At 48.8% G+C, this 141,769-nt stretch overlaps 1 protein-coding gene across 1 annotated transcript; it reads left to right on the top strand.

The window, feature by feature from the left end:
* The first annotated feature begins 30,564 nt into the window (after positions 1–30,564).
* On the top strand, positions 30,565–139,018 carry IQGAP1 (IQ motif containing GTPase activating protein 1). The gene is made up of 38 exons (XM_062206288.1): positions 30,565–30,698; positions 32,614–32,713; positions 67,773–67,929; positions 69,609–69,686; positions 74,163–74,239; positions 78,340–78,407; positions 79,394–79,507; positions 80,177–80,355; positions 82,042–82,126; positions 86,231–86,394; positions 87,143–87,227; positions 87,950–88,113; positions 88,296–88,456; positions 89,540–89,664; positions 93,044–93,207; positions 103,128–103,218; positions 103,417–103,584; positions 104,470–104,612; positions 107,293–107,463; positions 108,063–108,146; positions 108,238–108,309; positions 108,394–108,463; positions 108,940–109,148; positions 111,360–111,515; positions 112,572–112,735; positions 113,148–113,372; positions 118,576–118,716; positions 118,804–118,888; positions 119,916–120,148; positions 120,683–120,815; positions 121,994–122,096; positions 122,488–122,623; positions 122,998–123,085; positions 127,423–127,635; positions 128,166–128,332; positions 131,320–131,442; positions 134,952–135,060; positions 136,929–139,018. Exons 1-38 carry the CDS (start codon positions 30,644–30,646, stop codon positions 137,040–137,042), a joined length of 4,974 nt encoding a protein of 1,657 aa, XP_062062272.1. The 5' UTR covers positions 30,565–30,643; the 3' UTR covers positions 137,043–139,018.
* The last annotated feature ends 2,751 nt before the right edge of the window (positions 139,019–141,769 follow it).

Below are 141,769 nucleotides of genomic sequence, written 5' to 3'. Positions count from 1 at the left end.
CACGTGGGAGACAGGCCCTGTCACCGTCCTGAGTGTGGCAAGAGCTTCGATCAGCACTTGCATTTTCTCACCTGGACACACACAGGAGAAACACCTTCCCGCTGCAGCCGATGTGACCAGAGCTCCCATCAGAAAGCGCATCTTCCATTTGGTTTAGGGGAGTCTTTAGGGATCCTGCTCCCTTCCACATTTCCATTGCTTCTCCTGCCTGTTGTCTTCAAATTCCCAGGCAGAGAGACCCTGAGCATTGGTGACTGAAGTCAGGCCCTCATCTGTTCGCCCTCTTTCTTTTCTGTTATACTGGAAAGTGGAAGTTGACAGGGTCCCGAAAACGTTCTGAACACGGAAGGCCTTTCTTCAGGGTGCAACGGATTCTTAGACAGGGACGGGTGAGTGTCACGACTGAAGCCTGCTTGCTAAATGAGAGGTAAGAGAAATGTGGCCCAGACAGGAAACCACCTACTACGGCGCCCGGCACACAGTAGGCGCTTCATAAATAAGTGGCCACGTGATCGCTATTACTGATAGTGATACAGATTTGAGGTCTTCTATATATACCCTGGCCCTTAAAAGACACTCAGTACAACTCCTGGCTGCTTGCATCAGCCTCGCTGCTCAAGGTATAAGGAACGTTTTAGTGTAACCCTCTCCGATTGAAACTGGAAGGCGCGGGGTCTGAACACGCAGATTTAATAGAAGGGGAACTCCTGCGACCCGGCGCACTGTGCCAGCCTTAGTCACCGCATGTCTCACTACCCCGCCAAGGCAGAATTACTGCGGAGGATGCCTGCGGTCTCCTGACGCTGAAAGAATTCTCAGAAGTTCTGTGTAGGGCGGAGGCCGAGTGCTTCCCCTGCCAGTTTGTTCTCACCTGAGGCACAGGGAACGTCCTATGGTGAGCAAGCCACAGGGTCCAGGGAGAGGACTGCAAAACCGTGCAAGCGAAATTACTGAGACCGTCGGATGATACGACAGGGAGCCGCCCTGGCTGAGGGAAGCAGCTCTTGTGTTCTCATTTGCTGCGTCATTGGCGCTTTGGTCTTAGGTTAATACAACTCTGATTCCTTCAGGGCCATTCATTTCCCTCACTGATACATGCCCACATTTAATTGAAATCAGTGGAGGGAAGGCAGTAGGTTGGAAAGAACACTGAGTAGGTAAGTGCTTGAGACTTTTTTTTTTTTTTTAAGATTTATTTATTTTATTTGAAAGTCAGAGTTACACAGAGAAGTCTTCCATCTGCTGGTTCACTCCCCAATTGGCAGCAACAGCTGGAGCTGCACTGATCTGTAGCCAGGAGCCAGGAGCTTTCTCCCGGTCTCCCACCCTGGTACAGGGGCCCAAGGACTTGGGCCATCTTCTACTGCTTTCCCAGGCCACAGCAGAAAACTGATCAGAAGTTTGGCAGTCAAGACTCAAACCAGCATCCATATGGGATATTGGCACTGCAGGCAGCAGCAGCTTTACTCACTGCTCCACAATGCTGGCACCTAAAATTAATTTTCAGTTATTTATTTTTATTTATTTGAAAGGTTGAGTGACAGAGAGAGAGAGAGAGGGAGAGAGAGAAAGTGAGCACACAATATCTTCCAACCACTGGTTCACTCTCCAAATACCTACAAGAGCTGGGACTGGACCAGGCCAAAGCCTGGAGCCAGGAATTCAGTCTGGGCCTCTCATGTGAGAGCAGGAACCCAAGTACAAGAGCCATCACCTACTGCCTCCCAGGTGCATTAGTAGGGAGCTGGATCAAGAGCAGCGGTGGGATTTGAGGTGCAAGGTGGCACTCTGATGTGGGATGTGGGTGTTCCAAGCAGCACCCCCACCCCATCTTTTCAATCTATTGAAAAACTAAGACCTGGGGCTGGCACTGTGGTGCAGCAGTTTAAAGCCCTAACCTGCAGCACTGGCATCCCATATGGGCGCCGGTTCGAGTCCTGGCTGCCTCACTTCCGATCCAGCTCCCTGCTAATGCGCCTGGGAAAGCCGTAGAAGATGGCCCGAGTCATTGGGACCCTGCACCCACGTGGGAGACCCTGAATAAGCTCCTGGCTCCTGGCTTCAGCTCAGCTCAGCTCTGGCAGTAGTCTCCATCTGGGGAGGGCACCAGCAGGAAAGCCTCTCTGTCTCTACCTCTCTCTGTAACTCTTTCAAATAAATAAATCAAATCTTTTAAAAAAAAGGAAAACTAAGACCTGAAAATTCTAAAGGATGTGACTCATTATGGGTCACACAGCTAACAGAAGCATCAGAAGGGCTGCAGATCACCAGGTGTCCAGTCTGCAGCCCTCCTCTTCAAACACATGCAACAGACCAGCAGTGCAGGGCTGCAGAACCCACGTTCTGTCCGGGAAGCCAGTCTGAACCTGGAAACGATGGCAGATGAAGCCCAAGTTCTGGGAGCTTTACAGGATCCGCTGCTGGGGCCCTTGACCCTGATGCAATGAGAGTGGAGGGCTAAGGTCAAGGGCAGGGGGTGACGGAGCTGCGTGGTGATCCCTTTTTAGAGATCAAAGTGACAGACTGAACTTTCTACATCAATGTGACTACTTCATGAATTCAGCCTCAGAACACTACTTCATTCTCTCCCTTTGTACAGCACGCTCTGTGAGTGCTGCAGCTCATGGAGACTCAGCTGATAGCTTCAGCTCGTTCTTTGGAAGGACAATTTGATAACTGACCAGAAAAAAATTATCTGGTTAATCCAGTGCAGTGATCCTCCAAATGTGAACCCACTGTCTTCATGGGGGAAACCGATAGAAATGAAAATTCTCAGTTCCCACCCAGACCTACTTAATAAGAAACTGTGGTTTCATTTTTTTATTCATTTATTTTCATTTGATTTGAAAAGTAGAGAGACACAGATATTCCATCTGTTGATTCACTCCCCAAATGCCTGCAACAGCCAAGTCTGGACTGAGTTAAATTCAGGAGCCAGGAACTCCATCCAGGCTCCCATTGTGAGTAGCAGGAAGCCAAGTACTTGAATCGCCATCTGCTGCCTCCCAGGGCTCACACTGGCAGGAAGCTGGAATCAGAAATGGGGCCAGGAATCAAACTAAGCATTTTAATATGGGAGTGTGGGTGCCCCAAGCGACAGCTTAACCATTGCTCTAAACACCCACCCCAGAAACTTGTGGGGCGGGTGCTGTGGCACAATGGGTTAAAGCCCTGGCCTGAAGCGCCAGCATCCTATATGGATGCCGGTTCTAGTCCCGGCTGCTCCTCTTCCGATCCAGCTCTCTGCTGTGGCCTGGGAAAGCAGTAGAAGATGGCCCAAGTCCTTGGGCCCCTGCACCTGGAAGAAGCTCCTGGCTCCTGGCTTTGGATCAGTGCAGCTCTGGCCGTTGTGGCCACCTGGGGAGTGGACTAGCAGATGGAAGACCTCTCTCTCTGTCTCTACCTCTCTCTGTAACTCTGTCTTCCAGGTGATAGAATTTTCACTCAAGTTTGAGAACCACTGCTCTGAAAGTTTTCCACTCAACCTTGCTGGCATACTATTATTAATCCTTGAAAATTTAGCAGGGATTATGACGTATCATCAAATGGTCCAGTCAACAGTCACACTTCTCAAATTATTTTGTGTTTTTATTTTTCAGGTTGTTCGAATCAAAATCCAAATAAGGTCTCACATTCAGTTGGTTGATGTGTTCCTTGTAAGTACTGATCTGCAATCCTCCCTCCTCGCTCTCTCCCCTTTCCTGGTACTTCATTTGTTCATGAAGCCTGGCTGGCCCGCAGTCTCCCCCAGGTCTGTATTTGCTAATTCCATCCTGTGACGTCCTTTACCGTGCTCTATACCCCTGCTTTCCTAATAACAGGTGGATCTACAAGCCTGATCAGTAGCTGCTTGCTTGGAACACCTTGGACTCTGTAAGACTGTCCTACATTTTGGCCACTGTGCCCCGGCTCTCACAGCCTCTTCCAATGAGAGAGTCTGTGCTAACAGGAAATTTCTAGAAGCATTCATCTGTCTTATGAGAACTTTCCGAATGTGCCCTGTTACTCCTCTCTCTCACTTCCCTCCAGCTTCTCTAGGTTCCCCACAAAGCAGTGTGCTCAAGAGCTCCAATATTCGTGGGTTCTTTAGTGAGAATTGGAATCTGTTAAGTTGTTGATTAATATTTCCCAGGACTATCCTAGTCTGAAACAACAGACAGGAAACCAAATCCCTGTTAGCTGAGAATGATTTTATATCCCTTCCCTGGTCATATGAAAGTACACCGTCGCCGGCACCGTGGCTCAATAGGCTAAGCCTCCGCCTGCGGCGCTGGCACACCGGGTTCGAGTCCCGGTCGGGGCGCCAGATTCTGTCCCGGTCGCTCCTCTTCCTGTCCAATTCTCTGCTGTGGCCCAGGAGTGCAGTGGAGGATGGCCCAAGTGTTTGGGCCCTGCACCTGCATGGGAGACCAGGAGAAGCACCTGGCTCCTGGCTTCGGATCGGTGCGGTGCGCTGGCCATTGCGGCCATTTGGGGAGTGAACCAACGGAAAAGGAAGACCTTTCTCTATCTCTCTCTCTCTCACTGTCTACTCTGCCTGTCAAAAAAAAAAAAAAAAGTACACTTATTTGATCTACCCAAATATTGTTCTAAATCAAATATAATCAGTATGTAGGTAATGGCAGTAATCTGTAAAAAATCTACTGAGCAGGTGAGGGAAGAAGTGATCAGGCAGGGTAAGGGTGTTTGTGTGGAATTCAGGGCTTTCATGTGTCTGGGGGAGGGAAGTGGTTTTGGCCAGGAGTGGGATGCAGAATAGGAAAGTCCGGAGTTGGAGCTGACCTCCCTCCGAAGTGGCACTTGAGAACTTGCGCTGGATTCCTGGGAGATGGCCCTGGCAACCCACAAGAGGGAGCCAGTTCAAGGGCGTTGGAGGGAAACAAAAGCCGCAATATTAGCACAAGGAAGCATAATCTCAAACCCAGGTAGATGGGCTCATTGTGGATGACTCTAGATTTAGGAGGCAGCACAGGAACAGGGGTCAGAAGGCCCAGCTCCCAGCTTGGGTGGGGCGACTGACAAGCCACCCATCCTTGGCAGGTCAGCTGATCACTCCAGGCCTCGGTCTGTCTGTTAAATCAGGCTCCAGACAAGTACGAATCCTGGTCTCTCCCAGACGCCAGTGCTGTCTGCTCTAGCAAACTTTCCCACCTGCGCACCTTCACGCTCTGAGGATGCAAGCGCGTGGTGTATGGCCCGGGCCCTGCCCAGCTCCCATTCCTCGGCCCAGGTTCTTGGAGGAGAGGTGAAACCTCTGAGCTGCTGGCTGAGCAGGCACATTCCCTCCGAACCAAAGACTGCCTCGGGCTCCAGTCCCTTCTTTCTGGCTCACTTCCCAAATGGTTACAGTGGCAGGGCGTGGCCAGGCAGAAGCCAGGAGCCACGCCTTCCATGTGGGTATCAGGAGCCCAAGTACCCGGGTCATCCGCTGCTTTCCCAGGTGCACTAGCAGGGAGCTGGATCAGGAGCAGAACAGCCAGCACCGAACTGGCACTCTGGTATGGGATGCCAGTGGCACAAGCAGGGGTTTAACCTGCTGCTTAACGGTTTTTCACAGACACAGGTTACCAGCTTGTAAGACATACTGAGGCTTGCTAGCACTCTCTCATGTTGTATATCTGCAGGTGTCTCTAGTCTGTGAGATAAGATTTTTTTTTTTAAAGAAAGATTGATTAATTGGAAAAGCAGAGATAGAGAATTATCCATCCACTCGTCCACTCGCCAAGTATCAGCAACAGGTAGGGCTGGGCCAGGCTGAAGCCAGGAGCCAGGAATGCCGCTCTGATCTCTCACGTGGGTGACAGGGGCCAAGCACTTGGGCCATCATTCATTGCCTTCCCAGACTCATTAGCAGGAAGCTGGATGGAGAGCGGAGCAACTAGGACTCAAATTGATCTGGGATGCTGGTACTGCAAGCAATAGCTTAACTCTGAATCACAAAACTGAAGCCAGCAATGTGAATTTTTTTTTTTTTTTGGACAGGCAGAGTTAGTGAGAGAGAGAGAAAGAGACGGAGAGACAGAGAGACAGAGAGAAAGGTCTTCCAACCTTTGGTTCACCCCGCAAATGGCCTCCATGGCCGGCACACTGCGCTGATCCGAAGCCAGGAGCTAGGTGCCTCTCCTGGTCTCCCATGGGGTGCAGGGCCCAAGGACTTGGGCCATCCTCCACTGCCTTCCCGGGCCACAGCAGAGAGCTGGACTGGAAGAGGGGCAACTGGGACAGAATCCGGCACCCCAACTGGGACTAGAACCTGGGGTGCTGGCGCCACAGGCAGAGGATTAGCCTAGTGAGCCGCAGCACCAGCCAAACTTTTTTTTTTTTTTTAAGATTTAAAAATTGGGGCCAGCACTGTGGTGTAGAAGCTGTGGTGTAGCACCTGTAGTGCCAGCATCCCATATGGGCACCGGTTTGAGTCCTGGCTGCTCCACTTCCAATCCAGCTCCCAGCCAACGTGCCTGGGAAAGCAGTGGAAGATGGTCTAAGTACCCCTGCACCCATGTGAGAGACCCAAAAAGAGATTCTGGCTCCTGGCTCTGGATTCTGGATTCTGGCTCTGTATCTCTGCCTTTCAAATAAATAAATATTTATTTTATTTTTTAAAGATTTATTTATTTATTGAAAGGCAGAGTTACAGAGAGGAAGAGAGAGAGAGAGAGAGAGAGAGAGAGAGAGAGATCTTCTATCCACTGGTTCACTCCCCCACATGGCCGCAATGGCCAGAGCTGTGCCAATCCGAAGCCAGGAGCCAGGAGCTTCTTCTGGGTCTCCCACGCGGATGCAGGGGCCCAAGGACTTGGGCCATCTTCTGCTGCTATCCCAGGCCATAACAGAGAGCTGGATTGGAAGTAGAGCAGCCGTGGCTCGAACTGACACCATATGGGATGCTGGCACTGCAGGTGGAGGCTTTACCTGCTATACCACAGTGCCAGCCCCAATAAATAAATATTTTTAAAATTTATTTGAAAAGCAGAGTTACAGAGAAGGAGAGAGAGCAAGACAGACACACAGAGAGAAATCTTCCGTCTACTGGTTCACTCCCTAAATGGCCACCCACATGGGCCATGTTTCACTGCTTTCCCAGCTGGATTGGAAGTGGAGGGGCCGGGACATGAAACCATTGGCCATATAAGATGGCAGCGTTGCATGCAGCAGCTTGACCCACCATGCCACAATGCTGGTCCCAAGATACGAACTCTTGAAGGGCAATGTGTGACCTGCTTTGTGGCCTTGCCAACCCCCTCCCTTTTCCTTGTTTGAGAAGCAGACACACACACACACACATGCATATATATATATATATATATATAGAGAGAGAGAGAGAGAGAGAGAACTTCTACCTGCCAGTTGGCTCCCCAAATGCCCCCAATGGCCCCAGACTGGGGGCTGAAGCTGGGAGGCAGGAACCCAATCCAGGTCTCCTGTGTAGATGGCAGGAACCCACCAACTTGAACACTCACTCTGGGTCTGCACTAACAAGAGACAGAAACAGGCCCTGAGCCCAGTGACTCTGATGTGGGCTGGTAGGCTTCTTAGGTGCTCAACCAACCTGAGCAGGAGAGTGGAAGAAAATGCTTTCCCCAGCTAGACCCTTTGCTAGGGTTCCCAGCCCCAGCATGCTTCTAGAACGGGACCCTCTAAGAGCCTTTAATGTCTACATCTTGTTAGTCTTCTTCCCATTCAGTTACTCTTTACTGTTTGCTGCCATTGTATGCACTCGAGTACTTCAACAAGCTTATGGAAAACGGGACTAAAAATAAGCTTATTTTGATGTAGAAACATTGAACATTCAGGCAAAGCTTCCCCCTGTGACTGGTTTCTTCTTGCACGTGCTCTGCACATCCGCTCTCCTTTACTCCTAAATCAAGGTCTGTTTGTTTTACCTCTGACTCCTCTCTGATAAACCTCTCCAGCTCCACTGCCCTCTCTAGTTGAGAATGACCACAGTCTCTTTGCTGAATCCCTGATTGGGTCTTTGCTCGAATTTCTGCTCCCGGAAGCCAGAGGGGCGTCTAAGAATCCTAAACCTGGGTGCGTCACCTCTCTTCCTCCCATTGCTTTTAGGCTGAAGACCCAACTCCTTCCCTAGGCCTGTGAGGCCCCTGTGGGTTGGTCCCTCCCTCTCCCAGTGTCTTCTGATGTCAGGGTCCCCTCCCTCCTGCACCTCAACACAGTTATAGTCTCTGCTCCTGGCTTGCACCAGGGTTGGGCAGAACTTAGCGTCTTGGCGCTCATTGTTCCAGCTGCCCAGATCAACCAGGCCGCAGCCTAAACTCTTCTTACGAGGACTCCCTCACTTCCCATCTATCACATTTAGTCCTCTCCCCCTGCTCTCACCTTCTATCACAGTATCCCTTTATTTTCATCAAAGTCTTTATACCTGTCTAATAACTTCTTGTTTATTTTTTTGGGCAAACTTCTCAAAGCCGCCACGTATGATACTGGCATCCTAAATTGGAGCACCGATTCGAGTCCCAGCTGCACCACTCCCTGCTAATGCACCTGGGAAAGCTGCAGATGATGGTCCAGGTGCTTGGGCCCCTACCATCCTATGTGAGACCAGGATGGAATTCCTGGTTCCTGGCTTCAGCCTGGACCAGCCCCGGCTGTTGCAGCCATTTGGGGAGTGAACCAGCAGCTGGAAGATCTCTCTCTCTCTCTGTCTCTTTCTCTCTATCACTCTGCCTTTCAAATAAATAAATAAACTTTTAAAAATGATCTGAGAGGCAGAGAAAAAGAGACAGACACACAGACATACAGACAAAAGAGCAAACTCACATCTGCTGGTTCACTCCCTGCTTGCTTACATTGGCTGGGGCTGGGGCTGGGGCTGGGGCTGGGGCAGGAACTCAATCCAGGTCTCCCATGTGAGTATCAGGAATCCAATCACTTGAGCCATTGCTGCTGCCTCCCAGAGTCTGCTTTAGCAGGAAGCTGGAGCTGGATCCTGGAACGCTTAGCCTAGCAGTTGGGATTCTCATGTGTGTGAGCTAAATGTTTGCTCTCCAGCAAACGTTTGATAGGGTTTCCACCCCCGGCAGGCTTCTAGAACTGGACTCTCTAAGGTCTTTTGATATCCACATTGGAAGCCTCTTGTTAGTCTCCTTCCCATTCAGTCTTTACTGTTGCTGCCATTTACTTAGGAAGGCACTTCAAAAAGTTTATGGAAAATGGAATTAAAAGATGAGCTTACTTTGGTGTAAAAACATTTTAAAATCCATGGAAGTTTTTTTTTCTGTGAACTTTGGAAGACGCCTCAGGTATATGGATTTCAAAATTTTTTTTGCATCAAAATAAATTTGTCCTTTTTTTTTTTCTTTTAAGATTTATTTATTTGAGAGGCAGAGTTACGGGGAGTGGGAGAGAGAAAGAGATATCTTCCATCCGCTGTTTCACTCCCCAGATGGCCTCAACAGCCAGAGCTGGGCCGATCTGAAGCTAGGAGCTGGGAGCTTCTTCTGGTCTCCCACGTGGGTGCAGGGGCCCAAGGACTTGGGCCATCTTCCACTGCTTTCCCAGGCCACACCAGAGAGCTGGATCAGAAGAGGAGCTGCTGAGACACAAACTGGCCTTCATATGAGTTGCTGGCACCACACATGGAGGCTTAGCCTAGTACGGCATGGTGCCAGGTGACAGGGACCCAGGAGCTTAGGCCATCAGCCTTCACCTCGAGGCACTTTAACAGGGGAGCTGAGTAACCAGAACTCCAACTGGCCCTCCGATATGGGATGTCGCAAGCAGCAGCTTAGCCCCCTGTTGCACAACACCCATTCCATCTCTCTTTTGAAAATTTAGACTTCTGTTTATATTTATTTGAATGGCAGAGAGAGAGAGAGACAAAGAGAGTATTCCCATCTACTGGTTCACTTCCCAAATGTACACAACTACTGGAGTTGGGCCAGACCCAAATCAGGAGCTCGGAACTCATTCTGGGTCTCTCTCTGGGTGTCAGGGACCCAAGTACTTAAGGCATCAATGCTGTCTCACAGGGCACACATTAGCAGCAAGCTGGAATCAGAAGCAGAGGCAGGACTCCAACCCAGGCACTGATATGGGATACAAGTGTCCCAGCGGCATTTTTTTTCTTTTACAGATAGAGTTAGACAGTGAGAGAGAGAGAGAGAGAAAGGTCTTCCTTTTGTTGGTTCACCCCCCAAATGGCCGCTACAGCCAGAGCTGCACCGATCTGAAGCCAGGAGCCGGGTGCCTCTTCCTGGTCTCCCATGCAGGTGCAGGGGCCAAGCACTTGGGCCATCCTCTAATGCTTTCCCGGGCCACAACAGAGAGCTGGACTGGAAGAGGAGCAACTGGGACTAGAACCCGGCACCCATATGGGATGCCGGTGCCACAGGCGGAGGATTAACCAAGTGAGCCACAGTGCAGGCCCCCTAGGCAGCATCTTAACAGCTACATGAAATGCCCACCCTTCTACACCATCTCTTTAAAATAATAGTAGTAATAATAATAAAAGCATCTTGTTGTAAAAAATTAGAAAAAAAAAAAAAAAAAAGGAGTGCCCAAAGTAAGGTATGGAACTGCTTTGTCCCCTCGTCTCCTCCTCCGTCCCTCTCATCTCCCTCCCCACATTCCAGCACTGCCGTGGTCTGGCAGGCCACGTCCTGTTCCCAGCTCTTCTTTTCCATTGCCCACTGCCATCATCTGAGCTACAGGGATGATTTTCCATCTGGTCTCCTTGACTTCATTCAGTTCAGCTCAACAAACACTTACTGAGCGCCTGCCACACACCAACTCCTACGCTAAGACCCCAGAGGTTCAAAGACAAATGTTACTGTTTGGACAGGATTTGCTGCCCTAAACTCATGCAGCTGTCTAACCCCAAAGTCTTTTGTTAACAGTTAATGGTTGTTGGATTTAGGGCAGAGACATTCAATGATGGCATTTGTCTGAAGATGGGGCCTTTGGGGCCTGATTGGATTGGATTAGGTTGCTAGGGCGGGGCCTCCTCGCTGAATCAGGATGGCTTTATAAAGGCAGACCCCTGGCCGTGGGGAGGAGCGCCTGTCTCTGCACGCTGGCTGCTACCTGATTCTGGAGTTGCCATCCTCCTGTCTCAGCAGATACCGCCTGCTCTTGAACTGTGTGAACCTCCACACCTGTGAGCTGAAATAAGCCTTCTCCCTTTCTAAGTAGCATCTCTCAGATAGTTTAGTAATAGGAACAAAAAAACTGACTAATAGAACAAAGTAAATAAGAGGTCCCTGTTTAAGATGTGTTTAACTTTGGGCAAGTTATGTCCTTCTCTAATCCTTGTCTGTGAAACCAGGGTAACTCAATGCCCCCTCATGGGGTTGGGTGAGGATTAATGAGATGGTGCATACAAAGCTCTTTGTACAGCACTTCGTACATGGTGTCTGCTCTGCAAATGTCAATGACAATGAGGACCACGACAATAATCTTTGCCTTGGAGGATCTTATAGCACATGGGGAGAGGTGAAGAATAAGAATTATCCAAGCAAAGGAAAAGGGAAAAAAGAGACAAATAGCTTAACTGCAGTTAATAGGCAGAGAAAGGAAGTTCGGGGATTGAGAGGTAAGAGCTTGGACTTTGTCTTCCAAGACAAGGAATCTCAAAGCCCAGCCAAAGACCACGGGCATCTGTCTTACCCAGCGTCTGTCTTACCTGGGTGCTTACTCTAAATGTGCGTTTAGAGGCTCACCTCCAACTAAAATGGTAATTCACACAGCGGATTGTATTATGCATTAGAGAAAATGAACTCCCTGTTGTTACATACATCAGCACAGATGTTTCAAAACTCAATATTGATTGCAGAAAGCAGAAAAATACATAGAATAAGAATCTAAATACAATAAAGGTAAAAGCAGGCAAAAGTAAGCAATACAACAGTACTACTAAAAGTTTGTGGAAAATGGAATTTTAAAATGATATTGTTTTATTTTATTTTTGAAAAGAATTATTTATTTGAAAGGCCAAGAGACAGAGACAGGAAGAGACATGGAAGTCTTCCATCTGTTGGTTCATTCCCAAAATGTCCGCAACAGCCAGGACCAGGCCAGGCTAAAGCCAGGATCTGGGAGGAACCCAATCCAGGTCACTTTGGTGACAAGGACTCACCTGCTTGAGCCACCAGCAGCTGCCTCCCAGGGTGTGCATTAACAGGAAGATGGAACCGGGAGCAGAGCCAGGACTAACCCAAGCACTGCAGTATGGGATGTGGGTGTCCCAAGTGGCACATTAACCACTGTGCCAAATTCCTGCCTTGGTAACTTATTTTGGTGCAAAACAACTTTGAAATTCATGAACAGTTTTTACATAATATTTTTTCCATGAACTTTTTGAAGAACTCTTGTATTTTTAAAAAAGATTTATTTATTTGAAAGGCAGAAAGAGATTGAGAGAGAGAAAGAGCGAGATCTTTAATTCAATGGTTCACTCTCCAAATGACTGAAATGGCCAAGGAGCTGGAGCAGGCTGAAGCCAGGAGCCTGGGACTTCATCTGGGTCTCCCATGTGGGTGCAGGGACCCAAGCGCTTGGGCCATCATCCATTGCTTTCCCAGGCCATTAGCAGGGAGATGGGTCTGCTGCAGAACAGCCAGAACTTGAGCCAGCACTCTGATGTGGATGCCAGCTTCGTAGGCAGTGGCTTAACCTGATGAACCACAATGCCAGCCTCTCTACATTTTTTTGCATTGATACAAACATCTTTTAATTCTACTTCCCACAAACAGTTGGAAGTACATGCATATATTACTTGAACAATAAGACACACACCAATATAAAGAGTATCAAAAGGATTTACCAATGTAAACTTCAGGATAGTGGCTAGTTGGAATGGAGGGAGAAAATACTAAGTTTTTGTCTCTCAAGATTTATTTATCTAATTGCCTATCTGATAGGCAGAGTGAGAGGGAGAGAGAAAGAGTGTGAGTAGAAGACAAGAGGATCTTCCATCTGCTAGTTCATTCCCCAATTGCCCACAATGGCCAGGACTGGCCCAAGTCAAAGCCAGGAGGCAGGATTTCCATCTGGGTCTCCCATGTGGGTAGCAGGGGCCCCACGTACTTGGGCCATTATTTGCTTCCTCCCAGGGTGTGCCTTAGCAGCGAGCTGAATCAGAAACAGGGTAGCCAGGATTGGTTCCCAGGCACTTCCATGTAGGATGTGGGTGTCCCAAGCAGCAGTTTAACTGTGTGTGCCAGAACACCCACTCCAAGTTTCTGTTTCTTTCTTTCTTTTTTGTTAAGATTTATATCTTTGTTTGAAAGGTGGAGTTACAGAGAAAGATCTTCTCTCTGTCGGTTCACTTCCCAAAGGGCTGCAACGGCCAGGGCTGGGCCAGGCTGAAGCCAGGACCCAGGAGCTCCTTCCAGGTCTCCCACATGGGTTGCAGGGGCCCAAGCACTTGGACCATCTTCTGTTGCTTCCTCAGGTGCATTAGCGGAAGCTGGATCAGAAGTGGAGCAGCCGGGACTTGAACCAGTGCCCATATGAGATGTCAACATCCGAGGTGGCAGCTTAGCCCACTGTGATTCAATGCAGACCCCATACTTAATATGGGGGTCTTAAAAATAACACATTTTATAATATAAACAATATATAATAATATACAATAAAATATAAACAATAAATAAAAATACTAAAAATAAAATTAATCAATGACTAAATATAAAATAAACTAACAGCAATAATATATAATATACTTATTAAGAAGAAAAAAGCAAATAGGAAAATAGAACACTGTTCCAGAAACAATTTTTCTACTTAAATTTCACAGCTATACTTTAGGGAGGGGTATGGGATGGAAATCTGTGTGCTCAAGCCCTGGGCAGACACCAAACCAGCCCCTCCATTCTCTCTTTCACACACATACACACAATGCACACTTTTGAAATCATTCTTCAACTCTTCCTGCCAAATCTCCCACAAAACAAACCAAACTAAAAACCCCCTTCCTTTGTGGACACAATTAGTGCAATCAACATCTCCCCTTCTGCACGTTACCCAATGTGCACCTGCCCTCTGAATGGGACGCCTGTACGTGAACAATGCTCACATCAACGTCTTTTTTCCCCAGACAAAAGTGTGTCCACGTTTCAGTTTCCACAGAGTATGAATGTTTTTCCAGCTCCAGTTTCTTGCTGCCAATATCGTTCTCTAAGTGAATTGTACCAATTTCCAGTGTTCTCAGCAATAAATGACTACTAGTTTCACCACGCCCTTGCCAGTGAAAAATGGTTCTGTTAATGTCATAGACCTGGTCCTCCTTTTTTTTTCCAGACCTGATTCTTTTTTTTTTTTTTTTTTTTTTGACAGGCAGAGTTAGACAGTGAGAGAGAGACAGAGAGAAAGGTCTTCCTTCCTTCTGTTGGTTCACCCCCCAAATGGCCGCTACGGCTGGCGCGCTGTGCTGATCCGAAGCCAGGAGCCAGGTGCTTCCTCCTGGTCTCCCATGCGGGTGCAGGGCCTAAGCACCTGGGCCATCCTCCACTGCACTCCCTTGCCACAGCAGAGAGCTGGACTGGAAGAGGAGCAACCGGGACAGAACTCGCGTCTCGACTGGGACTAGAACCCGGAGTGCCGGTGCCACAGGCGGAGGATTAGCCAAGTGAGCCACAGTGCCGGCCCAGACCTGATTCTTACACATTGTCTTGATTTGCATTTCTTTGATTACTCAGGGAATTGAACTTTTTAAAAATAAATATATAATTTATATATATATATAAGCATACATATATATATATATATATATATATATATATAAACTTCTTTCTTGTATTTCTTCTGTCACCAGTCATTTGTATATTCAAAGCAGGGTCAGGAACTGAAAAATTTGACCACAGCATTTTGAGGACGTCTTTTTTTAAATTTTTTTATTTTTAGTTTGAAAGGCAGAGTTGGGCGGTGGGGGAGAATGCTTCTATCTGCTGGTTTACTACCAAAATGGCCCAAACAGCTGCGGCTGGGCCAGGCCAAAGCCAAGAGCCTGGAATTCCATCTAGGACTCCCATGTGAGTGGCAGGGGACCAAGCACTGGGACATCTTCCGCTGCTTTCCTGGATGCATTAGTGGGGAGCTGGAGCAGAAGAAGCAGAGCAGCTGGGACTCAAACCAATGCTCGGACACAGGGTGCTGGCATCGCCGATGGCTTAACCCACTGCGCTGCAACGTGCGCCCCTGTGCAAGTCACTTTTTTCCTATTCTTTTTGTTCTCCCTCCCTGCTGTAATTTTTTTAATCTTATGTGTTATACATGTTCCTTTATAGACATGTTGGAAAGTACAACTAAACAAAAAGCAAACAAAGAGTAAAATCACCTGTATCCCACTTTTCAGAGATACCACTATCACGTGCTGCATGTCCCTTTAAGCTTTTTCTCTGCCAAAAATATATGCAAATAGATCAGCTAACCTTTCTGTCCGCTGCCTCATCTCTGAATGGGAATGCTTGTCCCTCGTTGATCGATACAAGCTGGTGTGTGTGACAGTGTCTTCTAAAGCGCAGGACATCGCACAAATGCAAGTGGCTCTTAGGACCAAAAAATTCCCTTTCTTCTGCCAAGCAGAGTGATGACGCTGTGTTCCCTGAGCTCTCTTGGTACAATTTCTCCCCTCCAGGATGACTTCATGCCCAGTTCCTCCCGCTCAGCTTCCATCCCCCCTTGACAAACAAGGCGGTAATCAAAGCACACAAAGTGTACAAGGATCAGAGCCAAAAACAACCGTATACGCACTAAGCAGGTTAAGAAATAAAATGTTACTAAGACCCTTGAGTCCTGGGGACCCCCTCCTAGTCACAGGCCCTTTCCCAACCTGTGTGCCACTTTCCTGAGTGTGGCATTTCTCATTCATATGCCTTTATATTTACTTACGTGTTCTCTCTCTCTCTCTCTCTCTCTCTCTCTGTGTGTGTGTGTGTGTATTACATGCTGTAATGTATATATTGTAGCTATAGTTGAAGAGGTATCCCTAAGAACTGTATAACATTTGTTTGCATAAACTTGTTTAAACTGCCTATGGGGGCCAGCACTGTGGCATAGCTGGTAAAGCTGCTGCCTGCAGTGCCGGCATCCCACATGGGCGCCGGTTCCAGTCCCAGCTGCTCCACTTCTGATCCAGCTCCCTGCTAATGCACCTGGGAAAGCAGTAGAAGATGGTCCCTGCATCTTTGGGCCCCTGCATTCATTGCAGCCATCTGGGGAGTGAACCAGCGGATGGAAGACTTTCTCTCTCTCTCTCTCTCTCTCTCTCCCTCTCCCTCTCCGCCTCTGCATCTCTGTAACTCTGCCTTTCAAATAAATAAATAAATCTAAAAAAATAATAAACTGCCTATGAACCATCAAGGGAGCTGCTTTGTTTGTGAGGTTCACATATGTTGACACACGTGGTCGCACTTTGTTCCTCTGCCTGCTTTAATATTCGGTACATTGGGGCCGGCGCTATGGCTCACTTGGTTAATCCTCCACCTTGTGGCGCTGGCATCCCATGTGGGCGCCGGGTTCTAGTCCCGGCTGCTCCTCTTCCAGGCCAGCTCTCTGCTGTGGCCAGGGAAGGCAGTGGAGGATGGTCCAAGTGCTTGGGCTCATGTATCCGTGTGGGAGACCAGGGGGAGGCTCCTGGTTCCTGGCTTCAGATCGGCACAGCGCGCTGGCCGTGGCGGCCATTTGGGGGGTGAACCAACGGAAGGAAGACCTTTCTCTCTCTCTCTCTCTCTCTCTCTCTCTCTCTCTCTCTCACTGTCTAACTCTACCTGTCAAATTAAAAAAAAAATATTCGGTACATAATCACGCCACTGCTGATCTGTTTCCCCTGCTGGTGGCCACTTAGTTTATTTCCGGTCCTTGCTGTCGCGGGCATTTCTGCTATGAACATACTGGCACATCACTTTACCCGTGTAGGAGCTTCTCCAAGTGTGCTTACCTGGGAGCGGACTGCTGAGCCCATAGGCTGGGAGTACCTTTAAGCAGGTCTTGCCAAGGGATCCCAGGTGGTTGCCCCAGTTTCCGTTCCAGCGCCACAGTTCTTGTCAACCCTTGGTTATCCTGCCCTTGAGAAGATGTGCTGTCTGGTGGGTGCAAAAGGCTTTGTCATGGTGGCTTCAATCCAGGTCTCCCTGATGGTGGGGAAGTCAAACAACTTGTACAAGTGTGTGGCTTTGCACTTGGCCTGGTCAGGAAGTTCTGCGTCCATGAAGCCTCCTTCTTCAAGGCCCCAGGGAAACACCTCACCCTCCGGAAACTGTTTCCAGGTGTCCTCCATCAAGTACGCGGGATGCTTGCCCCCCCCCCCCCCCCCGCCGCTTGGGTTCCACCTGCCCTGCATCTCGCCGTGTGCTACAGGCTCTTGTGTTCCCGACTGAAGGGCAAGGCTATGCTGAACTCACCTTTGCGCCCTGAGGTTTACTGGTCCAAAGCAAACACTTCATAAATCTTCGTGGACTCAGATCATGCTCCTCTCCATTTATACAATCCTGCCTTCCTTCTGTCTACAGAAGAGAGCCCTCTTTTATTGTAGAATCGAAGCCCTGCCATGGGCTCTGTCTTCTAAATGACCCTGTCCTGGCCCAGACACTGGATCCTGTGTCTGCAAAGCGGGGCCAGGACCACACATCTGAGTTCCCTATGCAACGTTGCGGAGCCTGTGGTTTCCGCTGCATAGAAGGGGGCATGGAAGGTGGGCTTTGCCTGCCAGGGGGATGGCTGGGACTGTGCTGCAGGGCTCGGCTGCAGCTGTCAAACCGTGGGGCGTTAGATGGGTTAGCAGGCAGCTCGGTCAGGAAAAACTGGATGTTTGTTGGAAATGGCCCAGAAATGTCCCCTGGTCCCACGATAAGCGATGAGACCCATGGCTCGATGACCAGATGTAATTTCAAGTCCTGCCTCCCTGGTGGGTTGTTGACCCCTACCTTCACAGACCAATTAAAAGTGTCTGTTTCCAGGGCTGGCACTGTGGTGTAGTAAGTTAAGCATCTGCCTGCGGCACGGGCATCCCACATGGGCACCGGTTCGAGTCCTGACTGCTCCTCTTCCAACCCAGCTCCTTACTGATGGCCTGGGAAAGCAATAGAAGACGGCTCAAGTGCTTGGGCCCCTGCATCCATATAGGAGACCCAGAAAAACCTCCTGGCTCTGGATCTGCCCAGCTCCAGCACTTACACCCATTTGGGGAGTAAACCAGCGGATGGAAGATCTCTCTCTCTCTCTCTCTCTCTCTGTCTCTCCCTCTCTGTCTGTAACCATGCCTCTCAAATAAATAAATAAATTTGCCTCTCCAATTAGACATAATTGCAATCCCTTAGCCAATCAGAGAGCAGAACACCCTTTTTGGCAGCATTTTGTGTGATAAATGAGCCTGTCCTTACAAGCTAGCCTGGCAAGTCCTCCGTTGGACCCTCCCCCACCCCCGACTGCCCCAACAGGAGGCTCCCTGCTTCCAAGAAAACTTCTGCTCTGCTCACGCATTGTCTGCATGGGAATTCTTCAGCATGGTGCAAGAACAGACATCCTCCTCCTCGTGAGCTAAAACAAAACCACAGTTCAGTGAGGGCTGACACCATGGCCCGCACTCCCACGTGAGTCAGCTGGGCCTATTGAACCTCAGTGCCTTTCTCTAGCACCACCTACCCACCCGTATCAGCATGGGAGTCAAGGAAGACTTCCTGGAGGAGGTGTCACTTAGGCCGATTGGTATAGGGATAAGCAGATGCATTCAAGGCATGATGTTAAACCAAAGCTTTGTTTCACCTTCACGTGTGAATTCCACCGCCTAAGACGTGAGACATTTGGATACATGCAGGGGCTGCCAATAATTCCAATCACGTGTTCGGTGTTTATGGTCTGGAGACTTTGTCTCTACTGTGAGGCGACAGCGGGAACCCGGCCATTTTCTTCTCAGACCAGAAACGTGTCAGGTAACATTGCTGCACTGGCGAGTGTCACCCTTGGGTTTTCTATGTGGAGACTGGAGACTGACAGTGCTCCCCTGGGACCTGTTCTGGCGATATCAGCTGTGGCCAAAAAGTCCCCAGTTGTCTGGAATCGCAGGAGAAGCCCAGGCAGAGTTCTCCTAAGGGACTTCCAGAGGAACCCATGAGAAGGTGGCCTTCCACATGGGAAGCAGGCTTTCTTTTCTTGCTTTTATTTATTTATTTGAAAGGCTGAGTGATGGGGAGATCTTCCATCTTCTGGTTCACTCCCCAAATGGCTGCAACAGCCAGCCGGGGCTGGGCCAGGCTAAGTCAGGAGCCTGGAACTCCATCTGGGGTCTCTCACGTGTATGGCAGGGGCTCAGGCACTTTGGTCAGCATCCGTCGCCTCCCAGGTGCCTTAGCAGGGAGCTGGACCGGCAGCAGAGCAACTGGGACTCAAACCAGTTCTCCGGTAAGGGATGCTGGTGTTGCAAGTGGCGGCTGAACCCATTGCGCCACAGCGCAGGCCCTGAGGGAAACCCCTTGCAGGAGACAGTAAAAATCAGCTGTCCCTGTCTGAGCTCCCAGATTTCGGCCCTGATGTCTGAGAGTTCCCTGAGCGTGCTCTGTCACATGTGACTCCATTGCGTTTACCGGTGGGCGTGGCCTCATACAGCTTCCGGCTGGGCCCTCTGGGTGGCCACTGCACGCGTGGACAGAAGCGGCACATCGGTGGACAAGTGTCAGTCACTCACATAACGTGGGCTTTTGGGTTTGAATCCAGTGTATGGAATTTACTGGCTGTGTACGCCTTGGAACACGAGTGCACCTTTCTCCTTAATTGCATTCATTCACAGCATGTGATCATTGAACACAGATAATGTGCCAAGGTTAACTCAGGATGCCCGGCATTCCCATCTCCTTAAATATTAGCACACTTTTTTTTCCATTCACAGTTATTGTACACACTTTAGTTTTCTGAGTCTCAGTTCGCCTCAGCTGGAGAATTCTAGTAGTTGTTGAGGTCCGATGAGATAGGACATAGCGCGTATTTGTACAAGGTAGCACCATTTAGCAATGCACTGCCATCCCTGGGGAGGTTTAGGAGGTGTACTGAGAGTGACGTTAATAGCACGGAGAGTGAGGAGGCCGTGTCTGGTTCCTGTTCTCATAGCCACTGCTCCAGAGACACAGCGCCGGGGCAAGGGGGAGCCGGGACAGGCGCTGGGCGACTGTGCCACGCTAACTAGAAATTGTTAAGCATGGGTGAAGGCAATTCTAAGAAGCCCAGAGGCAAAATGTCATCCTACTGGCTCTCTGTGCAAACTTGCCGGGAGGGGCACTAGAAGCTCCAGAAGCTTCCGCCAGCTCTTCAGAGTTCTCTAAGGGCTCAGGCATAGTGGGTAAAGCCGCCGCCTGCCGTGCTGGGATTCCATATGGTCGCCGGTTTGAGTCCTGGCTGCTCCACTTCTAATCCAGCTCCCTGCTGTGACCTGGAAAGCAGTAGAGGATGGCCTAGGTCCTTGGGCTCCTGCACCCACAAGGGAGACCTGGAAGAAGCTCCTGGCTCCTGGCTTCAGACTGGCAAACTTCCCCACTGTGGCCATTTGCAGAGTGAACCAGTGGATGGAAGACCTCTCTCTCTCTCTCTCTGCCTCTACTTCTGTCTCTGTAACTCTGCCTTTCAAACAAATAAATAAATCTTTTTTAAAAAAATTTCAAAACAAGAAGGGCTCAGAGAGGAGTAGGAACCATGGGTGCTAAAAAGAAGGGAAAGGTTGAAGACCTGGCAAAGGAAGACAAGGCTCTTGGGAAAGAGAAATGAGGCACCAGCGCTGTGGCGCCAGTTCAAGTCCCAGCTGCCCCACTTCTGATCCAGCTCCCTACTAATGCACCTGGGAAAGCAGCAAGGACACCCAAGTGCTTGGACCCCTGCCACCCATGTGGGAGACCCTGATGGAGTTCCAGGCTCCTGGATTTGGCCTGGCCCAGTTCCAGCTGTTGTGGCCATTTGGGAAATGAACCAGCAGATGAGAGATCTCTCCCTCCCTCTCTCTGTAATTCTGCCTTTCAAGTAAATAAATAAATCTTTTAAAAAATATATGGACAAAGAAAAGGGTGCCATGATGTCTGGGAACCCGGCCCTTGCAGACTTGTCTCGGGGTTGGATGCTGTAATGGAACCTCGTGTGTCTTGTCCTATCTACCTTCCTTTCCTCCCGTGCCTTGTTGTAACTGCCCTGAGCTCCGACTCCTACCCCAGTCTCTTGAGGGGCATTCGATTGTCCTTTGTCTTCAGCCTTGAGAGGGCACGAGCCTTGTGGCCTGTTCTAACCGCAACCCGGAAACCAGTGTCCCCATGCCTTTCGGGGCTGACTTCCTCACACAACTTCCGCATCTCTGTTGCTCTACGAGGTCCCAAGACTGAAACCTGGGCGTTCATAAGTGTTTGTTGAGGGGTTTCCAGAGGCGTCAAGGTCAGGAAGCGAGGGAGCACCTGCTCACCGATACACTGTTCCTAAACTGGGAGTGGACGGTGGCTTGTCAGAGCTTCCTAGAGAGAGCTATGTTTGATTTTCAGCTGTCAACTGTTTGAGTGAAATATCTAACCTCTATGCCTGTTTCCTCATTTTACAAATTTTATAAACAGGGGTCGCTGTTGCGGTGCAGCAGGTTAAGCTGTTGCTTTGCAACACTGGCATCCCATATCAGAGTACCAGTTTGAGTCCTGGCTACTACGCATCCGATCCAGCTCTCTGCTAATGGCCTGGGAGAGCAGTGGAAGATGGCCCAAGCGCTTGGGCCCCTGCACCCATGTGGGAGACCCAGAGAGAGTTCCTAGCTCCTGGCTTCTACCTGGCCCAGCTCCAGCTATTGCAGCCATCTGGGGAGTGATCCAACAGATAGAAGATCTCTCTCTCTCTCTCTCTCTCTCTCTGTCATTCTGTCTTTCAAATAAGGAAATATTTTTTAATAAAAGACTTATGAAATTAATAAAATAAAATGAGGACTGTTATGCCTTACTGAAAGGGTTATTGCGAGAATTAAGTGAGCATGTTCCAGAACATGGTAAGCAATGGATATGCCTGTGATTACAAACAGGTAGTTAAAGACTTGTGCTGCTTTCTGAAAAACTAAGAATTGAAGACGTATCCAAGGTCAGAATGCCCGGGGTGGCTCGTGTGGGTCAATGGGTTAAGCTGCCACTTTGGAATGCCTGCTTCTAGGATCAAAACGCCTAGGACTGACCCTGCCTCTGCTTCCAACCCAGCTTTCAGCTAATGCACCTGGGAGGTAGCAATGACAGCTCCAAGTGCTGAGTTCCTGATGCCCACGCGGGAGACCTGGGTGGAGTTTCTGGCTCCTGGTTCTGGCCTGGTCCACTCCCAGCTGCGGTGGGCATTTGGGGCGTGCACAAGCATGTGGATGACCTCTCTCTTCCTGTTTCTGTCGATCTGCCATTCAAATAAATAAAAATGAATCAATGAATAAACATTGTAAAAACACTTAAAAAAAAAAAAAAAGATGCCACTTAGGACATTTACATTTCTTATGCGCGTGCCTGGGTTCAAGACCTGTTTCTGCTTCTGATTCCAGCTCCCTGTTAATGCACCTGGGAAAGCAGCGGAAGATGGCCCAAGTGCTTGGGCCCCTGCCATCCACATGGGAGACCCAGGTGGAGTGCCAGGCTCCTGGCTTCAGTCTGGTCCATCTCTGGATGTTATGGGCATTGCGGGGAATGAACCAGTAGATGAGTGATTTCTCTTCCCCCTCCCACATTTCAAAATGAATAAATAAGGAAATTATAATGCAACCTTTCACTCTCCAAATTATAATCCAAATATTATCCAATTTCAAAAATGATACCAATACAACTTGAAAACATGGCCACTATAATGATAAACTTTCTTTGTCGTGTAACAGTTTAAGATACAATCACATAAAAACTAGATGAAAATCAATTCTTTTTTTTAATTTTTTTTTATTTTTTGACAGAGTGGATAGTGAGAGAGAGAAAGGTCTTCCTTTTTGCCATTGGTTCACCCTCCAATGGCCGCTGCGGCCGGCGCATCTCGCTGATCCGAAGCCAGGAGCCATGTGCTCCTCCTGGTCTCCCATGCAGGTGCAGGGCCCAAGCACTTGGGCCATCCTCCACTGCCTTCCCGGGCCATAGCAGAGAGCTGGCCTGGAAGAGGGGCAACCGGGACAGAATCCGGCGCCCTGACCGGGACTAGAACCCGGTGTGCCGGCACCACAGGGCGGAGGATTAGCCTGTTAAGCCACGGCGCCGGCCTGAAAATCTTAAAGTCTCAACAATGAGAATGCTGCTTTTGTTAAACCATTGACATTGAGTTTTATTTACCCAAATTTTTGTCTTTGTTAATGATCTGTCTAGGAATATGGACAAGTAAATAATCCATTTTAATTCAATGAGCTGATGCTATAATGGAGCCATCAAAAGTTACAAGCTGGGGCCAGCGCTATGGCATAGCGGGTAAAGCCACAGCCTGCTGTGCTGGCATCCCATATATGGCATCCCATATAGTTGCTGTTCAAGTCCCGGCTGCTCCACTTCCAGTCCAGCTCTCTGCTATAGCCTGGGAAAGCAGTGGAAGATGGCCCAAGTGCTAGGGCCCCTGCACCCACATGGGAAGCCTCATAGGAAGCTCTTGGCTCCTGACTTCGGATCCGCGCAGCTCTGGTCATTTGTGGCCAACTGAGGAGTGAGCTAGTTGATGGAAAACCTCTCTCTCTCTCTCTCTCTCTCTCTCTCTGCCTCTCCTTCTCTCTCTGTAACTCTGACTTTCAAATAAATAAATAAAACTTCTTTAAAGAAAGTTACAAGCTTTCTGGAATCCAAGATGTCTGTAGGATTCCCACAGCTTCTAGGACTCTGAACACATGTGCTCTGGAATTGATATGGGCAGTAGATAGCTGGAGGGAGGAGCTGCAGTTTGATGCCTTTGGGAGAACTGCTGCGTTTGCATAGCCATGGGCGCACCGGGTGATAGTGCAGGCTGTGACTGACAGAGCCAGCTGACCCTTGAAGCAGGGGTGGGGGTGTGGCTTTGGACAGCTCCAGCAGTCCGGCCCGCCTGACAACCCCCCTTCTGCACACCATCCAGGCCCATCTCTGTGCACCTCCAAGTCCCCACTCCCACTCTGTCTTTTCCATGTTTGGGAAACCTTTGTTGTAAAGGAAGAGCAGGGTCAACTGGAAATATCCAATATGGCTGCAGGATGTGTCCCCACGATGACCTTTAGGTCATTATAATAAACTTATTGCAGACGGCAGGCACTCCTACTCCTATCATGCGCCAGAGCCATTGATGCTTCCAATATCACCAAAAAAGGGCACAGAAACGGGCGGTTCTCCAGCCCTGCCCCAAACTCCGCCTCTGAATATTCAATTAAGCCCCACCCCAGACACCCACCCTTATGCCTCCCAATGATGTAAAGGGACTGCCTGAAGCCCGTGGGAGGGGTTTGTTTTGGGTTTTTTATGTTTTGGATCTTCGGTTTCATTCTCTCTCTCTTAAACTTTTCTGCACTTTTCCCTTTGCTCCGCATAAATCCTATTTCCCTGCACAGCCCTGTGCCTCCACTTTGCGTGGAGCTGGGACAGCACCACCCACTGCACAGTGTGTGTGTGTGAGTGTGTGTGTGTGTGTGTGTGGAGCAATGGCTCGCATTGTCCCCGGGAATGACTTACCAGTCTTTTCTCCACATTGCAGTCTGAACCACGGCTCTCTCTCCTTGGAGCCAGCTGGTCAGTCCTAAGGTGTGACTCTGTCTTCAAATCTAGCTCTGAAATGTCTCTGGCCTTTTGTGAGAAATTAGTTAAATCCACACATCTGCAGGCGCTGATAATTCTATTATGCCTCCATCTACGTTTGTCCTTGGTAACCAGCTAGTTTCTTTGAATGCTGATGGAAAGAAATATCCTGATTTCAGGAGCACTTTCAGCGTGAAAAATCTTGGGACTTTTTTTTGTGTGTGAAGATACAAAACGTGCCCCAGGGAAATAAACGCGGAAGTGATTCATTTTTTCCTGGGGGAGGAGTGCGGTTTGTGTTGGGTCTGGGAAGCTGAGAGGGAGTTTCTAGGGCAGATAAGAGGCTGGAGGGTATCCCAAGGAAAATCTCCCTTCAGGTGCTTATCTCCAGCCATCCTGTGATTACTGCTCCACTCCTGCAGCCTGCAGATTCCTTGAGGTTATGAGCCAATTTTATTTCTCAAAAATGACCATCAGCTCATTATTTTGCCCATTAATAATTGCATATTCATTGTATGTTAATAGGCTCATTTATTTATTTACTTTCATTTTATTTGAAAGGCAGAGAGACAGAGAGTGAGGCATAAACATCACCCATAGGCTGTTTCACTCCTCAAATGCCTGCAACAGCCAGGGTTGGACCAGGTCTAAGCCAGGAATTTGAAGTCCATCCCGGTTTCCCATGTAGATGGCAGGGACCAGAGTCCTTGGGCCATCACGGCTGCCTCCTAGGGTGCATCAGCAAGAAGCCGGGTCAGAAGTGGAGTCCACAGAACTCCACTATGCAGGTGCCCCAAGCAGCAGGTTAAGTGCTGCACCACACACGTGCCCCTGTAGTTACTAATTCTACTCTGATTTATATTTACTAATAAAATCGTATTTTTAGTAGGTCATTGTAGAAAACGGTAAATATGGAGAAATACACAGGTCCAGCATAATTTTACCCTGGGAGAAATCACTGAGAGTATATGCTTCTTTTCTCTATCCTCAGGCCCATTTCTTTTTTTTTTTTTTAAGATTTATTTTATTTATTTGAGAGGCAGAGTTACAGAGAGACAGAGAGAGACACACAGAAAGAGAGATATTCCAGCCACTGGTTCACTCCTGAAATGGCCAAAACAGCTGGAGCTGGGCCAGGCCAAAGCCAGGAGCCAAGGAGCTTCATCCAGGTCTCCCACTCCCAGGTGGGTGCCTGGGTCCAAGCACTTGGGTCATCTGCTGCTGCTTTTCCATACACATTAGCAGGGGACTTGGATCAGAAGTGGAACAGTTGAGACCCAAACCAGCGCCTATATGGGAACTGGATAGGAAGTGGAACAGTTGGGACTCAAACCAGCGCCTATATGGGATGCTGGTGTTGCCAGCGGCAGCTTTACCCCCTACACCACAATGCTGTCCCCATTCCTATCTATCTTTAGAGAAAACTTGGTGGCTGGCATTGTGTGGCCCAGCAGGTTAAGCTGCTGCTTGCAATGCCATCATCCCATATCAGACTGCTGGCTTGAGTCCTGGCTCCTCTGCTTCTGATCCAGCTCCCCTCCAACGTGCCTGGGGAGGCAGCAGATGATGGTTCACGTACTTGGGTCTCTCACATTTGTGTGGGAGACTGGGAGGGAGGTCCTGGCTCCTGACCTTGGCCTGGCCCAGATCTGGCTGTTTCAGCCATTTGGGGAAAGAAACAGTGGACGGAAAGTCTCTCTGTTTCTCCCTTTCTCTGTGCCATTCTGCCTTTCAAAAATAAAATAAAATAAAAATAAAAAAATAAATAAAATAAAATACAACTACATTAATACATTTTCTTAAAAAAAGAAAAGCTTGCATCAGAACGTATTTATTAGGATTTTTTAAATGTTGTATTTATTTGAGAGGCAGAGACACAGAAACACACACACACACACACACAGAGAAGTAGAAAAGAGCTCTCATTTGTTGTTTCACTCCCCAAAAGCCTGCAACAGCCGGAGCCAAAGCTGGGAGCCAGGAGCTTTCTCCTGGTTTCCCACGTGGGTTGTAGGGGCCTAAGTACTTGAGCCAACACCTGTTGCCTCCCAGGGTCTGAATTAATAGGAAACTGGAATTGGGAGCAGAGCTAAGACTCAAACCCAGGCACGGTTGTCCCAGGCGGTGTCTCCATCTGTCCCACACGCCCACCTGTCTTGTATTTATCCACCAGGAATGCAGACCTTGTCATTAGGTCGACATGGATTTGAGTCCCAGCTCTGCCTCTTGCTGTGTGGCTTCGGGTTAGGACCGCAGTTTGCTTCAGTGCAAAACAGAGATAAGAGGAGTCTTCACATTGCTGAATTATTACCAGGATTAAGATGAGGAAGTAAATTCCAAACAGTGCACTGAGGTCTTGGGGAGTTTCAGTTATTATAGTTACAAAGACGGACTTAATAATCGTGACTATACATCAGCTAGACACCTAACACTCAACGTGATGTTGCTGTAAAATCTGTGACGGCTGGCATTGTGGTACAGCAGGTACAGCCGCCGCCTGCAATGCTAGCATCCCATATGGGTGCTGTTTCAACTCGCGGCTGCTGCACTTTCAATCCAGCTCCCTGTGCTAATGGCCTAGGAAAAGCAGTGGACTATAGCCCTAGTGCTTGGGCCCCTTGCACCCACAGGGGAGTCCCAGGTGAAGCTCCTGGCTCCTGGCTTCAACCTGGTCCAGCCCTGGCTGTTGTGGCCATTTGGGGAGTGAATCAGCAGATGGAAGGTATCTTTCTCTCTTTCCTCCTTCTCTCTGTAACTCTTTTTTTTTTTTTTAAATTATTTTACTTATTTGAGAGACAATTAGAGAGAGAGGTAGAGATAGAGAGAGAGGTCTTTCATCCACTAGCTCACTTCCAAATGGCCACAATGGTTGGAGCTGAGCCAATCTGAAGCCAGGAGCCTGGAGCTTCTTCTGGGTCTCCTACACGTGTGCAGGGGCCAAGGAGTTGGGCCATCTTCTACTGCTTTCCCAGGCCACAGCAGAGTGCTGGATTGGAAGTGGAGCAGCCGGGACTTGAACCAGCACCCTAGGAGATTCTGGCGCTGCAGACTGGGGCTTTAACCCGATGCATCCCAGTGCTGGCCCAGAGGCAAAGAGCTTTGAAGTCATGATATGTACCCGGGATAGACGCAGCTCTGGCTCCAGGGTTCTCCTAATGCAGACCCTGGGAAGCAGTGGTGATGGCTCAAGTAATTGGGTTCCTGACACCCACATGGGAGACCTGGATTTTGTTCCTACTTTCGGCCCCACCCCAGCCCTGACCACTGCAGGTGTTTAAAAAAATGAATCAGTGGATAGGAGCTTTTTCTGTCTCTCTGAATTTTAAATAAATACATAAATAAAACATTTTTTAAATATCAAAGAAGTGACTGGCACAGTGGAAAAAAATGGCTCTGAAAATCCACTTGGTAGAGGCCCTTGATCAGAAAACATTTATCATGTTTTTTTTTTTTTAAATTTTTCATTATTTTGAGAGAGAGAGCGATCACGCTCATTAGGTGGTTCATTCCCCAGTTGCCCCAATGGCAGGGCGAGGAAGGGGGTCTGAAGCTGGGAGCTGGGAGCTCTAACCAGGGCTCCCACACAGGTGGCAGGGATTCTACACTTGAGCACCTGCTGTCTCCCAGGGTGTGCATTAGCAGAAGCTGGAGTCAGGAGCTGGAGGCGGGAGTCCAATCCAGGAACTCCCACGTGGGACTTAGGCATCCTAACTGGTGTCTTAACCACGAGGCCAAATGTTCCAGACCTGTTCCCCATTGTTTACTAATTATTGTTATAATTTTAAATTTTTCCCCACTTATATGAAAGAGCAAAAGAGAGAAATCCATTTTCCATCTGGTGGTTCACTCTTCCAAAGGCTAAGCCAGGTCAAAGCCAGCAGCCAGGAGCTCCATCTAGGTCTCCTGTGTAGGTGGCCGGGCCCAAGCACTTGTGCTATCATCCCCTGCCTCCCAGGATGCATCAGCAGGAAATTGGTTTGGAAGTGGAGTAACTGGGACTGGAATCAGTTCTGTGATATGGGATGCAGGGGTCCCAATGGACAACCTGTCAAAACGCCTGCACCATAACTCTTATTTTATATGTAAAATTGAACGAATTTTACAGTCGGGGTTTTGGGTTGAAACCTTACTTAGTTTACAGATAGAATTAGGCCACCAAAGAAAACTTATGTTTAATTATATTTGTAAATATATTTGATTTATAAGGAATACCAAACTTTTAAAATATTCTATGCTAGACAACTGAAGGAATTAAAATTTGAAAAGATTTACTTATTTATTTGAAAGTCAGAGTTATGGAAAGAGGAGACAGATCTTCCATCGGCTGTTTTGCTCCCAGATGGCCTCAATGGTCGGGGCTGGGCCAGGCCAAAGCCAGGAGCCAGGAGCTTCCCATATGGATGGCCCAGTCCCAAGTACTTGGGCCATCTTCCACTGGTTTCCCAGGCTCATACTAGTAGGGAGCTGGCTCCAAAAGTGGAACAGCTGGGACTTGAACCGGCACCCATATGGGATGCTGGGGTTGTAGCGGCTTTACCTGCTACACCACAATACATTTTAATGTATTGTTATAGACATAAATTTAGGTGTCTGAAGACGTTGCATTAATGAAGTCGGTTGTTTGGTTTCTGAAACGGGATTGGTAATAGAATAATAAAAATTGTAAGGTGAACTCAAAAGCTGAAAAAGGAAATGACTTCTGTAACAATAACAGACCACACCCTTTTTTTCTGCGGGGTTGTTTGTTCTCATAAGTTTTTTTAACTATCGACTTTAATAGTTCGAAGGAAGAGTGAATAAACTGAAAATGGCGGGATGGAAAAGGCTGCAGCCAGCCTGCGAAGAAGCTTGTTGGCCTACATAGGAACCTGGACCGCGTTCTGGAAGCAATCACGGGGTAAAGCAGAAGAAAGGGAAGCACACGGCCTTTGTGGTTCAGGAAGTAGCCCTGGTCGCCGTGAGGCGCCGGTTGGCAGAGGCGACCACGGGGTCATCACAGCGGGGACAGGCAAAGGCGACACGCTGCAGAGCTAGCCTGCCCCGCACGTGGCTGGGAAGCGAGTACTTCTCCATGGCGATCGCGGCGGGCACAGGTGCAATCCGAGGTGTCTGCGGTTCCCACAGGTGACAGGTCCCGAGCGGCTTCCTGGCCGTCTGTTTAGAAGTCACCGCGGGTTACAGGCAGCGCGACCCCACTCGGGGCGGCCAGAGGGGCAGCGCGAGTGGCCGAGCGCGGCTTTCCTAGGAATTCCGGAATGTAAGCGCAGGCTGCCAGGCGCGGAGAAAGGGGCGTCCCTGACGGGGGCCCAGAGTCTCGCAGACAGCAGGGGCAGGGGCACTAAAGGAAGGGCGTGCGGACAAACGCGGCGCTCCCGTGTTGGCTCCCGCACCGCAAATACTCGAGAGCCTGCGCAGTTCCGAACCGGCGAGCGCCGGCGCCCCTGGGCGGAACCGGGGCCAGATGCGCGGGCTGGGACCGGGCGTCCCTGACTGAGCGCGCCGGGTTCTGCTTGGGTCCAACAGCAACACCGCGAGCCTCGGGGCGGAGGAGGCTGGCTGGGCCAGCAGGGGAAGCCAGCCGGCCCACGGCGTCCACTCCTCAGCCGCCGACCCTATCAGTCCGAGTTGCGGGTGGGGCGGCGGCCCGGCAGGGCGGGGCTGCAGCCCGGGAACTCCTTCCCGGCCAGCGCCGAATCCTGCACGAGCCCGATTGGCCGGCGGACTCCGCCTCCTTCCTTCCGCCTGCGGTAGACGTAGCGGCTCGCCGGGCGGGGGCGGAGCCAGGGGCGGTGCCGGGGCGGGCCCCGGCGGGCACGGCCACGCCCGTTTCCGCCGGCTCGGGGCGGGGCCTGCGGGTGGGGCCGGCGGCACGGGGCGTGGCTCGGACACGGGGCAGCCCGCGCACTCGGCAGTCGCTGCAGCTGTCGCCGCCCGCGCCTTCGAGGTCTCACCGCTTCCTCAGCAGAGACCTGGGCTCGGCCGCCATGTCCGCCGCGGACGAGGTTGACGGGCTGGGCGTGGCCCGGCCGCACTATGGCTGTGAGTGAGGGGCTCCGAGGTGCAGGGGCTTCGGGGTCGGGCTCGCCGCCTCCGAGGGGACTCGGCCCCGGTGGGTGCGGCAGGGCGGGTGCGGGCCGCGCGCACCCGGAAGCGCTGGTCCGGCCGGTGGACGGCGAGGCCCCCGGCCCGCGCCTGCTCGGGCTCTGAGGCGGCGGGGAGGACCTCGGCGGCCTCCGTGCCGCGGCCGGGGGACCCCTCCCGGCGCCTCCCGCCGCCCGGCTCGGCCGAGATGGGGAGCCGGCCTGGGTGAGGTGGCAGCACGGTGCAGGGCGTGCCCCGGGGGCCGGGGGCCGGTGTCAGCCCGGCTCCGCGGGAACGTGCTGCCCGAGGGCTGCCTGCTCGCCCGCCCGCGGCTGGCCGGGAGCTGCGGTCCCGAGCAAGTCGCTTCAGCTTGCTGGGGCTTTAGTTCCCTCGGAAGGATTTCAAAAGAAAGAAGGAAAAAACCACCCCAAATCCTCTGACTTCCTCATTTTCTGTAGCCCATCCCTGGGACATTAAATTGTAGGCGGGATACTGACTGCTGCTTTGGGGGGGTCGCTGGGTTCTCGATTTTATCCTCTGGAGGCTGTGTTATTGTTTTAAAGGATGATTTCCCCCACTGACAGTTGTACGTGGGGTACTGTGCCACGTTCGTGAAATTAAAGATGAGTAAGACCCGGCCCTGCCTTCGAAGATTTTCTTTTTCTTAATCAGAGAGACAGGTGTACACGCTGATAATGCGCCATAAAGATAAAAGGGGCTTAAGTAGGCGTTCAGGGTGATCAGAGTGAGGAGAAGGGGCCTGGGGAAGGCGGCCCAGCGCAGGTGGGGACGCTGGAAGGGAGTCTTGAAGGTCAGGGTGGGGCAGGAGGCTGACTTGCAGAGGGAGGAGGGTGACGGGCGCTGTGCGCGCTGCCTCTCCGTGGTGTGCAGTGCACCGTGGTGGGAGGCAGGACGGGGAGAGGGCGAAGGGCTTCCGAAAAACTGGGACAGGCCTTGAAGGCCTTGCCAGGCAGTTGTAGTTTGTTCCCCAGCCTGGCTTGTGTGCAGGAAGCAGATTGCTTCAACCTCAGGCTCTCAGGCTGCAGAACCCAGGCCACTGCCACTTGGGGTGTGCGTGTGTGCGTGCTGAACTCACCGAGCCTCAGTTTCCCCAGCTGAAAAAGAGTGCTCATCGCTGGGCCTTCAGTGAGCCAAGGCTGTAAGCTGCTCAGAACGGTCACGGCCGCTGGGTCCAGAGCTTCAGGCTCTGGTGTCCGTGGAAGAGGGGAATGATGTGGCTGGACCTGGCGGATAGACAAGGCAAAATTGGGCCTAAATAGCAAGTCAGCATTTTAAAGATTTGTTTTATTTTGAAAGACAAAATGACATAGAGAAAGGGAGAGACAGAGAGCTTCCAGCCACCTGTTCACTTGCCAAGTGGCTGCAGCTGCCGGGGCTGGGCCTGGCCTAAGCCAGGAGCATGGACTCCATCCCAGTCTCCCACGTGGGCCCAAGGACTTGGGCCATCCTCCGCTGCTTTCCCTGGCGCATTAGCAGGGAGCTGGATGGGAAGCAGAGCAGCTGGGCCTCTAACCTGTGCTCTGGTATGGGATGCCTGCATGGCAGGCGGTGGCTTAACCCGCTGCATCACAACGCTGGCCTTTCAAGTCAGTGTTTTGCAAGGCTACACTGAAATGTAGTTCATGTTCGTACTTGTATTATGCATTTGGAAAAAAGGACAAGATGAGTATAATTGAAACTCCATGGTTCTTTTTTTAGGAAAGCCGTTGTAGGGTATCTAGCTGTCTGCACAGCCTCCTGCTGCCCTGACCTTGGGGGTGACTCGCAGCGATTTGAAGGCTGCCACCTTCTCTGACCTCTCAGGACAGTGACCGGTCTTGGGGTTCACGAGGTTCTTTCTTTCGCGTTTTAGCTGTCCTGGATAATGAGAGACTCACCGCAGAGGAGATGGATGAAAGGAGACGGCAGAATGTGGCTTATGAGTACCTTTGTCATTTGGAAGAAGCCAAGAGGTAAAGGAGACTGGGAGAGGGAAGCGGTCTGCTGGAAATACGGTTCCGTATTCCTGTGTGCGTGCCGCAGGTGCGGCGGTGGGACGTGGGGGCCGAGGGAATAAGTATAGGTCAGCTGTTTATTCATGGGAGCAAGTAGCCTTGATGGTCATGTATCATGAAACACTTAGAAATTTCCACGTTGGTGCTGTGAAGTTTTATCCTGAAGGTGCCTGTCTTAGGCACTACCATCTGTGAGGGAGAAACAGTCTTTTTAGGATTTGAAGTTCTTGGTCTTGAAGTCCTATGAAATCTTCACTGGTTTTGGTTTCTCTATGACTTGAGTCCCCTCCCTTATGACTTGTGTACTTGGCCTGGCAGGCTTAGGAGGTAGTGTTGTTGGGGCTGGCATTGAGGCACAGCGGGTCAAGGCACCACCTGCAATGCTAGCATCCCATATGGGCACTGGTTCCTGTCCCAGGGGCTCCACTTCTGATCGATGGCCCGAGTGTTTGGGGCCCTGCCACCCCCCTGGGAGACCCGGATGAGGCTTCTGAAGCTTTTGGCTTCAGCTTGGCCCAGGCCTGGCCATCTGGGGAGTGAACTGGTAAATGGAAGATCTAACTCTCTAACTTTTACTTTCAAATACATGAATCTTTAAGAGAAGAAGAAGAAGGGTCGTGTTGTGGATGTGGTCCATCCGCTTGGCAGCATTGAGACTGTTCACAGAGGCAGCGCCGGCGCAGGTGCAGTTGCTGTTTGCCTTCTGCCGATGCCCCCGGTGCTTCATTTCTTTTGTCCTGGTGCTTGTGTTCCCTTGCGAGGTCCCGGGACAGACAGATGTAATTAGGGGTGACGTTTTCTGTAAGTTAACTCTGGTGGAAAAAGCTAGCAAGGGATAATGAAAGGCACTTGTCATTCTACGTGGGTTTGATTACAGAACTAATAAAGTATTCTCTAAATAATGAAAAAAAAAAAAAGAAAATTAAGGACATTTCAAATAGTGCTAATAAACTAGTATTTTTTTTTTAACAATTCTGAAAGTGTTAAAACAGACAGGAAAATCTGTGGAACAATACAACCAGCATTCTTGACTCCCAGAACTAAGCCTTCAGCTGTTTCCCTTTCCTTTAAAACAAAACAAACACAACAGCCAGTTGCCGTTGCAGTCCCTCAGGTGCCCCTCTGGCGTAACGTGCGTGTTGGGTGCCCTCTGGAATCCAGCCTGCTATTTTGAGCCAAAAGCCTTTTCAGGGAACAGGGGCAGGGATATTCGTGATGGGAATGCTTGTCTTTCTAGATGGAAGTTTACTTAGCAAGAGATGAATGTGCTGTTAGAAGAGGGGACGCTTTCTCCTATGAAGTTTGTAAGGGAACAGAAATAATATTAGGTCTTCTGTCACTTAAATTGTGGCCTTCTAGTTTATTTACTTATTTAAGATTTATTTGAAAGGCCAAGTGATGGGAGCCTTCGTCTACTGGATCCCTCCCCAAATGGCTGTAGTGGCTGGGGCTGGTCCAGGCCAAAGCCAGGAGCCCAGAACCCCGTTGAGCTCTGCCCCGTGGGTGCAGGAGCCCAAGCACTTGGCACATCTTCTGCTGCTTTCCCAAGGATGTTAGGAGGTAGCAGCCAGAACTCAAACTGGTACTCTGATGTACAAGTGGCGGCTTAGCCTGCTGTACAACGCCGGCCTGGCTACTAGTTTGGAAATTCAAAGAATTTGAAAGCTGTACTGCTCTAGGAGACCCTTCTGTGCTCTGTGGCATCATGGTGATTCTGTTGAGGTTCCCTGGGGGTGAGGAGGAAATGTCCCAACATACCTTCCTTCCTTCTCATTTTTTTCTTTTCTTTTCTTTGTTTTTTTTTTTTTAAGAGGTTTGTAAAATGTGTTTATTTGAAAGAGTGGCAGAGTGAGTGAGAGCACTCCCATCTGCTGGCACACTCAGATGCCTTCAGCTGGGCCAGAAGCATGGCGCTCAATCCAGGCCTCCTACATGTGCAGCAGTACCCAGTAGTTGAGCTGTCACCTGCTGTTTCCAGGGTATGCATTAGCGAGAAGCTGGAATTGGGAGCAGAGTGGAGACTTGAGCCCAGGCACTCCATATGGGTTCTCAAATGGTGTTTTTTTTTTTTTTTTTTTTAAGATTTATTTTATTTATTTTAAAGACAGAGTTACAGAGAGAGAGAGAGAGTGAGGTCTTCCATCTGCTGGTTCACTCCCTAGATGGCTGCAACGGCCGGAGCTGCACCGATCCAAAGGCAGGAGCCAGGAGCTTTTTCTTCCAGGTCTCCCACATGGGTATAAGGGCCCAAGATCGTGGGCCATCTTCTGCTTTTCCAGACCATAGCAGAGAGCTGGATCAGAAGAGGAGCAGCCGGGAATAGAACCGGCGCCCATATGAGGTGCTTCAGGCCAGGGCTTTAACTCACGACGCCACAGTGCTGGCCCCTCAAGTGATGTCTGTAACCACTGTACCACTTCATACCCTCCCAAATGCCTCCGGCAGTGTTTGTGTGACTTTTTTTTTTTTTTCCCAAGATTTATTTATATGGAAGGTAGAGCAACAGACAGAGAGAGAGTATGCGCTTTTATCCACTGGTTCACTCCCAAATGAACACAATAGCCAAGTCTGGCCCAGGCTGAAGTCAGGAACCAGGAACTCTATCCTGGTTTCCCATATAGGTGACAGGAGCTGGATTGGAAGCAGAGTAGTGGGCATTCGAACCATCACTCCAATATGGGATGCCGGCATTGCAAGTGGCTTAACTCACCACGCCACAACATGGACCTCTGTACAGTGTTTCCTCAGTATGTGTGTGCATTAGAACCACCTGGGGGAACTAAAAAAAAAAAAAAAAAGGCGGGTAGGAGTGCTGGGGCCAGCCCTGTGACATAGCGGATTAAGCTGTCGCCTGCAGCACTGGCATCCCAAATGGGTGCCTGTTCTGGTTCCAGCTGCTGCATTTCTGATCCAGCTCCCTGCTAATGCACCTGGGAAGGCAGCAGAGGATGGTCCAAGTGCTTGGGCCCCTGCACCAATGTGGGAGACCTAGAAGAAGCTCTTGGCTTTGGCTTGGCTGTTGTGGCCACTGGGGGAGTGAACCAGTAAATGGAAGATTTCTCTCTCTGTCTCTCCCCCTCTCTATAATTCTGCCTTCCAAATAAACAAAACTAATCTTAAAAAAAAAAAAAAAAAAAAAGGAGAGAGAGAAACTATGGGTACCCATGTTCTTACCACAGAGGTTCTGGTTCAGTAGGTTTGGGCTGGAGGGTCAGACACCTGTGTATTTCAAGTGCCTCTAGTGGTTCTCGTGGTCTCGCCTGCCCCATAGTTGAGAAGAAGGATTTAAGAGGTTTGTCGAACTCTGTCTTCCACTGGGAAGGGTCAGCTTGGCTAGAAAGATTCCCTTTGTCCTCAAGGCAGGTCATTTGCATGTATTCTTACATTCTTTTTCAGGTATTTTCCAATATAAAAACATAGCCCATTTCTTTCCAGACCTGTTCAGGGGCTGTGATTCCTAGAGATTAAAAAAAAAAAAAAAATCATTTAAAAGGCAGAGATGGAGAGAAAGAGATCTCCCATACACTGGTTTGCTTCTCAGATGCCTGCAACATCTGTGTCTGGACTAGGCTGTAGCCAGGAGCTAGGAACTCAGTCCAGGTCTCCCACGTGGGCGGCAGGGACTCAGCTGCTTGTGCCGTCACCTGCAGTCTCGGTGCACATCAGCTGGAAACTAGAATTGGGAGCGGAACTGGGCACTCCAATACGTCTTAATTGCTAAGCCAATCGCCTGCCTCTGGGAGGTTCCTTAGCTGGGTACTTTTACATACTTAGGAAGTGACTAAGGCAGTGGCGACATTCATGATAGTCCTTTTTTTTCTTTTGTGCTCCAGTTACAAGGGAGGTTATAATAGTGGCACATTGCCCTGGCATATACCACTCGTTGGCCTGGCATTGTGAAATGTGCCTGGATCATTTTATGGAGGGAATGTATAAAATTTAGAGGTGGTAATTTTTTTGTTTAGAGCTTTATTTAGGAAATCAATTAGAGAGAACTAAGAAAAGCAGCCTGGGAATGTTATGGTAAGAAAAGAGAGCTGCTGTGGTTGCTGCCACCTCTAATACGTGTTCTGGGTGCACCACAGACTGACTACGTGGTCTTCATTATTAGTTGAGCTGAGTGTTGTCTCCCATGCACCTCAGCCCCTCTTTCCACTTTAGCACAGGGACCCGTTTGCCTTTTTGGGTTAGCCCTGTCCTGTTTCCTTCATCTCCTCCACCCCTCCCAAGTTGGAGGAGCCCCAAGGTCTGGGATTTGCAGCAGCTGCAAGGCCAGGAATAAAGATCAGAGAGATCGGAGGGAGAAAAGGTTTCCCTCTTCAGTTCTATTTATAATATCTCTACTCCTCCTACTGCAGGCTCCACCTTTTAGTACAGTGGCCGCATTGTGAGTCCTGGGGTACTCCATTTTCCTCTGTACTGTAGCGGAGCTCTTTCTTGGGAAAAGACGAGAGTGTGTAGAGAGTGCTTGTGAATGCAAGGGGACGGCGAGTATGGGAGTGTGTGTGTGTGTGTGTGTGTGAAGACAAGTGTGGGATGGATGTGGGTGTATGTTTTCCCAAAAGGCTGAGTGGGAAGTTGTGAATTTATAAATAAGGGGCAGTTCTTAGAAGTGTATGCTGGGAGTAGTTGGGAAATGGAAAATGGAGAGAGTTTTGCTTTCCTTGTTGGGAGAGTAACTTCCATATGGAAGTTACGCTGTTGTAATGAAATGTCGTCTCAGGATTCAAGGCTCTTTGCTGAGGGCTGTGCAGAGGATCAAGGACTTAAATTACGTTTATCCTTAACTGTGGGTTTGTTTTATCTTTTTGTTCTGATTGGGTTTTGCACATGTTTAGGCTAAAGAGCAGTTATGTAAGAGAAATAAATATTTCACTGAACTGAGTGAGTGACATTTAAATATATGTGGTATAGTGGGTGCTCCGGTCTTGGACAGGAGGAAGTAACAGAGAAAGCTCAGAAGAAGGTTCAGGGAACAGAGGCGAGGAAGTGAGTAGTGCTGGAAGTGGAAGAAAATTCTGCCAGGGCACACTCCCACTGCAGACGGGAAGGAACAGCTGGGTCTGCCTGGAGACTGTCGGGAACTGCACAGTGTGAACAAGAGCTTAGCACTAAACAGAAGCACTTCACCTTCTGTAATTCAGGGAAACCGAAAAAGCATCTTGGAAAGAATCAGTTCTTGAGAACAGTTCTCTTTTGTGCATTTCTCTTTATTTTTGGCAGAGAAAACATTTTCTGGGATGGGCCCCTTCAGGTCTACATCTCCCTCTAAACCATATCAGAATTCCAGGGACTTCTGGATCCTTCCAGGCTGGCATTCTGTGGTCATTATAGTCTGCCTAGGGGCAAGAAGACACAGTGGATAGGCAAGGGGGCTGAAAGAAGAGCTTGCCCACCAGCTTCTAGAATCTTCTGACAGAGAAACAACACTGGAATAAGGTTGAGGGGATCGCTTTTCTGAGGTTGACGCAAGATGTAATCTCAAGAAAACCAATGTGACTCAGGGCTTCTAGCATGTGGTTGTTTAACCCATGATGTCCTGTTGTATATGTAGGGAACCTGTAAAGACTTAAACTGAGCAATAAACACACCACTCACGGTAACTTGGAAATAGAGGTCAATGAAATAGTTGCAGAATTGAACACTTGGGACTTAATGGGTAATGGTGCATTGCAACTGGGAGCTGGATGTAAGTTCTCAGAGCTATCAAGGGGAAGTGTGGGTGAGATTCATTCTGAACTGTTAAAATGGGGACGAGAGCCTAGGTCCTTGGCTATGAAAGTGTAGCACAGCTGCCTTGGACAGACTCCATCTTCAGAAGTGGGTGTATTTAAGAGTGTATTTGTTAAAGTGGTTGAAACTAAGTGCTTTTTCACATAGTAACAATGTTATAAGTGGGAGTGTTAGTTCCTAGTGTGGCCACCAAAGCCCAGTAGCTGAGACACTTAAGCAAAATTTGCAGTTAAGAAATGTGGAGAGTAGTCTGCGGAGTATTAGGCAATCAGTTAGTAGCTGTCATTATTCTAAAATGTCATATGACTGTGTACTCATAATACTTCTAGTGCTTAATAAGATTGAATTTCAGAAAGTGTCAATAACGTGCCTTCGAGAGTTTTGATTGTTGAGATATCTGGGTGAAACGAGGAGTGAGGCTTTCAGTTCTGGCAGGTGTGAGCTCTGCTATTTTTGCACTCACGGGTGAGCCCACACTTGTGTTTCGCAGAGTGGGAGCAGTGTGGGTTGGACAGCGTTGCTATGATGGAGGCACTCCGTGTATTCTTTATCCTGGCCCTGAAGGTAACACAGAATTAAGATGGTAAAGCCCCAGTACACATTTCTGGGGAGTTTTCTGGGTACTTTGAAAGTTCTACAAGGTTGGGAGTCCTAGGTTTTTCATCATGGACTTAAGTTTTTACCTGAAAGGGAATACCAGAAACAACGCTCCCAGGCAGTGGAATGGGGCGAAGGGTGTGAGGATTTTTCTTTTTTTCATTTAATGCCATATTGTATATTTAAAATGCTAATGAGTTTTATAATAGAGAAAAAGGGGAGGGATCAAGAACAAGAGAAAACTGTATAAACAGTCTTTTTTTTTTTTTTAAGATTTTTATTTATTTATTTGACAGGTAGAGTTATAGACAGTGAGAGAGAGAGACAGAGAGAAAGGTCTTCGTTCCGTTGATTCACTCCCCAAATGGCCTCCGCAGTCGGAGCTGCGCTGATCCGAAGCCAGGAGCCGGGAGCCAGGTGCTTCTTCCTGGTCTCCCACGTGGGTGCAGGGGCCCAAGCACTTGGGCCATCCTCTACTGTCTTCCCGGGCCACAGCAGTGAGCTGGACTGGAAGAGGAGCAGCCGGGACTAGAACCTGGCGCCCATATGGAATGCCGGCACCGCAGGCAGAGGATTAACCAAGTGCGCCACCACGCCGGCCCCTAAATAGATTCTTAATAACATCCAGGTTTTAAAATTGCTATATTGTCTTGATTACTATTTTCAGTGGCTGCATGATGTCCATAATTTACTTAGGTTTATTCTAGTTGAAAGTCACATTGCTTTGATTGCTAGAGAGATTAAGCATTTTCCTATGTATTTACTTATCAATTTTTCTTATGAATTTTTTCTATTTATCATTTGGCTGTCTTCTGGTGTCATGATGTTAATTTTTCCGAGTTCTCTTGTAATATGCATGTTGACCTGTCATATTTGCTGGAAACACTTTTCCTTGAATTTCCATTTTATTTTTTCCACTGTACAGTTTTCAGGTTTTTTTTTTTTTTTTTTTTAAGATTTATTTATTTAATTAGAATGGCAGAGTTACAGAGAGGCTGAGGCAGAGAAACAGAGAGAGAGAGAGATCTTCCAGCCACTGGCCCACTCCCCAGATGGCCACAACCACCAGAGCTGCACTGATCCGAAGCCAGGAACCAGGAACTTCCTCTGGGCCTCCCACATGGGTACAGGGACCCAAGGACTTGGGCCATCCTCCACTGCTTTTCCAGGCCACAGCAGAGAACTGGCTCAGAAGTGGAGCAGCCAGGACTTGAACCAGTGCCCACATGGGATGCCAGCACTGCAGGTGGCAGCTCTGCCCGCTACACCACAGCGCCAGCCCCCGGTTTTCAGTTTTATGGTGTATTTAGGATGGGCGATGTGGTGCAGTGGGTTAAGCTGCAGCTTGTGACAGCTGCATGCATCCCTTATCAGAGTGTGTGTTCAAGTCCCAGCTGCTCCGCTTCCAGTCCAGCTCTCTGCTAATGTGTCTGGGAGGCAGCAGATGATGGCTCAACTACTGGAGCCCCTGCTACCCGTGTGGGAGACCTGGGTGGAGTTCCGAGCTTCTGGCTTCCTCCTGGCCCAGCCTTGGCTGTAACTGCCATTTGGGCAGTGAGCTAGCAGGTGGAACATCTCTCTCTTCTCTGTCTCTCCCTCTCTCTCTGTAACTGTGCCTTTCAAATAAACAAATAAATCTTTAAAAACAATTTAAAAGATTCTTGGGTTAATGCAGTGTGAAGGCATACAAATTATTTTTTAAAGATTTATTTATTTGAAAGAGTTACAGAGAGAAGTGGCGATGGGAGGGGGAGGGGAATCTTCCATATGCTGGTTCACTCCCCACATGGCCACAACAGCCAGAACTGAGCTGATCTGAAGCCAGGAGACAGGAGATTCTTCTGGGTCTCCCATGTGGGTGCAGGGGCCCAAGGACTGGGGCCATTCTTCTGCTGTTCTCCCAGGCACACTAGCAGGGAGCTGGATTGGAAATGGAGCAGCCAGGACTCAAACTGGCACCCATATGGGATGCCGGTGCTGCAGGCTGTTTAACCTGCTGCACCACAGTGGTAGCCCCATAAAAATTGTTTTAAAATATTACGGGACATAAATGTTAATCTTTCTGTTTATTATTTGTTTTATCAATTCAAAGCCTAGATTAATGTCCCTAAAACCTTGCTAAAATTTTGTTTTATATTGACAGTTTTCTTTGGGAGGGGGATCGAAATACAAATCCAAAGTTTATTCAAAAAGAGCAAATTATTTTGCTTCCCAAATTTTGCCACCCTTGTAAACATTTCCCCCCAGTTCCAGTTCATCCTTCTGGTCAACCAGAACTCTCATTTTCACATAGAAATGCTCTTTGAGCACCCCTCCTGGCATCTGCCCATCACTTCCTGGTTCCTCTTCCAAGTCCTCTCCATTATGTCCCCAGATGTCGTCTTTCTCTTCCTCCTCCTTTTCCTTTTTCTTCTTGGCCTCTTCTTCTTGTTTTCTTTTTTCCATTTCTTCATACAATTTTCTCCATTGCTTCTCTATGTCTTTTCCTAGCCCCCAGGTATTATTTCCAACCTCCTCCTCAAACTCTTCACATTGGTTAGAAGGAAATTGTCAAAGGCGCTGCCTGATTTTACCTGTCAGTTACACCCGAAACATCCACAACAGCCGGAGTTGAGCCTAAGCCAGGAGCCAGACACTAAATCTGGATCTCCCACATGCGTGGCAAGGACCCAGCAAGTTGAGCCATCACCTGCTACCACCCAGGGTGTGCACTAACAGGAAGCTGGAACTGGTAGTAGAGCCAGGACTCGAACCCAGGCCCTCTGATGTAGGATGTGGGCGTCCCAAGCAGCAACTTAACCACTGTGCTAAACATCCACCCCTTCAGTCTTCATTGCTTTTTTTTTTTTTTTTTTTTTTTTTTAAGATTTATTTCATTCATTTAAAGGCAGAGTTACAGAACAAGAAGAAACAGAGAGGTCCCCAAATGGCCACAACTGCCAGGGTTGGGCCAGGACAAAGCCAGGAGTGAGGAGCTTCTTCTAGGTCTCCCACATGGGTGCGGGGTGATTGTTTATTCATGGTTTAATTTTTTAAGAATCTGAGTCTTCAGATAACATTCTGATACAATGTACAAACCATATTTTTTCTATGTGGTAGCAGTTGGTGGCTGTTTTGTCAAATATTAAATCACTTATTGTTATACTCCTGAACCTTTTATTCCATTATGGTGAACTGTATTTTTTCTTGTTGAGAAAATATCTATGACTTCATTTTCTTGGACTTCCTATTACTGAGAAACAACGTCTGAAGCTAGGTTAAGTTTAGTTCCATGGAACTTGATTTTTTTTGTGTTTCCTTTGCGATTTGAAACTTGTAGAATTCCTTAAAGTATAAATCTTTCCCCAAGTTACATATTAGAGTTGATATTGGCTTAGTAATTTAGCCAGTAATGTGGAGACTCTTCTTGATTGATAGTATCTTTTTTGTTTACTTTAGCTTTAGGAAATTGTCCCTTATACCTTTAATAATTAGTTCTGATTCATTAGTACTGTCTTGGGGGTTAGACCTTCATGGTCTCTCTTATGACTGTTCTTCATTTCGCTTGTTTAGGTTAAACCATAACAATGATGATTCAACAAAACTCATGTAAAGTGTTTATTCTAGGTGTGTGTTTCACATACATTTACCTTTTGTTTCGTTGACTCGATTTTCTACAGTTCCGATTCTTTTCCTGGGTTTTGTGAATGGCAGTTGCTGTTCGATTGTCGTTTTCATTTTGAACTATTAGGTCCTCTCCTCTCTGTTGTTAATAATTTGACTGAATGGTCTCTGTGCAGTTCATGAAGAGTAGTGTGGCACATATTCTTTCCCTGTGGGGAAAAGGAGGGAGTAGCCAAGAGAGTTGGGTGGAATCCTTCAGCCATTCTCATTCAGAAGGTGGTGGGGCAGATGTGGCCACGGGAGAGCAGTGCTAAGTGGCCAGCTAAGGGTACAGATTGTGCAGCAGTCAGGGGTGGGAGAGGCTGACTACTGAGTGGCCAGTTAGTTTGACCTGATTTGGCATATGCTTTCTTTTGGTCTCATGGTCAGAGTGATACTTGTGCTTGTATATTTTAAAGCCCCTAATACCAAAATAATAAAAATACATCTGAGGACCCAAGTTGGCATGTACTAGGAGTGTCATGTTTTGGCTCTGCATGGTGACTCTGATTTCTGGATCATTCCTTCTGCTTCACGACATAGCGATCTGTTGGCAGAAGAACCTGCTTTGGACATTTTTGAGCCATATGGTGTTGGATAGACTTGGCTGTTTCCAGTTGGGACTGCTAAGTAAACCCCTTAACAAGAAGTATTTGTGAAAGAAAGTGCTGGTAGGCACAGTGAGACCATCCGGAAGTGATTCATATCACTGGGGCTGTTTGTTTGATTGGGAACTTGGTTGCCTAGAGACCAATGTTCTTGAGCAAGTTGAGTGAAGTGGGGGTGGAAGTGTAGTGTAGTGCTTGTGGCCTACCTGATCAGATCAGGACTCTGATGATCTTTCTTCTAGAAGGTTCCTCTGTGTGGTTTGACTGTGGTGAGTCAAATCTAAAACATATAAATAAAAAATTTGGTTAATGGCTTATTTTGAAGAGTTTACTTTTTTTTTTCTTTATAGTTGTATGTTGGAAAGATTTGGTATTTCAGTAAGGCATTGTGTCATAGAAACCTCAATGCTTTAACCTTTAAGCAGCTAAGAGGAAGCTCCCGCTCACCCCAAGACAACAAGCAGAATCCTGCGATTTGTGCGCCCATCGTGATCTGCGTGTTTCCTGTGTGTCTCAGAGTCAGTGTCCTGCCCTGACGTCCTCCTCCTTCCTCAGTGGCATCTTCAGGCTGAGCATCACTGCGTGATAAGCACTTATGTGCTTTATCTGATCAGCTTCTCCTGAAGCCCCGAGGAGTGCTTATTATTTGCATTTAACAGATCAGAATGTCAATTAACTCATCTAAGAAGTGGTTGCTCCAGAGTCCTAGCTCTCAACCACCGAGTAACCTGCTGCTTCTACAGATAGTGGCAACAAGAGGAACCACCACTAATTTGTGGTGAAAGATGATGAAGTTCACTGTGAGATAGGTGCTATTTTTATTTTAAAGAGAGGACAAGTAAGTATCATTTGTCTCAACTATCTGGAATTCAGGCCCAAGTCTGTGTGACACCATCACTAGTGCTGTTAAGCTCCGCAGGCACTGAAGGGACTCCGAGTCCAATCCCGAGTCCGCCGGGGCCAAGGACATTCAGTGGTCTGCCTCTCTCTTAGGGCTGAGCAAACTGGAGCTCTGTCACGTTTCTCATTGCAGCCACTCAGTGTGAAGACCAGTCTCCAGCTCTGTCTCACACACTGTTGAGTTTAGCTGGATTGTTGGACTCGTCCTGATTTTTTTCTTCTTCATTACCTGGTGCCTGCTTTGGATTCTGTGTATAAAGGTGTTCCTTCCTACAGATTTCTTGTTTGTGAAGTAGTGACCTTCTACAGACAGGAGTGGCAATTGGACTGGAAGTTGCCTTGGATCATTTGGCAAGAACGGTATTTTGGGGGTTGTGGGCGGAGGAGAGCCTGTCTAAAGGCTTCTTTTACTTCTTGACTCAGAATACCTTCCTGCTGACTCACTGGAAATCGTAATGAAAAGCAGAAGGAACATTGGAGCGGCAGCTGCCAGCCCAGGGCTGGGCTCCTGTTGGGGCAGATGTCTGGGGACTGAGAGCGTGCTGGGCTCTCAGAAGAGCTGTGAGATTTTTATAGTAGAAGGGAATACTGTTATTGAGGTAGGTGTTTATCCGTCACGTTACAAAGTATCAGACCGTTGCTTGGATTAATTGGTGATCCTACACGCTGATGTGGAATGAATGAGGAAATGGGGCAAACTGAGAAAAAGAAACATTGAAAAGATGAAAATAACCTCCGATCATTAAAGACAATGATAAAAAGTTAAATAGAAAGTTTCATAGGCAATTGGCATTTTATTGGAAATAATGTATATGTCTCCGATGACCTTTGAAATAGCTAAAAGTAAGCAAAAATTACCTTCTACTCACATGACTATTATAACAACATTTTTTGCCCTGAAGACTTTGCTCTGTTGATCCTTGATAGTGTGAAAAGATAGGGCTTGACAATGGTTTAACTTTGGGGATTTTTTTCCTTTAAAAATTTGAAAATTCCCATAAAAATATTTTTAAACAGATTTGGTCTTAATCAAAAAAATTTGAATTTAAAACATTTTTCAGTGCATGGACATGAAGCATAATCAGAGGCCGTGCAAGGGCGCGAGGGGGAAGGAGGCTGTTTCTCCCTCCGCCCACTGATAAGTGATTGCGAATCCTCCCGGAGATATTTGGGATTACCTTGATTTCTTCATTTAGGAGAAGTAGCACACTCTACATCTTGCCATGGCTACAGTAGAGTGTCTCATTTTTACTTTTCAGAGTTGCTAGTTTTCAGTTATGAATTTAACCATCAGTGGGCATTCCCCAGCTCCTGCTGCTGTAAACAGTGTGTTGGTTAGCAACTTTGTGTGTACACCTGCGTGTGTGTGTGTGTGTGTGAGAGTATTTCTGCAGGCTCAATTTCTGAGAGTGAATTTCTGTGTTAAAGGGAAGATGCCCATTTGGTTTGGTAAAGATCGCCAATCTGCTGTCCTTGGAGGCGGCGCTGGTTCATGTGTCTGTCAGTAGTTTCAGCAGCCCGGAGTATTACAAGTTTCTAAACATCTTTGCCAATTTCATGGATGACAATGGTATTTCCTTGTAGTTTCATTTTTGATTATTTAGTCATGAATGAAGTGACTGTCTTTCCATGTGTTTAAAAGCCATTGTATTTCCTTTTCTGAGCTGTTTTGGCAGACTGCTTTGCTCATTTTCTGTGAGAGTAATAATCTTTTTTTATTGGTTTCTAACAGCTCTTTTCATATTGGGGAAGTCAGCCCTTTGCATCCATATGTGTTGTAAATATTCTGATTCTTTAATTTCTGACTCATGTGCAGTGTTTGAATTTATTAATCTTCTATTTTCGGCTTTCGGGTTTTAAAAGAATCATTTATAGAAAGTCTTTGTCTGTACTGAGACTATAGGAAGACATTCCCCCATGTTTCCTCCGGGTATTTTTAGGATGCAGAGAGTCCTGCTCTGCTTGGAGTCTGCTGAGCAGTGAGGCAGTTTTCCCTCCGGTGACGTCTGGACTCTGTCTTGGCTGAGCGACAGCGGCTGCTCTCTGGGGAACGTGCTCTGGAGTGTGCCGATCTCCAGTACACAAACTGAGATCTGGATTTTTTTTTTCCCCAGAACCAGACAGCTCCCATTTTTTAGATTTGTGACACATGGCTTAAATATCCTCTTAGGAAAATTGGGTAGAGTTTTCCAGAGTGAGTTCAAGCAGGTTGCATTGTCATGTTCAACAGATTGATAATGCGTAAGGAAGTCGGCTTTGAGAAAGCTGCTTTGACATGAAGACTGCAGAGGTGAGCAGACTTGCCAGGCCAACATCATTTAGCCTTTGTGCTGAGGAGAGTACAGGTTAGGATTTCAAAAACTGTGGCTGACTTTGTATATCATTTTTTGTTTGTTGTTTGTTTGACAGGCAGAGTGGACAGTGAGAGAGAGAGAGAGAGAGACAGAGAGAAAGGTCTTCCTTTGCCATTGGTTCACCCTCCAATGGCCGCCGCGCCCGGTGCACCGCACTGATCCGAAGCCAGGAGCCTATCCTGGTCTCCCATGGGGTGCAGGGCCCAAGCAGTAGGGCCATCCTCCACTGCCTTCCCGGGCCATAGCAGAGAGCCGGCCTGGAAGAGGGGCAACTGGGACAGAATCTGGCGCCCTGACCGGGACTAGAACTTGTTGTGCCGGCGCCACAAGGCGGAGGATTAGCCTGTTAAGCCATGGCGCCGGCCATGTATATCATTAAAAAAAAAAAAAAAATTGAGGCATATTCTATCAATGAACACTGTACTGTTAAGGAAGAAAGGATTTAGAGGGAAAACAAGTTTCAGTAATCTGGATTAAATCAAATTAGATCTTTTAACTGGTGAGTACATAGAATCCTTATCTGGAGTTGTACGTTCTGAGTCTCCAGGGGAGAGAATACCTGGCTTATTATGTGACTGCTTCCTCACACGACCATTTTAGGACTGGTGTCCCAGGTTTTTCTGGTTTGAGAAAAACAGTGTTCTCTATCAGAGTTAGATTTGAGGGACTATATCAGGTAAGAACTTAGGACATATCCGTGGTCAGCTCTCAATTGTTTTGTGTCTTAGCGTAATTTCTTTTCATTCTTCGTTTGAGTTTGCATGTTCTTGGTTTATTGAGCTCAGATTAAGGCTGCCGTTGTGCTAATTGGGTAGGTGTAATTGCTGGGCTGCGGTCAGCGATCTGTAAGGCACTGTGAAGCCCACAGTGTAGTCTTTGAAAATGAGGGAGTATTGCCTAACCAAAAAAAGAATGGGGAAGTGCAAATGTACTAATTGTTACAAGGGAAAAGAAGGGAACAGCATTTAGCCTAGTGATTCCCAGCTCCAGCTCCTGTGTCCAGCTTCTTGCTAATGCAGACCCTGGGAGAAAGCAGTGATGGTTCAGGTGGTTGGATTCCTGCCACCCATGGGATACCTGGAAAACACGTCAGCTCCTGGCATCATTACTGCCTGGGCCCCTGCCATCTGAGAAGTAAGCCAGTGGATGAGGACTCTCTCTTTTCTGTCTCTCAAATAAATAATAATTTTTAAAAATTAAAAAGGAAAAGAGGATAGATGTCAATCATTCGGATATGTAGTGAACTAGTTTCTGGCAAAGTGTAAGTCTTGCAGATTTCCAGAGTACACTGGCAAACAGCTAGGTAACTTAGAACACTGAACGAGAAAGGAGTGATGCTTCTGAGCCAGTGTGTGTGTGCTGAGTGAAGCCACGTGGCTGCACCATCACTTCCTCGTGGACGTGGTCATCAGATTGGGGAGCCAGAGAAAAGATTTCAGCAAAGCATTTCAAACGGTGCTTTGTGATACTTTTTAAAAAAAATTAATTTATTAGGCCAGCGCCGTGGCTCAATAGGCTAATCCTCCGCCTTGCGGCGCCGGCACACCGGGTTCTAGTCCCGGTTGGGGCACCGATCCTGTCCCGCTTGCCCCTCTTCCAGGCCAGCTCTCTGCTGTGGCAAGGGAGTGCAGTGGAGGATGGCCCAAGTGCTTGGGCCCTGCACCCCATGGGAGACCAGGAGAAGCACCTGGCTCCTGCCATCGGATCAGCGCGGTGTGCCGGCCGCAGCACGCCTTCCGCGGCGGCCATTGGAGGGTGAACCAACGGCAAAAAGGAAGACCTTTCTCTCTGTCTCTCTCTCACTGTCCACTCTGCCTGTCAAAAAAAAAAAAAAATTAATTAATTTATTTGAAAGGCTGAGTTAAAGAGAAAGAACTAGCTTCCATCCTCTGGTTCATTCCCCAAATGACCACAGCTGCTCAGGCTGGACCAGGCCAGAGCTAAGGGCTTCTTCCAAATTTCCCATGTGGGTACAGGGGCCAATTACTACGCCAGCGTTGTTCACGGCTTAACCCATTGTGCCACATTGCCAGCCCCAATCGTGATACTTTTGCAGACAGATTAGATAAATTTGATCTAGATGGTGATGTCATTAAGAAGATTTATAGCTAGTTGAATAAACCAGATTCAAGAAGAGCTGCTAGACGGGAGTGACTGCTGAATGGGTGAGGTTTGTTTTTGCGTGGTGAAAGTGTTCTGGGATTAGATAGTGTGATGGTTGCGCAATACTGTGAATATACTAGCAGCCACAGTATTGCCTGCTTTAAAAAGGATTAAAAATTATATACTCATATTATGAATTTTATCTCAGTAATAAAAAGAGCTACTAGGCTTTTAATGCATACAAGCTGTCCAGGAACTCCATCAAGGTCTCCCACACGTGTGGCAGGATCACAGGCACTTGGAGCCATGGTCCGATGCTTTCCCAGGTGGATTAGCAGGCAGCTGGATTGGAAGCAGAGTAGCAGGGACTGAAGCCAGCACCCTAATATGGGATGCCAGTGTTGCAAACTGTGTTGTTAACCTGCAGCATAACACCGGGCACTGTGGAACATTTTTTGGGGGGCAGTTATGACGGCATCAATGATGTATCAATCAAATTTGGTTTGTTGGGAGGGGGGGATGGTTGATAGACTGCATGGCAGATTCTGTTTTCCAAATATCCTGAATCTAATGATGAACCAGTGTTGTGGCATAGCCGGCATCCCATATGGGTGCAGGTTCGAGTCCTGGCTGCTCCACTTCCTATCCAGCTCTCTGCTATGGCCTGGGAAAGAGTGGAAGATGGTCCAAGTGCTTGGGCCCCTGCACCCACATGGGAGACCTGGAAGGTCCTGGCTTCCTTATGTCCCAGCCCCGGCCATTGCAGCTGTTTGGGGAGTGAACCAGCAGATGGAAGATCCCTGTGTCTTCCTCCCTCTCTCTTTCTCCTGTAACTCTACATTTCAAATAAATAAATAAATCTTTTTTTTTTTTTGAAAGGCAGAGTGGACAGTGAGAGAGAGAGAGAGAGACAGAGAGAAAGGTCTTCCTTTTTGCCGTTGGTTCACCCTCCAATGGCCGCCGCAGCCGGCGCACCGCGCTGATCTGAAGCCAGGAGCCAGGTGCTTCTCCTGGTCCCCCATGCGGGTGCAGGGCCCAAGGACTTGGGCCATCCTCCACTGCACTCCCGGGCCACAGCAGAGAGCTGGCCTGGAAGGGGGGCAACCGGGACAGAATCCGGCGCCTGGACCGGGACTAGAACCTGGTGTGCCGGCGCCACAGGCGAAGGGTTAGCCTATTGAGCCGTGGCACCGGCCCTAAATAAATCTTTTTTTAAAAAAGCCTTAAGTACAGGATAGGGAGGAAAACAGCATTAATGGGAATCGCATTAATAGGAAAAGAAGACAAAATGAAAGAAACCTGAGGTGTTCATCGACTCACTAATAGGAATGTACCTGCAGCAGAGGAGAAGACGGGCCTGCAGCTGGTGTTCTGCTCAGGAGGCCGAGCTTTGAGAGGGACCGACAGCCCTGAGCAGGGTGGAGGCTGGTGGTGGGTCTTTCATACCCACAGCAAGCCCTGCTGGTAGGTGAGTTAGGATTCTTCTCCACCCGCAGTGTGAGAAGCCTGGGTGACTACTCCAGGACCGGAGCGTGCTGGACGAGTGTGACGAGAATATTAAGAGGTCTGGAAGGAGTAACGGAGAGGACTGAGCTGCAGAATGGGGAACAAGACTTGGGGGGAGCGGAGCCAGGATGTAGTACAGGAATCCATTGAACTCTGTTAACATTTTGCTGCGAAAAAGCTCCCGAGAAGTGGAAGGAGCGGGCAGTTATCATGTGTGGTACCAGGGAGCTTCTAACAGTAAGACATTTCCAAATAAACAATCTTTTAAAAAAAAGAAAAGAAATTTCCAGAACAGATTTGAGCTGTTTTGGGAAAATCTGTTACAGAATATTTTCAAGTGTAGACTTAACAGTTTAATGTAAGGTTGTTATTATGTTCTAACCTAAGTGTTTTCTCAAGTTATTTAAAAGTAATTTTTATTTTCATTTCCTGCGTTATTAAAAGCTATTTTTATTTTCAATGACTTGATAATATTCCATTGTTCATTTTTTTCTGCTATGGCTAAAAAAATTGGGAAATATTCACCCAATAACACAAAACAGTATGTTAAAGCAAGTTAAAAAATGAAAAACAAGATTCCTGAGCTCCCGCATTGTTTAGGACATCGGTAGAACTGGAAAGGACATAAAGCAGGAAGTTTGCAGGTTAATTGATAGGGCGCAAACGTTTGAGAAGTTGCTCAACCTCAAAGAATGAGAGGTCTGAGTGTCACAGGCCTTATGTGATTGCCAGTCAGTGTGTGAGAGTTTAGATGAGGGAGCAGTTGTTTTATGGCTGGTTTTCCAAGATAAGCTGAAATAATATGAGAGAAGGGAAAGCATGTGGGACATGTGTGTCTCATTCTTTTGTGCGCCTTCAGAGTTGTTCCTGTCTCTTTCTACCTCTTGGTACCAAATAACACCTCCTAACCTCCTACTGTACTGCAAAGTAGTCTGCTAAGAACATAGTCCGGAAAGAACTGAGAGCCCGAAAGATTTATTTACTTGAGAGAGTGGCAGAGATAGAGGGAGGGTGGGGGGAGGGAGATGTCTGAGTTCCTCTTCGCTGCTCACTTCCCCGAAGTAGCCAGGAGCCAGGAACCTGCCTGCATTCGAGTCTCCCAAGTGGGTGTCAGGAGCTCAGGCATTTGGGCCATCGTCTGCTGCCTCCCGTGTGCACTTCAGCTGGAAGCTGGATTGGAAGTACAGAGTCTGGGGCTTGAACCAGGCACTCTGACATGGGGTGCAGGTGTCCCAAGCAGCACCTAACCCATTGCACCACAGTGCTCACCCCAGTATTTTTTTTTTTTTTTTTTTACTTTGTTAGAATTGAGACCAGGAGTAGTATGATTCTGAAGTAAGAGACAAAGAACAATTTGTGTCTTTCAGTGGTTAGAATATTATGTTTCACAGATTACAAAAGAATTCCAGCTTTATATAGGTGAATAGAAATACAAAGGGCCATAGGAAACTCCAGAGCAAGTTTGGGGGAAGAAGAGATTGTTTCTGGATGAGTTCACGGAGGGGGTGCTGTTTGAAGGTAATCTGAATGGGCAGAGGTGGGTGGGACAGAGCAGAAGCCCACCAAACCTTTCCTCTCAGGTGCTGTCTCCCTTCCCATCCATGACCTCTGTTTTCTCGACAAACTTGCTCAGGTTCTGGCCCTTATAAGTTTATCCCATCTCCTTTCATGTGCTGTTTCGCCTTCCTCCACTGTAGCGGTGGGAGAGAGATCTTTCCTCCTGAAATGGAGCCTCTGCCAGGATCCTGGCTTCTCCCCTTCTGGTCATCTCAGGCCCTGGCCCAGTGTGACTTCCTAGCGAGAACTTGCACGTTTTCCTGCTGGAGCTCAGACATCTACCACTTCCAGCTACACTCCCTGAGTCCTAAAATCTCCTCCGATTATTCCCCCCACCCCCTCCCCCCCTTTTTAAGACTGGAGATGTCATTTATTTTTAAAAGATATTTTATTTATTTATTTGAGAGGTATAGAGTTACAGAGAGAGGGAGAGACAGAGAAAAAGGTCTTCTATTTATTGGTTCACTCCCCAAATGACTGCAACAACTGGAGCTGGGCCTATCTGAAGCCAGGAGCTTCTGGGTCTACCACATGGCTGCAGGGGCCCAAGCACTTGGACCATCTTCTGCTGTTTTCCTAGGCCATAGCAGAAAGCTGGATGCAAAGAGGAGCAGCTGGGACTCGAACCAATGCCCATATAGGGTGCGGTGCCATGCCATAGGTGGAGGCTTAGCCTGCTGTACCACAATGCTGGCCCCCCTCCCCTCTTTTTTTTTTTTTTTTTTTTTTTACTTACAGGAAAACTTCCTAAATCCATCACTGCTTAACTCATGTGGATGTAATTCCTGCACCTTCCTTATCTCACTCAGAACACAGTGCACCAAATGCCTTGTCCCGTGGGAGCTGTTTAGTCTTACCTTACTTTCTGTGTATTGCCACTCTTTTCCCTTTTAACTGAGCATCGTTTTATGTGTCCTGAATTTTGAACTGTGTGTCAAAGTATTGACCTGTGTGAAGAACATACTGCCTATCTTAAGAGAATTCGTTCAAGTAGCATTCCTTCAGGAAGTCTACCTGGACGTCCACCTCTGCCCCGGGTTTGTCAGGTGCTAGCTGTTCCCGTGTTTCTACTGCCCCACTCTGTGTGTTACACTTTGCATGGCGGAAGTCCCTTATGCTTTTCCTTAAAATATTGTGAGCCTAAGAAGGCAAGGGCTATGTCCTTCCCGAGTGTTATAGTTAAATGTTCCTTTTTTTAAAGATTTATTTATGTATTTGAAAGCGTTACAGAGAGAGCGATCTTGCATCCTCTGGTTCACTCCCCAAGTGGCCGCAGTGGCACAGGACTGAGTCAGGCTGAAGCCAGGAGCTGCATCCTGGTCTTCCACGTGGGTGGCAGGGGCTCAAGCACTTGGGCCATCTTTTGCTGCTTTTCCCAGGCCATCAGCAGAAAGACTAAAACTGCTGCCTATATGGGATGGCAGCGTCACAGGCGACAGCTTTACTCACTGCACCACAGCACTGGCCGCAGTTAACGGTTCCTTGTTTTTACCAAGTAATCAATCTGAAAATGAAGTTTTCGACATATTTGCAACACCATGCTGCTTGTGCCTGAGGTTCTAGCAGAGGTTTGTTTTTGCAAAGAAATGTGACCCCATCTTCTGCTTTGTGGAGGAGTCTTTTCCTGTCTGTATTTTTTTTTTTAAAGATTTGTTTATTTGTTTGAAAGTCAGAGTTACACAGAGAGGAGAGGCAGAGAAAGAGAGAGAGGCTTCCATCCTCTGGTTCACTCCCCGTTGGCTACAACTGCCGGAGCTGTGCTGATCCAAAGCCAGGAGCCAAGAGCTTCCTCTGGGTCTTCCCATGCTGGTGCAGGGGCCCAAGGACTTGGGCCATCTTATACTGCTATCCCAGGCCATAGTAGAGAGCTAGATAGGAAGTGGAGCAGCCGGGACTAGAACCAGCACCCATATGAGATGCTGGCAGTGCAAGCGGTGGTTTTACCTGCTGTGCCACGGCGCCGGCCACCTTTTTCTTTCTTTCTTTTTTTTTTTTTTTAAGATTTATTTACCTGTCTGTTTTCTCAAGACGAGCTATCAGTTAGAAATGGTTGGATTGTGGCTGCTGAGTAAGAGGTCTTTGGTACTTCACAAAACGTGAGTGAGGGATGGATGGTGCACGGATTGAGCCTGGTAATTGTCACCACCCTCTTGATCTGAAGACGGCCTGGGAGTAAGTGGGCAGTCCTGTTTTTCCAGAGCCATAAAAAGCAAAATCAACACTTTACTGATGCATAATTTACGTGCCATGAGATTCACCCACATATAATGTGCAGTTCAGTGATATTTCTTAGATGAGGTGAGTTGTATAAAGCACCACCATAGTTTAGTTTCCGTCGCTCCAGTAAGACTGGGGAACCCTGAGATAGGGTAACTGACATTTAATTTTAGCAAGTGGACTTGACCGGCCCTATCCAGTTCAGCTAATAATAAAATGATTTACTCAGGCATGGGTCTGTATAAGATAGAAATAAACACAGAAGTTAACTGTGTTGCTTAAGAGAAGGCAAACATTTTCCTGAGTTTTTCACTTACTCTGACAGTTTTTCAGATTTGTTTAATTTCTACTCAGAAGTTTGTTACTGAGGCTTCGCATTCTGCTTGTATGGCTTGGAAGTCGAGCCTTTCTGGTTCTTGCCTGGATTAGAGCAGTGCTTCCTTTGTGCCTCCCCTCTTTCGCCTCCTCCTCTGTCCTACTCAGGACCATCCCTTGGATGCGATCTGACCCTCCTGCTTCAGCTCCTCGCAGGGCCCGGACACTCCTGTGGGCCTGGCGTGTTCTCTGCCGTCAGCATACACCTCCACGTCCTCCCAGACCTCAGTGCCGTTTTCTTTGGGAAATCCAGCATTCCTTTCTCTCAAGACTGCACTTACCATGTTATATTAAAGTCACGGGGCTGTTTCCCATGCCTGAGTAGTTCTCACATGATAGTGGATCCCAACGGCGGAGCAAGACCACCAAATTTGGGAGGCTTTGGCATAGAATAACCCTGGCGCTGGCGGCGTTTGCTCTGCCAGATGGGTGTGGCTCCCGAGGAGCTGTTCTTGGAGGAACTGAATCTCCGCGGCTTGGAGTAGTCAGTTCCGGCATCGCTCTGTTCCCCTTCTGAATTGCACGGAGCTGGGAAACCGCTGAAGTGGTGTGCTCTGCAGAACTTGTTCAACTGGTTTCCTCTTCACAGACCCCTAATTCAGATTCCCACCCTGTTTCTTTTCTGCATATGCTCTTGGTCTGGGCTTGTTTGAAGGCTTACCACAGAAGACTTCTCAGTAGTCACTTCTTTGTCTCACTGTGGCAGGGTGGGTTGGGCGAAGTATTTGAGAAATGTTATCAGCAGGACAAGGTAGACAGGTATGACTTCAGTTACCGAGTGTTGGAATAGAAATAGGTTTATTTCTGGGAGTCTCACTCTGTCTCAGTAGACTCATGCAAACATACACAGATGTACGGCTACCATTATTTAGAGCCTCCTCGTGCTGATTTAACCCACACAGCAACCTTGTGCGGGTCACGGTGTTCCCGGTCCCGTTACGGACAGTGAGTGAACCACCACGCCGTTCCTGCTGGCTTGCGTCTCCATCTCTCCCTCCTCAGGGGAGAAGTGGCTTTGTTTCCTTCTGCATGTGGCTGCCACTCTGCCCATCAGCACCTTCTTGCTTTTGTGCTTTGTTCCTGTGCCTTTGTCCCTTCTCCACTGGTTCTCAGAGGCTGCAGACATGTATCCCATCATTTAAAGGAAGGCGCCTTCCCTGGGCATGGCACCGTCTCAGACCAGCCTGCCTCTGCTCCCCAGTTTCTCTCTCCCCCCTTTCCCTTGCCTCCCGTCCCCTGTCTGGTCTCCTCTCTAGTTGTAAGCTGGCCCCACGGGGCTCTCCTGGCCTTCCTGGTTTGCCATGTCCTCCCCCTTGCTGTCCATCCCTCTGCAGCATTGGCGGTTGCTGGCCTCGTCCAGCTCCCTGGGTGGCCATCTTGTCGCTCTCTCCTGGCTCTCACTCCACTACCGTGACCGCCCTTTCTTTCTCTTTCACCTTGTGGCATTCTCTGAGGTACAGCCCTTCGCCCCTTTTATTCTCCCCTCAACCTACGCCCCTGGCAAGCTCATCCATCCGCAGGTGTGAAGACGGTGCCAGCCTGGATTGTTCTCCCTGAGTTTCAGACTTGAATCTCCCACTTTCTGCAGAATGTCACTACTGGGTGTCCGCTGACATTTCAAACTGAAAATGTTTCAGGCGCAAAGCTATTGTCCTCTTCTGTTTCTGTGGGTGTCCCCAGTCTTGTGTAATGGCGTCATCTTTTATTTAGTCATCCATGCCACCAGTCCTCAAGTCATCTTTTAAAAATAAGTTTCTTTTGCCTTTTATAGAAGTTTCTGTAAGTTTGCTATAGATGGCGCATGGAGCCAGGGTTTTTTCTGGAACTGTGTGTGGGAATGTGGGATTTCCCCACACACTGGACAATAACAAGTTGTCATTCTTTTTTATCTTTGCTGGTCTGATAGCTGAAGATGATGACATTGTTACTTTAATTTGCATTTCTTTGATTAGTAGTGAGGCTGAGAAATTTCCCTATAATTACCAGCTGCTTATGTTTATTATTTTATGAATGCTTATTTGTGCCTGTATTCTCTTTTACTAAGGAAACATTTTTCTATTTATTTCAAGTGACTAAAAATGTATTTATCTGTGTGTGTGTGTGTAAAGATTATAGGAGAGGGCTGGGCATTGCCGGGAAATGAGTTAAGCTGCCGATTGGGATGTCTACATCTCATATCAGAGGGCCTGGGTGCGAGTCCTGCCTGCCTTCTATTGCAGCTTTCTGCTAATGTGCACCTTGGAAGGCAGTGGATGATGGTGCAGGTAGATGGGGCCCTGCCACCCACACGGGAGACTGGGATAGAGTTCCTGACTCCCGGCTTTGGCTTTGCCCAGCCCTGGCTGTTAATGAGCATAGGGAGGCTTGAACCAGCTTATGGAAGATCTCTCTGTCTTTGTCGCTCTGTCTTTCAAATAATTCAATCAACATGAAAAAGAAGACGACTATAAGAGAATGCTAGCTCTGTAATTTTTCTTCCCAGTTTATCTATCTTAATTTTTTAAAAATTGCCTTATAGAAATTTTAATGTTTTGCTTTTAAAATTTTTAATTGAGAAGCAGAGAGGGAGAGAGAACTCCCATCTGCTGGTTCACTCCCCAGATGCCTGCAATACCTGGGCCAAAGCCAAGAGCTAAGAATGTAGCCCGTATTACCTGAGCCCACTCCTAGATAGTTTCGGTATAGCTGGTTTATTTATCTTTTCCTTTCTGATTTTTGCCTCTGCAGGCTTGTTTGCAAATTCCTTTCCCATTTCAAGATTACACAACTGCTCATCTATATTTTTCCCTTTTTAAACATCTTTAACCTGGGGCTGGCGTCGTGGTGCAGTGGGTTAAGCCCCCACCTGCAGTGCCACATTCCATGTTCCTGTCACAGCTGCTTCACTTCCAATCCAGCTCTATGCTAATGCCTGGGAAAACAGCAGAAGATGGTCCACGTACTTGGACCCGTGCCACCCACGTGGGAGACCTGGATGGAGCTCCTGGCTCCTGGCTTTGGCCTGGCATGGCCCTGACCATTGTGGCCATTTGGAGAGTGAACCTGTGGATGAAAGGTCTCTTGTGTGTGTGTGTGTCTCTCTCTTTCCCCTCTCTCTGTAACTCTTTCAAATAAATAAATCTTTTAAAAAATGTCAGTAATCCATTTCGTGTTTCATGTTTGCTGCAAGATGTTAAGGCGAGGAGCTAGTCTTGTTTTTTGCTTCTCAAGTCATCTGTGAAACTAGCTTCCCCATTAACTCTGTCACCCAGCTAACGGATTGTGAAACGGGGTGAATTTCTGCCTTGTAATTGCTCATCGTTGTACTACTTAGACCTGATTACCTCTGTCTGGGCTCCTGAAATGGTTGCCTAATATTTCTGCCTTGGCTGTGTCTCCACGTTCCTGTCCCAGTCACTGTCTGTGTCTCCCACCTGACTAGGGCACTCTGCTACTTGAAAACCTCCATGGTTGCCACGCCTGCAGGTCACCGTCCCTCCCCACCCCCACCCCCTGCATTTGTCACTCATGGAACAGGCCTTTCGTTTTCACACTTTTTTGACTCTCTGTTTATGCTGTGTCATTATCTCAAATGTCTTTTCTCATTTTTTTGCCTCTTTAAATATACGTTATCTTATAAAGCATAATTCACATATCATCTCCTGTGGTAGCTTGTTGTTAAGTGATTTCCTTAAAGGCAGGGGCTGGTCTTTAGCATGTATTCTGCCACTGATAAGCATTGCAGGAGTCAGAAATGCTTCCTGAGGGATGGTGTGGCTGCCAAGATAATTTTTCTGGAGAACTGATTTAAAATTTGTATAAAACAAAACTTTATAAAAAGATAATAAGAAAGGTATATAAGATTACTGATAAGTGTTATATAATTATATTAAAGACAGGCTTTTGTATAAGCATTCATTTTTTGCAACTAACTGTGTAATTTTGCCAGTGTTTAATAATTAATAGGACTCTGTCTTGGTGCTTGGTGGAATAAGGATTGCTAATGAGGCCGCAGACTGTGGGTGTGGGGGTGTGGGTGCTTCAGGAAGCCCAGCTTCAGAACCTGAACTTTTTATTTTTAAGATTTATTTATTTATTTGAAAGTCATATTGACAAGGACAGAGAGATTTTCTATCTGCTGGTTTACTCCTTAGATGGCCACAATGGCCAGAGCTCGGCCAGGCCAGAGCCAGGAGCCTCATCTGGGTCTCCCACCAGGGTTGTATGGCCCATGCACTTGAGCCGTCTTCTGCTGCTTTTCCCAGGTCATCAGCAGGGAGCTAAATTGGAAGTAGAGCAGCTGGGACTCAAGCTGGCGCCCACGTGGGATGCTGGTGTCACAGGTGGCAGCTTTATTTGCTACACCACGCCAGCCCTGAACCTGGACTTTTGATAGGAGTGTTCAGTAGGTGTAGCTCTTAGTATCTTTGACAGGCTTTGTGTGGTAGCGATTAATTAAGAGTATGGACTTTAGAGTCAAGCCAGTTTTGCTCAAGTGTGAGCTGACATGCTGGGTCATCTTGGACAGGTCATTCTACTTGGAACCTATGACTTCCTTATCTGTGAAATAACAATAACACTGCTTGCCTTACGTTGCAAAGATCAAGTGAGATAATGTATGGAAAGTCTTTAGGTTTGTATCTGCCACATGGTGTTACAGTTTTGTTGTTTTATTTATTTGAAAGACAGTGACTCAGAAAGGAGAGAGAGAGAGCGCGCAAGAGCGAGCTATCTTTCATTCACTGGTTCACTCCCCAAATGGCCATGAAAGCCATTGCTGAGCCAGCGACTCACCTGCTTGAGCCATCAGCTGCTGCTCCCCAGGCACATGGGCAGGACTGGATGTGGGTGTGTGGGAATGGGAAGAGGAATAGCTGCTTCTCGAGCTGGCATTCTGATACGAGATGCAGCTATCCCAGGTGGCAGCTTAGCCCGCTGTGCCACAATGCCTGCTCCTGCAGGTTATTTTTTAGCTTTTAGTGTTGTTTATGTTGAGAGTGAACCATTCACATGTTCCTGTTTCCCTGTTTACTAGTAGTTTCAGATCTGGTATCTTTTTTTTTTTCTTAATAATTTGTATTTGAGTTATATTTGCAGTTCTGGCACTCTCCTGGTGGAGGAGAAAATGTTGACTGACTGTATCCTCTTTGTGAGAGGAAGGGCTAAGTGCTGGACTCTCCACTTTTCTTCAATTCCTGGGAGAAATTTGTAAGTTTGGTTATTAGGGGACTGGTGTTGTGGCACAGCGGGTTACCATATGCGTGATGTTTTGAACACTGATCCAGCTCCCGCTTCTGATACAGCTCCCAGAAAATGTGCCTAGGAAAGCAGTGAAGATGGCCCAAGTGCTTGGGCCCCTGTACCCACATGGGAGACCTGGACCTCCAGAGTTCTGGGCTCCTGACTTTGGCCTGGCCCAGTCCTGGCTGTTGTACCCATTAGGAGTGTGAACTGGCAGATGGAAGATTTCTTGATATTTGTCTCTCTGTCTGTCTCTCTCTTACTCTGCCTTTCAAATAAATATTTTTTTTTTTTCTTAAGTCACAGAGTTAAAAAGAGAGGGAGAGGTAGGGAGAGACAGAGAGAAAGGTCTTCCATCCACTGGTTCACTCCCCACTTGGCTGCAACGGCTGGAGCTGTGCTGATCCAAAGCCAGGAGCTTCTTCCAGGTCTCCCACGTGGGTGCAGAGGCCCAAGGACTTGGGCCATCTTCCACTGCTTTCCCAGGCCATAACAAAGAGCTGGATTGGAAGTGGAGCAGCTGGGACTTGAATCAGCACCCCTATGGGATGCCGGCACTGCAGGCGGTGGCTTTACCCACTATGCCACAGTGCTGGCCCCATCAAATAAATAAATATTAAGAAAAAAAAAAGTTTGGTTGTCAAGCCCTGTTTTTGGCCGTGGCTGAATCCTGATCACATGTAGGATGTGCGGATGTCATCACTTGGCATACTATTCTCTGGATGCTTTTCCCCTTCAGGTTACTTATTAGCTATTTAATTCACTTGTTTGGTATTGAGGAGAATCTGAAAGACCCCCCACGTTGTTGCCAGAGTGATTTTCTGATTAGAGCATCCTTCCTTGCTCCCTGGGATAGGATGAACTGAAGGTTTCTTTGTGGGACAAGGCCTTACACAGTGCAGCTTGCTCACCTGCCCGCCCTCGCCTCCCAGCGCTCCCTGGCACTGCCTTCCTGCAGTGGTGGTGCGGGGCTGAGCCACCACACACTGTTTCACAGGCCACCTGTGCCTTGTCCATTTGGTGAACTCCTCTTCATTCTGTAAAGTCCCATTGATGTTTATGGATGTTGTAAAGCTGGAAGAGAAATCACTATTTTAGGTAATGTTAGGACCCTGAAACATCTAGACCTTGGGGGTGGTCAGTGGAGTCTAATGTGAATGAGTATAGCGGACATGGGTGCAAAGAGTGCTTTTAGTGTGGAATTGTAGAGCGATGACTTAGCAGCTCTGCGTTTAGGAGGAAATAAGAGCTTTTGTTGATTGGAAAAGTGTAATTGAGAATTTAATCTGAAGCTTGCTTTGTGGTTACCGAGTGGTCAGGATGAAGAAGGTGATTGTCCCTTTCCCTTCCTGGCTGGTCAGACCATACCTGGAATGTTCAGAGACCAACGAGAAAGGTGTGAGGGGCGGGGAGTCGTGTCTGAGGCTGAGGACGCTGGGGGATGTCCCGAGCCCTCCCTAGGCACTGCTCCTGGCACTTCCTGTGTCACACCTCTCAGTCCTCACAGCATTCTGTGGGCAGGTGCTATTCTTATGCTTGTTTTTCTTTCTTTTTTTTTTTTTTAAGATTTGCTTATTTATTTGAGAGTAAGAGTTACAGAGAGAGGAGAGACAGAGACACAGAAAGAGAGAAAGGGAAGGAGCTAGCTTCCATCTGTCTAATGGTTCACTCCTCAAATGGCTGCAGTGACCAGAGTTGGGCTGGGCTGAAGCCAGGAGCTTCTTCCAGGTCTCCCATGTGCTGGCAGGGGCCCAAGCACTTGGGACATCTGCTTTTCCCAGGCTGTTAGCAAGGAGCTGGATCAGAAGTGGAGCAGCCGGGACACAAACCAGCGCTTATATGGGATGCCCCGTCACAGGCGGCGACTTTACTGGGTACACGACTTCTGCGGGTCCCTGTTACTCTTTTTATGGGGAATGCTTGAAGGAACTGAGATCAGTTTACTTAGGGAAGTGTCAGTGTGTGTGACTCATCCTGAGGGGACAGAGGAAGGATGCTTGTCACTGCCCGGCTGGCACTGGCTTTGCACTGCACTTGCTGTCTTCAATCCTCAGCAACAGAGAAGAGACTGCTGTCTGGAGCAGTGCCAGACCCAGGCCTAGCCGCGGCCAGTGCTGATCACGTATACCTTTACTGCAGCGTCCCCTTGCTCCAGAGGCAGCCTCAGAGCTCGTGTGCCCGAGGAGGATGGGCGCTGGCATCCAGGAGTGAGATGGGGACCGTGAGGTTTCGGCTTCCCGCGGCGTCCGTGTCCGGTCTCGGCCTGCGCGTGCTTTGGCATGGGTGTTTCGGGAGTCTCTGGCATTGAGGTGGGGAGCAGATGCAGGACTTGAGGTGGACGAGAAGCTCTCTCTGGGCCTTCCGCCTCGAGGCTCTGTGACCGTGACCAGGGCAGTGTTCCCCTGAGGGCTTGTAGCAAGCTGTGTGCGCCAGTGCTGTTTCTCTTGTGCATAAGTGTGTTTTTCAGTATATCATAAGGGAGTGTGGTGTCTGAGTTGAGAATCACTGGTGGGTTAACAGTTAAGCCGAAATGCCAGAAACTCACCAGTGAGTGGACAGAGCATGGGGAAAGGTAAACCTTTTCTCCCGTGGAACATCTGAGCCTGCCCTGCTGCAGCAGCGCTGGAGTAAGGAGTCTCCAGTCAGCCTAGTTCTTCTGCCTTTGCCACAGCGGCTGGTGACCTTGGGTAAGCCTCCGTCTTCTGTGTAAAAGGTAATTGTGCGTTGTCATGTAACTGTAAGCTCTGAGTAGGCTTTTGGGAAATCCAATGTTTATGATTTTGGAGTTATACTAAAAGACTTCTAAGGGGTGAATTTTAAATTCAGAAGAATAGTCTGCACAGAGACATTCCTTACAGTGGTATTTAATGGTTGGAAACATAGAGAAATGACATAAATGTCCAAATGGGTGAATGGTTAAGCACTTGGTAGAATTTTTATGTAAAGTCTTCAGAGTGATATAAAAACATGGAAAATATTCATAAAATTTTGAAATGTTTAGTAATTTTCTTCAACAGGCATATGTCATATTAAAACAAAAATAAAAAACATATTTGCCTTCGAAGTGCATTAGGTTCCTGACCCTTTGATTGACTGAGGGGGAGTCTCATGTGGGCTGTGGAAGACTGAAAGGAGGGTTTGTTATCTTCTTGGAATTGGAGTGGAATCCAAACTTCTGCCAGCAGTGGAAATTACAGACATGTGGCACCTGACTTTGCCACAGCAGTTCAATCCTGATCTAACTCTTAACAACCAGGTGATTGTCCCCTGTGAAACAGCCTGGGCTGGAAGAGGAGCTGCACGTGTGGTCACTGGTCGCTTGGAGGGCAGTTGGTTTTTTTGTCTTTTGTTTTTTTCTTTGATATTTGTTTATTTGAGGGGCTGGCACTGTTGCGCAGTGGGTTAATAATGCCCTGGCTTGAAGTGCCAGCATCCCATATGAGCGCCAGTTTGAGACCCGGCTGCTCCACTTCTGATCCAGTTTTCTGCTATGGCCTGGGAAAGCAGTAGAAGATGGCCCAAGTCCTTGGGCCCCTGCACCCAAGTGGGAGACCCGGAAGAAGCTCCTGGCTTCAGATTGGCACAGCTCCAGCCATTGTGGCCAATTTGGGAGCGAACCATCAGATGGAAACCTCTCACTCTCTCTCTGCTTCTCCTCTCTCTGTGTAACTCTGACTTTCAAATAAATCTTTAAAAAAAAAGAAAAAAAGATTTGTTTATTTGAAAGGCAGAGTTACAGAGAGAGAGAGCAGAGAGACAGAGAAAGATCTTCCATGTACTAGTTCACTCACCAAATGCCACAATGGCCAGAGCTGAACTGGTTCAAAGCTAGGAGTCTGGAGCTTCTTCCAGGTCTCCTATATGGGTGCAGGGGCCCATGCACTTGGGCTATCTTCCACTGTTTTCCCAGACCATTAGCAGGAAGCTGGATCAGAAGCAGAGCAGCAGGGACTCGAACCGGGGGAAGTTAGGTTTTTGAGCAGTTCTTTAAAAAATTATTTTTATTTATTTGAAAGGCAGGAGTGGGGATGCCAAGGTGACAGAGTGCTTCCAACTGCTGGTTCACTCCCCAAATGCCCACGACAGCCAGGCCAGGGCCAGGCCAGGAGCCAGGAACCCAGAACTCAACCCTGATCTCCCACATGAGACCCAACTACTTGAGCCATTGTCTGTTGCCTGCCGGAGTACACATTAGCTGGAAGCTGGGATTAGAAGCAGAGTTGGGACTTGACCAGATGCTCTGATATGGGATGCAGGCGTCCCATGTAGCACCAGAAGCCCGCCCCTGGGCAGTTGTTCAGAAACACTTTGGTGGCTTCAGTCTGTTTATGCTAGCTCTCCCTCTGCTTATCCCCTTCACCAAATCACAGTTGGTTTTCCTTTCTGTGGCCTGACCCTTATGCGATAGGCCAAGAATTGCATCCTGCTCTCGCCTTTAATGGGGACTGTCTTATAGCATTGGCGCTAGGCAAGGCAAAGATTCTGATCTAGTAAACTTGAGCAGAGGAGGCCGGCCCAACATACTCTGATGCAAGGCGAAAGTATCTCCTGCCCTTTTATGCATAGTCTTCCTGTGTGCGCACCTCATTTTGAGAAGAAAATAATTTTTCTTTGAACCATTAGTTGCTATTGGGCTACTTTTGGCTGAGGCTGTAGTTGTTGGGTTTGTCCCTGCTAATGGGAAACCACGTTAGATTGTGACCCGAAGGCTGGGGTTGCCAGGAGCTGTGTGCCAGAATGATGTTACCCCTCCCCTTCCGGCAGTCAAGAGGTGGGAAAAGTTACCTGACGTGTCTTCGGAAGGCAGCTGTTTTCCCTACCAGCCACTGCAGTTCTTCCTGGTCTTGAGGCTCTGCCAGGGGTGTAGTTCTGATGTTGTAGCTGTCGTGAATGGGGATCTATTTTAGTTACTGTGGCAGCTCTTCTGGAAAACCCATTCGTTTCTCACCGTTTGAGAGAGGAAAACCAATGGAGAACCTTATTGTCACTGGGTGTGGAAAACAGAAAATTCTCTGGTCTGTTCATAGATCCATCCTGCCTTTTTTTTTTTTTTTTTGACAGGCAGAGTTAGACAGTGAGAGACAGAGAGAAAGGTCTTCCTTCTGCTGGTTCACCCCCTAAATGGCTGCTACGGCCAGCGCGCTGCGCCGATCCAAAGCCAGGAGCCAGGTGCTTCCTCCTGGTCTCCCACGCGGGTGCAGGGGCCCAAGGACTTGGGCCATCCTCCACTGCTTTCCCGGCCAGAGCAGAGAGCTGGACTGGAAGAGGAGCAACCCAGACATCCATATGGGATTCTGGCGCTGCGGAGGATTAACCGAGTGAGCCACGGCGCTGGCCCCATCCTACCTTTTTTGAAGTAGTACCTACTATGTGTCCACATACAGCTTACTTCAGAGATAGAATAGATTTGAAAATGATGATGGACTGTTCTATAGAACTTGAAAGAAGTAGGGAAATTGTTGTTTTTCCTTATTTAAGAAAAATAAATTTTAACTTGAGAGGGAGGGAGGGAGAGATCTCCCATCCACTGGTTGATTCCCTAAACTCCCCAGATACTCACAACAGCCAGGGCGGGGCCAGGCTGAAGCCAGGAAGCAGGAGCTCTGCCTGGGTCTCCCGTGTGGGTGGCAGGGACCCAGCTCCTTGAGCCATCACCTGCTGCTCCCCTTGTTTTTTGTTTTAGATTTAGGCTATTTATTTGAAAGGCAGAATGACAGAGGGCACAGAGAGGAAGAGATTTTTTCCATCGGCTAATTTACTTCCCAAATGACCACAAGTGCCAGGGCATGCCAGGCTGAAGTCACGAGCCAGGAGTTCCCTTGGGGTCTGTCATGTGGGAGGCAGGAGCCTAAGTACTTGAGCCATCTGCTGCTGCTTTCTTAGGTGTGTTAGCAGGGAGCTGGATCAGAAGTGGAGCAGCCTGGATTCTAATGCTGCAATGGCTGGAGCTAAGCAGGTGATAGAGCCAGGGACCAGGAACACAATCCTGGTCTCCCATGGGGTGATAGGTACCCAATTATTTAGCCATCACAGCTGCTTCCCAGTGTCCTCACAGACAGTAAGCTGCAGTCAGGAGCCAGAGCTGGGAATCAAACCCAGACACTATGACGTGAGATGGGTGTCTTAACTAGCAAGTTGAATACCTGCTCTCAAAGAAAGACATTTTATTATGAATTATAAAATGATGATATATTTATACTAATTTATTTTCTAGCAATTTTATTACTATAAGCAGTAAATAAAAACAAAAATGAGATCATAAATACATTTATCTGATATTTGCCTTACTTTTCTTCTGGTATGTTCATATTTTTTTTTAGAAATTTTCATAGAGATTGTGTATATGCATATTCAGATGTTTCCTCCAGTTTTATGTGCCTTTAACTTCCATGCATCAGTAAACATGAATGTTTCACTTCCATGTGACAGTCAAAGTCTAGTTTTTACCGCAGTCTGCCATATCTTGAGCTTTTCCATTTGACATTTCAAAGATTTATCACTTTGGTAAAACAAACCATACGACATGTAATGTTTTGGGAATTTTGTTCCCCGGTGTGGTTTGGAATGTGAGGACAGTATCAATTTTGTAAAATATGAGTGGAATAATTTTAAATCAGGAGTTCTTGGGGAGGGCATTTGGCACAGCCATTAAGATGCCACTTGGGATCCCTCAGTCTGTATCAGAGTATCTGGGTTTGACTTCTGGCTCTGATCCCAATTCTAGCTTCCTGCTGATGTGTACTCTGGGAGATAGCAGGTGATGGCCTGAGTAATGGTCCCTGCCACCCCTGTGGGAGACCTGGGAGGAGTTCTAGGCTCCCAGCTTGAGTCTGGCCCAGCCTCGGTTGTTGTGGGCATTTGCGGAGTAAACCAGTAGATGAGAGCTGTCTCTGTCTCTCTGTTTTTCCAAGTAAGTAAAAAGAGGGGAAAATGTAGAGGTTCTTAATCTGGGGTTTATAAAATAAATGAAGTCCCTGAAATTAAGGCAAAATGTAAATCTAAGGATGTGAACATTTTTCTGGGAAGGGCCTGTGGTTTCCCTGAGTTGTTCAGGGAGTCCCTGTCTTAGAAGTGGCCGGTGCTGGTGCTGTGGTGTAGCGGGTAAAGCCACTGCCTGCGGTGCCAGCATCCCATACGGGTGCCGGTTCAAGTCCCGGCTGCTCCATTTCCGATCCAGCTCTCTGCTATGGCCTGGGAAAGCAGTAGAAGATGGCCCAAGTCCTTGGGCCCCTGCACCTGCGTGGGAGACCTGGAAGAAGCTCCTGGCTCCTGGCTTCGGATTGGCCCAGTTCCAACTGGCCAGTTGGGGAGTGAACCAGCAGATGGAAGACCTCTCTCTCTCTCCCTCTCTCCCTCTCTCCCTCTCTCCCTCTCTCCCTCTCTCCCTCTCTCCCTCTCTCCCTCTCTCCCTCTCTCCCTCTCCCTCTCCTTCTCTCTCTCTCTGCCTCTCCTTCTCTCTCTGTGTAATTCTTTCAAATAAATAAATAAATCTTAAAAAAATAAAAAAAACAAACAGTGGCTAAAAACCATTGCCATGAGTGATTGTTAGTTACCTCCATCTCCATGGATAGAAACTGAAGCTTCCTTTGTTTTATTGTGGGCTTCCCTGAAATCTGGTGAGGGGTGTGATCGTGCGGGGAGCCGGGTGGAGTACGGCTTTCTTTTCCTTTCCTTGTTACGACCTCTTCCATGCCTCAGAACAAACACTGAAGAATTCATTACTTACTCTTTTCCTGGGAGTGTCTTTTGGTACTTCAGAGAATTGACTGCTTTGGCAGCTTGAAGCAAGCTGAGAACCTGAACCTAGACATTCCCTGTGGATCTTGAGTTCTGAAACTGAAAAAAAGAGGGTCAGCAACAAATTCAAGCTTTTGAGCAGTTGAGGTGGTGGCTCCAGTTACAAATGGTTTTTCCTCTTGAGCAGGAACTGAAGGTCTGAGGCTCCCAGGGCAGTCCGGGCCAGGGGAGCCAGCCGGCCCTGTTGTGCAGCCAAGGAGGGTAGGGGCGAGAAGGTGATGTTTGTGCTCAGGAATTTTCCTAAGTTCCCTGCCTCTGAGATGGGCCCGGGCCAGGGCACAGTTCTGTGTGGAGCTGCCTGTTGCTGTGCTCAGCGTCAGCTCCAGGGAGACTGGAAGTGAAGCTCCGGGCCTCCAGGGAGCCGTGCTGACCTCCTCCCTCTTTTCCGTGCCATCTCCTTGCGTGCAGGTGGATGGAAGCGTGCCTGGGGGAAGACCTGCCACCCACCACAGAGCTGGAGGAGGGGCTGCGGAATGGCGTGTACCTTGCCAAGCTGGGGAATTTCTTCTCTCCCAAAGTGGTGTCCCTGAAAAAAATCTACGATCGAGAGCAGACCAGATACAAGGTGCGTCCTTCCCTGCTTGGTGCTCAGGTTTCTGTAAACTGGGGAGAAAAGCTCCATGTATTGTATTCCTTATGAGAGTTCTCGAGAGACAGATGGAGGTGTGTTTTGTTCCAGCAAAATGGTATAGCCTTTAAAAATGCCTGATAGAATGAAGAAAATACTTGCGCTGCAAAGGCGAAATACAGCAGTGGAAGAATTTTAACTGTGTTTCCGGTCGAACTCTTACAGTTGTGTATATCTAGTTTTCATAGTTCTGTATGAACTTTTTCATTCTTAGAAAGTAGAGGGATTGATTAGAGGAATTATTACTGTAAATCTGATTTTTTAAAAAATATTTATTTATTTATTTGATAAGGCAGAGTTAGAGAGAGGTAGAGGCAGAGAGAGATCTTCTATTTGCTGGTTTACTCCCCAAATGCCTGCAATGGCCAGAGCTAGGCCTATCCAAAGCCAGGAGCCAAGAGCTTCTTCCGGGTCTCCCACACTGGTGCAGGGGCCCAAGGACTTGGGCCATCTTCTACTGCTTTCCCAGGCCATAGCAGAGAGCCTGATCGGAAGTGGAGCTGGGTCTCAAACTGGGGCCCATATGGATAGATGCCGGCATTGCAGGTGGTAGCTTTTACCACTGTGCCACAGTGCCGGCCCCCTGTAAATCTGATTTTACCTAAGCATTGAGATTTGTTAGCAAATTGAAAGCAATAGCAGCTTGAGGCAAAAAAAAAAAAAAAAAAAAAAAAACAAAAAACAACACCACCCCATGATGTTGAAGTTTAAGGTAAAATGGAAAAGTGATCCAGTTTGAGAGTCAGGTGAAGGAGTTTGATTCCTGTGGCCCAGTGCCCCGAGAAAGCAGACTGCCGAGGTGAGTCAGGATGTGGACCAGGGTGAGGACTGTGTCCTGTTGTCTGCACGTCTCCTGGAGGGCGCTCGCAGTTGGCACAGGCTGAGAACAGAAGATTGTGCGGGGCTGCATAACCCAGAGCAGACGTGAGAGAGGGCATGAGTGTGCGATGGGGCCAGAACTCAGGGTGAGCTAAGGTTGCAGTGTCAGAGATTTTTATGCTTTATGTTTAAATTCAAGGGAAAACAGGGAAGATGTAAGTCCTCGGCCAAAATTAACATCCTAAACAGAAGTTTTCTCAATCAAAAAGCAAAGACTTGTATGTTGAGTTTTAAATAAGCAGTTGTTCTGATGGCAGCTCTTGTGTTGCAGGTAGCGTAGTGAGAAGGGAAAGGAGAGGCCAGGCGGCAGCAACACGGGGAAGGACGTTCTGCCTCGCTGCCCTTCCTAAGAGCAAGCAGCAGACGCAGAGGTTTAGAGGGGATATTCTCTGTGTAGTGTGAAAGCCTGTACAGACACCCCACTGGGCTTTTTGTGTATTATCTCATTTAATCTTTCCCAGTCATGGAAAGCAGGTGCTGCAGCCTGGAGTGTCACCTGGAGACGGCCAGCCTGGGGCTCAAATCCGCATAGTCCTGAAGACCACGCCCAGGCTGGCTCACTGCACGCAGCAGTATTCTCTAGGTGGAAAACGAGTGAGAGGAGCTGTGGGTCTGTCTTGTTGGTGTTGGGATGGGTAGAGCGACCTGGAGGTCTCACATGGGAACTTTTGCAAGGAGAATCTTTGGTATTTGCTTCAGCATAGCCAACAGTGCCTCATGGTCTTTTCTTTCCCTAGGCCACTGGTCTGCACTTCAGACACACTGATAATGTGATCCAGTGGCTGAACGCCATGGATGAGATTGGGTTGCCTAAGGTAACTTCCCTGATACCCATGGTGCTGGCTGCGTTCTGTCCTGGCCAAACCGTTCTCGTTCTGTAAAATAATTCTGTCTTTGGTGACTTTCTTTCTCTCTTTCTTTCTTCCTCTCTTTCTTTCTTTTTCTTTCTTTCTTTCTTTCTTATACTTACGGTCTGTTTCTTCTGTTTGATTTAGGAAATAGTTTTTCTTTTGTGTTTCTTTCACCTCATCCTAGAGAAATTTCCTATGATGATATTTACTTTCTCTACTTCAAAAAATAGACTTACATTACAGAATTTTTTAAGGAAATAATTCATATACACTGAGATTCACAACTTTTAAAGTCTACAATTCAGTGATTTTAATTTAGTCACTGTGTTGTTACTTTAAAATTTGACTTTAGGAAATATTTTAGAAATGTCGTCCTCAGCTTCAGAGTAATGACGCCCGCAGGGAGTGTGAGAGGTCGTTCTGTATTTCAGGTGGTAGAGTGATAGGATGCTGTCTCCCTCCCCTCCTGTGTTTGGTGATGGCAGAGCCTTCGGTACAGGCGTGTGCATCCTCAGGAGCTTACTGAGGACTGCTCGCAGCCACACCCATCGCCCAGTCCTGCCTGGAATCCATAAAGACCTTGCTGCTTGGTCACTCTTAGATGAGTGGGTGTTGTCTTGTCTTCACTCGCCCTTTCCCTTTCTCTCTCTCTCTGACTAAGAATTCCACTTATCTCTTTGACTAAGAATTCCACTTATAGGACTTTAAAAAAAAATGATTTATTTATTTATTTGAAAGTTGAAGTTTCAAATGAGAAGTTTCTAAAGAGAGGGAGAGACACAGAGGGAGAGATCTTCCATCCCCTGGTTCATTCCCCAGAAGGCTGCAATGGCTGGAGCTGGGCCAGGCCAAAGCCAGGAGTCAAGAACTCCATCTGGGTCTTCCATGTGGGTGCAGGGGCCCAAGCACTCGGGCCATCTTCCGCTGTGTTCCCAGACCATGGCAGAGAACTGGATTGGAAGTAGAGCACCAGGACTGAAACTGGTGCTCATATGGGATGCTGGTGTCACAGGGGTGGCTTTACCTGCTATGCCACAACGCTGTCCCTGTGTCTAGGAATCCCCTCAAAATGGGCAGACAAGCCCAAAAAGATGTTTATATAAGGATTTTTCAGAATTGCTTAGGATAGAACAACTTGATAGTAGACTACAAGGAGTATTGCTTGTGTTCAAGTCAGCTAAATACTAGTGCCATTAGAGAGGATATCAACCCAGGTAGACAGAGGACGCTGTCTTTGGCATATTCATTGGCAGAGAATCCACTTAAGGTTATAAGAGTTTGTGTTCTGGCTGAAATCACTGCTTTTGTGTAAAAATAAAGTGGATATTCTTAGGAAGACTTTGTAAGGAGATAGGGCTTTCATTTCTGTGTGATGAGATTAAAGAGTGATTTTTTTTTTCTTTATACTTTCCTGTAGAGTCCAAATTCTTGTAACTAAAGGAAGTTTTAGAAAAAATGAGGTGCAGAATATCAGATCGTGGCTTAAGTCACTGGGAAATGAAAATTTGGTATTTAGCGCAGTTCTGAGCTCACTGTTACAGACGTGTCCGTGGAGTTAGATCCGGAGCTGAGTCTTCGTGGGAAATAAGCTTTTGTCCTCTTTTTTTCAGAGCAGAGTGCTGAAGTTCTCTTCCTTGCCTCTGGTATGTTTGAGAATTAGGTCCCACTAATGTCAGGAAATGCAGACCGTTCAGTTCTTACAGCTTCTTGGCTTGTCTGTGTACCTGTAACTTCTTGTTCCTGTTTTTATATAGGTTATCGCCAGTGTGCCATGATGATTTAACCCCTTCCGAGTGGTACTAAGAGCTTTGTTAATATTTGCTATTGCTAGAAGAACTGTTACTACAAAATGCCTTTTTAATGACATTATTTTATTACCTTTTTTTTTTTTTTTTTAAACTAACAGTAGTATGTAATCCTGGACCACATCTCAACAGATGCAGAATCCCCAGAGGTTTGCAGGGACAATGTGATAGTCATATCCATCAGCCTTGAAATGTCCACCTTACATGATTCTTGAAATGTCCACCTTACATGATTTAGGTTCAGAAGACCCCTGAGTAACATGAACTAAAGATAAAGATACTCAGCCTATTTTATATCCATCTCTCCCTTTAAATATAGATATTGATGTGGGCTCAATTGGACGTCTTCCCTAATCTCTATGTGGTGCATACAGGCTAGTTGTAGGAAAAGTAATGCAATAAGTTTTTGATTCTTATTCTCTGTGATACCTTGCTATAAGTGGTACTGCCAGCCACCCTCTCCTTGAAATATTTTATTTCGATTTAAAAATTTTTTTTGGTGATCTGCCTAACTAGCAGTTTTCTGTACTTTTTAGTTTACCTTCCTTGCAATCCTTGTTTTAGCTACTTTGTCCCATTCTCGTGGTCTCAGTTATTCTGCAAGTCTTTGCTATAAGACAAACACAGGAGCTTCAGTAGGCTATTGGGCATTTCCCCTTGGATAGCTTCCTATCACCTAGAATTTTTTCATGTCTCAAACCAAACCAGTCTTTTCCCCAAGTGAACTTCCTGTCCTCTGTAATAGAGTACTATATTGTCATTTTCACAGTCTTCCGGTCTCAAAACCTTGTAGGTACTTTGGACTCCTAAATCCTGTTGTTCCTGAAGGCTTCTCATTTGTTAGCCACCCACTGTTAAAACAGCCTCCCAGCCTGCCTCTCCAGTTTGTCTCTTCATTAGCTAATATATTCTGTGTTGTGTCTCCAGACACAAGCTCTGTTTTTATCCTTAGCTGCAAAACTAAGATACTGCTTTTTTAAAAAAAAGATTTATTTACTTATTTGAAAGGCAGAGCAACGGAGAGAATGAGAGATACCTTCTTTCCTCTGCTTCACTCCCCAAATGACCGTTAGTGTGGGCTGGGCCAGGCTAAAGCCAGAAGCCAAGAACTTCATCCAGGTCTCCCACATGGGTGGCTGGGGCCCAGGTATTTGGGCCATCATCTGCTGCTTTCCCAGGGACATTAACAAGAAATTGGATCAGAAATGAAGCTGCTGGGACTCAAAACTGGTGCTCCAGCATGGGACACCAGTGTCAGAACTGGTGGCTTAGCTGTAATGATGGTCCTACTCCTTTAAAAAAAAAAAAAAAGATTTTATGTATTGATTGATTTGAAAGGGGGCGGGGGAGAGAGAGAGATATCTTTTATTCACTGGTTCACTCCCCAAAATGCCTGCAACAACCAGTGCTGGGCCAAGCTGAAGCCAGGAGCCAGGAACTCCATCATGGTCTCCCACATAGGTGGTAGGAACCCAAGTACTTGGGCCATCATCTGCTGCCTTCCCAGGTGCATTAGTAGGAAACTGGATTGGAAGCAGAGCAGTGAGGACTTGAACTGGCACTCTGATTTGGGATCCAGGCATCCCAGGTGGCAGCTGAACCTGCTACACCCCAACACCCACCCCATCCTGTTTTGTTCTCGGTATTTCTTTTGTCTGTTGCTATCCCGATTCACTTGTTCTGTAGTGTAGGATTTTGGCCTATTCTTAGTCTGGCCTTTATTGCTCACATACATTCTTTTGATCACCTCCTTATTCAGTCTTTGGTTTCTCCGAGCCACTGTTACCCCTTATTTCCCTAAGTTAGAGACTGAGTTGAATGATGTCACATTACTGTGAGAATAGGTCTTGAAATTCAAGGCTGTTCTGAGTCTACACCTACTCTATTTATGTCCTACCTCATTCATCAAATATGAAGCTGCTTTCATGGACCTAGCTTGACCCTGAAGATAATACAGTGAGCAACATACAGACCTATTCCTTGCCTTCAGGTGGCGTATGGTTTGTTGGAGTAACCTTAGTTAAACGCATGTAACTGTCAGTACCACCTGGGAAGAGTACCCATCTTCCACATTCCCTGTACATCCTCTATTCTAACGACTTCTTCCCACTTCCTCTAAGCTCTAGAGCACATTTGAATATTTTATAGTTTTTCCATTGTAACAGTTTGCACAAACTAAGGCACTTAGAGTTTATTGTATCTTAGAGTTTATTGTATCGCTTCTCAGCCTTTGGCCAATATCAAGTGTAGAGTTTATTGTTATTCTCAGTTTAGGCATAGCGTGTAGGAAGGTTATGGTTCTTTAAAGCCTTATGTACTTGCCAGTGATTTGAATTGGACTGGCACTTGGATTTCATTTGCCTGCGTCTGGGTGTGTCATAAGTCATATCACTTTCACCTACCTAATGGAGATTCAGTGGGTTGACCAAGTAGGATATTTCCAAGTAGTGTTCTTCATTCTGTGTTGTAGCATCTTATTCCTTGCAGTACTTAAGATGAAATACCTGTCCACCCTAAGGAGGTCACTTGCTGAACGCTGACGTGTTTTCTAACCCTCCCTTGATTTATTTGTATTATTGGTGAATGATTAGATGAATCCAGTAGATGGATACCTTACTGCTTCTTTTCTCCCTAGATCTTTTACCCGGAAACTACAGATATCTATGATCGAAAGAACATGCCGAGATGTATCTACTGTATCCACGCACTCAGGTAATGAGATTTTCATGGTAAAATAGGCAGTTTAGAAATAGCATTGCGGCCAGCGCTGCGGCTCACTAGGCTAATCCTCCGCCTTGCAGCGCCGGCACACCGGGTTCTAGTCCCGGTCGGGGCACTGGTCCTGTCCCGGTTGCCCCTCTTCCAGGCCAGCTCTCTGCTGTGGCCAGGGAGTGCAGTGGAGGATGGCCCAAGTCCTTGGGCCCTGCACCCCATGGGAGACCAGGAGAAGCACCTGGCTCCTGCCATCGGATCAGCGCGGTGCGCCGGCCGCAGCGCGCCAACCGCGGCGGCCATTGGAGGGTGAACCAACGGCAAAGGAAGACCTTTCTCTCTGTCTCTCTCTCACTGTCCACTCTGCCTGTCAAAAAAAAAAAAAAAAAAAAAAAAAAAGAAATAGCATTGCAATGATGTAGCTTTTTGCTCATGGTATAAGAATGAAAATGGTTTTCCATTAACTTGGATTTTCAAAAGGGTAGAATGCTATTATCCTAACAAAACATTGAGAAACAGCTGTGTTTTTCTAGGGAAGAGGGAAACAAGGATATATTTATTCCCACAATAGTGGATAATTTTGTTCTAAAAACATGGTGTAATGTTTCATTATTGATCGAGTGTTTGTGAATGATGCGTTTCCCGTGGGGGCAGTCTCGCTTATTTAATCTTCACCATTATTAAGCTGCTTATTCACTCATTAAACAATTTTTATACCAACACAAATATGGTAGTCAGAACTAAAGAACATTTTTTTTTTCTTAATTTCATAGAAAATTTGGAAAGTGACTTAATTTTGGATCCCCAGCTCTTAGAATCAACAAGTTACTAACTTGGGAAGAAAAGGTGATCTGTCTGAAGAGGTGACATGGGGTAGCTAGGAGGAGAAGCTTGTAGTACACCATCATAGTGTAGCATAGGAGTAGAGGACAGGAGTGTACTATGGGAATATACTGTAGGAGTATAGTACACTGCAGGAAGTAGCATAGGATTATACTGTAGTAGTGTACTGGAGGAATAGAATAGTGCATCGTATTTCAACAGATTTACCTGATGGTCATAGAGGAGATGGTAGAAGTAAGTAGGACATGAATATGAGATTTCTTTGGGCTGTTCTTTTCATATAGCATCCTGTACATATGCTTAATAAATGATAATTGCACACATATGTATTTATAAGAAGCCTGTTATCTCCAATTTTTTGATTAAACATGTGCTAGATCCTTGGTTTTACTAGAATCAGTGTGAAATACACAAAGAATGCATGTAGCAACTTCAGATGCATGTGTCTGAGCCCAAAGCGGGTTAATTCCGAGTGTTGTGATTGGCTTGGTGTTATGTGAGGTTTGTGTGTTGATAACCGTGCGAAGCCTTCACTCACAGCTGGTATCTGAACTCTCCGGGTGCCAAGGGCATTTTTCTCTCTGCTAATGCTGTAGCTGCTACTCTGCAGTGTAACCTGTGCCCCAGCTCCTCAAGTTGTCTTTAAAATAGAGATGAAGAATTAACTGTGCCTTTCTAATGACAGCTCAGAACCACAAGGGAGGAAGTCCCCTGTTGTTTTCCATCCCTCCTGAATATGCAGTTTGTGTATGCACAGAGCTGTGTGTTCTAGTTGGAGATTCATGGTTCTTTCACGGTGTCTCCCCTGAAGGGCGAGTTGGCACCGTTTGGTGTTATGTGGGAAATGTTTATAGCAGCTCAGAGCCTGTTCTCAGCCGTAGACAAAGCTGTGTTCAAGACCGGTTCCTCGCTGGCATCAGCAGTGAGGGAAGCTTCAGCTCCCTGCGCTTTCCCTCGCTGCTTTTCCCTCTCTTTCCTACTGTCCTAACTGGCGTTGTTCCAGCTGCAGTGGCTGTACTTCAGTCAGACCAAGTTGCTTATGTAGATAACATTCTGCTCTCAGATAAGATCCTGGCTCTCCATTATTCTGAAAGAATTTGTGTACTTCCTATGTTTTGTTACTCTAAGAACTGATTTCTATAACCTCTTATCCTAAATTCAAGAAAAGCCTAAAAATCTCTGAAATTGAGTTTAAGTTGCATGTAAATCCATTTGTTGACAGAACTGGTCAGAATTAATTGAGTTTATTTAGATTCTTTATTTACTTATATGATTATTTGTGTGTTTCTGCAGAAAAGTATTGAGTACGGATGCTGCCACAGAGCTTACCAGTGTGTTTTGTGAATGCTCTGTTGACCTGGCCCAAAGAATTCGGATAAGGGACTGTGGCCCTGTGCTAGAGTCTGTTTCCTCAATCAACTGCCAGGCTTCAGAGTCTTCATTAATCACTTTGAGATTTGCATAGGGACTTACTTCCAGGTTACACTCACACAGCAAGACAATTGTAATCCAAATAGATTAACACAGCTTCCTTCTCCCCGTTGTTACAATATACAGTTTAAATAGGAAAAAAGAGAATAAAAATATGTTAGATTTCAGGCTGACTCGTTGTAGGCACTAACAGTCTACTTACAAGAGCAGGCATGGGAGACAGGAGCGAAGACTGGAAAGTGGTATTTATGGTTAGGACTTGTTAAATTCCAGACTTGAGGGTAAGTACTTTTGATTCTGTGTAAGAGGATCTAAGTGGCCATTATGATTCTATTCATAGCTCCAGTATTGCCTTGAAATATTCCTAATAACTGCCTAATAATTAAAAAGAGATGAAGGGAGGATCATGCCCACATCTTACCCTCTCTACTTTTTATAGAAGCCAGCGATATCATTGTAGCACCTTTAATTACCACTGAGAGACATTAAACATTAACTCACTCTTCTTGGGGCTGTGAAATCTTGTTCCTGAACTTTCTTCAAGTTTGACAACCACTTTCCTATTTTAAAATGGAAATTAAACAGGAAAATTCCTGAAGAAAAGCATTCTTAGTAAATTAGAATGCAGGTGGATGGAGCATAGTAGTAGGAAAAATATATAAGGAGACATGTTGTATGTATAGAAAGTTATTACTTTGTGTTGGAAAACTTTTGAATAAATTAAAATTTTCTGAGGGGGAACCGTTAACAGTTCCATACTGAGGGTTGTACACTAAAAAAAGCACTGATTTGCACACATGCAATGCATACTTGTGCTTCTCTGAGAAAACCATTAGCTGTGCGGATGTACAAATTCTCATGTGTTTTAAGCACCCTTGATGTGCTTTTTTTGTTTTGTTTTAGATTGTACATTTGAGTTTATTATATACAGTTTATATATACAGTTTAAATTCTGACCAGTTCTATGAATGTAATGTACATGATACGTGTTTGTATTTAGATGATACTGAGGTGTATAGATTATTTGCAAAACCTGTAGACCACTCTATTAAGCTTCTATGATTTGTTTCTTTATTTATTAAGATTCATTTATTTATTTGAAAGGCAGAGTTAGAGAGGCAGAGCCAGAGAGAGAGAGAGAGAGGTCTTCCATCCACTGATTTATTCCCCAAATGGCTGCAATGGCTGGAGCTGGGCCAGGCCAAAGCCAGGAGCCAGGAGTTTCTTCCGGGTCTCCCACTTGGGTGCAGGGGCCCAAGGACTTGGGCCATCTTCCACTGCTTTCCCAGGCCACAGCAGAGAGCTGGATTGGAAGTGGAGCAGCTAGGATTTGAACTGGCACCCATATGGATAGATGCCGGCACTGCAGGTGGTGGCTTTACACACACCACAGTGCCAGCCCCAATTTGTTTCTTTTTAAAAATTTTTTCCCTCATTACTAAGCTGTCAGTGTCTTGCTCGTGCTATGTCAAGTGCCCTGCTGAAGTTCTCTTCTCATCTATCAACTCTGATCTGCCAAGGCCTTAGAAGCCACTCAGCCTGCTTGCGGCTCAGACACTTTCTTATTCATCTCCATGAAAACAGTTTCGTATGTACTAGGCTTTGGGGAGACATTGGTGGGCGAGACCTTTCTTGTCCCTGCCTTCGTGGAGTTTTGAATCTATTAGGTTTTTGTTTGCTTGCTTGCTTGTTTCATTTGTAAAACCTTAAGTTATTTGGGTTAAAGTTGTCCATCAGTGATTCAGTTCTGTAAGGCTTGCTGTCTGACCATAAAGGCAGCACCTGGGTGGAGCGGGGCAGCTCACCTCCCTGTCTGTGTCTTCCAGCTTATACCTGTTCAAGCTCGGCCTGGCCCCTCAGATTCAAGACCTATATGGAAAGGTTGACTTCACAGGTAAGGGGTTACTCAAGTGGCAGGAGAAATGTTTGATTTACGTGGAAATAGCCTGGAGGGTCAATTGTACCAGTTGAAATACTAGGGCTTAAGAAAATACTCTAGCAACAAAGATGAAAGAGATAACTTGTTTCTGGTGTAGTGGAAAAGACATTGAACTTGGAATTTCGGGTTCTGTTCTCTGACAATGCGGGCGCGATTAGTGAATCTGTTTTCTTTTAGGTAAATTGGAAATAATATCTTTCTCTTTTCCCTGTGGCAGGCACCTGTTGTGGGCAAAGCAAGGGGGAGAGTGGGGAGTAAGGTGATGTGAGGATGATAATCCAGCAATTTAGTATTTAAACTTCTTTGGGTGGGTGTTTCTGTGTGCATTTGCATAGTCAGGTGGTATAGTGTTGGTTAGGGGTGAGATAGACGAGATTTTTCAAACTGGTGATTACTTTGTAGGTCTGAAGGTAAAAAATTGGTAGCAAAGCTTTTATCTGTGGCGTCTTTCCTTCCAGGGAAGTTGTTCACCAGGCCTGGGGCAAGGGCCAAAGCTTACATGCCATTTTCTTTATCATTTGGCGTTCTGCCTCAGAATCCAAATTGTTGAGTAGCAGCGAGCGATCTGGATTGTACAGACTGAGATAACCGACCAGTTTGTGATTCACTTGTTGTTGAGCTCCCTCTAAAGCTGCTGTGTTGCATAAGTTCATGGCAGGAAATGCCATAAGGAGCAGTTTTGGAAAACTGTTTCCTGTAGGGCCTTCTCACTTTAGAGTTGTTTTCGATGCCCTTGGTAGTAACAGCAGCAATAATAGTTAATGTCTGTTGAGTGCACTTGATATATCAGGTTCATCCCACTTAGTCTCTCGTAAGTCCTTGTGGCAACCCTAGGCGTCGATGCCATTTCATCCTGTTGTGTAGTTGAGGAATCTTTTTCCTTTTCTGAGTTACGGAATGGTGTTTAACTTGCTTGGCTGGGTCTTAATTCTCTTCTGTAGAAGAAGAAATCAACAACATGAAGATTGAGCTGGAGAAGTACGGGATCCAGATGCCTGCCTTCAGCAAGATTGGGGGCATCCTGGCCAATGAGCTCTCAGTGGATGAAGCGGCATGTAAGACGACATCTGTGGGTTCAGCTGGGGTTGTTGCTACCATTCCCAAAAATAAATGCCTTAGTGGTGATCTTGAACATTTATGAGCTTTGCTGGCAAGTTTAAGCACATAGGTACCGTTTTAAATGCTATTATCTTCTATGTTATTATTATTTGGAAACAAGTGATTTTTATTAACCCCTTAAGTTCCAAGTTTTCAATTCTGCAAGAATTTCAAGAGCATGCTATTTATTTCAAAGCTGCTGTAAGTGGTATATTTATTGCCTAATTTAAGTCTTCATAGGTGTCTTATATATAGGATGGTGGGACATAATGGGTTAAAATGAAAGCATTTGGAAAGTAAGACCTACATTTCAGTGCCGTTTTGAGTGTTTTTGTGGTATTTGGTAACTGCAGGAGAACATCTCCATAGGGAGTGCTCCTTGCAGAGCTCTCTGGTAGACCTTTCCCTGTGAGGTCCCAAACGCCGTGTCCCCAGCATGGGTCGCAGGCAAAGCTGCAGCCTTGAGCATCACAAGGAGAGACTCGGCTCATTAGGACCCCCGGAGCCATTCCTCCAACCCCAGTCTCTGGAATGAGGGTTGCAGTGCAGCGTCACATTTGCGTGTAGTGTGTCCTTTACATGGTCTGTGTGCTATGCTCTGATACGTTTTCTTTTTTTTTTTTTAGTACATGCTGCTGTTATTGCCATTAATGAAGCTATTGACCGTAGAGTTCCAGCTGACACGTTTGCAGCTTTGAAAAACCCCAATGCCATGCTTGTAAACCTTGAAGAGCCCTTGGCTTCCACTTACCAGGATATACTCTACCAGGCCAAGCAGGACAAAATGACAAATGCTAAAAACAGGGTAAAAGCGGAAAATCTGTTCTTTCTATCTGATTCAGATGCTTTCATTATTTAATGTGATTCCCATGTAAAAAGCCAGTTTTATTGAGGGAGAATTTATGGCAAAAGTACCCACTTTACTATTTGGTGAGTTTTGACAAATATGCATGGTCATTTAACCACCATTCCAAAATGTCACCTATATACACTCCACCCCTGACCCCAGGCAACTACTGACCAGGTAGGTTGCTGTTGTAGTTTGCCTTTTTAGGAATACCCCACATACATAGAATTACATGGAATTACATGGCGTATAGTTGTTAGACTCCATTTTGACCTCTACATCTTGGATTTTGTGCAAATAAACTTCTGGAACGTGACCATTAACAATTGCGGACCAGGGCTGGTGTTGTGTTGCAGAAAGTTAAGCTGCACTTGCCTCGATGCCGGTCCATCTCAGAGGGCTGGTTCGAGTCCAGGCTGCTCTGCTTCTGATCCAGCTCCCTGCTAATGTTCCTGGGAAGGCGACAGAAGATGGCTCAAGTACTTGGGCCCTTTCCACCCGTTTGGGAGACCCTCCTGCTGCCTTCTCAGATGCATTGGCAGGAAGCTGGATCTGACTGAGCAGCAGGGACTGAAACTGTTCTGATTTGGGATACTAGTGTTGCAAGTGGTGGCTTCACCTGCTGTGCCACAATGCTGGCCCTCAGAATATTCTTTGTATCTCTTATCCTGGAGCAGAGTTTTCAGCCCCCAAAGCAGGTGCTGAATTGGACTGCAGGCAAGCAGATGTGGCCTGCATTGCTAGTAGGAGGCTCCAAGTTGAGTAGGGTGTGTGCCACTCCTGCCTGGTCTTCTGCAAGGGTGAGGGCCCTGAGCCCTACTGCCCTGTAAGTGAGCAGGGCAGGGTTCATCCAGGGCTTGCTTTAAGTTCTCTTGTGGTTGGGGAAAAGCATAAATGGGTTTCTGTGGTCTTCTCAGAGGTGTGAGCTAATTTAGTTACACTTTAAAAAAAATTTTTTTAATATATATATATTTTTTATTTTTTATTTATTTATTTTTTTGACAGGCAGAGTGGACAGTGAGAGAGAGACAGAGAGAAAGGTCTTCCTTTTGCCGTTGGTTCACCCTCCAATGGCCGCCGCGGTAGCACACTGCAGCCGGCGCACCGCGCTGATCCAAACGCAGGAGCCAGGTGCTTCTCCTGGTCTCCTTTGTGGGTGCAGGGCCCAAGCACTTGGGCCATCCTCCACTGCACTCCCTGGCCACAGCAGAGAGCTGGCCTGGAAGAGTGGCAACCAGGACAGGATCGGTGCCCCGACCAGGACTAGAACCCGGTGTGCCGGCGCCGCAAGGCGGAGGATTAGCCTAGTGAGCCATGGCGCCGGCCTTTAAAAAAATTTTTTTAAAGGATTTATTTTTTAGTTGAAAGGCAGAGTTGCAGAGAAAGAGACAGAGGTCTTCCACCTGCTGGTTCATTCCCCACATAGCCACGAGAGCTGGAGCTGGGAATTTCTTCCTGGTCTCCACGTGGGTGCAGGGGCCCAAGCACTTGGGCCATCTGCTGGTGCTTTCCCAGGCGCATTGGCAGGGAGCTGGCTCAGAGGAGGAGCAGCTGGGACTTGCACCAGCGCCCGCAGGGACGCTGACATCATAGGTGGCAGCTTAACCTGCTCAGCCTCTAACTATAATGTTCACTCATCCTCAGACAGAAAACTCTGAGCGAGAAAGAGACGTCTATGAGGAGCTGCTCACCCAAGCTGAGATTCAAGGCAATATAAACAAAGTCAACAGTAAGTGTGTTCCTGAGGTGGGCGCTGGGGCACCACGAAGAGCGTGTTGACCTGGTCTGGGCTTGCGATGCTGTTTGTTTACTTCAGACATTGGTGGGCTTGCTTGGGAACCGTTGCCTATTGCTGTCTTGTGAGTTCTGTGCCTCTGGTTCTGTCCTCAGTGTCCTGGGGCTGCCCCCTAGCCTGCGTCTGCAGTGGCTTCTCCCCAGGTCTGTTTGGCTACAGCTTTTTCCCCTGTGTGTTATACTTTTTTTTTTTTTAATAAAAAGCTTATTTTCCTGTTTTTTTTTTTTTATTTTATTTATTTTTTTTGACAGGCAGAGTGGACAGTGAGAGAGAGAGAGGTCTTCCTTTTCCATTGGTTCACCCTCTAATGGCCGCCGTGGTAGGCGCGCTGCGGCCAGCGCACCGCGCTGATCCAATGGCAGGAGCCAGGTACTTATCCTGGTCTCCCATGGGGTGCAGGGCCCAAGCACTTGGGCCATCCTCCACTGCACTCCCTGGCCACAGCAGAGAGCTGGCCTGGAAGAGGGGCAACCGGGACAGAATCCGGTGCCCCGACCGGGACTAGGAACCCGGTGTGCCGGCGCCGCAAGGCGGAGGATTAGCCTAGTGAGCCGCGGCGCCGGCCACATTTTCCTGTTTTTAAAGTAGCATTATATTTTTTATTTTCTTTTGAAAGAAAAATATAGGCTCTCCAGAAATTCACAAAAAAAATGAATCACTTATCACTCAGAAGCAACTTCTATTGTCATTTGTAAGCAGGAGCCTGGAACTGTGTATTTAAACAGACTGAGGGTTTTAATGTTAATTCTGACATGAGCGTGCTTACCACACTTCTGAGAAGTGAATCTTCCAGATGTGTCATTTTCTTTCTGTCACTCTGCCAACAAATCCACGTGGGCTCCTTTACTGCTTGCCACGTCCTTGGCCCAGTGGGGTTCTTTGTGCAGTATGTCATGCACACAGCTCTCCAGGAATTCCTTTCCCAGCGGTCCCCCATGCCTTCCTGTGCATTTCATGACTCAGGAAGAGTCTGGCTCTGAAGTAGCGTAGACCTGGGCTTGCAGCTCCTGTCCTGTCAACAGCTGTGTGACACTGAGCCCCTGCGTCAGGGCTGGGGGTGGACGGTAGGTGATGATGTATGTGAGTCGCCTGTGTTTGGTAAGTATCAGCCAGTACTCAGTAGGGTCGCTCTGTTAATCATGCTGTGTCCCCCCTGAAAGGCCTGCCTGCCTCGTCTCTTACCTGTTCCAAACCACCCCTCATTCAAGGTCAGCCCAGTTCTCACCGTGGTGCCTACCTCAGTCCACAACGCTGGCCTTGTCTTTACGCTGTACTACAGTGTTTACAGGCAAAATCATTCAGTTCTGGACTTAATTGTGTATTGCTTTTCTAATGTCTTTATAAACTCCTAAAGAAGTGGTTTATTTCTTTTGAAATCCTCACAATTCCTGGCATAGGGTTAGACTCACCCAAAGAACCAAAAGGTTTAATTTGAACCACTGAGGCCAGGCTTCATCGTTTTGCTCAAGATAATGGTAACGGAAATCAGTGTTCTTGTTATTCACTTGGAGGTCCTGATCTCTCAGTGGCTGACGACTGGAGAGAGTTATAAGATTTCACCAGCTCCATGTGGCGCAGAATTCCACATCCTGACCCGGAGTCTGTGTGTTGTTACCTCCGGCCCACTTAGGACGGCGACTGTTTGAACAGTGCAGTGCTTCCGTTCAAGCTGGGTGACCCCTTGTGCCGGGCCGGCGTGCGGCCTTGAGCCTGCAGGCGTCCACCGACGTCCCCGTGCTTTGTTGTCCAGCGTGGGCCCTGTGCAGAGCACATCCAACGCTGTTCTAATAAGGGACTTTTTTTTTTCTGTTGTATTATTTGGGATTTCATAACCTTTATAGCTTTACCTTGCCGTGAGAGTCAGTTATAAACGTACAAGGAAATAGCCGTATGCGTGTGTTCTTAACGTGCTCTCTTGTGGTTCTCATGTCGTCAGAGAAGCAATGCCCACTCCCTCAAACACCTTCAGTGTCGTGGGGAAGGTAGCTAAGCAAGTGAATCATTTCAGAGCATCCTGGCTAGAACGAGGTACCACGTGTGTGAGGGGCAGTCATGGATGGAAGGAATAGAGGGTGGTTCCTGCTGGGGGTGTCGGGAGGTTTTCCGCGTATACGAGTCTTCACTGGGATTCTTGGGATGGAGAAGAGGGTGAGGATAAGGCGGAACTCCCCGCAAAGGGGCGGTCTTTTCCTAATGGTGAGAAAGTGTGAGGCAAGGGAAAGTTGTGTGCTAGAAAGATACAGGGGCTTTCTTATTTTAAATGTAATTCTTGATAAAATTCTTTGCTGAGGGCATGAGAACCAGCAACAGGCAATAACACTGCCCCCGAAGAAAGCTACTCTCCAAAGAGTTAAAAATGGAAAAAGGTTTTATTTATTTTTTGTTAAGTAGAGTTCGATAACGTTTTAGTGGGAGAAAGCATTTGAATAATGTTCTATCCATGTTTACAATGTAAGTCTTAGTAAATGTTCGTTTTCCTGTTTGCACATTATTTAATTAGCACGTTTTTGCTTCCAGGAAACCCACACTTGACTGGTTCTTTTAGAGACACAGCCTGAGACTGTGCAGGGCCTACCCGGGGGCAGTCTGGTTGTTGCCCACACTGATTTTGTTTTCTGTCCCCACCACCTGGAAGGCTCCCTGAGGAAGGGGACAGCAGCGTTTTGTTCACTGCCCTAGTTGCTGGGCGGAGCAGGTCCTCAGTGCATGTGGCCGAAGGGGGGGGGGGTGACTGCATCTGTGCTGTAGGAGGCCGCCCTGCACCCCACCCCCGGCACAGGGAGCGGGCAGGTCCCAGGCATTTGGGAGAGGCGATGTCTGAGGAGCCCGCAGAGAGATGACAAGTCCAAAGCAGTTCCTAAGCCTCTGCCTCTGTCTCCTCGGTTTTATTTACTAGTTCTACAAGTGCTCGTCCCCCCCACCCCGCACCTACCTCCTATTTTGCATTAATTTGCGCCTTTATTGTCCTTGAGCTGCATTGTTTTTCTTCCTCACAGCTTATATTAATTTTCCTTTTTACTAATGGAAATGTTTAAAACTAGAAAATGCTGCCCTAGATATTTTGATTTTTTTTTAAGTTTTATTTATTTTTTCTTCTTTGGTAATAAAATCATCCTGGATTGGATTTTCTTTTTATAAAATAAGGAACCTGAAAATAATAAAGTAATTATGATTTCTGCAGTAGCTATCATTTCTGAACTCAGAATTTACTTTATTCTGACTTTCAACCTAACAACGTTTATTATTTTACAATCAACAAATCAGGTATATGATTTCAACTTTATAATCACACTATGGGGAAGATATCTATCATTTTCAGATGAAGGGACATCTGGGTTTTCAGTGTCAGGTGTTATATTGAAGAGGTTCCATGACTAGAAGGAGAGAATATTTGAGAGAGACAGACTGTGCCTTCCAGCCTGCACAGGTGGGGCCACTCTGGACAGAGTGTGTCCGCGAGAGTCAGGGGACTGACTGGGTTCCAGGTGGTGCTGTGTAGGAGACGGTTGAAGAACGATGGCTGGTACTGAGCAGCGTGCTGGCCCTGGAGGGGCTTAGATCCATGCGGTGTGAACTCTGGGGTGGGAGAGTTAGAAAGCTTTTTTTTTTTTTTTTTTTTTTTAAACAGAGCTGTCCAAGGATGTAGTAAGTTGGCATCTTCTCTTGTCTAGCAGTAAACATAATCTGGACAGCCTCTCAAAGGCATTTTGGAGGAAACTTTAGGCATCATCTTGGTCTGGATGGTGGCCTTTGACTCACTGCCCGTGCTGACGCCCGCTCCCCACATCCGGAAGCTGTTCAGCTGGGCTGCGGGGGGGTGGGGGGGGGCAGGAGTCTGTATGAAGTCTGATGCCCACCCTGGCGGGGTCCCTGGACTCCGTGCTTGGAAGTGTCCTCCATCCCCATAGCCTTGCTCCTGAGACTCAGAAGGAAGGCTGGGTTACGTGTCCCGAATCTGGAGCTGGACTGGGGAGACAAAGGCCCGCGGGGCTGTCGTCTTAGAGGTTTTGCTAAGCTGCTACCCTTTGTCCTCCTCAGCATTTTCTGCGCTAGCAAATGTCGACCTGGCTCTGGAGGAGGAGAACGCGCTGGCCCTGCTCAGGGCTCTGCAGTCGCCAGCCCTGGGTCTGCGGGGCCTGCAGCAGCAGAACAGCGACTGGTACTTCAAGCAGCTCCTGGGCGATAGGCAGCAGAAGAGACAGGTGAGCACGCGCGGGGCCACCTGCGAGACTCGCTGCCTCCACCTGGGTCCCCTACTGTCGTCCTTTTGTTTGCCCTTTTCTCCTGAACATTGTAGTTGTTTTTTTTTCCTCCTTCCTCAGTGACCTCAGGTAAAATACATATCGTCTTTTGTGCCTTTGCTTTTAGAGGCGAGGGTCTTCTTTTAAGATAAACAGAACCCACCTCCCCAATCTAACCACCCCTTCCCACCCGCTCCCCAACTAAACGCCACTGGGGACAGAAAACCCGAGGCTTTTTTACATTCTTGCTTCAGGAATTTCCACTTTAAAAAAACCCCACACCTCGTTAGTTTCCTCTGCCGGCACTGGGAAAGTACTTGCTGTGCACAAGGGTAGATTGTGTGCGATTATACTTTGTGGTTGTGCGGGGAACAAACATAAAGGACTGGCGTTTTGTCTAAATGAGGGCAAGTGTACATTTTACAGATTCCTAGCGTCTGTTGGAGTAAGGAGCATTAATATACAAAGGATTTTGTAATCATTTTTCTCTCCAAACATCTTGATGCTTTTCACAAAGTGTTTTGAAGACGCAATGGTGTCTGGGAAGCCATCAACCCTTGATTTCTCAAGGGCTGCCACCTTGGCTGCCTGACGCTATGGCCCCTGTCCCCAGCGCTGTCCCCAGCAGTTGCTGTTGAGATATGAGAACTCTGTGGTCTGGCGGCACGGGCATGAGAGGTCCTTGCATAAATGTTCTTGCTTTTCTCAGAGTGGTCAGGCTGATCCCCTGCAGAAGGAGGAGCTGCAGTCCGGAGTGGATGCCGCAAACAGCGCTGCGCAGCAGTACCAGAGACGTAAGAGGCCTTTGCGCTGGACGCCCCTGCAAGTACTCAGGAGGGGGGCATTGTGTGTTATGTCAGGGAAGCGTCCGAGGCTAGCTTCCGTCACCTCCCAGCCCGCCCACTAGCCATAGTCCACTTCTGGGCCCTGTTGGTGGCAGTAGGATTCCTCCAGTTGGCGAAGCAGGACTGGAGTCAGCGCAGCTTCACTTTGGCCAGCAGGACTGCCTGGAGGCAGGGGCCCTTGGTGACAGCAGGGAGAAGAATGCGGTGCTGCAGGGAGAAGGAAGCTGGAGCGGAGGCCCAGGTGGTAGAAGATGCGTTTAAGGAACAGACTGGAGTACAATTTCTGTAGACGTTTTGGGGCGAGTTGTGAAAAATAAAGAATTTGGAAAGATTGTGGGAAGCTTTGAGTGGCAGCTTAAGAAGCAGGTGTTTTCTTTGCCAGGCTGCAGGGGAAGTTAGAGAACTGTGGGGGCAAATGCCATGAATGGAGTGGAGAGAAAAGTGTGAGTGAGGGCAGCAGCCAGGAGGCTGCCTTTTAAAAACAGGTTTACTGAGGTTGATCCACCCTTCACGCACAAGCTGCTGCTCTGGGAAAGAAGGTCCCGCTGCAGACTCCTTGGCCGGTGGTTTACCCACAGAACCCGCCCTTCTTCCGTGAATGCTGGCCTCTCCTCCCTGCCAGGGCTCTCAGCCGCCTGCATGTCCGTGTCTGACCTCCTGTTTCCCCCCAGGACTGGCTGCAGTGGCCGCCATCAATGCTGCAATCCAGAAGGGGGTTGCTGAGAAGACTGTCCTGGAGCTGATGAACCCCGAAGCCCAGCTGCCCCAGGTGTACCCCTTTGCTGCCGACCTTTATCAGAAGGAACTGGTCACCCTGCAGCAGCAGAGTCCAGAGGTAAGCGAACCGAGCCCACCTGTTTGTGAGAGAATGAGCTGCAGGTGAACGCAGTCCGCACTTCGTGGTGTTGTTGGGTAGCCTGTGTTCCAGACACAGTCGTCTTTGGTTCTTTATTAAACGTCCACTCCCTTGGTGTGTGAGAATGCCTTTGCTCACTGCCCGTCTCCCTTCCTGTGCAGCATAGCCTCACTCACCCTGAGCTCGCTGTGGCTGTGGAGATGCTGTCCTCCGTGGCCCTCATCAACAGGGCGCTGGAGTCGGGGGACATGAACACCGTGTGGAAGCAGCTGAGCAGTTCTGTTACCGGTCTCACCAACATCGAGGAAGAGAACTGCCAGAGGTGAGGGCCCAGAGTGAACGAGTCCATTGTGTAGCCCTGGCCCTGTCTTTCGTGTGTCAACACTGTTTTCTTTACGGCTTTAGAGCGGGCATCCTGTATTCATTCTACTTTGATTCGTTTTATGCTAAAGGAGGTGGCAGCACATGAGAGATGTCATGGCATTCAGCTCTTACATATACAAGAATCTTACTTAACTTTGTTCTGGAGCCAAAATAGCACTGCCTCACAGATGAATACTGCTTCCCCATCATCGGTAGTTCTAGTCCATTTTCAGTCTTCAGTTGTTCCAAAACTATCCTTTAGGGCCGCTTTGTTCAAATCAGGACCGAGCACAGGACCATGTGTTGCACCTGTCTGTTGTGTCCCTTAAGTATCTTCTAATGTAGAATTGTCCCTTCATGGCACTGACTTGTTAAAAGAGATGGGCCAGTTGTCAAACAAAATGACCCATCTGTGGGTAGTTCTGGTCACTTTCTGGTTTATTCCTGGAAATCAGAGATTAGATTTGAAGGCTTTTCATGATTCAGCTCAACATTTGTGGTGATGTGCATTTCACATCGCCTCGTATCAAAAAGCACATAACGTCTGCTTTTCAGACCATCACAGTGGGTTCCGAAGGTGATCCCTGGATTAGGGAGATAGCTTATAGCTCCATGATTTCCCTCATCACCAGAACATCGTCTCTCTGTGCATCAAAACGTCTAGTTTCCTATTATCCATTCACCTAATATTTTAACCCCAATTGGTACTCTTTGCCTCAGTCAGTATTTTCCAGAAGACTTGCTTCTACGCTTGTTAGTTCATGTATGGCCTTACTTTCTTGAGTTTAGAGGAATTAGTTGAGCTGTTGCCCTGCCCCTGAGTTGGTCTTACTTGGAATAGGAAGTATGTAGCAGGCTGTTGAATTAGTGGTTTCCTTGCATTTTCACACTTTAAGGTACCTCCCCAGTTCAGAGCTAGCCACTGGAACACATCAAGGGGTTGGGGCGCCCTGGCAGTCTCTGTGCATCCATATTCGTCTCTGCCAGAAGATCTTATTTTTCATGGTGTCCTTCATTGTCTTTTTGTTGGGGCCTGGGGTAGGTACCTCGATGAGCTGATGAAGCTGAAAGCTCAGGCACATGCAGAGAACAATGAATTTATCACGTGGAATGACATCCAGGCGTGTGTGGACCATGTGAACCTGGTGGTACAGGAGGAACATGAGAGTGAGTAATGCTCCTGCCTTCCCTCCCCAGTAATGTCACCATTCAAGATGGTGTGGTTCTGTGCATTGACTGTAAATACTGGTCCTAGAGAGGCGTTTGGGTGAGAGATTAAAAAATGTCTGTACAACTCAGAAAGCTAAGATTTGGTATTGTTTTCAAAATATCAGGCAATTGGAGTGGGCGTTTGACTTAGTGGTTAAGAAGTTGGTTAGGACACCTGCATCCCACACTGGGTTGCCTGGGTTTGATTCCTGGCTCCTGACTCCAGCATCCTGTTAATGCAGACCCTGGGAGGCAGCAGTGATGGCTCAAGTAATTGGCTTGGTATCACCCAGTGGGAGACTTGGTTTGTGTTCCCAGCTCCTGGTTTTGGCCCAGCCTATCCCTAGGCATTGGGGGCGTTTGGGGAGTGAACCAGTGAATGGGAGTGCTCGCTCGCTCTCAATTACATTACAAAAAAATCAGACACCACCAGATAATAAATAATTAGGTATGGATTTAATAAGAATTGTTTTTTAGCGGTGAGTTGAATATGTTTTTTTTTTAAAGTACGGTTATGGCCGGCGCCGTGGCTTAACAGGCTAATCCTCCACCTTGCGGCGCCGGCACACCGGGTTCTAGTCCTGGTTGGGGCGCCAGATTCTATCCCGGTTGCCCCTCTTCCAGGCCAGCTCTCTGCTGTGGCCCGGGAAGGCAGTGGAGGATGGCCCAAGTGCTTGGGCCCTGCACCCGCATAGGAGACCAGGAGAAGCACCTGGCTCCTGGCTTCGGATCAGCGCGATGCGCCAGCCGCAGCGGCCATTGGAGGGTGAACCAACGGCAAAAAGGAAGACCTTTCTCTCTCTCTCTCTCACTATCCACTCTGCCTATCAAAAAAATAAAAAAATAAAAAATTCTAAAAAAAAAAAAAAAGTACGGTTATTATTTTTAGATTTCTTTCTGTCTGTCTTCAAAAGGCAGAGCAACAGAAAGAGAAGGAGGAAAAGATACTGGGTGTCCTCTGGTTCACTCCCCAGATGGCCACTGCAGCCAGAGGGGTCCTGTTCTCCCACACGGGCACGGGCTGTCCTCCGCTGCTTTCCCAGGCGCATTAGCGGGAAGCTGACTCAGAAGCTCTCTGATATGGGTGCCAGCATCACAAGCAGTGGCTTAACCCACTGCACCACAACACTGGTCCCAGGTACTTCTTGGAATTGGGCCAAATTACACAGGTTGAGGGCTTCTCTTATTTCAGACCCTAGCTGCAGGCTCTGGGGTTCCCAGGTCACTGTACTTCAGAATAGCTGGCTACAGATGTGGGGGGTTCCCTCTCCTCCCCTGGTTCAATGCTAGTATGGCTCATGGAACTCAGAAAGTGCGAAGCTTATGATTGCAGTTTTGTTAGAAAGGGCCCAGCAAGACAAGACGCCTGTAGGACAGTGTCTGGAAAGGTCCCTAGCAGGCAGCTCCTGTGCCCTCAGAGGTCAGCTTCCTTTCACGCTGGTGTGTCACCAACCAGGGAAGCGCACCTGAGCTTTGGGTACTCAGGAGTTTCCATTTGGCTTCATTACATTGGCATGATTGAATTATTGGCGTGTGGTTGCCAGTCTGCTCCCCACCCGGAGATGGGGAGGCCACGCTGGGATCATGTGACTGTAGGCCCCGGTCTTTACAACCACCGAGCTGATCTTTCCTGCTTGGCCACATCCTGAAACTTTCTAGAGGCCAGCCAGGAGTCACTGGGTAGCATGTACAGTGGCGGCAGAGGGGCTGTGAAGAGTAGACACACCCATCACCTGGGGATAATCCAAAGGTTTCAGAGGCTCCTCCCAGGCTCCCGGGACAAAGAGCAGCCACATTTTTTACTAAACAATGGATTCCTTACACAGTAGCACAGCTGCCTGAGATACCTGAGATGGGGAAGCTTCTAATTTTAAGTTGTCGTTCCTGTGAGACACATTCACAAAACTTAGAGGGAAGAGCCTGGACGTGGCCAGGAGCCCTGGGCCTCTGCCTTCCTTCTGCCACTTGTTTGTTGTGTGATCTTGGAGAAGAGGACCCTAAGCCCCATCTTTCCTTCCATTAAAATGTTGAACTAGGTGACTTTTTTTTTTTTTTAAGAGATTTATTTATTTGAAAGAGTTACAGAGAGAGAAAGAGAAGTCTTCCATCTGCTGGTTAACTCCCCAAATGGCTGTAGGAGCCAGAGCTGGACCGATCTGGATCCAGGAGCTTCTTTCGAGTCTCCCACATGAGTGCAAGGGCCCAAGGACTTGGATCATGTTTTGCTGCTCTTCCCCGGTGCATTAGTAGGGTGCTGGATTGGAAGTGGAGCAACTGGGACTCGAACTGGTGCCCATATGGGATGCTGGCCCTGCAGGCTGGGACTTTAATCCACTGCACCACAGCACTGGCCCCAAACTAGGTGACTTTTTAAGATCCCTTGAACTCTTGACTTTTTGCAGATCAAAAATTATTTGCTTACACATTTGAGATCTATACTATAAAGTTCATTTTTATTAATTCTTTAAGGTTTTATTTTTTTGAAAGGTAGAGTTACATAGAGAGTGGGAGAGACATGGAGAGAAAGATCTTCCATCTGCTGGTTCACTCCTCAAATGACAACGGTTGGGGCTGGGCCAGGCTGAGGCCTGGTACTCCATCCAGGTCTCATGTGGGTGGCAGGGGCCCAAGCCCTTGGGGCATCTTCCTGTGTTTCCCCAAGTGCATTAACAGGGAGCTGGATTGGAAACAGAGCAGCCAGGACTTGAACCAATGCTCAAACAGATGCCAGCATCATAGGCGGGCAGCTTAACCTGTGCTACAGCACAGGCTCCTAATGCTTGTTTCATCAAAATCCTCTCCATTTTTAAGTTTGAGCAATTAGAAATGAAACAAAAGGACTTGAGCTTTCAATGAAAATAGGAATGCAAGGGAGTTTGGGTGAAATAAACAGCAAAAAACAATGCTGTTTAATAGATGACAAATTGTAGTTTGAGTAATGTTTACATTCAGGGGGATTCAGTAACATGTTTCAAGATCAATATTTATGTAATTCTTAATTAAAAATATAACTTTTCAGGCAGGCATTTGACAGAGCAGTTAAGATGCCTGTATTCCATATTGGAGTTACTAGGTTTGAGCCCTGGCTCTGGCTCCTGATCCCAGTTTCTTGCTAATGTGCACCCTAGGGGACCACAGGTGATGGTTTATGTGGTTGGGTCCCTACCACCCATGAAGGAGACCAGAGTTGGGTTCCCTGCTCTGGCTTGGCCCAGCCTTGGTTGTTGTAGGCATTTGAGGAGTGAACCAGCCAATGGGAGCTCTCTGTCTCTGTCTCGGTCTCTCTGTCTCTCAAATTGAAGGACAAAGCAGGAAAACGGTATGTCTTTCTACTTAGGGATTTTAGCCATTGGTTTGATTAATGAAGCTCTGGACGAAGGAGATGCCCAGAAGACTCTGCAGGCCCTGCAGATTCCTGCTGCAAAACTGGAGGGGGTGCTCGCAGAGGTGGCCCAGCACTACCAGGACATGCTGATCAGAGCAAAGAGGGAGAAAGCCCAGGTGAGTGGCATTGCCATGCTTCTCTGTTCAGAGCACTTCTCCCCCTCCTCCAACAGAGCTGGGGGGGTGGGGATATGTCTTTGGGTGCACCTAATCAGTGCTGCCTGGGCACCCTGAGATTCCGGGCACAGAGAGACACAGACACGGGAGACAGGGACTCTGCCTCCCAGGAGCACCTGCTGTTTTACACATTTGGATTTTTTTTTCTTTCTTCCTCCCTCCCTCCCTTCCTCCCTGTTGTACAGCTGGCCCTTTAAGTAAATTCCTTATTGAATTACAGGGTCCAGAAAAATGCAGTTATATATAAGTATGCAGTTGCATGATTTTTCAAAAGTGAATATCCCTGTGCAATTGTATGTGGATTATATGAAGTGTTACACCTCAGACGCCTCCCTCGTGCCTCTTGCATCCGTATGCCCCTGCTATTTGGTAGTAACCACTGCTGTGATTGCTAACCTCACAGTTCATTTTTGCCCATCTTTGAACTGTACTTAAGTGGGATCCTGCGCCATGTGCGCATCTGTCCGTGTGTGTTGTGTGTGTCCATTACGTCAGTGATTTCGTCTGTGTGGTTGTGTGTAGCAGGAGTTGTTCATTCTCATTGTTGTGTACTATTCCATTGTGTGGTCATGTAGTCCATCATTGCTGAAGTTTGGTTATTTCTTACTTTCTGGAGATATGAATATTGTAGCATGTCTTTTGTTAGATTTAAGAGTGAAGATAGATCATAGGAAATACATACTTGTTAAACTTCAGTAGATAGTGTCATAAATGTTTTACAAATTTATTTATTTTAAAGGCAGAGAGAGAAAGAGATGAATGCCCACAGCAGCCGGGGCTGGGTTAGGCTGAAGTCTGGTGCCTGGCATTCAGTCCTACAAGGGTGTCAGAGACCGAATACTTGAGCTACTGCCTCCCAGGGTGCGTATTTGCAGGAAGCTAGAATTGGAACGCAGCTGGGACTCAAACCCAGGCACTGTGCTATGGATGCCCACATCCCTAGAGGCATCTTAACCATTGTGTGAAATGCCTACCCCAGATAATATCATAAAGATTTTGGGGGCTGGCCTTGTGGCATAGTGAGTGAGGCTGCCGCCTGCAGTGCTGGTATCCCATATGGGTGCCGGTTCGAGTCCCAGCTACTCCATTTCCAGTCCAGCTCTCTGCTATGGCCTAGGAAAGCAGTAGAAGATGGCCCAAGTCAGAGTGAGACCCAGAAGAAGCTTGTGGCTCCTGGCTTCAGATTGGCCCAGCTCTGGCTGTTTTAGCCATTGGGGAAGGAACCAGCAGATGGAAGATCTCTCTCTCTGCCTCTACCTCCCTGTAACTCTGCCTTTCAGATAATAATAAATAAAGATTTAATAATAATAATAAATATTTAGTAATAATAAATAAAGATTTATTATTTGAAAGGCAGAGTTACACAGAGAGAGGAGAGGCAGAGAGAGAGATTTTGTTTTGTTGAGATATAATTCACATACCATGTACTTCACCATTTTAAAGTGTATCATCAGTCAATGATTTTTAGTATGATTCATAAAATTTTGCAACCATCAACATGATCAATTTTAGAACACTTTCATCGCCCCAAAAAAGAAACCCTGTCCTTTGTTTTTCCTCCCTCTTCCTTCAGAATCCCACAGTCCTAGGCAGCTGTCAGCCAGCTGCTGTCCAAGTATTTATTCTGAATATTTCATATAAACGAAGTCCTGCACTACATGGTCCTTTGTGACTGGCTTCGTTCATCCAGCGTGGTTTGTCCAAGCCGTAGCAGTCGCCCGTAGTTTCTTTCTTTCTGTTGCTGAATGAAACTCATTAAATGGCCATACTACAGTCTCCATCCACGGTTGATAGTTGTAGGGGTGACTTCCATTTTATGACTATTAGGAATAATGCTACTGTAAAAGTTTTTCAGAGTAATTGTAACACAAACCTGTATTTTAAAAGTTCATTTGTCTCGCTGCCTAGCTAATTTGTTGAGGAAACTGATGAGATTTATAACTCTTTTAATGCTGTTGCTGTCTAGGAAGTTATCTTATATGTTGCAGACCCTCATATATTAATTGTGATTAAAACAGAATTATAACTGTTTTACTAAATTATGATTGATCTCCTTTTGAAGTTTTTCCTAACTAATAACAATAGATAGGGAGACCCATAACTGTCTTGTCTTAGAAAATTCCTAAAGTGAAGTTCTTGGAGCAAGTAGAAGAGCTAAAAGTAAAACTTAATTTAGAGAGTCAGTTCATTTCTGGAAAGCCAGCTGGATGAAAAGAGACCCAGGTTTAGTATATTGGAGGTTTATGTGCACTGACACAACATGCAGGCTCTATGAATTTAGCTTGGGGGCGGGGGAATTGTGGATAATGCTGTAATGTTGACGGATCTCCTTTGATTCCATTGCCATGAGAGGAGTTGACATTACTGTGTCCTAGTCATATGGACGCAGTGTCTCATAGCACCGGCTTTCATTTAAGAGGCGTATTATCATACAGAATGTCACTTGATCCTGTGCAGAAGGTTGACTCACAGCAGCTTCACAGCCAGGGATTCGCGACAAAGAGATCAGCTGATTTCACTTACTTAGGTTGGAAGCTGGAAATGGGGGTCTCAGTCTCTGATTCATTTTCTTGGCTGGTGATGAGAAGACATTATTTTAAAAAATACAGATTCCTAAGCTTTAATTCCGATTCTGCTCATTCGGAGCCTCTAGGGTGGCGCCTGGCTGTAATGGCTCTCTGTGGGCCAGAGGACCTGCCAGCATGGTCCCAGCGGAGCCTCACGTCTGGCTGTCAGTGGGGTGGGCTGGGGAGAATTAGCTGCACTGGGGTCTGTGTCTAAAAGGAAAGTAACTTTGAGGATGTAGTTCATGTAGCTGTCACTCATGCTGCCAGGCGGTCTGCTCCCTTTGTGGGGGTCATGGGAGTTAAACTTTTAGAGGATGTGACTAGAGTTTGAAGCATTTCCTTTTGGTGTGGAATAACTTTTCAGTGTTCATCAAAAGCAGAGGATGGGGAAGTTAAAGGAAAGTTTGCTTAACACTGCCAGGTCCATCTGAGTGTTGATGGAATTGCCTCTTTTTTTTTTTTTTTTTTAAAGGACTCTGCTTAACTTCTCAGTTCCAATGACCATCTTGGGAGTGGCTTTAAAAATAATTGTCACTGAGTTTCAAATTTAGCAAGCAAAAGATCCTAATTTAAATTTGATCTGTAGTTTTCTTTTATTTATTTATTTATTTATTCGAAAGTCAGAGTTACACAGAGAGAGGAGAGGCAGAGAGAGAGAGAGAGAGGTATTCCATCCAGTGGTTCACTCCCCAGATGGCCACAACGGCCAGATCTGCGCCGATCCGAAGCCAGGAGCCGGGAGCTTCCTTCAGGTCTTCCACACCAGCCCAGGGTCCCAAGGACTTGGGCCATCTTGTACTGTTATCCCAGGCCACAGCAGAGAGCTGGATTGGAAGAGGAGCAGCCAGGACTCGAACCGGTGCTCATATGAGATGCTGGTGCTTCAGGCCAGGGCGTTAATCTGCTGAGCCACAGCACCGACCCCAGAAATAACATTTCTTTACTGATACTCTCTACTTGGTCTGATGTTCTCATATTTTGCTTTAGTTCTGTAGACATGGTTTCCTTTAGTTCTTTGAACAGAATTAAAGAGCTAATTTACATCCTTGTCAGTCCAAGCTTGGGGTTCCTCAGTGTTGATTTCTGTTGTCTGTTCTTTTTTATGTGTGTGTGTGGGAGGCGCTTTCTGGTTTGTTTTTGCATGTCTTGAAAAAAATTTTTAGGTATAATTTCCACTTTATTATTATTATTATTATTATTATTATTTTTTGACAGGCAGAGTGGACAGTGAGAGAGAGAGAGACAGAGAGAAAGGTCTTCCTTTTGCCGTTGGTTCACCCTCCAATGGCTGCTGCAGCCGGCGCATCGAGCTGATCCGAAGCCAGGAGCCAGGCACTTCTCCTGGTCTCCTATGCGGGTGCAGGGCCCAAGCACTTGGGCCATCCTCCACTGCACTCCCAGGCCACAGCAGAGAGCTGGCCTAGAAGAGGGGCAACCGGGACAGAATCCGGCGCCCCGACCGAGACTAGAACCCTGTGTGTCGGCGCCGCAGGCAGAGGATTAGCCTATTGAGCCGCGGCGCCGGCCTCCACTTTATTTTGCTAGAGGATAGTTTTGTGTGGTCCTTAAGGATTCAGCTTCTGACATGGGCTTTGGCGGAGGTTGGTGGGGGTATACAGCAGCAGGTCTAAATCAGAGTGGGGGTGTTCCATCATTCTGGGCTTCACAAGGTCAACTCCTGACTCTCTTGCTGTGATTTACCCAACTGATGTCATAATGTAGCTTCACATACAGCTTCGGAACCACGTAGGCGTAGAAGACACTCGCCTCGAAATGTCCCCAATGACTGTAGCCTCCACCATGTTTCAGGTGGCCCGCTTCCTTGTGACCCGTCCCCAGGCAAGCATCAAACAGCCTGTGCAGTGAGTCGGCCGCCTGTGGCCGTGGTCCCTTTGGCTCCTGTTGTTCCTTCTTTGTCATTTTGCAAGTGAGGACCTGAGAGCGAGATTTTTAGAAAAGCAGGCATTTAGGAATAAGTGGGAACCCCGGAAATCAGAGTGCACCCCCTGAGGGTTTGTTGTCAACTCTTTGTTATTACTGTTTAGTGCCTTTTCTGAAATCTATAAACTCTGTCTGAAATCTGCCTGGTTACTTAGTGGCCAGCTAATGATTGACAGAAATCTCCTTAAATGCGTTGAAGCAGGTGATGTGCCCAGCCTTTGCTGAGGGCTCTGTGTGTCGCCTTCAGCACTCAGCCAGGCCTTCCCTTTGTGCTTGCCTGCAATCTCCATGGCTGCTGGGGGTGAGAGCGGAGAGCTGTCCCAGGTCTTTTCTGAGCGTGTGCACAGTCCACGCATGCAGTGTGGCCCTCTGGATCTCCATTCCAGGAAAATGCCGGATTTTCAAAGCTCTCTGTGAAAGCCTCCTTCTCCAGCTTTCTCTTTCTTTTTGGTCAGTCTGTTTGCCTAGCGTGTTATCCTTGCCTCTTACTGTTTTTGACAAATACTCCTGTATAAAAGGCTGTTTGTGCTGGGTGAGCTGTTGGTTGTATCAAATAAAGACAGCTGGCAAGTGTGATCTTACAGGGCATCACCCGACAGGTCACCTAATGCTAGTTCTCTGGGGATGGGGATTTCAAAGGAAGAGGAAGGTGGTAGGGACAGGACAGTTTAAAGCACTGCAGAGCTCACCGTTCCTACTGAGATTCAACTGTTTTTCTTGAATAAGCTCTCTCCTATTTCTTTTTCTTTTTTTAAAGATTGATTTATTTATTTGTCTATTTGAAGGGCAGCTAGAGGGAGAGACAAAGAGAGGTCTTCTGTCTGTTGGTTCACTCCCCAAATGGCTGCAATGGCCAGATCTGGGCGAGTCCAAAACCAGGAGCTTTATTTGGGTCTCCCACATGGGACCAGGGGCCCAAGCACTTGTGCTATCCTCCACTGCTTTCCCAGGTGCACATTAGCAGGGAGCTGGATTGGAAGTGGAGCAGCTGGGATTTGAACCTGCATTCATACGGGATGTCGGCACAGCAGTCTGGGATTTTAGCTGGCTGTGCCACAATGCCGGCCCCTCTTTCATTTTTGTAAGTCCTTGATTAATCTCTGTGGATTTGAAAAAGTTGATTCTGGTGATTTTTTTTTTTTTTTTTTTTTGATAATGTTCTTATTGCTTTTATGGTGGAGAAGATTTTTAGAGGCCCTTACTCTACCTTTTCCCATTTCCATTGATGTCATTTCTGTCTTTTTTTTTTTTTTTTTTTTGACAGATAGAGATAGACAAAGATAGACAGAAAGGTCTTCCTTACGTTGGTTTACCACCTAAATGGCCGCTACGGCTGGCGCTGTGCTGATCCAAAGCCAGGAGCCAGGTGCTTCCTCCTGGTCTCCCATGTGGGTACAGGGGCCCAAGCACTTGGGCCATCCTCCACTGCCTTCCCAGGCCACAGCAGAGAGCTGGACTAGAAGAAGAGTAACCGGAACTAGAACCCGGCACCCATATGGGATGCCAGCGCCGCAGGCGGAGGATTAACCAAGTGACCACGGCACCGGCCCCTCGTTTCTGTCTTATTTGGTACATTACTGCAGTCCAAACCTTCCCAAATCTCTGCTACTACTCCTCAATACTAGCTCTTTCCCGAAACTTCACTGTGCAGCAACTAAAGAGTTAATACCTGACCATTCTGACTGGTCCGTGCTTGTGTTGTGTGGTGGATAAATATGCCATATGGGTTTGTGTATGCTGTGTGTATATGTACAGAGACATGTGCATATACATGTACATGTATGTATGATATTTCATCTAGCATTACACACGCAAAACACTCCACACAATAAAAGAGAGACTTTAAAGGGAGTTTTAAACAGCTTTGGAGGTGTGTGTTTGTGCTGTCCATATATACATGTACACAAAGAGCCTTTGTTTAAACCCCTTCTCCCTTTTTGTCCCCCTACCCCCATGACTTGTGACTCCATCAACTCTTACCTCCAGTCATTGTTCGTCCCTTTTTATCATTATTTCTGTTCCCCCTCTCAGTAGGCTCCTCTGAAATGCACTCACGTTCTTCTGCGTTCACTCAGAGCTGCTCGCCGTCTGTGCTTTCATACGTCTTGTGTGGCATTTTCACCTTACATCGGCTTTGTCTCAGGATTCTCCACAATAACCGTCCAGGGTTTAGTGCTCCGCTCGGTGAGCTGAGTTAATCTTGGGTGATCTCCCTGGAACGGACTTTGCGGGGAGGATTTTGGGGTTTTGCTGTAGCTGGAGCAGAGCGGAAGCCCGTCTGTGCGCACACTGAGTTGAGGTGGTCTGCGCCTCTCTCCTTTAGTCTGGGAGGGCGTTGCTGAACCGCGTTTCCTGAGACACTGACCCTTTGTCTTTTTCTTGCTTTTCGTACGGTAGCTCTGTTGCCTGCCAGAGGAACGTGTATGAAGATTTCACTGAATCCTCTCTTAGTCTGCGTGGGGAAGGGGAGAGAGCGCCTCCCTCAGGGTCGGAACTCGTCCTCAGTTCTGTCTTTCTCCGTCAGAGGAGGCTGTGCTGAGCCTCCCAGCTTTGCTTACGATGGCTTCTGCCCAAGGATGCCTGATGTGTGATCAGCCTCAGAGCTTGGAAAGGCTTCTGATTTCATGGTGCAGAGACCGCTGTGTCACTTCTCTTGGAGCCTGGCCCTTCCACCCTCCCATTTTTGACTTCTCCATTTAAGTTGTCTCAAGCCCGGAGCTACCTCGTATTATTTCACGTTGGAACCATGGCTTAGCACTTCCGACGGTTACTCTTGGGACTGTAGGGGTTGTTTGTGGTCATTTTCTGTTTTCAGGAACAGAAGGTGACTGGTGGTGGTGGAAGGAGGTTGTGCAGCTGTCAGCTGACTTGCTCCCCCATGCTAGTTACTCCTCTTCCTTTCCCGAGGTAGCAGGCAGATGGGGTTGTCACCACCACAGGTTGGCTAAGTCACCTTTTCCTCCGAAGCTCTGCATCAGAGAGGAGCAGGTGCCTTCCCTGGGCCTTCTCCTTCTGTCTGCACCCTGTGGGCCAGGGGTGTCGCGGCTGCTCTACTCAGTGACGTGTCGTGTCTCTCGCCACTATGAGCCAGCAGGAAAGCCATGCCTCACCAAAGGTTCCATGGCTTCAACTCTTGGGCAGTGAGGCTACCACTTTGCCCCAAAGCCCAGACCTTCCCTCTCTGGCCACACAGCTGTGATTCCTGAGGTCTTCACTCTCCTTCGTTGTTGCCTTGACTGGCTATATTCACACTGAACTATCTAAGTGGAATTTGAGGTAATTTTTTTTAATGTTTATGTGAAAGGGAGAGACAGAGAGAGAGAGAAAGCTTCCATCTTCTGGTTCACTCCCCAAATGCCTACAACAGCCAGGGCTAGGCCAGGCTAAAGCCAGGAACCAGGAACTCTGTCCGGGTTTCCATGTGGGTAACAGCAACTCAAGTGCTTGAACCATCATTTGCTTTCCCAGTGCCTTAACAGGAAGCTGGGTCAGAGGCGGAGTGGCTGGGGCTTGAACCAGCACTCTGATGCTGGATGAGGGCATCACAAGCTCTGTCCCTAAGCTACGTTTGCCCCAGTCGCTGTCAGTTCCAGCCTCAGGAGCAGGTTCGTTTTGCTGTCTGCCAGGATCATCATAAACATAGCTCTCGCAGCTGGGCCACCTTAAACCCCTGGCTCCGCGGCTGGCATCATGACGCAGCAGGTGAAGCTGTGGCCTGCGAAGCCGGCAGCCATATGGGCACCAGTTTGAGCCCTTGCTGCACTGCTTCCCATCCGGCTCCCTGCTAATTCACCTTGGAAAGCAGCAGGGTATGGCCCAAGCCCTTGGGCCCCTGCACCCTGTGGGAGACCTGGATGAGGCTCCTGGCTTCAGACCAGCCATGGGGGTCCTTTGGGGAGTGAACTAGCAGATGGAAGCTCTTTCTTTTTCTTTCCCTCTCTAACTCTGCCTTTCAAATAAATAAATAAATCTTAAAAAAATAAACCTTGGTTCCTTGCCTTTTCTGAGAAGGCCGCCACGTTAATGTTGGGCAAGGCTGTTCATGAAGGCCTTTGAGGCATCTTAGCAAGCAAGGGCAAACTTCCATAACATCAGTATGATCTCTGAAATGTGGCTGCATATTAGCACTGGTTTCCGGTTCTGGCTGTGGTGCTGGGAGTCGGTGGCCAGCACGATGCCTGTGGTGTGAGCAGTGTGAACGGTGTGAACAGTGGTTGCTACCAGGAGCTCGTCTACAAGCTACCGCCTCAACTCAGGGTGATGGCCAGGTTCCTGGAAATGGGAAGATAACTTGAGAAAGACGTTTCTGCTGATCCAGGTCGGTTTCAGAAGCCCTTCAGAGCAAAGGAGCGCCAATAAGCTGCTTGTAAACAGTGCCCAGAGCCGTATTTGGGAAGAGGGAAATCAATGTCTTCTAGGTCACTCTGTCCCCACTGGTGCCCCCAGACTGTGCCAAGGCCAGTGAGGCCTTGTTGGTCGTACTGGGGAAGCGAATCCCCAGTCACTGTAGTGTTTCTGTAGTGTGGAAATGTGTCTAAGTTTCCTGCAACTGATTGAACATTGAAGTTTCAGAAATTTAGATTGCTGTGTGACTCTTGGCTCTAAAGGTTCTAATTAAAGTGCGACTTGGCAGTCTTTTAAAAGGAGCCGCTGACTCAGGGACTGCCATTGGCAAAGGAGGTGTTTTAGAGTAAGCACTGCGCATTCGCAGTCCTCCCTGTCCCTCGTCACACTGAGAGTCCCTGGGCTCCCTCCCCACCTATCTGCTCCTTTTGCACCAGCTAGCTGTCCGTGGCCTCCTGAAGCACTTGAATTCATCTTGGTTTACTGTTCACACATTCATCAGTTTCCATGGTTATAACAAAATACCCAAAGCCGAGTATGTATGAAAAAAAGAGGCTTATTTTAGCTCATAGGAGCATCCAAGATCAGGCGGTCCCACTGGTTCGGTGTCTGATAAAAGACTGAGGGCAGATCATGTCCTGGAGGGAGTGTGCGCGAGGGAGGAGAGGGGAGATCACGAGGTGGGAGGGGCTGCTGGAGCCAGGGGAGGACCAGCCTTACCCTTTCAACGACGACTTGCTGTGCAGCTAACTTGGGGGTCCCTCAGTGGCAGTGCCCCCAGTGACCTTCCACAGCTCCCACACTGGGGAACTCGGAAACCGTATCCAGATCACAGCCCTTCGCTTGCATCTGAGCCATTCCCTTAGAGCCTTCTTCCCTTTGACTGATCCATGTGTCTCTTTAGTTTTTCCAGCTCTAATTGAGTCCCAGAAGCCCCCTCATCACGTGTATAACTAGTATACCCTGATTTCATCACCCTAATACTGTTTTGTTTTTAATGATCTGTAGGAAACCCAGGATGAGTCAGCTGTGTTATGGTTGGATGAAATTCAAGGTGGAATCTGGCAGTCCAACAAAGACACCCAGGAAGCACAGAGGTGTACGTACCAGTTGTATTCCTGTTTTGGTGGCAGTGGGTATGGCAAGGTGCTCTGTATTTCGAGTTATAGAGCTTGGCCAGGGCAGTGAGTGTTGGGGTGGCTGGAGGGAACCGTTGTGAGTAGGTGTAGTTGAGGGAATTGGTGTGTGGATTCAATGCTTTCTAAACTGTTCTATTAACAATTCTCTTCTGGGATAGTTGCCTTGGGAATCTTTGCCATTAATGAGGCAGTTGAAAATGGTGATGTTGGCAAAACACTAAGTGCCCTTCGTTCCCCTGATGTGGGCTTGTACGGAGTCATCCCTGAGTGTGGCGAGACTTACCAGAGTGACCTTGCTGAAGCCAAGAAGAAAAAACTAGCCGCAGGTGAGTGATGGTAGAATGAAACAAAACCAAGCACTTCAGGATGGAAGGGGACGGATGTGGAGGAAATGGACAGCTGTAGGGAAGGAGGCGTCAGTGAGGAAGGACAGACTGAGGCCCACGTTAGAGTGTGTGTGTCTCCCTGCCACATCCCAGCTGCTGTGTTCACCAGGGTGCGGAAGGAGCAAACTCCCTGACTGTTCATCTTTTACAAGGTGTCAGCAGCTCTGATCATCTAGCCGACAGGCAGTTAGCAGTAACTTATCTGCTAAAAAAAGACCCTTCCAGGACCCTTTCTTCTTCTTTATTTTTAAAAGATTTATTGAAAGATCTTCCATCTGCTGGTTCACTCCCCAAATGGCCCCAATGACCAAGGCTGGGCCAGGCCAAAGCCAGGAGCTTTATCTGGGTCTCCCACATGGATGCAGGGCCCCAAGGACTTGGGCCATCTTCTGCTGCTTTCCCAGGAATATTAGCAGGGAGCTGGATTGAAAGAGGAGCAGCTGGGACTTGAACCGGCGCCCATAGGAGATGCCGGCACTGCAGCGGCGGCTTTACCCACTACACCACTACCCACTACTACCCACTACCCCGGCCCTTTGTTCTTACTTGGAGAGGCCAAGTGCTTGCAGATCTTGGGTCAGAACAGTTTCTGACATGCAGGACTTAGACGCAGGCTTTGGTCGGCAAGGACCAAGTTAGTCCTGGGTAATTCCGTAAGGGACTTCACAGGTATCTTTTCTTCCTGCCATCACACTCGGCCATCAAGGCTCCTGCTTTTGGGAGGGTCTGCGTTGTAAACTTGGCCAGGAGAGCCTGCAGGTTCAGGTGCAGATGCGTGGGGAGTGCGGTTCTGGATTCTTCTATCTTCCCTTTGTTTTCTGCCAGGAGATAACAGCAGCAAGTGGGTGAAGCACTGGGTGAAAGGCGGCTATTACTATTACCACAACCTGGAGACCCAGCAAGGAGGATGGGACGAGCCCCCGGATTTCGTGCAGAATTCTAGGCAGCTCTCTCGGGAGGAGATCCAGGTGGGTCACTCTTCTTACACAAGAAGCAGCTGAGAGAAAGTGGTTGGTTGGTTGGTTGGTTTTTAAATGTTTATTCATTTTGACTTTTTATTTGAAAGTCAGAGAGGTCTTCCACCTGCTGGTTCATACCTTACATGCTCACAACAGCTGGAACTGGGCCAGGCCAAAGCCAAGACCCTGGAACCCCATCTGGGTGTCCAACATGGGAGGCAGGGCCAACATCTGCTGCCTCCCAAGATGTGTGTTAGCAGGAAGCTGGTTCGGAAGCGGAGATGGGACTTGATCCCCAGCACTCTGATATAGGATGTGGGCATCCAAAGCCAAGGTTAACCCTCTGTACCACAACGCCTGCTCCAAAAAAGTGTTTGAGAGCTAATATTAGTAAAGAGCGCTAGGGCCTGTGAGTGAAGAGCCCTAGACTAAAATTTAGGGTATGTGATGAACTATCTAGCAGTAATCCTCTTCAATGTTTGGGGGGAGTGACTGAGGCCTAAATTAGTAAAGCGTCTGAATGGTAGCATTGTGTGGTTGGTAAAGAAAACCTGCATGATCCGGATCTCTCCCTTCCGGTCGTTCTGTCTGTGAGGACGGCAGGTGCAGAACTGAGTAGTGAGAATAAGGCAGAGACGTAGATGCTCTACTAACACAGTGAAGGAAATGTCAAGGGGAAATCTGATTTTGTTTTAGAGGAAGATGGCGTAGACAGTGTGTTAAGACTCTTGGGAACAGGATGGGCAGTGCTGAGGAGAGGCACCAAGGCCTGGAGATCACCGGCTAATCAAAGGGAAGTGAAGGGCGCTGTTGGCCAGCTCGGGGCAGGTGCAGGGGAAGTGAAGGGTGCTGTTGGCCAGCTCGGGGCAGGTGCAGGGGACAGGAGGCAGAGGGGCCTTGGGTGCTGTGCTCAGGAAGCTGGGCTCCATCCCCTGGCAGAGCGATTTTTAACTTTTGTTGGCTAGGTACCCCTCTGAGAATCTTGCTGACCTCCAGAGAGACACCCGTGCTTAGGCAGTGTTTTGCACGTAGACCTAAGAATTGAGAGAGGAGTGACGTCGCCTCAGTTTGAGCATGTGATCTGACCTCCTGCCTTCGCCCCAGAATTAGTGGCTTTCAAGTGTGGCTCCTGCCACTCTCCACTCTCTGAGAATTTCCACTGACGACTCCATCAGTTCCTCCCTGCACAAAAGTCTCTGCTTTCCTAAGCTCCCTGGTGGGCCACCTGATCCCATCCTTGGCAGTGTTTTGCAGATCTTATGCTTTCCCTCGTCTCTAGTTTTCAGTTCCTCCTCTGCCACCCGCATCAGTGTTGTTAGAACACGTGTACACAAACCTCCTGGAGACCCTGTTAGAATGGAGACGGGGGTCTGTGGTCTAGGGTGGCACCTGAGAACCTGCATTTCTGTCAAGCCCCCAGGTGATGCTCCTGCTGCCGGCTCCCTGGTCTTTTAAATAAGACAGAAAACAGAAAGCCCTTGCTCTGTCCTTGCGCAGTTCCTTGGAAGTTAGTTTGCCCGTCGCTGGTTCGTTCTCCGTTGCCCTCTGCTTCCCAGCCCCCAGTGAGATGTTTCCTATCCCGCTGTGACTTCAGTGAAGCTCTTGCTTTGGATTCACCAGCGGCCTTTTACCTGCTGACTTGGTCAGGTGGCCATCTATCTGACCCCGAGGTGGCCATCGTATCTGACCCCTCTGCGTGCCTTCCCCGCACCCTCACTTCCTGGGCTTCTCCAGTGCAGCTCTGGCTCTCCCTTTTCTGAAGGCTCCCCGCTCCCCCTCCTGTGTCTTCGTTTCTCCACCTCTGCTTGAGCGATGCCAGGATTCTCACCTGTGGCAGCCCCGGATGGCAGCCCTGTTCCTCACCACCAGGTCTGCCTCTGCATTGGCCATCTAGAGGTCAGCAGAGCCCTCAAACACAGAGTGTGTTGGGGGGAGGCTGACCTAGTGTAAACGGCTAATGCTAGAGTTGACACTGCAGGGCTGCTGTCTGTGTTGCTTTCCCTAAGGTCTCACCCAGCTGCTTCTGCTCGCAGCCCCGAGCCACCCCCCCAGCTCAGGTCGTCTTCTAGGTGCACACGTCGCTGTCCAGAAACAAAGCTGAGCCTCCGACACAGAAGCTCATCACCGCGGCTGGCGGGAGGGCAGTAGATGCTCTCAGCACCCCCTCTCTCTGCGCCCCCTCTGAGCCCAAATGACTCTCACTGTGACCCCAGCGTTCTCGTTCACCCCCCTGCTGCCACTCTGCTAACATCGCTGGTTTTCGGAGGGGAAAAAAATCCTGGTCATTTTATTCCTTTGCTTGGGAATTTGCTGATTTTCCAGTACCTGGAGTCAGTCCAAACCCTGAAGACCATTTGTAGGCTCCCTGGGGCGAGGCTGTCAGCCGTCCCCTCTGTGGCATTCGCAGGAGCTTGGTCTCCGCTCTGTCACTCTGTATGCTTGTCGGCAGAGACCCACATCAGCCAGCACAGCGCCAAGCAGACTCAGTGTCTGATAGATGGGTGCAGAAATGAGATAAAGGAGGATCAAGTTTTTGTTGATGATTTTTTTTTTCTTTTTGATGTGAGAACAGCTGAAAAGCAGGCCCAACGTCTCCGTCCCCTTTGCTTAAAGATCTAGCAGCCGCTGTTGGTGGAACACTGTGGCTGTGTCTCTTCTCACCTGCGGACGCCTGCAATGCTTTTTGCAGAGTTCCATCTCCGGGGTGACTGCTGCGTATAACCGAGAACAGCTGTGGCTGGCCAACGAGGGCCTGATCACCAAGCTGCAGGCCTGCTGCCGCGGGTACCTGGTTCGACAAGAATTCCAGTCCAGGATGAACTTCCTGAAGAAGCAAATCCCTGCCATCACCTGCATTCAGGTATTTCAGAGCCCGTCACACAGGCAGCAAGGGGGCTTCTAGAGCAGGCCGAATAAACTGGCGTCTCTCACCTCGCAGTGTCCGAGTGTGGTTTTTTCTTCTTTTTGACTTCTGACCTCATTGTCTTGTCTCTTGACGAGTACCTGCTGCTTTACTAACGCTGCCATCAGGCTGTGCTCTCTGGAGCTTGGTCCTTGGGCTCCTCTTCCCGTCTTCTGTGACTGTGCCCTTGTGTAAGATTTGAACCCTGAGAGACAACGAGAGGTTCGCTAGTGCACTGTCCCGGAACGAATGCTGAGTTGGGGATTAGGGCTGCGGTGCCCCCAGAGTGGGGACTCTAACTGTTTCCTCCTCTGTGCACTGGGGATCTGCTCTTAGCTTGCCTGGAGTGGTGCATGGCGGTGCTGAGGACAGGGGAGTGAGAGTCAGCCCTTGTGTTCCGGTGGAGGGACAATCCCTGCCCTCATTCCCCCGGCCCTGCTGGGCACGGTCCTGGGTAAAGCCCCATCGTGAAATTTGCACTGGGCTAACACAGAAGAGCCTGGATGAGGTTTTGTTTCGACTTTGGCTGATCCTTGGGAAATGTCTGACGGTTGCAGTCGCAGTGGAGGGGGTACAAGCAGAAGAAGGCGTACCAGGACCGGCTGGCCTACCTACGCTCCCACGGAGATGAAGTTGTGAAGGTACGGCCACCGAGCAGGCTTCCCGGCGTGGGGACCAAGGCTGACGTGCGGCGTGCAGGGCCCTGCTGACTCCTAGGTTCTCTTTCTGCAGATCCAGTCCCTGGCACGGATGCACCAAGCCAGAAAGCGCTATAGAGATCGCCTCCAGTATTTCCGAGACCATGTAAGTACCCACCCGGGGCTGTCAGTTTGGCTGTATTTCTGGTGGGCAGATGAGCAAAGGAATTTCTCTGTTTTGGTCCTGTAGATCGATGACATCATCAAAATCCAGGCTTTCATCCGGGCAAACAAAGCTCGTGACGACTACAAGACTCTCAGTGAGTAACTAGCTCAGCAGCGAGGAGCTGAGGCGTGGTTGACCACCACCAGCTTGTGGGTATTCTCGGTGGATCTCTTGTTGTCCCGAAGGCAAGGCCTAGGCGGGCAGGTGCTGCTTGTGAGTGAAGCCCCTTTGCTGACGCCTGGCTTGTGTCTCATTGCTAGCTGTGTTGACAGCATGACCAAGCAGGCCGTCCTTGATGGCTGTCTTAACACATCTTAGAAGTGAACAGAACATTGGGTGTGAAGAGAGCTACTTTTTTCAAGACAGTGCTGATACGAGGATCTTGAGAAAGTTCATGGAAATGTGTAGTACGAAAAAAACTCATAGATTTCAAAACTTTTTTCACCAAAATAAATTCATCTCTGCATCTCATTTTCCATGAACTTTTTAAAGTGCCCTTGTCTTTCCTGAGACTCAGAAGTTTTTCTGGCAACTCTGTTCTTTGTCTGATGCGTGTTTTCTTTCTGTCAGTCAACGCCGAGGACCCTCCCATGATCGTGGTCCGAAAATTTGTGCACTTGCTGGACCAGAGTGACCAGGATTTCCAGGAGGAGCTCGACCTCATGAAGCTGCGAGAAGAGGTGATCACCCTCATTCGCTCCAACCAGCAGCTGGAGAATGACCTCAACCTCATGGACATCAAAATCGGGCTGCTGGTGAAGAACAAAATCACGCTGCAGGTACGGCCCGGCGCCGGGGGCCCGGAGCTGCCCCCGCTCTGTCACCCCTGCCACAGGGAGGCTGTGGTTCACTTGCTTCTCAGCTCATGCCATAAATTATTATTTTTTAGTTATAGAAGAAATAAAACAATTTTACAAAATTTTAGGCAGAGAAAAGAAGATGAGAATTCTCCCCTAATTCCAGCATCTAACAAGCATCTTGTGTGTGTATGCTTTTTTTAAGATTTATTTATTTATTTGAAAGGCAGAATGTGTTTTTTTTGGTGTGGTGTTTTGTTGTTGTTGTTGTTTTTTTTTTTTTTTTTTTTAATTTTTTTTGACAGGTGGAGTGGACAGTGAGAGAGAGAGAGACAGAGAGAAAGGTCTAACTTTGCCGTTGGTTCACCCTCCAATGGCTGCTGCGGCCGGCGCACCGCGCTGACCCGAAGGCAGGAGCCAGGTGCTTCTCCTGGTCTCCCTTGGGGTGCAGGGCCCAAGGACTTGGGCCATCCTCCACTGCACTCCCGGGCCCCAGCAGAGAGCTGGCCTGGAAGAGGGGCAGCCGGGACAGAATCCGGCGCCCTGACCGGGACTAGAACCTGGTGTGCCGGCGCCGCAAGGCGGAGGATTATCCTATTGAGCCGTGGCGCCGGCTTTTTTTTTTTTTTTTTTTTAGATTTATTTATTTATTTGAAAGTCAGAGTTACACAGAGAGAGGAGAGGCAGAGAGAGAGAGAGAGGTCTTCCATCCGATGGTTCACTCCCCAATTGGCCTCGACGACCAGAGCTGCACCGATCCGAAGTCAGGAGCCAGGAGCCTCCTCCGGGTCTCCCACAGGAGTGCAGGGGTCCAAGGACTTGGGTCATCTTCCACTGCTTTCCCAGGCCATAGCAGGGAGCTGGATCAGAAGTGGAGCAGCCAGGACTCGAACCACCACCCATACATCCGTTGGCGCTTCAGTCCAGGGTGTTAACCTGCTGTGCCACAGCCTCGGCCCCTGAAAGGCAGTTATAAGGCAGAGGCCGAGGCAGAGAGAGAGAACTCTTCCATCCACTGGTTCACTCCCTACACGGCTACCACGGCCAGAGCTGGGTCGATCCGAACCCAGGAGCCAAGAACCTCGTCCGGGTCTCCCACAGGAGTGCAGGGGCCCAAGGACTTGGGCCATCGTCCACTGCTTTCCCAGGCCATAGCACAGAGCTGGATTGGAAGTGGAGCAGCCAGGACTCAAACCACCGCCCATACAGGATGCCAGCCCTGCAGGCAGCGGCTTTACCTCTTACACTACAGCGCCAGCCCCAGTAAACTGTTTTTACTTCATATTATAGGATGCAACTCTTATATATAGTCACAAATCTAATAATTTTTTATTTGATAGAGAGACAGAGCCAGGGAGAGCACTCTCATTTGCTGATTCACTCCCCCAAAAGCCCACAACAGCCAGGCCCGAAACCAGGAGCCAAGAACTCAATCTGGGTGTCCCATATGGTGGTAGAAACCCAGTTACCTGAGTCACCACCACTGCCTCCCAGGGTTTGTGTTGGTGGGAAGCTGAAGTCAGGAGTCAGAGCCAAACATCAGACCCAGGCAACCCAGTGTGAAATGCAGGTGTCTTAACCACGCCCCATAAATGTTATTTTAAATTTTTAAATTTATTTTAGAGTTTTTACCTGGGGCTGAAGTCCATCCAGGGCTCCCATGTGACAGGATAAACCCAGTGACTTGAGCCATCACCACTGCCTCCCAAGATGTCCATTACCAGGGCACAGAATCCATGCACTCTGATGTGGGGTGCGTGGGGCCCACTGAGTGTCTCAACCACTAGGCTGAATGCTTGCCCCCCAAATACTGTTTTTAATGGCAGCATAATAATCTGTTAGATTGCTACTTTTCCTTCCTGCAATTTGACTTTTAGATTGTTTTCTGAGTTTTCATTGGAAATAAAATCGCAGTTGATAGCTCCACGTATTTATTGTAGTTAAGACAGAGACCCAGAAGTTGGTGTCCTGAGTCAGTGGACGTGTTTGTGGCTCAAGGTCTTCATGGGAAGATTGAGGCGGGGATGAGCTGGATTGTTGTGACGGAAGCAGGCCAGAACGCAGCAGCCGGGAGCTGTTTAGCGAGACCCTGCCAGTGCAGTGGGCCTCCGCAGACGCCGGCAGGCCTCTCCACGGTGCTCAGGGCTCCATCTCTGACAGTGTTCTGATCTTTGTGTTGGGTTTCACTTCCAGGATGTGGTTTCCCACAGTAAAAAACTTACCAAAAAAAATAAGGAGCAGTTGTCTGACATGATGATGATAAATAAGCAGAAGGGAGGCCTCAAGGCTTTGAGCAAGGAGAAGAGAGAGAAGCTGGAAGCTTATCAACACCTGTTTTATTTATTGCAGGTAAGTGGCTCCTGGACTTGGTATTGTTAAACTTAATTTACTTTTCCCCAAGGAAACCTAACTGATCTCTCTAGCAATATTTCTGATACCCACTGAGGGGTATGTGAAGGGCTGCCTTATTTTCTTCATGGGTGTTCTGACCGTTCAAGTTAAAAAATGTATATATTTTTACCAGTTTCATGGTACAGTTATGCCTTGCTTAGTGAGAAGAGCATGATCTGAGAAGTGTGTTGCTAGGCAGTTTCATCATTATGCAAACACAGAGTGTGCTCACACAAAGCTAGATACAAGGCAGTCACTCAGAGAGGCCTTTTTTTTTAAAGTGTTATTTATTTATTTGAAAGGCAAAGTGACAAAAAATCTTCCTTCTACCGGTATCCTCCCCAAATGGCCACAGTAGCCAGGACTGGGCAGGGCTGGGCTGAACGCAGGAGCCAGGAACTCCACCTGGGTCTCCCACATGGGTGCAGGGGCCCAAGGACTGGGGCCATCACCCACTGCCTTCCCAGGTGCATTAGGAGAATCTGGATTGGAAGCAGAACAGCTGGAGCTAGAACCAGCACTCTGATACCAGATGCTAGTGCTGCAAGTAGCAGCTTAACGCACTATGCCACAACGCTAGCCCCTCAGTGTGGCCTCTTGATGTGAATTCGAGAACGCGTGAAGCTACTGCCCCTTTCATGGCATCCTGTCGCACCATAAGCTTACGATCAGCCACCAGGAAGGAGTACACTACTGCAACGGGAAGAGGTCTGCCGTGAATACAGACAGTAACACAGTTGTTCATGGTCACCATTGAGTGTCCCATCCTGCACATGATCGTATGTGCTGTACTTTCATGGGACTGCATTGAAGTGGGTGGTCTTATGCCGACAGCACCGGTAACATGTGAGTCGTCTATTGTGCTGTGACCTTTCCACGGCTGTGCCGCCACCAGGCAGTGGGACGTCCTCAGCTCTGTCTTAATCTCACCGGCACACCACTGTGTAGATAGACTGAAATGTGATTATGCGGCACACGCGTACGGCAGTCACTCACCCCTGGGTTTTATTGCAGACCAACCCCACCTACCTGGCCAAGCTGATCTTTCAGATGCCCCAGAATAAGTCCACCAAGTTCATGGACTCTGTGATCTTCACACTCTACAACTACGCGTCCAACCAGCGGGAGGAGTACCTGCTCCTGCGGCTCTTTAAGACGGCTCTCCAGGAGGAAATCAAGTAGGAGCAGATTTCCGCAGGGGGCGGGGCGGGGTGTGGCGCAGGCCCTCCTGTGCCTCTCCTTGATGTCAGTAAATCCGTGAGGGAGACTCTGAAGAAGCATCCACTCTTAAAATTACCGATTCAAAGTGTTGCTGCTTCTGAAGTAGAGGTAGAATCAAAGATTTGCCGGATTGACCTTGGGAAGGTTGCCTGTTAAGGTATTGTGGCAGACTCAGCTGATTGAGACGTGCGGGTTCTGCGTGTGTGTTTAATAGAGGGCCTGAGCGTGACTCCGTGGAGAGAGTGTGGCTGCAGGAAGGCCCTCCGAGTGCCGGGAAGTGTTTCTGGAGAGGCTCTGTCAGGAGCCAGGCTCTCTGAGCTCATGGATCCCCTATTAACTTACACAAAATTTATATTTGCTGTTTTATAGGTCGAAGGTGGATCAGATTCAAGAGATTGTGACCGGAAACCCTACGGTTATTAAGATGGTTGTAAGCTTCAACCGTGGTGCCCGGGGCCAGAATGCCCTGAGACAGATCTTGGCCCCTGTTGTAAAGGAAATTATGGATGACAAATCCCTCAACATCAAAACAGACCCGGTGGATATTTACAAATCTTGGGTTAACCAGATGGAGTCTCAGACAGGGGAGGCAAGGTATGGTAACCATAACGCTTTTCCTTTCACGGTTTTCTTATTTTTATTCTTTTTTGTTTTTTTAAGTGAAAATCACCACCAACTAATAATCGCTCCAGTAGTTTCCGTAGAAAACTGTTCTTTAAAATTGTTGGCCCGGGCTGGTGCCGCAGCTCACTTGGCTAATCCTCCACCTGCAGTGCCGGCACCCCGGGTTCTAGTCCCGCTTGGGGCACTGGTTGTGTGTCGTTGCTCCTCTTCCAGTCCAGCTCTCTGCTGTGGCCTGGGAAGGCAGTGGAGGATAGCACTTGGGCCCTGCACCCACATGGGAGACCAGGAGGAAGCACCTGGCTCCTGGCTTCGGGTCAGCGGAGCGCTGGCCGTAGCGGCCATTTGGGGAGTGAACCAACGGCAAAGGAAGACCTTTCTCTCTCTGTCTCTCTCTCTCACTGTCTAACTCTGCCTGTCAAAAAAAAAAAAAAAAAAGTTGTTGGCCAGTAATGAATGCATTTCCTTAGCCAACACTTGCTGTTACTGTGTGCCGGGCCCTGTGTTAGTGACACGTGCAGTGTTGCAGTCAGTGGGGGCGCATCCAGGGATGAACGGCAGGCATGCTGCCTGCCCTCTTAATAGGTTAGCAGGTGGGAAACAGCAAACAGGCGCATAAAAATAAACCATAATTACGGACTGAGGGGAGCTTTATGTAGGGTATTGCAGAGTGCAGGAGGGAGCTGATGTGGGTAGGGTGCTTAGGGGAGAGCCTGTGTGAAGCCTGAATGGTGAGGTGGGGCTGGCCCTGCTCGCTGATCACTGGGTGCTGAGTGCTCTAAGGTGGAGAATTGAGGACGTGCAAAGACCCTGCCATGACCAGAGATGGTCATACAGCTCGAGTGATATCACCGTGTTCCTTCAGTCTGGGGTGAACGGCCTGCTGCCCTGCAATCCTGACAGTTGGACCAACAAAGTTAGTAAGTTACAGGAGCTCGCTGTGCTAGGCCATGGTTCAACCACCAAGATTAACATCAGAAGCAAAGGTGTGGCTGTTTGTGAGGCTGGGATAATTGTGTTCAGAGAGCCTCAGCGTTTCTGGTTTTCTTCTGTGTGGGCGAGGAACAGAGAGGTGAGCTTGGTGAGCAGTGTTTTTTCCCTGGGAAGTTGGGTTAGCTCATGCTTGCAGCCCTCTGGAGTTTAGGAGTGGCTGTCCACGCCATCGCCATCCAAAGCTTAGTTTGCAGAGCTGTGCAGAGCGCCGTCTGTGTTGCTGGCGCGCAGTTTGGTTCAGTGATGTTTTCTCTGTGGCAAGGCTTTCTCAGAGGAGGCGACACGTTGACTTACGTTCTGACCCAGTCTCCTTATCGTGTCTTTGACTGGTCTTTATTATTTTTTTAAAGATTTATTTATTTGAAAGTCAGAGTTACACAGAGAGAGGAGAAGCAGAGAGAGAGAGGTCTTCCATCCGACGTTTCACTCCCCAATTGGCCTCCAATGGCCGGAACTGCGCCGATCCAAAGCCAGGAGCCAGGAGTTTCTTCTGGGTCTCCCATGTGGGTGCAGGGGCCCAAGGACTTGGGCCATCTTCCACTGCTTTCCCAGGCCATAGCAGAGAGCTGGATTGGAAGAGTTGCAGCCGAGACTAGAACCGGCACCCATATGGGATGCCAGCACTTCAGGCCAGGGCATTAACCCACTGAGCCACAGCGCCAGCCCCTGACTGGTCTTTAGACTGACAGTGGCCCACACGTTGAATAGTGCTGCTCTGCTGTACCCTGGGGAGAGAGCAGAACATTCTGCTCACTTCTAGAAAGGACTTATCCCCCGTAAGGAATCATTTGGCATCCAATTTGGTTCCCAGAACTCTGTAAGCTTGTCACCAGGAGTCACGTCATCGGTGGACGTGATAAAACAGTTTTTGGTCTGCACACGTCTGACCTACCTCCTGAATGTGGTCAGCCCACGGTGATACTCATCTGGCAGCTTTTACCTGCAGCCCAGGGCATCCCTAGACAATAGCAGTGTGGGTGCTGGCTCACGGCCACTACATTATTTCTTTTGAAGGCCCAGGAGTCTGTTTTTAGACCAGAATTCCATGGGACATTTCAGGGTGTTTTTTCTTGGGAATGCCTATAAGAAACTGGTGTCTTCTTTTCCTTTTTGTAAAATGGAGATGAATTTTAATAACTAGACAAATTATGTTTATTTATTTATTTGAGAGGCAGAGAGAGAGAACGAGAGCAAGCCAGCTCCCATCTGCTGGTTCACTCTGCGTGTGCCCGCAGCAGTCTGAGGCCAGGCCTTGCCGCCAGGATCTGAGAACTCCATCCAAGTCGCCCACGTGGGTGGCAGGGACATACCCGCTTGAGCCATCACCACCAACTCAGGGCGTGCAGTAGCAGGAAGTGGAGTGAGGAGCTGAAGTTGAGGATTGAACCTAGGTACCTGCTGAGGCACACAGGCTTCTCAGCTGCCAGACCTAGCATCCTCTGCGCACTTCAGTCCCTCTGGGTGTCGCTGACGGGGGCGTGGCAGTGTGCTGGGAGCCTGTAAGCACATGGTGTCAGGTGCTGGACCAGCCGCCTTTACCTCGCACATCACACACATGGAATCTCAAAAAATTTAATATTCTAGTCTCTGACTACAGCCGTTCCTGTCATTCCTTTTGCTTGTTAGGACTTTTTTAAATGTTATACACATAATGTCAATGTAAATTTTAGTGATACAATAGGTGTGTAGCACACAACTTATAAATAATAAAATACACGATACTCGACTACAGGTTTCATAGCGCCAGTTGTTTGTCATGGAGTGTTTTCATTGATGTTTGCTGGATTCATGGATTCGTAGTCTACCTGAGGTTATGATTCTGCCGCACCGTGACAAATGGAGCTGTCTCCCTGTCTGCTTGTTCCCGTCTCCGAGGGGCAGCTCCACAAGCCTCTCCAGCGCGGGTGACTTTCAAACCACAGAACTTTGTTCTCACAGTTCTGCAGGTGGACACCCGCAGTCATCCTGGGCTGAAACGAGGGTCCAGCCGGGCCCTCCCCGCTCCCAGATCTCCTGCCTCTGCTCTCTGGTGAGGCTGCCGAGGTTGGGTTCAGGCCCACCTGGCTCATCCGAGATGATTCCCCACTGGAGTCTCAGACGCTCCGTCTCCACGCCTCAGTTCACTTCGTCTCCCTCTCTGTGTTCTCCTGACGCAGCCCAGGCCCTGTGTCCTGTCTGTCCTCGCGCCGGTTCCTTCTGACCAGCTCTGTCCCTCTCCCTGAGAGAAGCCATCAGTGCCCTGCTGCGCTTCCTGCCCGCGATGGGCTCTTCCTTACCCGTATCCAAAGCGTTGCCAAGCCCCATTGTGACTGCTTGATGTCTGCCTGGTCTCCTCTTGTGGTTCCACTGCTACAGCTTTCTTCATGCCCATATCATTTCTGAGGGTTTTTTTTTAATAATTAAAAAAAATTGTAATGATTTCTGAGGCAGAGATACAGAGAACTCCCGTGTGTTGGTTCATTCTGCAAATGCCTGCAGTGGCTGGATTTGGGCTGGACAAAGCTGTGAGCCAGGAACTCAGTGGTGCACTCCTGTGTGAGCGGCAGGAACCCGACTACTGCTGCTGCCCAGGGTCTGCACTGGCAGGAAGCTGACTCCTGGGGCCGGAGCTGGGAATCAGACCGGGCACTCCTGTGTGGGATGCAGACATCTTTATGTATCTTTCTAAGATTTGTTTATTTGTTTAGAAATTCAGAGCTAGGGAGAGGAAAGTATCTTCCATTTGCTGGTCCTCTCCCCAGATGAGCACAATGGCCAAAGCTGGGCCAAGCCAAAGCCAAGAGCTTCATCTGTCTCTCACGTGGATGTCAAGGGCCCAAACACTTGGGCCATCTTTTGCTGCTTTCCCAGGCACACTAGTAAGGTGCTGGGTTGGAAGTGGAGCAGCCGGGACACAAACCGGCACACAAATGGGATGGTGGCATTGCAGGCGGCAGCTTTACCAACCACGCCACAGAACAGACATCTTAACTGTGACGCTAAATTCCTCTTCTGCCATCCCTTTCCATCATTTTTTAAAATTTTTCTGATTTATTTTAATTTTATTTGAAAAGTAGAGAGAGAGACTCCCATGCCCTGGTTCACTCCCTAAATGCATGCAATAGCCAGGGCTGAGGCAGGCCCAAGCCAGGGGTCCAGATTCAGTCCAGGTCTCCCACAGGGGAGTACTCGAGCCCCCTCCGCTGCCTCCCACGATGCACAGTAGCAGGAAGCTGAATGGGAAGCAGAGGAGCTGGGGCTTAAGCCAGGCGCTCCCGTGTGGGATGCACATGTCTGCAGTGACAGCCACACGCCGCACCAGCACCCTGCACCCAGTCTTGACCAGCTGAGGCACAAGTCTCCTGCCTGTCTCATCTCAGACTGTCCGTCTGTAATTCAGAGCAAGCGTCCTGAAAACACAGCTCTCTTGCGATGGCCCCGCGGGCTTGTAGGAAAAGCCAGACTTGTTAGGGTCTTAGGACCTTCCATGGCTCGGTCCCGGTTTGCTTTTCCACTCCGGCTTCTCTCCTCGCTTTCCTTTCTTTGCCCTCCAGGGGACGCTGTCTCTCCGTTTCCTGAGTTTGGACGTCCCTTCCTTTTGGGACGCTTCCTTCCTTCCCCAGTCTGAGTACAAGCCCTCCCTGTTGTCCTGCAGCGCTGGTGCCAGCTGCTTGCTGACAGCACAGTGTGTTTATTATCTGTGTGTCTCTCCCATCAGACAGTAAGAGAAGATACTGCACCCTACTCGTCTTTTATTTCCCAGAGCCTACTACAGTGCCTGGGCACATCACTCGAGGCACCCAGTTCCCACTCTGGTGCTGATTTGAGTCCTGCTGCTCCAGGGAAAGCAGCAGAAGGTGGCCCAAGTGCTTGAGCCCCTGCCACGCTCATGGGAGACCAGCTGCAGTTCCAGGCTCCTGGCTTTGACCTCGCCCAAACCTGGCTGTTGTGGCCATTCAGGGAGTGCACCAGTGGTGGAAGATATTTTTCTCTCTCTCTTTCCCTCCCTCTCTGCTACGCTGCCTTTCAAATAAATAAATCTTTAAAAAAAAAAAAGTCTAACTTCAGATTCTAGCCTGCCCCACTCCCAGGTCTGTGAGCGTGGGCCTAGCTCCCCGGTCTCTCCGGGTGTTTCTGTGTGAGAGATGCGATCCCGCCTGCTGTTCTGCTGTTCTGACACAGCGGGGACTCTCTGTCTTCCCAGCAAACTGCCCTATGACGTGACTCCCGAGCAGGCTCTGGCTCACGAAGAAGTCAAGACCCGGCTCGACAACTCCATCAGGAACATGCGGGCCGTGACCGACAAGTTCCTGTCGGCTATCATCAGCTCCGTGGACAAAATCCCGTGAGTGCCAGCGGCTGGTGTGACCCCAGGGGCAGCCGGGCATCAGCGCCCTCTTCTGCCTCTCACTGGTTTCTGTCCATCTCACAGCTACGGGATGCGCTTCATTGCCAAGGTGCTGAAGGACTCGCTGCATGAGAAGTTCCCGGATGCTGGTGAGGATGAACTGCTGAAGGTGAGAACATGAAAGCCGGCAGGTTCCCGCACCCCCACCCCCACCCCCCCACTGCCCCCGGCCGAGTAGCCCTTTGATGAAAAGCTATGAAGCTAGGCCTGACCCTGGACCGTTAGTAAGTGCCTGAGTGTGGGTTCTGACAGTAGCTCACCGTTGACTGGGAGCTTTTAAAGGAGTTGTTCCTACGCAATGTGAATGGCACACACACAAGTGGAGGAAGAGGGATTTTTCCTGCCTTGAGTTAAATTCCTGTCTTTTCGCTGAAGAGCTGCTCCCTCTGCTGGTGGCCAGGTGAATAGCGGCGGGCACACCTTTCTGCTGAGGCTGTTGCTGGTAGCTCTTTCTCAGCTGTGCTCCTCTCTCTCTCTTTTTAATCTGAACGCTTTTTTCTTCTCTCTCCTAGTTCTGTGCTTTCCTACAGTGAGGCCTCGGTTCTAGACTTTCTGTTCGTTCAGGTGAATTCATTTTATTTTTTCTGAATGAAGCTCCAGGGGAGATGCTGTGACTGTCCTTGAGTCTTTCTGCGGGAGAGATGTGTGTTGCGTGGACCCCAGGCATGAGCTGGGCCTTTGGGAGCCACAGCATGGGGGGGATGGGCTGCCGGGCGGGTTGCACTGTGTCCATCAGGCTGTGGTGCTGCAGGGTGTGTGTCAGTAGGGTGGAAGGAATGAGTTTCCTGGGGAGCACGGCGCTGATGTGTGAACAAAGGGTGCCCTGAAGCCTTGGAGGGCACACTGTAAGTCTGTCTCGCCTTCTGAAGCTGCCCTTGCGTGAATTACCTGTTCCCATCCCCCCCTTCCCTTCTCCCACCTGACAGAGGGATAGCTGGTGGTTTTAGTTCCAAGCCGTAGGAGGAAGTATGTGTGCATGCATGCATGTTGTATGTGCATATTTTTATTTGTTTTCTTCCTCACAGGACTGCATTTTCTGTTTTTGTTGTGGTGGTTGTGGGTGTTAGCAAAGTAGTTTGTGGCTTGCTCAGTGGTATAGTTTTTAATACCCACCTTTCTGCTTGCCCTCTTCCCAGATTATCGGTAACTTGCTTTACTATCGGTACATGAACCCGGCCATCGTCGCTCCTGATGCCTTTGACATCATTGACCTGTCGGCAGGGGGCCAGCTCACCACAGACCAGCGCCGAAATCTGGGCTCCATTGCCAAGATGCTCCAGCACGCGGCTTCCAATAAGATGTTTCTGGGAGATAATGCCCACTTAAGCATCATTAACGAGTACCTTTCGCAGTCCTACCAGAAATTCAGGTAAGGGGAAACGTGCGTTGTGTGGGCGTTTTCCCTTAGAGGGGGAAGACGAGGCGAAATCCCACCCAGCGTTTGTGGACGACACAGTGTGGGAGGCAGAGCTCACGGGCACAGGGCTCTTGTGTGGCAGGAGGTGGCGCGTCCACACGGCAGAGGGTTTTCCTGTGCAGTTGGACTCTACACCAAAGCAGTGACTACACATTAGGCACCTGTTACTTTGCAACCAGAGAGAGCGTTGGAGATGTATTCGTTAACAATTAGTGTTGCAATCTATGCCTCAGAGCACTACCTTGGAGATAAATGGCCCAGATATCTGAGAACAGTTGAATGATTCTTGTGAGTGGAACTACACCTAGGTGAAGAGAAGTTTCTAGAACCTGTGTCCCAAAGCTGTCTACACGAGCAGCCATTTGTCTGGAATGGGTGCCCTCACTGGCTTCTGTTTCATTCCCGGGATGCGGGGCTGGTGGGCCGTCCTCTGGCCTGCAGCTCCTGCGTCTCAGTGTGGGGGCTGCCTCCTGTGCTCGATTGCAGACGATTCTTCCAAACTGCTTGTGACGTCCCGGAGCTTCAAGATAAATTTAATGTGGATGAGTACTCTGACTTAGTAACTCTCACCAAACCGGTTATCTACATTTCCATTGGTGAGATCATCAACACCCACACTGTGAGTATCTTTAATTATTTAATCTCTCTGCTCTGTGCTTCATTACCTTTCCTGGCTGCTGCCTGCCACCTCTGGTGGCCAGGCATCTCACCCAGCCATGATCTTGGTGGCACCTGTTGTCTTTCTTCCTTTGCTCATTGTCACTACTGAGTTCCTGCAAGTTATCCCCAGGGCTGCTAGTTCAAGGTCAAGTTTTCTGGGCCCCACCCCCAGCTCCCTGACTCAGGATCCCCCAGAGTCTCCCTTGTGAGCGCTGATCTACAGACTTAAAAACCTGTTTTTCCCCTTTTTACTTTAGCCCTTTGTGTTGTTTTCTAACAGGATCTGGAATAGTAACTTCCTCCGCGTAGCCTTGGAGAGGTGTTTCCCCTGGAAGCTGTTCCTTTGGGTTTTTAAAATGATGTGCTCCCGTCCCAGTGAGGGGTGGAGAGCAGGGAGCGAGGCATACTTGGAGTGGAATTTCCGATGCCCAGCTCTGAGGACACTGCCTGGGCCCGTGGCTCCTTGGAGGCTTTGTGAGGGCCCCTGAGTAAGGCAGCATTGCCCTGGTGTGCCCTCTGAGTTAAAACTGCACGCCGGGAGTGATAGCGACGTCTCAGTATGCGTCACACGAACTGGTGGTAGCAGGGCACAGGGCACACAGACGACTTTGGGCATTTTGTTTTTTAAGATTGGGTTTCTTTATTTGAAAGGGCAGGGTTTCAGAGACCTTCCGTCCATTGCTTCACTTCCCAAATGGCCGCGACAGCTGGGGCTGGGCCAGTCCAAAGCCAAGAGCCAGGAACTCCATCCGAGTCTCCCACATACTTGGCAGAGGTCCCAGTCCTTGGACCACCTCCACTGCTTCTCCAGCCACATTAGCGTTGGCTGGAGCAGCCAAGATGGGATGCTGGCGTCGCGGGCTGCGGCTTCACCGCAGCACTGGGCCCAGCGTGGGGCACTGAAGCCTGAGGGTCTACTCCACTCCGCTCCGTCTGAATGCCATATGGCCACGAGGCTGAGAGAGTGCCAGTATTTCCTCTCCTGTGTCGTAACGTGGCACCCAGCAGGGCACACGGTGGTGCTCTCAGGTCACGTTGGCTGGGCCCGTCCTTTGGACGATTAAGCTCAGCACTGAGGGAGAGGCTAGGCGCGAGGGCTGAGGACACGAATGGACTGATGGTTGGTTTTGGATGCAGCTCCTGTTAGATCACCAGGACGCCATCGCCCCGGAGCACAATGACCCAATCCATGAGCTGCTGGACGACCTCGGCGAGGTGCCCACCATCGAGTCCCTGATAGGTAAAGTTCTGAGTCTTCGCACTGTGTCAGTCTCTGGATGTGCAGTGGAAACAGAGACGACCCCTGTGTGGGAAGGGCTACAGCCAGCGGAAGGGACGAGTTAAACGCGCAGTCACAGCTCATCCTGTAACCAGTCCCGGAGGAGGTCTGGGAGAGCGCTGGGCCGCAGCGTCAACGTGACTTGTCGCACGTTTCTGAAGTTACTTTACCATGGCTCCTTTGCCTTTATCACCTGGCGTAACATTTTACAAGACCTCTCAGGGAGGTTGCCCTGCCCCGCCGCGTGTGTTGGCTTGGTCTCCTGCCATCCTGGGCTTGCGTCCTCTTCTGTTTGTGTTCTTTGCCTCCAGCATCTCCTCTATTGATTCTTTCTGCCTTCCCAAAACTTCAGGGGAAAGCTCTGGCAACGTGAACGACCCAAACAAGGAAGGCCTGGCGAAGACGGAAGTCTCTCTCACGCTGACCAACAAGTTTGACGTACCGGGAGACGAGAACGCAGAAATGGACGCGCGGACCATCCTGCTGAAGTGAGTACATCAGAAGCAGCAAGAGTCACGGGGACGTTGTCCCGGAGGCCCCATGGCCTTTGGTGAGCAAGCCCACTGGGTCCGACCTGGAAAGACCGTCTCGGCCCCTCACCCATCGTAACTGTGGTTACCTCGTGTATCTTACTCGGCATAGGACTTAGCCACCTTGTTTTGCCAGTATGCTAAAGTGAAGTTTTCTGTTGTAAATCGTGGCTCTGGGGCCCACTCTACTGTACAGTGTAGTTGCATAAATAACCTAGGCCCTTGAGTGCCTCGTGGGACTCCCTAGGATGATGTTTGTGCCGCTGCAGTCACTGAACAGGGAGGGGAGCACCCGCCAGTGGTGTCTAAATGCGCCCCCCATCTCATTGCAGCACAAAGCGTTTAATTGTGGATGTCATCCGCTTCCAGCCAGGAGAGACCTTGACTGAGATCCTGGAAACGTCAGCCACCAGTGAGCAGGTAGGGCTTGGGTTTAACGTACACCACCGTGAGGCAGCTAACTCTCCTGTGACAGGCACGTGCCGGGTAGAGGGAGGCGCTGCGGAGCGAGGAGAGCTCCTGGAGCAAGCGTGAACCTGCCCGAGGATGGGGGTGGTTAGACCTGGTCTGAGCAAGTCCAGAAGGAGATAGGTGTTCCTGGGTCTCCAGCAGAGTGGGAGGGGGCGGGGCAGGATCAGTGAGTCCGTCCTGTGATTGATCGCCTGCTGCAGAGTTGGAATTCTGTGTACCTTGGCAGATAGATGGAAAGCACAGGATGGTTCCTAAGCTCAGTGAGCTCTTGGCTCTTATTGGGAAATGTGGCACGTAAGCCTAAAACAGTGATGAAACCCATTAGAAATGTAAACCCGAAACAATGAGAAGACCGTTAGAAATTAGTGATGGTGTTGACAGGCGATTCAGGGAAGGCCAGGAGTAGCAGTGCTTCAGGAAGATTGCACCAGATGAGCGGGGCCTGAGCCAGACTTGACATGGGATGGGTAGGGCGTGAGTGTGCGGAGAAAGGGCATTCCAGGCCGGAGAGCCTGGCTGAGCGAAGCTGGAGAGGCGGGGAAGACCCTGTGGCCAGGCCACACCTAGAAAGCAGTGTGCATGCAGGTGGGCGCTGAGGAACGAGCCGTGAGGCAGGAGTCTGGCACTGCAGCGGGAGAGCCTTTGGAAGCGTGGGGACCACTTAGCAGTGAGGGATTCCAGGGCCACCCCTGCAGATGGCAGTTGGGTCATCCAGGTGCGTGACACCAGTCCAGAGAAGGGTACGTGGCAGTGGGAAGGGTTGGGTGAGTAGCTTGGTTGCTAAGACCCCTGTTTCTCATTGTCGAAGGAGAAAAGTAGACTGTCGGGCCGGCACCGCGGCTCAACAGGCTAATCCTCCGCCTTGCGGCGCCGGCACACCGGGTTCTAGTCCCGGTCGGGGCACCAATTCTGTCCCGGTTGCCCCTCTTCCAGGCCAGCTCTCTGCTGTGGCCCAGGAGTGCAGTGGAGGATGGCCCAAGTAGTTGGGCTCTGCACCCCATGGGAGACCAGGAGAAGCAACTGGCTCCTGCCATCGGATCAGCGCGGTGCGCCGGCCGCAGCGCACCTACCGCGGCGGCCATTGGAGGGTGAACCAACGGCAAAGGAAGACCTTTCTCTCTGTCTCTCTCTCTCACTGTCCACTCTGCCTGTCAAAACAAACAAACAAACAAAAAAAGTAGATTGTCTTTCATTTCCAAATATTAACCGTAGGACTCCATTTCATTAAATGAAAACTTAGAAGCCCAATACAGAGAGCAGGTAAAGCTGCAGCTACTCTGACAGCTCCAGGAATGGGGCACCTGGAGCCCAGCCCTCGAGGGCTCTGGGAAGCCCCTAAGGCTGCACAGAGGACTGTTTGAAAGCCACTGTTTTACGTGACCTCTCAGCCTCTGGATGCTGCACTGATTAGACGTGTGTGAGGGGCGAGAACGGGCATTCCCGTGACTGCAGCGTGCCGACCCAGAAGCACGTGTGAGGCAGGGAGAGGAGCCGGTCCTCACTGAGAACCTACTGTCGGTTTCTTTTGTCCGTGTTCTTTCCTTTTATCTTTGCGGTATCCCTGTGAGGTGAGTCTTTCATCCCCATTCTGTAGATAAGGAAACTGAGATCCTTATCCATTAAATAACTTGCCTGAGACCTTCAGCTTGTAGTGACACATTGCAGCCCTGCCTGAGTCCGGCACATGTGCCCCTCGCATTGTGTGTGTGGAGCAGTGTTTGTGTTAGAGGAGAGGGGCGACTGGGGAAGGGGGTTATCTAGTTGGGGAGGGATTACATGTTTGAACTGCAGCCACCCCAAACATCCCAAAATGCGGCAACAGAGCCTTAAAGATTGGGATGGAGATCGTGGAAGGTACTGAGAGCAAGCAGAGACAAATGGCTTTTTTTTTTTAAAGATTTATTTACTTTACTTAAGTCACAGTTACACAGAGAGAAGGAGAGAGAGAGAGAGAGAGAGCGAGCGAACAAGCGAGCGAGCTTCCATCCGCTGGTTCACTCCCCAGTTGGCTGCAATGGCTGGAGCTGCTCCAATCCGAAGCCAGGAGCCAGGAGCTTCTTTCTGGGTCTTCCATATGAGTGCAGGGGCCCAAGCACTTGGGCTATCTTCTACTGCTTTCCCAAGCCACAGCAAAGAGCTGGACTGGAAGTGGAGCAGCCGGGACTCAAACCGGTGCCCGTATGGGATGCCGGCACTGCAGGCGACGGCTTTACCTGCTACACCACAGCGCCTGCCCCGGGAAATGGCTTCGAGTGCCTTGGAAGTTCCAGCATAGGCCTAGGGTGGAAAGAGAGTGCAGAGACTGTGAACCAGGTGATGACTAAGAATAGACGCTGGGTTTGGGAGGTGGGAGTGGGGATCATATTTGGTGGTGAGAGCTTTAGATGCAGAAGCCAGGGTTGCAAAGGGTTAAAGAAAATGCTAGAAGAATGGAGCAGCAGATGTACTGAAATGTTGGGTGGGAACAGAACAGGCTTTGGGTAGAGACCAGGACAGACTTGGGGGCGGCTGTCCTTGTTCAGATCCTAGTGTTTGAGAGAGGAAGGCTTGAGTGTGGCTCCGCTTGGACAAGGCAGCGAACACAGTCAGCAAGGGTTGCTGAGTGCTGCTGCATTCGTGTAATCACCACCTTCTCGGAGCCATGTTTGAAACAAAATTAAATGGTTCTTGTGTTCCAGTATTTGATAGGAAAATGAAGAAAATTTGAATCCAGTAAAATCTATGAACTCCTGAGATATTATATGATTTTGTGGATGTAACCTCTTCTTTTTTTTTTTTTTTTTTTTAAAGATTTGTGTATTTAATTGAGCGGTAGAGTTACAGACAGGGAGAGGCAGAGAGAGAGGTCTTCCATCTGCTGGTTCACTCCCTAAATGGCTACAATGGCCAGAGCTGAGCTGATCCGAAGCCAGAGGCAGGAGCTTCTTCAGGGTCTCCCACACCGGTCCAGGGCCCAAACACGTGGGCCATCTTCCATTGTTTTCCCAGGACATAGCAGAGAGCTGGATCGGAAGAGGAGCAGCCAGGACTCGAACTGGCTCCCGTATGGGATGCCAGCACCACAGATCGTGGTTTAGCCCACTACTCCACAGTGATGGTGCCACCTCGTCTTCTTCTTCTTCTTCTTCTTTTTCTTTTTTTAACATTTATCTTATTTATTCGAAAGGCACAGGGCTGGCCCTATGGCACAGTGGGTCAGAGCCTCAGCCTGCAGTGCCAATAACCCATATGGGCACTGGTTTGTGTCTCAGCTGTTCCACTTCTATTCGAGCTCTCTGCTATGGCCTAGGAAAGCAGTGGAAAATGGTCCAAGTCCTTGGGTCCCTGCACTCATGTGGGAGACTCGGAAGAAGCTCCTGGCTCCTGGCTTCGGATTGGCACATCTCTGGCCATTGAGGCCATTTGGAGAGTGGGCCAGTGGATGGAGGACTTTCCTCTCTGTCTCTACCTCTCTCTGTAACTCTTTCAAGTAAGTAAAATAAATCTTTAAAAAAAAAAAAAAAAGAAAGAAAGAAAAGAAAAGAAAAGAAAAGAAGAAAGAAAGGAAGGCACAGTTAGAGAGAGAGAGAGAAATATCTTCCATCTGCTGGTTCGCTCCCCAGATGGCCCCAATGGTTGAGGCCAGACCAAAGCCAGAGCCAGGAACTTCATCTGGGTTCAGAGGCCCAAGCCATCTTCTGCTACTTTCCCAGGCACATTAGCAGGGAGCTGGATTGGAAGTGGAACGGCCAGGACTCAAACTGGCACCCAAATGGGATGCTGGCATTGCAGGAGGTGGCTTAACTTGGTGCACCACAGCACTGTCCCCAGATGTGACCTCTTCTGTGGGGGAGATCTGTCTTGGTTCCAGGATATCGCCTGAGAGCTATCCTAGTTCCCTTGTGCACATGCTAGGTAAATTTGAGTTTAGGAACGCTGTGGGTCAGAAAGTGGTGGCGCAACAGGTTAAGCCATGGCCTGCAGTGCTGGCACCCCACATGGACACCGACTGGAGTCCCAGCTGCTCTAATTCTGACCCAGCTCCCTGCTAATGCATCTGGGAAAGCAGCAGAGGATGGCCAAAGTCCTTGGGCCCCTGCACCCACATGGTTTACCTGGAAGACTTTGGCTTGGCCCAGCCTTGGCCGCTGTGGCCACTGGGGAGTGAACCAGCAGATGGAAGATTTCTCTCGTTCTGTTGCTGTAACTCTGCCTTTCAAATAAATAAATAAATATTTAAAATTTAAAAAAAAAAAAAAGGACCAGCATGGCGAGCTTGTCAAGCACTTCTTTTTTTCCATCTGCAGGAAGCAGAGCATCAGAGGGCCATGCAGAGACGTGCCATCCGTGACGCCAAAACTCCTGACAAGATGAAGAAGTCCAAGTCTGTGCAGGAAGACAGCAACCTCACCCTCCAGGAGAAGAAGGAGAAGATCCAGACAGGCTTAAAGAAGCTCACGGAACTTGGGACTGTGGACCCAAAGAACAAATACCAGGAGCTGATCAACGACATTGCCAAGGTAGTGCATGGTGGGGGCGGAGGGGGAGGCCTGGCCTCGCGGAGCGCTGTGTCAGGGGCTCCTAAAGAGACCGTCGCCGCGCAGGTCGATTTCGTGTAATACAGGTCGCCTCAGGCTGACCGTCAGGGCCTTGGTTTGTGTGAATCATTTCAAGCGAGGGCCTTGGTGTGGGCTGAGGGTTTAGGCATCCTGTGCCATGTGTGCCCGCCCAGGAGCTTGGTGATGGATGTGTCAAACATCCTTTTTCTCCCTCTCTTGATGACAGAACAAAGAGGTCTAACCCAGCTGTACAAGTAAACTCTAATATCATGGAAGTCTGAAAGTAACACATTCCCTGTTGCTGTAAGATATAAATGGGGGGGGGGGGGATTGATGATATGAGTTTGTGGGCCCAGATCATTCCTGTTAAGAATGTGTGGTCCTGTTCAAGGCAGTCGGATAAGCCCTGCTGGGTTCTGGTGTTAAATGGTGAAGATTCCAGAAGCACACGAGACCTGTCCTTTTCCTAACAGTAACCACTCTGCCCCCAGGACATTCGGAATCAGCGGAGATACCGGCAGAGGAGGAAGGCCGAGCTGGTGAAGTTGCAGCAGACGTACGCTGCTCTGAACTCCAAGGCCACCTTCTATGGGGAGCAGGTGGATTACTATAAAAGCTATATCAAAACTTGCCTGGATAACTTAGCCAGCAAGGGCAAGTGAGTATTTTTTGCTTCTTGAATTAATCAGGGGAAAGTAAGGGAGGGCAAAACAGCAGAGGCAACTGAGGCTACATTGGAAATTTTCTCCTAAAACATCCTGGCTCTGTTTATTGCACAAGTTCTTTATTTGGCTTGTAACCATTGTGCAATTGCCTAGTTCCATTGGTTAGTAAATGATGTAAGTGTCTGATATCCGTAATGGGGGGTGGGGGAGTTCAAAGATGCTCATATCTAAGCACCTTTTGCTCCAAAATATCTTCTTGGCCCTAGAAATCAGAATCATGGTAGGAGCCCATCTGGCAGTCCCCAAACCTAGGTAGACACAAGACTCACTTAAAGAATGTTATAAAAATGTGCATTTCCTGGTTGCTCTCCGTACCTTCGGAGGGACGGGCTCCCAGACCTGACTCCTCCTCAGGGGCTGAGGAGAATCTCATGGCGCCCTCCTGGCGCTGGCCACAACCATCAGCGTGCCCACTTTACAGGCAGGGGCTGCAAGCCTGGGGACGTGAGGGGGTCAGTGCAGGTTCTGTGTTCAGGGTTAGTGTACTTTATTTTTCACTCCTAATTTTTTAAGGATTTCTCAGACCTCAGAAAGATAGATTGGAACAATAAAGACCCAAATAACCTTCAACTGACTTCCCCAGTTTTGAAATATTTGCCACATCTGCTTCCCCTCTCTCTGGCTTACTTGCTTTTTTTTTTTTTTTTTTCTTCTTTTTTAAGTTCATTTATTTTTGAAAAGCAGAGTTACAGAGAGGGAGAGACAGAGAGGATCTCCCATCCACTGGTTCGCCCCCAAAAATGGCCACGATGGCTAGGCCGGAGCCAGGAGCCACATCCTAGGTCTCCCATGTGGGTGGCAGGGTCTCAGACAGTTAGGCCATCTGCCACTGCTTTTCCCAGGCCATTAGCAGGGAACTGGATTAGCAATGGAGCAGCCGGGACACAGACTGGCGCCCATAGGGGATACCGGCATTGCAGGCAGCAGCTTTACTCACTGCGCCACACCAGACCTGGCTCACTTGCTCTTACACGTGCACTCACTCTCCCCAGGGTGAGACAGGGCTCCCTCTGATGGGATGACAGCCAGGCCATCCAACCCAGCCTGTGGTGCTACCTCCTGTGTCCTTTTGGCATGTCCGCTCTGTTGTAGTACTTCCTGAAATGCTTGCACAAGGTGTGTCAGGTTCAACTTGTATTTACCCTCCCTAGGCCTGGAATGAACTGTTTCCCCAAGCATCCCTGGTTCCTTTTTATGAAGAATGATGTTTAGTAACCAAGATCTGGGGCCAGGCATCTGGCACAGCAATGAAGATGCCCCTTGGGATGCACACATCCCATATCAGAGTGCCTAGGTCCAGGTCCCAACTCCATTTCCAATTCCAGCTTCCTGCTAACGTGCACCATAGGAGGCATCAGTGATGGCTCAAGTATTTGGATCTCTGCCACCAATGTGGGGGATCCAGATATTTTTTTTAAAAGATTTTATTGACTTGAGAGGCAGAGTTAGAAGGAGAAACAAATCTTCCAACCACTGGTTCACTCTCCAAATGGTTGTGACAGCCAGGGCTGGGCCAGGCCAAAGCCAGAGCCAGGAACTTCTTCCTGGTCTCCCATATGGGTGGCAGGGTCCAAACACTTGGGCCATCTTCTGCTGCTTTCTCTGGCCATCAGCAGGGAGCAGATCTGAAGCAGAGCAGTCACGATACAAACCAGCACCCATGTGGGATGCCGGTTTCTCAGGTGGTGGCTTAACCCACTGTGCCACAACACTGGCCCCCAGAGTGGTCTAGGCAGACAGCGACAGGTCTCCATTTTTTAAAATGACTGCATAGGATCCCGTTGTACGGGGAGATAAAAGGGTCTGTTTAATCACTCCATTGGTGAACATTTTGCTGTTTCTAGTTGTTTAATGTTATTACAAATTCTACAACAAACTAACTTCTGTCTCTCTAGACATAGATAACAGATACATAGAGATATGAACGTATGTATATATATCAAATATGCTTTTGCAGATGGGAACGTATCTCTTTTTTTTTTAAGGATTTGTTTATTTTACTTGAAAGTCAGAGTTAGAGAAGGAGAGGGAGAGAGAGAGGGAGAGAGGTCTTCATCCGCTGGTTCACTCCCCAATTGGCCACAATGGGTGGAGCCGCGCTGATCTGAAGCCAGGAGCCAGGAGCTTCTTCCGGGTCTTCCAGGCAGGTGCAGGGGCCCAAGTCTTCCAACTGCTTTCCCAAGCCATAGCAGGGAGCTGGATCAGAAGTGGAGCAGCTGGGTCTCGAATGGTGCCCATATGGGATGCCAGCACTGCAGGCGGCAGCTTTACCCGCTATGCGCAGTGCTGGCCCCGGGAGCATGTTTCTGAAGACGAATTGCTGGAAGCGGAATGCCTGTGCCTTTTACATTTTCCGTTGCCACCCCTGGGCGCTCCTCTCTTTGCTGCTGCCAGGGTTTCTGCCCTGCTTCCTGCCCTGCTCCGCCTGGCGTCCCGCGCCTGTTCCTCCTCCTCCCCTGTTCCTCCCTACTTCCTGCCCTGATTATCCTAATAGCCCCTCACGGCTGTCTCTCTGCCCTCTGCCCTCTCGGATCGCTGTGCTAGCTTGGGCTCTGTTAAAAACGATCTATTTGAAGATAGTTCAATTCCGCCCCCTCCCCACCCGCTGTGGCTGAGGGGCCTGGCCTTCAGGGCCGTTCCCTCAGGCTGGCGTCTGGAGCTCGCACGCTGTCCCTCGCTCAGGTGCCCAGGAGACGGAGGTCCAGTTCGGGGAGTGTTCTCAGATCTAACTCTGAGCACACGGCAGTTCCGTGATGTGTCCTGTTGTGCTGAGGCGCCGGCCATTGAATCCTCACCCTTGTTGGTCACGTGTCAGTGTGCTGCTTGTTGGGGGTTTTCTGGCCTCAGTTCCTGGAGTTGCCTGCAACAAAGACTCTTGGTGTAGTCATCCATGTGAAGAGGCCTGCTGTGATTCTTACAGGGTCTCCAAAAAGCCTCGGGAAATGAAAGGAAAGAAAAGCAAGAAGATTTCTCTGAAATACACGGCAGCAAGACTCCACGAGAAGGGAGTTCTCCTGGAAATCGAGGATCTGCAAGTGAATCAGTGAGTACTGACTTCCGCGCTCTGTCCTGTGGGCTGGTTTGGTTCCACGTTCTTCACATCCGATCTCTCCTTTCTCTGTCTTTCCTGACAGCCAGTTTGTATTTTATTCGTAAATAAGTACACATGCACCCATGCAGAATTAAGCCCAACACACAGGGCTAATTTGTCTGTGATAAACAAGAAAATATTTATTGTGGAACATTTGTCACCGGTTTGTGTAGGCCCCACCTTAACTTTTTCTCTTTAAATCAGTCCTTCAGTTTCCTGTGTGTCTGGCCCAGAAATAAATAAGAGCAACAGTAGGAGGAACTTACTTCATCCCACATGTGCCTAGGACCTAGGGCCCTGTCCCCACCTTCCGACCTGATGTCCCCCCCAGGTCCTGGGCCCGGCACCAGTAGCATCCATCCTCTGAGCTCCGGCTCCATCCACCCCATGACTCCAGGCTTCTCAGCTTTGTTGTCGTCTTTTTTTTTTTTTTTTTTTTCCTTAGCTTTGTCTTCTTGAGTCTGCTTAAAAACAAAACAAAAAGAAATCTTTGTCTGAAAAGGAACTTTTTCATTGTTGAATTTTGAAAAAAAATTTTGTAATAAAGCATAAGGAGGCTGGCGCCGTGGCTGAACAGGCTAATCCTCTGCCTAGCAGCGCCGGCACACCGGGTTCTAGTCCCGGTTGGGGCGCCGGATTCTGTCCCGGTTGCCCCTCTTCCAGGCCAGCTCTCTGCTGTGGCCAGGGAGTGCAGTGGAGAATGGCCCAAGTGCTTGGGTCCTGCACCCCATGGGAGACCAGGAGAAGCAACTGGCTCCTGCCTTCGGAACAGCGCGGTGCGCTGGCCGCAGCACGCCAGCCGCAGCGGCCATTGGAAGGTGAACCAACGGCAAAAGGAAGACCTTTCTCTCTGTCTCTCTCTCTCTCACTGTCCACTCTGCCTGTTTAAAAAAAAAAAAAAAGCATAAGGAAAAAGCATCCCAGAGACCAAGACAACTGCTGCAATCATTGCAGTATACTTGGAGTTTCTTTTCTGCCTTGATTTATATAAAGATCATCCATCCACCCTCTTACCTTTTTTTTTAATGTTTATTTATTTATGTATTCGAAAGGCAGAGAGACACAGAGAAATCAGGACTAGGCCAAGCTAAAGGCAGGAGCCTGGAACTCCATCCGGGTTGCCCACATTGGTGGCAGAGAACTAAGTACTTGGGCCATTATCCGCTGGTTTCCTGGACGCACTAGCAGGGAGCTGGGCAGCGTGGAGCAGCCGGGACTGGAACCAGCACTCTGAAGTGGGATGCTCACCTCACAAGCAGCAGTTTAACCCAGTGTGCCGCGATGCCAGCCCCTACTACCTAATTTTGAAATATGATTTGGGATGTTACTATTTATAGCCATGTATGCAGTCTTTTTCTTCCAACATTAGATTGTGGGCTTTTTCTTATTCTTTGAAAATATCCTTTTTAATGGCTAACATAAAATTCCATAATTTTTTAACCATTCACTTGTTAAATGCTTACATTGGTATCTGTACATTATTACCAGTAATACTTTAAATCTTTCCTGAATTGTTTAACTAGTAGATGCCCAGAGCTGGAGTTTGTGGTCAGAGCGCGCTCTGTTATCTTTGTGTAAGATGTGCGCAGGCTGCGGTGTGCCGTCCCGGCTGTTGGAGGGCCGGCGCTGCGCGGTCCTCGGTGCGGTCGCTTGGTTGTGCAGCAGAACTCACTTGTGGCACTGCAACTCCGCACCCATTAGAATAACAGCTCCCCATCCGCTTCCCGCCGGCCTCCGCAGCCACCCATCCACTCTGTCTCTGTGGACTTGACTGCTTTGGTTCCCTCGTGTAAGTGGAGTCAGGCCATGTTTGTCCCTGTGGCTGGCTGACTGCTTACAGTGACTGCCACGCCCTCAAGCTTCATCCCTGTGGGAGCAGGCGGCAGGATTCCCTTCTGTTTTCAGTCCATGATACGAGTGTGCCACACTTTGTTTATCCACTCGTTGGTCGATGCGTAGCTGAGGCTCTGCTGCTTGGCTGTCGTGAGTAGTGTTGCAGTGAGCATGAGTGTGCACGTACCTCTTTGAGCTCTTTCAGTTCTTTGGGATATGAGCCTAGAAGTGGAATTGCTGGATATGCAGCAACTCTAGGATTTTTGTTTCGTTTTGTTTTCCTTTTTAATTACGAGAGAGAGAGATACTCCAGTCCACTGACTTACTCCCCAAATGCCCACAACAGCCAGGGCTGGACCAGAATGAAGCCAGGAGCCTGGAAGTCAATCCAGGGCCCTCATGTTGCTGGCAGGGGCCCAGGTGCTCGCACTGTCACCTGCTGTCTTCTGGAGTGTGCATTAGCAGGAACCAGAGCCCAGAGTCAAACCCAGACGCTTCCAGTGTGGGCTTCGGGCATAGCAGTTGTCATTTAACTGCCAAGCCAAATGCTGGCCGTGCTGTTTGCAGTGTTAGGAGAATCTTCAGTTCCTGCACGTATTGCCAGTCTACAGTGATATGAACATGGCTTGCCACTGTTGAATAATAAAATAACTTTTGATGTTTTTAAATTCAGTCATTAAAAATATTTTCAAAATTTACATTTCTTAGATTTCTAATTGAGTGTTTTGTCTTCTGGGTTTGGGGGGGAGTGGTTAGATAAAGTTTGTCTGTGTTTTCTCTTAAGTTTTCAATCAGGAACCTTGGTCTGTCTTTGTGATTTGTTTGCTTGTTTTGTGGGGTTTTTTTTGGTCTGGTGCTTTATATGTAGTTTCAGATTTGTCTCGCTATTTGTAATCTGTTCTCTGTTTTCATTATGTTCTGTTACTGTTCAGGTGCCTCTCTATCCTTCTTGATTCGCTCCTGAGCTCAGAAACCAGTTAACCAGGTCCACAAAGGAAGCCTCCGGGAGGCGTTCCAGCAGAGTGAAATGCAGTGTTCCCACGCGTGGATGTTTTGGCCGCTTCTGTGGCTCTCAGTCCTGTTTATAACAGGATTCGTGCTGCTTGGATCTAGGGATGGGGCTGATGCGTGGGTCACTCGGTGGCGTCATGAGAGCAGTGACCTCTGGTCTGGTCGTACCCAGTACACTTGCATACACACAGCACCTGCTCTGTCAGGAGACCTCCCCCCAGACGCTGACACTGACCCCCTCTTGTTTTCATTTACTTGCTGTTCCCAGCCCTCAAACATGCACGCTCTCGAACGTGTGCTCTCGCCTCTCCCTCCAACCCCGCTCCCCCCCTAGGTTTCTGCAGGGGGACGTTGAAGGCCAGGAGAATGTCCGTGGCATCATCCGTCACAGGCCACTTGTGATGCTTGTCAGTAGGCGCAGGTGTGCGAGGAGAGATTGGTGTCCTCCTGCCAAGTCCCAGAGCAGGTGGTCCTGGGAGTGCCACGCCCACACCACGCCCATCGCCTGCGGAAGTACCGTGCCCTGGAAGACCTGGTTCCTCCTCTGTTCCCATCTCACAGGATATTGTTATAGGAGCGCATAAAAAGCACACCCTTTCGTTGTTGTGTCTCAACAGGTTTAAGAATGTTATCTTTGAAATCAGCCCGACAGAAGAGGTTGGAGACTTTGAAGTGAAAGCCAAATTCATGGGCGTTCAGATGGAGACTTTCATGTTACATTATCAGGTGGGTGTGCGTCAGGGAGAGCCACGTCCTGCTCCCAGGAGGCCAGGGAGAAGGCCAGGAGACCGCGAGGGGAGAGCTGTCGCGGTCGGCGGGGCTGCGGCCAAGGTTTCTGGTGTTGGTGCACCCGGCCAGCTCTTCACAGATGGGCTTGTCCTCAGAGAGCATCACTCTGACGCTGCCTCCTCGTGCCGCCACTGACCTGGACCTGGTGCAGGCGTTGCTAGCGCAGCGTCGGAAGCCTGCCTTGCCTGAAGTCTTTCTTCCCCCTCGGTCTGGATTTTGCACTGTCAAGCCTGTAAACTGAATTCCACTTAAAACTGAAAAGTAACTCCGCGGTCACTCGTTCTGTAGCATACCTGGCCCTGATTTTTCTTTGCAAGAGCTCTGGTTCTGATGCACTAACGGCGCCAGGACCTCTAGTGATGCCGACTCCTCTAGCCTCGTGTGTGTGGCACGTCCACTCCGCTCCGGGCTCGCTGCCGGCCCTGCTCCGTCAGGCCGGCCAGGTGCCTCTCCGGGAACGTGCACTCGGGCTCACGCACGTGCTGCTCCCTGCCAGTTGGGTGCCTCGCCTCTCCTCCCTGCCCCGCCCCCGTCGGGCTGTGAGCCCCGGGTGCGCGCCGCCTGCCCTGGAACCCTGGCTGCAGCGGGTTCTCCCCGGCCTCAGCAGCCCTTAGAGGGGGCCTCTGTTAGAGATGGGCATTTCCCTCCCAGCCCCAAAAGCGAGGACTCCTAAGGCCAGGGAGCCTTTCTCAGTCATCTTTGTTTCCTTCTCGGCAACCTGTACACCTCGAAACGCATTAGCTGAACAAGGGTGAGATGATGTGTACGCACACAGCTAACCAGGTACTTCACGGGAACAGGGCCGCTTATGCTCTCTGTACCGGATTCACCGAGGCTACCGGTCTCCCCGGGTGATTTACTCACTCGTGCACAGACTCCATCAATGGAGCCGCCGCCGGGAGCCGGGAATTGTGTTGGGCACAGGTGACGCGCCACAGTCGCCACCCTCAGCGAACCGCTCGGGTTTTCCCGCAGAGTGAACTGTTGCACTTTGAGAGTTGTCCCAAGCCTTGTCACCCTCGGTCTCCGCTCTCCTAACGTGGAGAGGCGCACCCTCTCCAGTTTGTTCAGCTCAGCGGGGCAGCAGAGGGTCATGGGAAGAGCAGGAGTTTGGTAGTCAGGTGTGGCCCTTCCTCGGCCAAGCCTGTTCAGCCAGGCAGGTCGTTCAGTCTCTGATTGGCTGCGGCTCCTCTCCGGAGCTGGGATGGTGGCACCTTGCAGGATTCTCATGAAGACCTAAGACAATGTGTAAGGCGCTTCTTCGAAGCTGAGGGCACGTGCGCCCTGCCGCCCCCTGCCTTCAGGAGAGAAAGGCTGCTCCCGTGACGCGGGGCTCCAGGCCTGGGCCGCGGCCCCGTCGCGGCCTCCGTGGTCAGGGCACTTCCTCCTGGGTTGAGGCACCTCCACCCTCCCCAGGTGTACAAAAGCTGGTGACCCGTAGCTTGGGATGAAGTGGGGAAATGTCACCGTAACTTCTGAAATAAAAAGGTTAGATGTGTGTGATAACCAGGCACACTTCATTTTCTTTCCATGCCTGCTGGGTTTTAATATAAACAAAAGCCTTCCTAACTCCAACTGAACCAGAACCCTCTGCCGGCCAGGGTGCCCTGTGGCCCAGCCCTCGGGCGGCCGTGCAGCGGACAGCTCCGTCGCCGGAAGCCCTCTTCTCGCCCCGCTCCCCGGCTGGCATCCGGGGCCTGCCGCCTTCCTTCTGCGCCCCTCCCTGCGTCGCGTCCGTTCCCTTCGAGCTGCACTGGCTTGGTTCACCGTCCGAATGTTCTGTTCTGTTCTGTTTTTTTAAACAGGACCTGCTGCAGCTCCAATACGAAGGCGTCGCTGTCATGAAACTGTTTGATAGAGCTAAGGTAAACGTCAACCTCCTGATCTTCCTTCTCAACAAGAAGTTCTACGGGAAGTGACGGAGCCCATGCTGCCGGCCGGCATGAGGGGGAGCAGGCGGCGAGGCTGCCCGGCGGGAGTCCTCCACTCACTGAAGCCAGCCCCAGCCCGCAGCGCTCCTCGGTCTCGGCAGCCCAACGCCACTTTGCTAACTCCTGCCCTCCTAGGCCGTTCGTTGTCCCTGTTCGTAGAGAAATTGTATTTCAGGCTTAGTCTGGCCCTCTGGCTCCTCTGTTTTCCTCCATGGCTTCGGAAAGGGTGGGAACGCCACTAAAATCTCTGTTGTTACAGTCTCCAAAGTTGCATACTGTATTGTAAGCTCTGGTGTGTAGGTAGCAGTCAGGAGGGTGGGATTCCAGTTCTTGTTTTAGAGTGGAAGCTGCGAGCTGCACAGTAAACCTGTCGGGTTGGGGGCCGCTGGGAAGGGAAGTTCCTCTGTATCTCTGCCCCGTCGGTAAGGCAGAAGGGCCAGGATCGCTGCCGCTCCTCCGCTCGGTTGTACTTCGTGGGCAGGAGCTAGAGGAAGTCACCACTCTGTATTCTAAGGGAGCATTTATAGAGAAAAGGAGATTAAAAAAAATCACTGTCGAATTCAGGCGTTTCCGTTAGTGTAGCGCCCTCTGCGCTGGGTGGAGAGTCCCCTTGTGCAGCGGCTCAGGTGGGCTCAGGTGGGCTCAGGAGGCCGCGAGCCCGGGCGTGCGTCCCTGCTGAGAGACAGACACACTTCCGGCCCGTGGCCTGCTCCTCCCCTGGCGCCAAGACTGGGGTCTCCCCATGTAGGGTAGAACTGGGTTTCAAACTGTTTTATATCTTAAGAGTGCCTTCTTAAAATGTAGATTTATTTCTTAAAAAGGGGGTGATAGGAGTTTAAGATTCATATAGTGCTTCAAGCCTTTAGAGAACTACTTGGAGAGGGTTTGAAAGTTGGTTTCTCTGTATATCTGAACTCTTGAAGCTCTCCTATAGCTGAAACACTAGGATTTCTCTGCCAGGTTGCAGAGAGAGAGAATCCTGCCTTAACTAGCCAAGATAAAGACAAGCAAACCAGCCAGCGGATGTCACACTTGAGGTTCAAATTCACTTCTCCCTCGTCTCCTCTCCTGCTGCCCGCACTGTACCTTTGTTCTCAGAGCCCCGGTTTTCTGGGCTCAGTCAGAAACAGTTCAGCTCAAAACACTGAAGTAAGGAAGCCTTTCTTCTTGGGTGAAAACTCTTGTACTTTAAAAAAAAAAATCTATTTGTCCCAGAAGATGCCGACGTCAGGCTCCCGAGCCTCTGTTTTCTCCACAGTCTTGGCTCAGTGCCCTTTTATCACCAAAGCTAAAACTTGGGAAGCTAACGTGAAAGAATTTACAGATGTTTATTGAAAGCCAGGAAACTTTTAATTAATGACAAGTGAGGCGGCGAGTCCCGTGACAGGTGTTACGCGAGCGTCTCTCCCGACAGGCAGCTTCCCCGGCGCAGCAAGGTGTGGGAGCTGGGGAGGAGTCGCCTCCGCCCTGACCTCCTTTTCTCTTGTATTTTGGAAAAGGATTTGTTTTTTAGCGGGCTCCGTCCTTAGATCTAAAGGGGGAGGCATCGCAGCCAGCACCGCCACGGAAGCTGTGTCAGGTCGCTTCCCTGCCGAGGGGACAGCAGCCCAGGTGCCACCTGCAAGGCACCCAGTGGTGAGCAGAGGTTACGACCGCTCCAAACACCATGCCTCCATTCTGGGTGAGGAACACCGCTCCCTCGGGCCCGCTCCTGACACAGCACGGGCGCTGGGTGCCCTCTGGGGGTCTGCAGTCAGAGGACGCCCTGTGGCACAGGGACCCCGAAGGGCCATGCAACCATTATTTATTAGCCATAGCGTTCCTTCTCCACCCCCCTCCTCTCTGGCCAGCCATCATGACATTTACCATGAATTTACTTCCGCCCCAGAACCTGGACTGCCTGTCGGATTGTTGCTACACACAATTGCCTTTGTATCTCTGTATGGAATAAAAGGTCATTTGTTCGTGTTTGTGTTTATTTTTCTCAGTTTCGTTGTTAGCAGTTCCTGCTAAACAGTGTCGCCTAGAGGGAGATTTAATAATTAAAAACCACAACAGAGAACAACCAACCCCTCGTGTGCTGGCGAGCTGCAGCCAGCGTGTCGGTGCTGCCCGCCCCATGTTAACACAGGAAAAGCCGCTTCAGCATAAAAAGGCGGGGCGAGCAGATGCGACTCACTTAATTCTGACTGGCCGGGGGCTGGAGCTTTAAAGCTGAGCGGCATTGGTGGACCATGGCACAGGGGGACGGGCTGGGTTCACATGTGAGGAAGGAGCAGACCACAGCACAGGGGGACGGGCTGGGTTCGCATGCGAGGAAGGAGCAGGGACATGGGGTCTGGAAAAACACAAAAGGGGGCCCTTTTGAGCCAGTAAAGCCAAAGCCCAGGGTGGGAACTCCATATCTCCCAGGGTGGCAGGGCCCCAAGCGCTTGGGCCATCATCTGCCTCCCAGGAGCTTTCACAGGGAACTGGAGTGGAGGTGGAGGTGGAACTCGATCCCCAGCACTTCAGTGTGGGCTGTGGACATCCCAAGTGCTGCCACCATTGCCTAGCCCATGGGTTTTTGTTTTTGTTTTAAAAGATTTATTTATTTATTTGAAAGTTACAGAAAGGCAGAGAGAAATCTTCCGTCCACTGGTTCACTCCCCAAATGGTTACAATGCCAGGAGCCAGGAGCTTCTTCCTGGTCTCCCACGTGGCTGCAGGGGCCCAAGGATCTGGGCCATCTTCTGCTTTCCCAGGCCATAGCACAGAGCTGGATCAGAAGTGGAGCAGCCAGGACTCAAACTGGTCCCCATATGGGATGCTGCCACTGCGGATGGTGGCTTTACCTGCTACACCACAGTGCTGGCCCTGCTCATGGGTTTCTCATATTTACATTTCCATAGAAGTGAAGCCTACTTTCCATTTTCTTTTTTTTTTTTTTTTTTTTTTTTTTTTAGGATTAATTTTTTATTAACTTGAAAGAGTTACAGAGAGAGGAAGAGGCGGAAAGGTCTTCCATCTGCTAGTTCACTCCCCAAATAGCTGCAACGGCCAAAATTGAGCCAATCCAAAGCTAGGAGCTTCTGGGTCTCCCACGTGAAGGGGCCCAAAGACTTGGGCCATCTTCTGCTTTCCCAGGCTACAGCAGAGAGCTGGTTTCTATTCTATTTGCCTTGTAGAATTTCTTTTTTTTTAAGATTTACTTTTTTTTTTTTTTTTTTTTTTTTTTTTATTTACTTGAAGAGCAGAGTTAGAGGGAGAGACAGAGAGAGAGAGAGAGAACTTCATCTACGGCCAAAATGGCCACAACTGCCAGGACTGAACCAAGCCAGAGCCAGAAGTCCAAAGCTTCCTCCAGGTCTCCCATGTGGGTACAGGGGCCCAAGGACCTGGACCATCCTCTGCTGCTTTCCCAGGCACATTAACAGCAAGCTGGATCAAGGCCGGCGCTGTGGCATAGCGAGTGAAGCCGCTGGCTGCAGTGCCGGCATCCCATATGGGCGCTGGTTCTAGTCCCGGCTTCTCCACTTCCGATCTAGCTCTGCTGTGTTCTGGGAAAGCAGTAGAAGATGACCCAAGACCTTGGACCCCTGCACCCATATGGGAGAAGCAGAAGAAGCTCCTGGCTCCTGGGTTCGGATTGGCGCAGTTCTGGTCCTTGCGGCCAATTGAAGAATGAACCAGCAGATGGAAGACCTCTCTCTCTCTCTCTCTTTCTGCCTCTCCTCTCTCTGTGTAACTCTGATTTCCGAATAAATAAATTAAAACAGGGAGCTGGATCAGAAGTAGAGCAAGCCAGTACCCAACCCAGGGCCCATAGGGGATGCTGGTGGTGGAGATAGTGGCTTAACCCACTACACTACAGTGCTGCCCCCCCATGGAATTTTATGATGTAATAAATTTATTTTTTCTTTTTAAAATGTACTTGAGAGCAGAGGGAGACCTCTCATCTGCTGGTTCAGTCCCTGCTGGCCAGGCTGAAGCCAGCAGCTAGGAACTCAATCCAGGTCTGCCTTGTGGCCAAGACCCAGGTTCTTGAGCCATCAGCACTGTCTCCCAGAGCCTGCAAGAGCAGAAAGCTGGGGTCAGATGCTGGCACCAGGGCTCAAGCTCGGGTACTCAGATATGTGACCTGGGTGTCCCAGTCAGCATCTTAACCCCCAGGCCAAACACCGGCTTCCTGATGTAGGTAATATTTTTAAATATGGCTTATTTCTGACCAGTCTATCATAAAAGTGTTACAAAATACAAATTTGTTTTCTGTGACCATAAAGCTATGATGAATTCAATCCAGAAAAATATTTTGTATCTTTATGACTATTGTTAGTGTCTCTTTGATCATTATAATGTAATATATAGTCTTGATAAAGAATTCTGAAAGATAATTGCATTTCTTGAGATAATGTTTTGTAAAAAGTTTTGAGCAGGTGTTGTGATACAGAGGATTAAGCTGCTACTTTGGAAGCCACTGCTTATAATGCCTGCATCCCATGTCGGGGAGCCAGGGAACTCGTTCTGCCTCAGCTTCTGACCTGGATTCCTGCCAGTGCACACGCCAGGGGTGATGGCTCAAGTACTTAGGTCCCTACCACCCACGAGGGAGACCTGCATGAAGTTCCTGGCTGACATAAGCACTTGGAAGTGAACCAAATCTCTCTCTCTCTCTCTCTTTAAGATTTATTTTATTTATTTAAAAGAGTTACAGAGAGAGGTAGAGACAGACAGAA

Source organism: Lepus europaeus, chromosome 11, assembly GCF_033115175.1.
Source record: "Lepus europaeus isolate LE1 chromosome 11, mLepTim1.pri, whole genome shotgun sequence".
Lineage (NCBI taxonomy): Eukaryota > Metazoa > Chordata > Mammalia > Lagomorpha > Leporidae > Lepus > Lepus europaeus.
This window is presented reverse-complemented; position numbering and strand designations above follow the sequence as displayed.

Coding starts and splice junctions, on each gene's coding strand:
- IQGAP1 (XM_062206288.1), top strand. CDS start 30,644: ATGTCCGCCGCGGACGAGGTTGACGGGCTGGGCGTGGCCCGGCCGCAC. Junction 107,464..108,062: donor CTGCCATCACCTGCATTCAG/GTATTTCAGAGC, acceptor TGACGGTTGCAG/TCGCAGTGGAGGGGGTACAA. Junction 122,097..122,487: donor CACCATCGAGTCCCTGATAG/GTAAAGTTCTGA, acceptor CCAAAACTTCAG/GGGAAAGCTCTGGCAACGTG.